Source organism: Hesperophylax consimilis, chromosome 1 (genome assembly GCF_061612785.1).
Source record: "Hesperophylax consimilis isolate HC1 chromosome 1, BYU_Hcon_1.0, whole genome shotgun sequence".
Lineage (NCBI taxonomy): Eukaryota > Metazoa > Arthropoda > Insecta > Trichoptera > Limnephilidae > Hesperophylax > Hesperophylax consimilis.
In genome coordinates this window covers 22,483,096-22,613,435 of record NC_142836.1, presented here as the reverse complement: position 1 = coordinate 22,613,435, position 130,340 = coordinate 22,483,096, and the positions used below count along the sequence as shown (strand labels likewise).

The window sequence follows — 130,340 nt, the reverse complement described above, 5'->3', positions numbered from 1 at the left end:
TTTAAAATTGTGTATAAATTAAAATGTAATGTCATGACATAAAGGAATTGAGGGCAATAAGCGGGCTGATGGACTAACAAGGAAAGGGGCGAAAGCATCACTTGCAGAATCCAAGTCGGCCGTAGGAGTAGCAGCTTGCCACACCTAAATACATATATTGAAAGGTGGATAAAATCAAAGGAAAGGGCATCCGGAATGAGGTAATTCAAAGTACTCATAAACGGACCAGACCGAAGGCAAACCAGACAACTACTCAATATGGACAGAAACTCACCGAGGGAACTTGTAGGACTACTAACGGGACACTGCCATCTCAGAAGACACATGCAGTTGTTGGGAGGGGAAAACACCAACAGATACAGGAAATGTGAAGAGGATGAAGATTTTGCAATTCACCTTTGGTGTCAATGTCCCGTTCTGTTGGGAACAAGGCTCAGATACCTGGGAAGACACATTGTAGAACCAGAAGACATATTCAATGACAACCAAGGTGACTGGATTACTGTTAAATGAATGAGGTAAAATGGTAGATAGCACAATGGACCTATGGCCTAAATGCTCACAAACCTTACGTCAACCGGCTCCTATATATATATTTTTTTAAATGTATACTACTTTATCATAGGTGTATTTGGTATATGCATTAATTTAGTTTTTTTTAATATATTATAAGGCCCGCATCATGTGACCATTTCTGTAAAGAAAAGAAATCGTGCTGCACGAGATTTATTGCGATGGATAAATCTTCATGCGATATTACTAAAACCATTTCTGTAAAGAAAAGAAATCGTGCTGCATGAGATTTTTTGCGATGGATAATTCTTCATGCGATATTTCTAAAGCAGTATCATCAGCGCATACAAAATGTTTATCAAAGGTGAATATTTTATTCACGAGTGAAACAAAAAATATGTATAATGTTTTTGACCCCTGCATATTTCGCTGTTGACATATCCTTGCTATAAATTTGGAAGAGTTTCACTTTTGTCAATTTTATTTTTTATACGAATCTACACACGTATTGCGTCAGCCGCACCGTGGGCTTGACTTTCTAAAAAATATATGTACGCGACAGCAGCAGGTAAAAAGTTAATAGATTGATGTGATTAATTTATTTAGCTTTGCAGATAAAGATTTGAAATATTTGTGAGATTTTGACTTAGAAAATAATGCTCGAAAATTCATGGAACCATTAAAAATATTGGTTTGTACTCGATGTAATCTTTAGATAGTATAAAACAAAGTCGCTATCTGCATCTGTGTGTGCGCTTAGTTCTTCTAAACTATGCAAACTATGGGAATAATAAATAATCACTATCACTTGAGAATTTCTTCCGGAAGGTTTACGCATGCTTATTATATTTATAGAAAGTATAGAAAAGTCGAGCAACGCCAGGTTCACGTCAGCGTGACGAAGAATTAAAAAAAATTGCAGTAATAAATAAATGGCAAATAAATTTTGAGGAATAAAAATTCACCAATATTTTATTTTACAAGCAATAATTATTAGCCTGAAACACTCATCCACATTGAAAAATCTCCTGATAAAAGATACATGACGCCAACGGGACAGGAAAATAACTGTTACCCTTTGTGCTATGCATAAAAAATCTTGTCTTACATTAGTTTACCAAAAAAATAATAATTAATTATTATTATCTGTAACTGAATTCATTGTTACTAAAAAATATCACTAGGAAAATGTTTGCCCGCATCGTCATTTGTGAAACGGTCAATAAGTTATCTTTAATTAGATTGTTGAAAATTGACTATGTATAGGCATTTTTGATAATTTTATCAAATCTTTTCCTATGTTAAACAAGCTGGATTGTGAGGCAATACTAAACCTAGTATCGGTGACCGGATAACTCATAAAAATGACAATTCAACACACATATAAAATGTGTTATAAAGTTGTTAAAAGTGATGAAACAAATACATATGTAACTATTTAACCTAGTTTTTGTTTCATTACTTTATATCACCTTTTAAAGGTTTGTTGAATTGTCATTTTGAGGAGTTATGATGTAACCCCTAGTGTCGTACATTCTTCTAAATGCTGTGTCTTGTTGGCAAGGTAAGGTTTCCATTGTTTAACATTTCAAATGCATGTCCTATCTTCTTCTTCTGTTGTCAAGAAGATAAATATTATGTTTGTATATTTTTTCATAATCACGGCTATTTTAAATGTATACATACCCTTTTTTATTTTGACATTTTATTATGTTGTGTCATTTTAACTAATTTATGATCTTCAATAAATATTTTTGTTATAAAAAGAAAGAACTGACTTAGGGGCTATTTCACCGTCCTTTTGATAAACTGTAAAAATATCTATCTACTGTAAAAAATAAATACTCGTAATAGGTAGAAAACCCGGCCAACTTATCTGATACATAGCCACTATTGGACAGTTATCCTGAGGATGGTGACATACCCCCTTACTGATTATTTTACATTGTTCTGATTACAATTACGCCTTCTTTAGTGATCTTATAAATGTTTTCAAGGTAACAGTTCATTGACTTACTATTACACTTTCACATTCTCAGTTGTCCATTCGGATGCCAAAGTAGCTAGCAAAACACAAAAATATCAATAATACTTAAGCCCAGTTGTTTTGAAGGAATTCACGTGTGACAGCCATCAAATTGTCATTCAGCGTCATTTTATTTTTTTGATATTTGAAAGATTCCCGTTAAACGCCAATTCTAGGTGTGTTTCGGCCATAAATAAACCACTCAGTTTCGGCTTTTTATTAGATTTTACTAGCTGAAAATCAACATGATAGTTTATCCTCTTCTGCTGATCGCAATTTCTTCAAAAGATGAAACATACTTAGGACGGGTTGTTTCGGAACATTTGAACAATTCATTGAATTTCAATGTTAATTTTCGGGTTCTGTGAAAGTCCTATTGAAGTTCTATTATTATATCATTATAGGCTAGTTGCTTGACATAACTGAAATACGTAATAACCATAGACATATGAATATTAGTAGACCTGCCCTAAGTGATTAAAAGCGTATTATTCCCCACTCCCCATACCGGTTCCATTGGAACCGGCTGGGCTCGCGTATGGCCTCCCGTGAATCTTGAAAATGTGACGTCATCATTCTTGTGCGAACTAGAGTCAAGCTATGGTCGAGTTCATTTACGAAATAACACGGCAAAATGGTGGCTTGCGCTATGAAAACTTGTAAAAATAGAAGTGAAAAAGAGAATAAACCCAATTGTCGTATTATATTACATAGGTAAGCATTATTTTACTTTGTTTTAAGCTTATTCACATCATATAATATGGATCAGTTTTAGAAACATATACTATCACGCGATGGATGCGAAACACAAAGCCGTGCACAAGAATCAGGGATGTGCCTTCGCCTTTTGCGCTTTGATAAAATACATAATAGTATCATTTGGAACTCCGTCGTATTAATAAAGGATAATAAACCAATCATTTTTAAATTTATTCCACTTTAATGGCGTTATTTTACACAACTCATAAACAACATGTTATGATGCAGGGCTAGACTCCTTTTGTTTTAATATTTTATTCATTAATTTATTCTGCATCATCACATTTATCCTCGCCGATTCTCTAACCTAGTTAGGAACTGGGCGATTGTCGCGGGTATTGGTTTTGGTAAAATTTCGAATCATAATTTAAAATTTAAAATCTGTACCGGGCGGAAACAGAAAAAAACGAAAAACACTTCCTTGCCTGCAGAGAAACCAGAGAGTGGGCCTGATCTCTCGGCAGACGACAGTCACAGTTTTCCGGAGTGAAATTGTTTGGGAATGGTTTCCCTTTAATCGGAGTGGCGAAGTCTAGTTTTATAGAGTCGTATAAATGGAGTAAAATACGAGGTTCCATAGTGGAATTGGTTCCGTGACTCGTTCGAATATTGTAACCACGCGGCATCATGAATCGCAAACAGAGTCAGACGTGTGATCTGCTTGAATCCGACCCATCCTTTATGGGATGAAGAAGCCAGTGGCTTGAAATGTTGTGCCCGGTTACCGGAAGCCTAAGGATGGTATTCTTTCTCGCGGTTTGGCACTACGCCGACCGCATTTTCACCAGGGCCGTAGGGAGGCCTATTTTTCCTTGCATAAAGGGAATCCTCGCCAGGATACACGGATGCGACCGCGGGCACCAGATTCCTCTTCCTCAGTCGCCAGATTGCCAGTTTCCTGCCACGGACAGTCGCCAGGAGGCGGAACTGACTCTTCCTCTTGCTCCGTCTGGAGCCCCCTGGAGCTCAGCCTGATGAGGTGCTGCTCCAGCTCGAGTGGGATGTTACTTAATTAGCTAGATAGATAAAGCGTGGTCGGAACCTTGGGGGTAAGCTTGTATCTGGCTTTTATTATATTGTTTTCGTTATAACTCACACGGTAGAGTGTATAGACTTGTATTGTATTCGAAATAATATACATTAATGTTACTCTAAACCTTCTTTCCTTGACTCTAAATTACACATTGTAACCTGACACATTTCTGGTTTCGAACCCAACCCCCTGAGAACCCTGGGATCACAAACATTCTTGTGGGTATCTGACCCTCAAGAATTGGCGCTTCCAGTACTGGATAAAGTTTGTGATTCCACATTCATTATTATAACCTGAAATGTCTGGTGAGTATTGTAGGTTGCACGTAGCAGGTAACCTTAGCAACTACTCAACGTAGCAATTGGCGACCCACTTAAAACAAGGCTATAAATGTGTCAGGATTGTGTTTTTTTTTGGATGGTTTAGGGTTATTTTGTTCTCTTGGAGCTCTGATACATAACCTAAAATGTTAACCTTGTTTGTTAAATGTTAACCCGATAACTGTAAAAGTGACAAAAGTGAAATTGTTATCGCATGATTGTATGAATTTCTTATGTGCGTTGTTTTAAGGAATTGTGTGAATGTTAGGGATCATTCCTCCTTTATGGTGCCGTTAAATAATAAATTGAAACATGTTTATTTATTAATGCAGTTGACAACTGAATATTATTATACACAAATAACAACGCATATCGAAGTAACGGGAGTCGGTTCATTGACATTAGTTCATAGCATGGCTTGCGTCTTCGCTAATAATTTCAAATAATAAATGTGTATTCTAATTAGGTAATTGTTTTCATTTTGAAAAGTGATTCTTTTTTTTCTCGTGTGGATTTAATACGTGAATAAATAATATTCTATTATAATACATTGTTCAGTATTACAATAGTACGGAAAAACCAGGGCTGGCAAAGAAATAAATATTTAATTTTATCAAGGTTGCCACAAATTTTTTCAAAGTTGCAACAAATATTTTATCAAGGTTGCCACATATATTTTATCAAGGTTGCCACAAATTTTATCAAGGTTGCCACATATATTTTATCAAGGTTGCCACAAATTTTTTCAAGGTTGCCACAAAATATATATATATTTTTTTTACCTTATTTATCAAGGTTTTTATCTTATAAACAAGAAAAGAACATCTTGTTATTTCTAAATCAAGGGCATCATCATCATCATCATTCATAATAACAATTTGGATAATTGTTTTGAAATTAAGTTCAATAAAGTAAATGTCAACGGAGACACAAGAAATTATTCGATATTTACTATCAATTTTTGAAATAATGGACAATTTACACGCGACGTGTCAGACTTGGAGAATTAAGGAAAAAAAAAATCACAATTTTTTTTTGTGGTATGGACGTTGACGCAACGTTATCATTGGAGGGAGTTGATGGAGGTATATTCGGTCTGATCAACTGGGTCCTGGTATCAACTCGCCATCCATTAGGTCCATGAGTTCCGAATGGTGAGGATGGGTTTGTACCCCAAACGCAACGTATCGATCCGGAGTCGATCACGTTCACCAGACATGACAGACAGAGGGCGAGAGAAGCTTGCTGTCTGATCATTATACTTGGGCTGCTGGTTCAAGTACGGAACACTGTACTGCATCATCAGTTGGAAGGCGGGGGATTCGTTGCCTGTGGACGGTTTTTCCTACAGGAAGCGAAAGGCCTGTTGTCCTCTGATCTATGTACGTACGTTAGTATTTCGTAGTGAGATATATGTTTGAGTGGTTCGGGTTGTTCTTGGAGGTTGATGATCAACCCTAACACGACACTTAACACATAAAATTCATAAACTCTATTTGAAATCGAGTTGTATGTTCTCTTTCACACGATACTATTTGTAGTGATTTATTGGAAATCACGCTATTATTCTCAAATATAACAAGTCTAAATCATAAACATGCACGCATTTATACTGTCGTACGTTATGCTCATGAAAAGAGCCACTCATAAATTAATATTTTTTAATTTATTTATTTACTTAAACTTGTACACAACAGACTCCAAGTGAACAAATGAACACTCATTTAAAAATATTATGAATTTTGTATAATGAAATTGGCTAATATACCTTAACATGTAGTATGTGTTAGGATATAACATCTTGAAATGTAAGGAGTTACATTCCCACTGTCTCTTTCGTTTCATGATGGTGAAAACAAAGAAGCATTGTCTACAAATTACGTGCTTGAACACTGGTTGTTCTCGTTTCATCATTAATATGTAAACGGATATTTTTGTTATTGTTTTACAGTAAATGTCTTGATGGGTCATGAAAATATATTAAAGACTGCACCAAGCGGTGCACTGAACATTTAATCTCCTAGTGATAAAATGGAGCTGTTCGCTTTATTGCTGATGAAACGAGACATAATTTACTTGTTTTCCTTTATAAGTACGGTTCTGACTTATAATGTGGAACGATATCCCACCACCGATCCTTCCACATTTTAAGCCACTTCTTTCATATTATGATTCTTGAACCTGATTTTTCTGTATTTTGTCAAGATCAGAACATACGAAGATGTATTGAAACCTTCCGTAGGTTCTGACCTAGGTTTAATCTATAAATGTTAATTTTATTTGTTGCTGATTCTTTGACTTCTCAACAGTCATTTCTGTGTACACACTTGTTGTACTTGTTACAAATAATTTTTTTTTAATTTTAAAAATTGCATTGCATTAAATCTTGCTACCATGTAAGTAGCCTGGGATGTTCCGTTCCTATTGTTTTAGAATTTTTATTATAAACTCTAAGTTTATTATACATAATTGTTGTTACAGTCCTGCGAGACTTATTATTAACAACTTTTTTTTTTTTTTTTTTTTGAACAACTGTTTACAGAGAAAACCATAAGTTGTTTCATAAAAATATCGATTACGCCTTCATTACTGTTGGACGTATACCTAGATCACTGCACTAATAATAGCTGCATATCACTTAACCAGATTGCACCTTCTATATTGATGGCTGTATACTGTATTAATTTGGCTACATTCTTATGCGATGGTTGTTGACTGCTTAACACTCTTGTTGAATTAAGATTGTGTATTTTCATTAACTGCTCTGTTCTCTTATGGATACCCCCATACGACCTAGTTAGGTAGATTAGGTAGAAACATCGACAAAGTGTTTTCTTATCTCCTATGGAGAAGTAGAGTCAGTGATAAGTGAGGGTTGCTATGCTCCCTAAAAAGTGTTGCCTGACGGGCTTATAACCCTATTTTGGGTCTGTGATGCATTATCGCATTTGGTTGAATAAAATGAATGTGATAGACAGTCAGTTATTTGGTTAGTTATAAATGTGGCGTCTGTATAAATTAAGTCTTAATTTTATTAATTATGTACTAATTATTTTTATAAATGTAACGTCAACGGTTGTCCATGACGCTAAGTCAATTAGTCTTCACCCAGCATATTCAAGCTGTGGGTGTTGGCGGATCCCGTTCACGTAACATTGGTTGTTATGTTTAGATTAAGTTTTTAAGTTTAGTTCCTACAATATTATAGTTATTTAAGTAAGAATGGCTGCACCGCAATCCTGTTCATCCTGCCTTACGTTCGATGAAGTGCGACCGGATTTGCGGCACGCCCATTCGCTATTCTCACTTTGGTTTAATTTTGTTATATGAATACTTCCTATTGATGGTTATTATTATCTACTGGTATTTTATTGATCACTTTGTTTTTTTTTCTGTTGTAGTAGACCCTTGGACCGACCTAGAAAGAATAGGGTTAGGTTATTTCGACAATTTTATATGTTTGAGGGCAAACATTTGGTGGCGAGGGGGGTAATGTTATGATGCAGGGCTAGACTCCTTTTGTTTTAATATTTTATTCATTAATTTATTCTGCATCATCACATTTATCCTCGCCGATTCTCTAACCTAGTTAGGAACTGGGCGATTGTCGCGGGTATTGGTTTTGGTAAAATTTCGAATCATAATTTAAAATTTAAAATCTGTACCGGGCGGAAACAGAAAAAAACGAAAAACACTTCCTTGCCTGCAGAGAAACCAGAGAGTGGGCCTGATCTCTCGGCAGACGACAGTCACAGTTTTCCGGAGTGAAATTGTTTGGGAATGGTTTCCCTTTAATCGGAGTGGCGAAGTCTAGTTTTATAGAGTCGTATAAATGGAGTAAAATACGAGGTTCCATAGTGGAATTGGTTCCGTGACTCGTTCGAATATTGTAACCACGCGGCATCATGAATCGCAAACAGAGTCAGACGTGTGATCTGCTTGAATCTGACCCATCCTTTATGGGATGAAGAAGCCAGTGGCTTGAAATGTTGTGCCCGGTTACCGGAAGCCTAAGGATGGTATTCTTTCTCGCGGTTTGGCACTACGCCGACCGCATTTTCACCAGGGCCGTAGGGAGGCCTATTTTTCCTTGCATAAAGGGAATCCTCGCCAGGATACACGGATGCGACCGCGGGCACCAGATTCCTCTTCCTCAGTCGCCAGATTGCCAGTTTCCTGCCACGGACAGTCGCCAGGAGGCGGAACTGACTCTTCCTCTTGCTCCGTCTGGAGCCCCCTGGAGCTCAGCCTGATGAGGTGCTGCTCCAGCTCGAGTGGGATGTTACTTAATTAGCTAGATAGATAAAGCGTGGTCGGAACCTTGGGGGTAAGCTTGTATCTGGCTTTTATTATATTGTTTTCGTTATAACTCACACGGTAGAGTGTATAGACTTGTATTGTATTCGAAATAATATACATTAATGTTACTCTAAACCTTCTTTCCTTGACTCTAAATTACACATTGTAACCTGACACATTTCTGGTTTCGAACCCAACCCCCTGAGAACCCTGGGATCACAAACATTCTTGTGGGTATCTGACCCTCAAGAATTGGCGCTTCCAGTACTGGATAAAGTTTGTGATTCCACATTCATTATTATAACCTGAAATGTCTGGTGAGTATTGTAGGTTGCACGTAGCAGGTAACCATAGCAACTACTCTACGTAGCAAACACTTAATATAGGATAAATGGCTGGTTATCAATTGTGAAAAATTGTTATGTTTGGAAGTAAAATGTAGATACAGTGAGCATGTTTGGAATGAAAAATGTATGTGTCATTTTGCTGTCCGATGATATTTTTTTATCTATTAAAATTAAAAATATTATATTTTTCTATCGCACGTCGCCACCAATCATATATTATCTTTGGATCATACTATCACACGTCGCAACGGACCACGTGTTAGGTACGCGCTTGTTTCGTATGTACGGTACTGCTGGAACGAGAAGGAGTGCATATCACGTAATGCGCTAGGTTATACCGAGTGGCGATGTGTGATAGAAAATCATGTTTTTTGTTTTTAATTGAAAAAGTGTTATCGGACGGCAAAATGATGTCCAAATTTTTACTCTAAATACTCTTAGGAATCGCTGGTAAAAGCTGTGTGTATATAATTTCATTTGTTTTTTTAGTTGTTTTACATTTCTATTATCTTCTTAAGTGAAATGTTATATATTTTCTTAAAGATTTCATTATTTTATTATTAATAGGAACAGAGCGGTTGTGACAACCCTCCAACATTGGTCGAATGTAGCGATTCTCAAGTGTGCTAATCGTTTTTACTGGGAAGTAAATTATGAAACATTTTTAAGTGTCTTAACTAAATACTCTGAAACTAACTACGACTCTGAAAATAGAAGAAATTTACTTTGGCGAATTTGGACTTCGCAAATTTGTTCATAACGTGGCGAGTAATTTGCGCTCCCATGTAAAAATGTCTATTCATTCAAAAGCAGATTTTACTTTTAAGAACTAAATGGTGATATTATAATGCGAGATGCCTATATACTGTCAGATTGATTTATTGACGAATCACAGTCAGCTTTCCCCTCTGCGTCCCGCAACTGATGGTTTTACCCCTCACCTTTAGGTTCTAGTCTATTAATATTCATATGTCTGTGGTAATAACAGAACCTGAAAAAATCTTTCACAGAACTTTAAAATTAATTTTGAAATTTGAAGAATTGTTCAAATTCTCTGAAACAACCCGTCCTTAGAATCAGCATTAAACGAGGACCTTTCAACTGTCAAAAAACATTATGGCGCTGAATGGCAATTTAATGAGAGTGTTACATTTGAATTTCTGTGAAAACCTTCCTTAGCCACTCGAGCGATTGTATATAACTTAAAAACATGGAATAAACGGTGAAATGTAGGTGGATTCATTGGTTTTAATCCGCAGTAAGCAGTTCACACTTAATAATAAATTATTCATTTTATTAATTTGTTTGTTAGTATTTTACTTTATAGAATCAATCAGGCCCACATTTAGGTCATCAACTCTGACTTAATTAAAGTTTATGATCAGATTAAATAACTTAGCCAAGTAATTGCATAACTTTCCATCAAAAGATTTACCCACTTACATAATCGCGGTGTAAATATTAAAACAAGGTTGGAATAGTGAAAACTTGACTTATTACCACAGCGTAGGTATGGATAAACCTGCTAGCCCTGGCTTATCTATAACAACACTGAACCGGCACATAAGAATTTAATAAGTACGATGGTCAAAGTTTATTTATCAAATTATGCATATTCGCTGTTCAATTTTCGACCAATAAGCATTCTGCGGATCTCAGATGTACCAGCTCCAATTTCATATAACTTGGCATCTCGAAGGAGTCTTCCAGTTGGGTAGTCATTGATGTAACCATTTCCACCTAAAATATAAATTAATTAAAACAAAGAAAATTTTAAAAAGTAAGCATGGAATTTTACAAAACTGGTTGTCGGTAGTATTTTAGTAGTTTAATCGTAACCGTAAATAATTAAAAGCAATAAATTTTAGATTGCACAAATAATCAGAATAAAAATAACATTTACCAAGAATCTGGATGGCATCGAGGGCCATTTGAGTGGCCTTTTCTGCGCAATACAGGATAACCCCGGCACAGTCCTTGCTGTTCACATGTCCGGCGTCACAGGATCTGGCCACACTGTACAGGTAGCTCCTGCAGGCACTCAGGGTTGTGTACATGTCAGCCATTTTACCCTGTACACCATTTATCATTTGTATTATATAATATACATATTTTAAATTGCTAAGGCACCTTCTATGATAATAATAGATCCAACACCATTATATTTCAGGTTAAAATTTGGACACCTGCACATAGTATTTTCACCGTAGGGTTGATATGTTATTGATAGATTTCAAAATATCTGAAAGACTTCTGTCACTCCATTAACATTAGAGCGCGCACATGCACACATTTGGAGAAAATTTAAATTTTAAAATAATAATAACATTGGCAATATTGGCCACTTGCTAGCAGCCTTTGAAGTGGTTATTTTCCATGTATGAATGAGTTAAAAAATAACCTAAAGGAAAGCTAAAATGGTTAGAAGGAAAATTTTGAGTAGGTAAGATATAAATAAGAATAAATTGCCATAATGTATTATTAAATTTCACCTGAATCAGTTGGAATTCGCCAATTCGTTTCCCAAATTGTTTTCTAGTATGGGCATATTCAAAAGCAACATCTACGCACGCTTGCATGATTCCAACGGGGCCTGCAGCTAAAACCAACCTCTCCAAATCCAGCCCAGACATCAGCACATAAACCCCCGTACCCTCAGCTCCGAGAATATTTTCAGCAGGCACCTGAAATAAACGCAACAAATAGATTTTATTCTATGTTTTAAATTGTATTACAAGTATGTAATGAAAAACAAGAATGTATATGTACTTACTTTGCAGTCTTCGAAGACAAGCTCAGCAGTGCTTGATCCTCTCATTCCGAGTTTGTCTAGTTTTTGTGCAACTGAAAATCCGTTAAAACCCTTTTCAATCAAAAAAGCTGTGATGCCGTGTTGTTGCTTTGCTGCCTTGGGATCTGTCCTGGCATAAACCTTGAAAAGAAGGGTCAAATATTATATCCAATTCACCATGCCTCCTCATCATGTATCATCCAAATATATGTAAATGTTAAATGAATTCTCATAAAATTACCACAAGAACATCTGCGTCTGTTGCATTTGTAATCCAAAACTTATTTCCATTAAGTACATAGTGGTCTCCTTTCTTTTCTGCCCGTAGCTTCATGGACACCACATCACTTCCGGAGCCAGGTTCAGACATTGCCAGTGCTCCGACATGTTCCCCACTGCACAACTACAATATACATAGTTATAGTAAAGCATATAAAGTGGCAAAGGCCAATAATAAGGAACTTGACTGAAACATATTACGGCTTAAAAAAAATATATTCATATAGATCAACAAACGCTGATTCTGAACATATAAGATTTATTATATATTATTACATGTAGAATTAAGAAATCCTCATTTAAACACGATTAAAACTGAGACACTCAAATGCCCTGTGATTGGTCAGCATTTAAACCACTACCTCACGGTTTGGCCGGCTGCGTGTATTAATAATGCGTACAATTTTGTGCCAAGTTGCGCTGCGTATACTTGCTCACCACTGAGGTTTACAAATTATTTCTAAAGAATTCATGTTTTTTTTGGAAATTTTGCTAAATATTTAAATTGGATTATTTTTGTTTTCATATCGACCCGAGTGAGATTGACCTTACTGTTAACTGACAAAAACGAGGTATGTATGACGTCACACATACTCGTACACATTGAAAGTAATTATTTGTATTTGGACATACCTTAGGGAGATATTTAGACTTTTGTTCATCATTCCCATTTCGATTAATTTGATTTATGCACAAATTTGAATGAGCTCCGTATGATAGTGCAATACCAGCATGTGCTCTGAAATTAATAAAAAAAAACACTTAATCATTGATCTCTCTAACAATGACATAAATATAAGTACTTTTTATTTGAAATTAGGTATTCATATATTTTTCATTGTCTCCATAAAAAGTTGTATGCCATCAAATTACTTAGATTTCAGATGTAGAACACTTAAAGGTAAGCACAGTAAAATAGAAATGGTTAAAAATGTACATAAACAAGAACATAGTAACAATAACAAATAAAAGTAGAGTACAGTACACCTATATAAATGATATTAAAAAAATACTAAAGATAATAAACTGTATCAAACACTGACATAGTGTTACAATGGTACAACTGGAAAAGTTTGATAGGAAAATAAGCAAAATACGGAAAATATGCATACAATAATTATTAAAAATATATAAACATCAGTAAAAATGAACAGTCACAATATTATCTGCAGATCATTATGGAAGAGAGACAGCAGGTGAAGTTAGATTCCTTAACAAATAATAAAATGATTACCTTGAAATTTCTTCAAGGATGACAACATGGTCCAAATACTGTCCACCGGTGCCACCATAATCGGTATTTGCAGTAATTCCTGAATCAGGCAAAATGTATCATTACATTTTTGTTCACATAAAACATCTCCAAACTATTTATCTTGGGTTACTTGCAGTGGCGGATCCAGGGGGGGGGTCACGGTGGTCATGACCCCCCCCCTGGGCCCCAGCCCAGGGGGGGTCATGACTACCTAGGTCCTGGGCCCATCCAGGACCTAGGTGGACCACTAATTAAAATTGTTAAACATAATGTTTTTATATATTTTTTGTCACAATATAAATTTTATTTAAGTACTTTCAATATTTAATTAATTTAATATAATACTTTGTTTGACGGCAAACGCATTATTCGGGAACGAACGCATCGAAAATTCGAATGTTACCGCGTCACCGCGCACCGCCACCGGCGCGCGCTTCGGCCGCCACCTTTCATATTATTATGACACATTTCGTGTAACCACGTGTGACGCTTGCGCGCGCTTTGTTTCGACTAACGTCTAGCGTCTAGCAAAACCTAACCTCAATCGGAACGACTAAACTTTATTAATAAAGTGTTTACTTTTATTTGTTTACTAAGTTAAAAAAAATAAGTTCCAATATAAGTAATAGTGTTCTTAAAAATTGTTGCCGCAAATTCAATTCATTACAAGAAATGGTAAGTAATCTAATCAGTTTCTTCATTATGCCAGTGTATGTGTGTTTAAACTCAAATGTTATTTGTTAATGTTCTAAGGCTGGGGTTAGACTCGTAAGTTTTTTTCCTGTAAAGCGCTCTTGAAGGCGAGTTTGGCCAAATTCCCAATGTAGACGACACCAAAAGTCACTTAACGTAATTTTAGTAAGTTACAGAACTTATTCTTTCGGAAGTTTTTTGACAGGTCTGGACAGGTCTAACGCGCCCGCGCGAATTACCAGCCTTCCTATACTTCCTAAAGCAATTCTTAAGGCGAGACACAACCTCGTTCATCGAGGTTTTGCCCAAGGCTAACATTTTAATTTATTTCGGCGAAATTATAATTGAATTTAAAAAAAATAAAATTATGCCGCACGAGGGATGCAAGTTATTTATATTTTAGATTAATAAAACAATACCTTACAATTAATATATTTTACGTTCAACGATTTTAAAACTTTGTAACCCGTGTATAACTATAAAGTTAGCGGACTTAGCGGTAAGTACCAGATTTTATTTTTCTAGATGATGAATTAATAACTTCGGAAGTGGACACATTTTTAATATTTGTAACAAATTCTTCAGAATCAATTAAAATGAAGGCTAAAAGTGTGGATAGATTTTTTTACTAAGATTACGAAAACGTTAGTAATTTTTTTTAGAAATGCATAGTATTATTTTTAATGATGGATTTTGAATGATTTACATGAAAATGTTCCGTCTCCGATTATGTTCCCTTAATTTTGTAAAATTCCACACTGATTATTTTTTTTATACGGCAACACTTTGATATCCGGCGAATTTTTGAATTTGACGTTTAACGTTCACTAGATTTATTATTTGTTCTCTGCGAACTTAACCACTTAACCTTTGATTTGACTTTTTGCATGAGTAGGTGGTTTGGTATATTTATGCTTTTTGCTAAAGATGGCGGTGTTTTGACAGATGTTATGAACAGAACTCCGTACAATTTCATGCCATTTTTGTGACATTCGTGTGGAAAACGTTCTTTTTTAAATGACTTTCGGCTAGTTAATTACCGTTTTTTTGCACATATAAAATTATGTCCCATCTTTCCGGTTTATAAAAAATGGTCTGATTTTTCGAGTTGAAATTTTAAAAAAATCACCAGGGTTTCAAAAATACGATTAAAAAAAATACGGAACGTCTTAGAATATTTGCCTAAACCGGATTTTTTTTTAAATGTGATGCATGTGGCCTATTATCGGTCCAATCCTTTCTAATCCTAATGTTTCTGTTTTTAACATTTACGTATTTGAAATTTTGAATACGAAGCCGGTTGCCGTCTGTTGTTGACGTCCTTATGGGAACCTTTAGTATGGTGTATGTAAATTTGATAAAAATACATATACCTAGTTTTTTAAAAGTATGTATTAGTTTATATTTTGTTAATATATATATATATATATTAACAAAATGTATATATATATATTATATTTCACTTAATCAAGTTTCTTTTTATTAATATATGTAGCTGGGAGCAGTTCCTTGATAATGTCTAATACTGATATATGTTTGCCGGGTTTGAACCCGCGATCTCCGGATCGCTAGCTGGCAGCCTTTCCCCTCTACCATGGAGGCCGTCGAAATTTTACTTTTTGTTTTAAAATAATATATATTGTATTCGTTTTAATTATGCTCTTTTTGGAATAAATTCAGCATAGGTAGATGCAAGTTATTTATTTTCACCGTTTTTTTTAAGTCTATGTATCCATAAATTGATGTATCTAATGTAGAATATTTTCATTTGAGAAATTTTATGTTGACGAATATAATGCTTAAATTCAGTATTGGTAGATCAGAGTTAATATTTTATAAGAATAATTTTTAAATATATGTAGCTGTGAGCTGTTCCTTGAAAATGTCTAATACTGAGATTTGTTTGCCGGGGTTCGAACCCGCGATATCTATTGTATTTGTTTTAATTATGCTCTTTTAGGATAAATTCAGAATAGCTAGATGCAAGTTATTTATTTTAACCTTTTTTTAAGTGTATGTATCCATAAATTGATGCATCTATTGTAGAATATATTTAAACCTAGCTGTGAGTTGTTCCATCATCATTTCTAATATTGAGATTGGTTTGTTGATTTGTTTCCAAAAAATTTATTTGTAAATAAATTTTACAAAAATTTTAGATGTGGAAATTTGATAAAGTGTATGTAAATTTGATAAAAGTACAGTTTTGTAAAAGAACGTATTAGTTACATTTTGTTAATATATATACATATTATATTTAACTTAATCAAGTTTCTTTTTATTAATATTTATATGTACCTATTAATAATTCACTTTCAGAATATTTTTGTTTGGATTGTAAATAAATAAAATCAATTCAAATTTTATAAATATTTACTTTTATTAGCGTTCCCCATAGTTTGAGGATTGTCGATAATATTGACTACGCTGCCGGCTCGGCCGCTGCTGGCAAAATAGAATGGACGGTATTCATCCACCAGGTAACAAGGTATTAACATGCGTATGGAAGCATCGGCGAACGGAGATCTCGCTGGGCGCTTCTTACGTATTGCAAGCACCGCGTCATGGCAACAATATTTATTTCAAATTACTTGCCTCGTGCAAATCAGGCCAAAATATGACGGTGCAAGGCGCTCGGTTTTAAAATTTATAAAGCACAAGAATCGAAATATTTCCAGCGTTTATATTCCTCTTAAATATGGAAGTACAGTACTTACATTTATTAATAACATTTGCTGCACACGATTGGTCCTAAAGGAGTTCAAATTTTTAATTCATTCGGCCTCACTATTGAGAAGAGCACGCTGGAAGGCATTATTCTACTCTTCGATAGACTGGATAGACACTTCATACCTACAGTGAATATTACAGTGGAACGATTCAAATTCTTTACCAGGAAGCAAAGAAATAACGGTCAACAAGCTGTTATTATTTGTCTATTTTGTCGTGACAAGCAAAGTGTTACAATAATAATGTCGAGTCAAATTCTGCAAATGCAGAATGCTACGGATATGGTTGGCGAGTGGAAACGTTTTAAGCAATCATTTCTTTTATATATGATGGCGAATAACTACAACGAGGAAAAGGAAATTCAAAAAGTTGCAAGATTCCTACACACAATACTATGTTGAAGACACACCTGACACCATGTTATATTGTGGTGAAATAAGAACACGATTAATAATTGTAATCTGTACTGTATTGGTTGACAATTGACATTACACGAGCCTACGCCGCCCGGGCTTGCGGAGCAAAAGACAATCTTAATGATATACCTAGTGTTACCATATCCAACAATACCTACTTTTTACTTGTATATATTATTATCAAAATTAAATTATAACTTCTTGTAACTGTAACTGACCGGACCTAAGTCCTCCATCACAACACAAGCAAGCATTTTCGGCTTTCTGTGGTGGTGGTAGGAGTTATTGTTGGGTTATTCGTAACCCGGGAATGTTTGTCTTTCTTAAAAAAAAAAAAAAACTTGACCACGACTACGTGACCCCCCCCTGGCGCCAAAGCTGGATCCGCCCTTGGTTACTTGTGGTAAAAACTCAAATATACTATCATACCAAGTGCTCCTAGACTTCCAAGCTGCTTCCAAAAAGTGCGAAAATCTTTGAATTCATTAGTTCGATCTATTTCATGAGCTTTGGGCGCAAGTTCTTTTTGTGCAAAGTCAAAGATCGTTTGACGCAGCTGAAAATCAAAAATACTTTAATTTGCTAAATACATTTTTATCATAAAAGGTGGAGGTACATAAATACTTACTATTAATTTTTACATTAACTCCACACAGGAGGCCCTGAGGAAAATAATTTCCCTTTTCGATGAGAGGAATGAGTGAACATGGATCTTGAAGAGAACAGATCAGAACATGGATCTTGAAGAGATCCATGTTGTAGGAGGGAGGAAACATAGAGGCCGGTAAATTGTTTCACAGCCGAGCTGTTGAACTCAAGAACGAGTCGCAGAAGCAAAACGTTCTCATGGGACAAATGTCAACTGTGAACATATGTTGGGCACTTGTTTGTCTAGTTAAATATTATGGTGTCTAGTTTACGCATCATATTGTTAATAAATTAATTGTTGTTTTGTTAAGATTTACAGGAGGTGTGTCTGCATGTGTATCAAAAGTGTCTATATGTGAATTCATAAAAAATATAAATATATTATTTATGTTATTATGAATTGCATTATTAACCAATATGGAAAAAAAACATAGAATGAACCATTATGACATATAGCCAAAAACATTAAAAATACAAACCTGAACTTGTTCACTGGTCAATCCAAAAATACTTTCATCAATAGGATAGTATTTAGAAAAGGCTCTAGGAAATTGGCTTTTAAAGCCATTTAACTTGAGGAAGTTATTAACACACAATTTCAAAGCCATTTTGTCAACTAATTATGCAGAACACTTTTGACGTAGATATATTTTTGGCGTGTAAACAGGGTTATGTGATAAGCTTATCATTTTGTTATCAGCAAGTGTTAAAATATTACGATGTCAGTGGTGGGAATGGAGAGTATTAAGTTAATTAATTTTAAAGACATTTTTAAATATCATTGAAGAAGATAATACTACTAATAAATGTAAACGAAACATAAGTTTTTCATTTGAAACATATTTTTCGTTTAGATTTATTAGAATTATCGCCTTCTCCAATGATATATTACATTTATGGGTATAACCTTCAAAAGTTATTAAAAAGAAGTTATTCCAATAAAATTGAAGAACTTAATAATAAGCATGGGTGTGAAGTACTTACAATAAATCTTGGAATTTTAAACTGATGCTGAACTTGAAAAGCTTATGTAATTTTGAAAACACATTAGGTTTCAAACCATTAATTTAATTTCTAACTACTAAGTTCATATATCTCAAAAGTACACATAGGTTACGAAAAACTTGCATCCGGTGAGCACCTTCGTATCCAATTGGTAATCTGAAACAAAACTATCTGTTTGTGAGATTTATGTGACGGCACACTACTGAGGTATTAAGTTGCGGGAGCTCGGCATTTCAAAGGTTAATGGTTTAATGTTTGAGAACTTTTGGATGTAAAAATGTTGACTTTATCATTTTCCACTGTACAAAGTAATAATTAAGAACTAGGTACAATCATTTAAAAAGATTAGAATGCACCCGTACAAACTTGCATGGAAGTAGTGGAATTATTGTCAGGTCTGTGATAGTAATAAATAAAAACTATTTTGAGTATTTTTATTGAAAAAGATAATAAACCACTTTGTATCAATATTATCACCACAGCCCTCACTGGTCACTTCAATTTTAATCATGATACTTTGACCTGTCATTGTTCTTCAAAATATACATATTCAGTGTTATAGAGCAGGGGTAGGGAACCTTTGTTTGTAGTATCACCCACGGGCTGCAAATAGATTTTCAGAGAAGGGGGGGGGGGAAGCTGCGTGGCATGCCGGATCGGGAGAGGCTGGTTTGGGGAGACCTTTAACCTCTCTAACTGGTCTCTCGACCCATCCCCTTGCGCTACATTGGGACGGATATATTTATATGTCTGTCACTCAATGATCATTGGGTACGTTCCTTGGGATCACCAGAACCTACCCAACCCAACACTTATACCTTCCCAGAACATCCCTTCCTTAAAAAAGACCCTCTACACAGCATCCCAAAAGATGACATAGGCCCTGAGGGAAATTATTTTTCCCCTGTGTGGGGTTAATATAAAAATAAACTATTTTAACTAACTTAAAAATGTATCTGTCACATCATGAAAGAAAACCGTTCTCGCTCTTCGAATGTATTTTTTAAATTTTGTATGCAGGGTTTGAGAGCACGTACCTGATGGATTTTAACCAACGGTTCCTGAGCATATTTGAAGTAAAAAATATAAACGTCATTTTACTGTTGATATTTTTTTTCAATTAAAAAGATATTTTACTATCACATGTCGCCACTGATCTAGCTGCTACATGTCTCGTCGGATCGTTTGATACGCGCTCTGTCTCGTCTGATACCATGATGCTGCAACAAGACAAAGTGTGTATCACATGACCCCTTAGGCAGCTAGGCTGTACTCAACTACCACATTGTGGGGAGGTGATGAAAATTATTATTTTTTAATGGAACAAAAATATCATCAGACAGTAAAATGATATCTTCCTCTACCTCCAAATATGCTTAGGAATTGCTGATTTAAATCCTCCGGGTACGTGTTGTTACACCCAGTGTATATATATTTATATTTTTTTTGCAGTGCTTTTTCAGCAGGCCGCACCAAATATTTCGCAGTTTCCCAAATTTTGCCAAATGTAGTTTCCCCACCCTTTTCTAGAGAATAAGATTATTTTTTATAATTTGATACATGTACTTATAGGTATGTTTCCAAGTTTAGAACATTGTTAGCTGTGTGACGTTATGGGTCATAAAATTACTGGCGCAGCTATGGTCATAATAGGCGGCAGTGTGCGTTACTGCCATAAAATTACTGGCGCAGCTATGGTCATAATAGGCGGCAGTGTGCGTTACTGCCATAAAATTACTGGCGCAGCTATGGTCATAATAGACGGCAGTGTGAGTTACTGCCACAAAATTACTGGCGCAGCTATGGTCATAATTGGCGGCAGTGTGCGTTACTGCCATAAAATTACTGGCGCAGCTATGGTCATAATAGACGGCAGTGTGCGTTACTGCCATAAAATTACTGGCGCAGCTATGGTCATAATTGGCGGCAGTGCGCGTTACTGCCATAAACTTACTGGCGCAGCTATGGCCATAATAGACGGCAGTGTGCGTTACTGCCATTCAAATTGTGAGTCGTGACTTCACGAGGGTACATTTTTCCCAAGTTCACTTAAAAAGCTCAAAACTTTGTCATTGAAAACTAATTTTACTGTCGTTATTACTTCTTTAAATATTATAATACACTTTTTATTTTAAAAACAAATTAAGAGACCCCATTGTCAGTAAGTATAAAATGCATAATATTATTATTTTAAATAATAAACACATAAATACTTGCCTAACCATTTTAAAATGTTTATTGTCAGTCCAACATTATCTCATTAATCTCACTAATCCAGTGATGAATTAATCAGATTCTATTATTGTAGAAAGCAATCACTTTGTGGTTTGACATATTTAATAAAATAAAACAATTATTTTGTTTAAAACCACATTTTTTTATTCATTTATTGACCGACCGGTTTCGTTTGGCTCAAACATCATCGGGGTGACAATTAAAAAAACTGTTAGTATTAATTATATTGATACTAATAGTATTAATTATATTCATTAATAAATTTCAATGGCGGTCGAAACCTTTTGTTTCATAGAAGTGTACATTTTAAATCTTTTGTGGTTAACTGCTTGGTTTGAATATAAAACATGGTGTTTTCTCTTCTAACACCGTTTAGATAATATTCCTCACCACGACAGCAAAGAAGATACAACAATTTCTATGAGGCCATATAAGCTATTCGCAAAAGCGAACAAATTTACTCTACGGGTAATAGTGGTTTGTTTCCAAAACTGAAAAAATTATATATAAAGATGCAAAAGTCGGTCATTTTGAATACATGTAGGATAACAAAAGATTTTTTAAATATTTATGTTGAGGGATCAGTAGGATTTATAAACCATGTTAGAAGTTCTACCGAGCCGAACCCTCTGATATGAAAATATCTGGAGTCGGTGAATTATTTTCCCATTTGATCTCTGGTGAGTTGACGTGTTGTTCTTGTATTGTTTTGTATTTATTTTGCTTATATAATGCACTTACATAATGTTGATTGACTAGATCAGGTGTGGCGAACCTTTTTGGGCCCGCGTGCCAAAAATCCTCAAATATTATTTCTAGATTGTGTGGCGTGCCCAAGCTGTAAAAAAATTAACCAAATAGATAAAATAAAAAAAGTTTTTTTTTTAAATTTTATTCATAAGCTTAAAAATTACAATAGAGTTTCATAAAAATAAAGCCATAATCAATAAATGTACATATTAGTTATTTATCAATGAGATTTTTGCTGTTGTACATTCGATGACAAATTCGTAATATCTGGATCATATTTCGTCACTTTTAGTAACACACACGACCAACTGGATTCATCATCAGTCATTCTCGTTCTTGAATCACATTTTATGAAATTCATTTCTGAAAATAATGACTCACAAGCATATGTAGACGAGAAAATTGATAATATTGCTCTCGCTAGTTTTTTTAAATCGCTAAAGATTTTTGGAATGGCTTTCCAAGTTCTCATTATTTCTTCTTCTGCATTTTTATTATTTATGTTGCAATGCTTTGATTAAATCAAACATTTGCAATTTAATATTTAATTCATTTAAATGTAAGCACAAATCAGTAAAAAACATTAATTTTGAAAGCCATTAGAGGTCTAGTAACTCATTATATTTTTCAATGAGATTCTCATTTATTAAAAAAGCCTAACTTCTACCAAACACTCAACGAATCTTTGAAGAACTTTTCCACGACTTAACCATCGCACATTGTTGTACATAAGTAAGCCCTTATATACTGAGTTTACCTCATTTAACAATTCTAAAAATTTTCGTTTGTTTAATCCGCGTGCAGATATCAAATTGATCAATTTTGTTACAAGAATCATAACATCTTCCAGTGACTTAAATCCGTGCTTTGCGCATAAAACTTGCTGGTGTATAATGCAATGAAAACCCAGAACGGAATGTCCAACACGTTCAGTAAATAAATTGACAAAACAATTTTCCTCTCCAGTCATACTGCGAGCGCCATCCGTCGTTACTGATACAATTTTGGAAAGATCTATTTCTCTTTCAGTGAGTGCTTTTACAACTGCATTGCAAATATCTATTCCTTTTGTTGTTGTTGCTAATGATATTAAACTGATCAATTCTTCTTTGATATTATTTCCATTGCAGTATCGAGTAAAAATTGCTTAACGAGCTGATCCAGTTATATCAGTACTTTCATCAAGGCAAAGGGAAATTAAATCGGAAGACTTTATATCTATGTTTTGCTGATGAGTTACATTTTTGGCCATTTCAATGATTCTATGTTTCTTTTTTTTTAAATAAATTTAAAATAAATCAAATTTAATAATGTGACAGTTTGATAATGGCCTCAAAAGCCGAAACAGCTGTCACATTAAAAAAACTGTAAAAATAACAGAAATACTTGCAAAACTTAATAATTATTATAACATTATTAAATTTGATTTATTTTAAATTTATTTAAAAAAATTAAATGGAGTTCTATGAATTAAACACTAAAACAATAAATTCTATGTATCACTGTATTTCTAGCCAAAGGCATATCATTAATTCTTTGAATAATTTTTAGTTTGTTTTCAAAATCTTCAAAGAGATTGGGAGCACATTTTAGCCATGCTTCTTTCAGATATTCTCCATCGCTGAATGGTTTTCCGTGTTTAGCGATTACGTTTGAGGCATCAAAACTAGCAGCAGTTATATTTGAACAAACGGCTATAAATTTCAATAGAAAAATTAAAAAAAAAAAATTGAACTTGGAAATCGTTAGTGTGCCATCCAAACGATCAAACGTGCCACCTCGGGCACGCGTGCCCTAGGTTCGCCACACCTGGACTAGATGATCATTTGTGGAAAAGTGAGTGGAAGGGTTAAGTTTTTCCTTTGGGGAAGATTTAACCCGGACAACTAAATCGGAAGTTAAAAAAAAAATTAAATACTAATTAGTATATAAAACAGATTCTACTGAATTTGTTTTTTTTTTTTTTAATATTTGGCAACTTGCCGATTTTTGTTACCAATCTACCGAATTTCATTTTCGCGGCATGGCATCACTGCACTCCAATATAAAGGAGCAAAATTGAAAGTTTCTTAATAATCATGGTATCATAATTTTAATGACATCATAAATTCTAATTTAACACACTTTAATCGGGAAGAGTAGTTCTACCCGTTCGGTCGATTGATGCTTAACGTCGGGAAGGGTAGTTCTACCTTCTGCGCCCGCCTCATTTCAATGGCAGAAAAGAAGAAATTATTTGATGTTTTTATATGAACATTATATACCAATCTCTTTATAAAGGTCCCAACTATATGTACATAATTATCAAATTGCAATGCAAGTCTTTTTTTTGTATTTATCTTGGAGTCTTTTGTGTACATCGATATTTCAACTAAAATGGCCATTATTAATGAACACCTGACACTTGATATGTATTGCGTTTGAAGATCAACGAAATAAGTAATTTAGATAACATATTCTGTTATTCTAATAATTCAATTCCTGGAACCAGGGTTTTTATGACCATGAAACCCGAAACAAATCTTTCTATCTCTGTTCCGCACCCACTCAACTTCTAGGTGCGAGCGAGAGGAGAGTGTCGAGCATTTAAAAACAGCAAGTATCGGCAAACACAGTTAGGCGGACCATAATAAATATTTACAAGTGCGTGCCAGTTTTTAAAAAGCAAATTGTCCTACGGTTGTGTTCCGAGGAGATAATATTTATATTTGCTTTTTCAAACCTTTCAAAATGGATTCTGAAAATTACGAAAGTGATAACGAAATCGTCGCAGATAATTTATCTGCCTGTTCTAGTAATTATTTGCCTGAATTCCATAGTGAAAGAGAAGAATCTAGTGGAAGTGAAGAAATTCCTTGTAGGAAAAGAATGTCAGTGATTCCATTACAGTTCAGTGATTCTGAAGAAAGTGATATGGAGGAAGAACAAGGAAATATTAGATGAACAATTTTTAGACGTAAACTGTAACTGATTATATAAAGGTGATTAAAAACTTAAACCTAATAGTGTATGGTGAAAAAATAAACAATATTATGTGAGCAATACGAGAAGCATTCTACGCTAAGTGATTATTTTAAATTTCATTTGAAAAAATAACCAATATTATTAGCACGTTCCGATGGTTTTGGTCCGCTGTATCGTGCGAGAGGCAATTGCACACGTGGTATTTCAATGAGTAATAATGTGTTACTCTGACGATACTTGAGAAGTGGCAATTGTTTTTGTTTTTATAATGATTTGGGCTTGGTGAAAATATAATAATTTGTAATTTTATAAAATTGAAACATAGTTTATACTTAAAAATTGAACACTAATGACTCAACAATGACTTTGTTTTCGGTTTATTATGTTGCATTAGAAATAATACTTGGTTTTCAGCTACAAATTATATAGCTTGGGTATGCTGAGTTAGTATGTAGAAAATTTTATTGAAATATTTCCATTATTTACGAAGATATAGCGATTTAAAACAAATTAAACAAATTCGCGCGGGACCTTTATTTTCGCCCGTTTTCAGCGGTCAGCCGGCGAAAAAATAACCCGATCAAAGTGTGTTAATTAGTCTTGAAGGTCAATTTTCCCTTTTTGTTTGCCAGCATATTCCTTAACTCCTCAGCCTCTGGCATATTAACCGTTACATTCACCTCCCTTTTTTATTCATTCATATAAAAACGATGAATAAAAACTCACCAAGTTTAATAATTTTTTCTCGAATGGCGGTCGAAACCTTTTGTTTCATAGAAGTGTACATTTTAAATCTTTTGTGGTTAACTGTTTGGTTTGAATATAAAACGTAGTGTTTTCTCTTCTAACACCGTTTAGATAATATTCCTCACCACGACAGCAAAGAAGATACAACAATTTCTATGAGGCCATATAAGCTATTCGCAAAAGTGAACAAATTTACTCTACGGATAATAGTGGTTTGTTTCCAAAACTGAAAAAATTAGCCTGAAGGGTTAAGGATACTTTAAAAAAAATTCATTTCTCTGTGTATGAGACTAGTTATTCCGTGGAAATCATTTATGGTCCATAAAATATTATAAATAAATAAACACACTATCTGGTAAGACAGTACAATGTACAAAAACATCAAGTTATTACAAAAATTGAATCAAATGAAAGATTTTGCGTCAGCGATCAAGAAGATAAAATCTATCCCAAAATAACTTGCAGAAAGCCGGAGCAATCTTCAGAATACACTCGATTGCCGGATGAAATATGCAGAACTGTGCAAAAATATCGAAATAAAAACTATTATTTATTTATTTTTGCACTTGTTTTCTGATTAACAGATAATTTATCTTATATATTTTATGTTATTTTCGTAAGACGTTTCTCCAGAATTACCTAAAAAATATATTCAATTTTTTAGTGCCATTTTATGTTAATGAATTAATTATCTCCTCAGACTAATTCGGTTAGCCTTCGGTTTGGTTTGGGGAACAAACAGCTACATAGTACCCGTAGAGTCAATTTGTTGGCTTTTTTGAACAACTCACAGAAATCATTGTACATTATACATAGTTAGAAATATGAACTAAATGGTGTTAAAAAGAGAAAACATCACGCTTTATATTCAAATCTTAAAGTTAACCACAGAATAGTTTAAATGCACACCTCTATCAAACTAAAGGTTTCGATAGCAATTTGACAAAAATTTATGAAATTTTATAAATTTTTTTTTAAGTGAAATGACAAAAAAGTAAATAATGTTTGAAATACATTTGTATATTAAAATGTGTTGTTTTTGTTATCAGTAATTTTAATACCTATATTATATAATGACATCTGTGACAGGTTAAAACATGCTATTTTTTAAAAACAGCGCCATTTGTTGGACATAAAGGCAGCACGCTCTATTGTTTTTCTATCTGCATAGACAGGCTGAGCGACAGCAACGCGTGGTGGGGTACAGCTAGTAAACAATAAAATATGTTATAGTTAACATCATATATTTTATTTACATATTTTATATAAACTGAAGTCATACTGCTCATTTCAAAGAAAATTTTTTATAATATAATTATAATAAAAATAGAGTCAAGTCCAGTAATAAAATAAACACGGAAGCTTTTTAAAAAAACCCCTTCAATAATTACGTAGATAATACAACACCTACTTATTGTAATATTTAATTAAAAATGGATCTTGTATGTATGTTACTATGTACATACATACAAGTATTGTATACAAACAGCACTTCTGCCATATAACTCACTTTCTGATACAAACTGTGGAAAACCTGAATCTGTATTGTTCTGCTGCATACAAGTACTAATATACTGCTCACTCTTATATTTGATACAATCATGTCTGGAAAAGCTGAACCTAAATCTGTATTTAATTTAAATACAAGAAATAGAGAATTACATAAGTCTAATAAATAAATTGTATACTTAGTAAACAAAAAATGCTCTAATATTTATAAGAAATAATTTTGCATTGTCATATTCTAAAAAATATATCAAATTTTATACACACCTACTGTATTTAACCCTTAGCACTCGAGTTTGCACATGGTTTGCCATATTACTCGAGTGCCTTCGCGATGGCGGCAAGAAAAAAGACTTATTTCTCAATACATATTTTTAATATATTGACTATTTTTACTTTTCAATATAATTTAACCAGAATCATATTGGTACAATTAAGGTGGAAGAAAAGAAACACAATTGTATTGCGAAAGTATACCCGGTCTTCACGTTGGGGATTGTTATGTAAAATATCAAAAAATGAAAAACTTTAAATAATCAATTTTATGTCTTGCATACCTATTTTACTAGAACAAAATAATAAAAAATAAAAATAAAAGCTTTTTTATTTTCATAAACTTAATTATATTTCAATTCAAATGATTTATTTTCTTAAAAAATGCTTCGCATTGGCGGTATGCACATACCAAAAAACTCTCAAGTGCAAAGGGTTAAAGTGAAAAATATAAATAGATCATGAATTTACTTATTCAGAAAATGTACATTTAATTTTGTTATAGAATTTTTATTTACAATGTTATCGTCACATTTCTGCAGAAACTGTCAAATAAATAATTAAAAAATTTCTTACAGATTCCTCAAGTACAGAAGATAAGTCGATTAGCTGCGTATTGACACAATGTGTGTTTTAGCCAAACTTCATAGATTACTTATGCGACATGGGATAGCCACTGAAGGATCGCATGAGACATCCGCATAGATAAGGTTAAAGTTTAGTTATTTTTGAGAACAAGAAATGTAGTGTTTTGATATTGCAATTATAAATTACATGACAGTGATGCAAAGTTACCAATTTACAGATTCGATATTGTCCCTTAAAACCATTGAAATTTCAACAAGATGTCAGGCAATGCAAAAGACTATGATGCCGTTCAGAGCAGACATGTTAATGTCGAGTTAATACATAACAAGTATTAATAAGTATAATGTTGGTTCATTTAAACTGATTTTACATCTATATATTAAATTTATAGGTACGTCATAAATTCAGTCATACAATGGAATAACATGAAATAGTGGCTGATTTAGCTGTTTGTCTCTCTGTACTCTCTCGTCCGATGTTCATGTTCACTCCAGAGTTACGATAACAACGGGTTCAGAACACTTCCCTCGGGAGGCGGGGGGTCAATAGCGGTGTCGGCTGGGGTAGGGGGCGGGACTCTGTTGGACAGGGGGGTTCTGCTGCCTCACTGGATAACCCGAAGTTATGCCCCCGGTTTTAGCAATCTGAAAAGAAAACATCTTTATTTATTTATTCATTTTTGGGAAATCAACAGTTTATATTTTTACAGATTGTACATAAGTAAAATAGCCAAAATAAAACCAATTACGGATTTCCTCCTTGTGACTTTACGTAAGACAGCATTAGAAGAAATAATTAAATTTATGAGAAATGTGAAGTTATAATTATATAAAATAAAAGAATTGTATAAAATAATAGAACAAAATAATACAACAAAAATAACAAAAATAAAGGGGAAAAAAAAAACTAAAATTTATATAAAATAAAAGATTATCGATACATTGGTAACCATAAGAATACAAACAATATTGTGCATATTAGTTGGTATGTAATTTATTTTAATATTGTTCAATATGTTGTAGAAGACGTCAGTTGCGGATTGAGTATTCAGATGGTTCAGATTATGATCCCAATCAATTTCGTTTAGTTTTGTGTTTATCATTGAATAATCTGCTTTTCTAAATTGTAATACTTGCTTTGTGTTAGTTTTCAGGTTTTTATTTTTATTTTTAATAGGAATTGAAATTAGCAGTGTTTTATGATAAATATCTTCTGGTACTAATGAAATGTTATTGTGAGTAATTTTCAGTTGTATGTTACTTAGAGCTAAATCAAGAATGCGATTATTTATATTATTACTCTGAGAGTTATATTGTTGCAGATTATTAAATGATAAAAATTCTATAAAGTTAAAATGGGCGGGATTTAATGAATTGATGGGTTCAGTGTACATATAATCACAGTTGTCATTTATTGGTAACCAAAGTAAGTGAGGTAGGTTGTAGTCTCCCACTATAATGAAACTGTCATTATTGTTATCCGTCATCATCTGTGATACTTTGTTTATGTGAGAAGTAATATTTATAAGATGTTTATTGTCAGGTGGGATGTACGAAGTACATATGTGAATTTTTTTACAGGAAGTGATATAGTTACCCATATGTCTTCCGCTTCAGAATCCCATTCTAGTTTTTGATCAGAAATTAATTTACTTTTGACTGCAATTAAAACTCCACCACCGCGATTTTGATTTAGGTTATGATTGATAGTATAATTCTAAAGATTCCATTGTATTAAGTATATAGTGCAGTTAATATAAAGTTGCTGGAAAGTTAGTTGATGGAAATATTGTATGTTTTTAGTTTTTCTAGATCATTATAATTATTTATGCAATGGTGATTTGTGTTTTCATTAAGTCTTACATAAATTTTACAATTTTTGATCCAACAGAATTTGAATTTATTAATTTTGGTAAACTCTCTGACCTTTTTGTAGAGTACTTTGTTTTTATGAGTTAAATGTTCATTTATATAGATTCGTTGTTTTCCATTAAAGTTAATATCCTCTGCTGTTAGGCCCCTTCTTGTCCGGATTGCTGCTATGATTTCGTCTTTCTGTTTCCTGCCCTTTAGTTTTACTATAATATTCCGCGGTCTTCCTTCAATCTTCTCCTTGGGGGTGACTCGAGTGGCGTATTCAATGTCGTCGCTTACTATATTTACTTCTGAATAGATCCTTTTGATAATCTCCGTCAGGTTCTCTTGTTTTTTTTCTGGTATTCCAATGATCTCTATGTTATTAATGCGTGCGTGTTGTTCGTTAGCATCCAATTGTTTTTGTAATTCTTAAATTCACTTTGTATTACGGCGTTTTGTTCCAGAGTTTTTTCAAGGTTGTTGTTATTTTTCGTATCAATTTTTTTTTCTAGAGTTAATATTTTATTTTTTAATTCCTCGATTTCTTCTTTATACTCGTTTCTGATGATTTCCAGAAATTGTACCTTAAATTCTTCAAACTTTTTGTCAAGAAGTTGGAGGAGTTGGGTGTCCGTAGTATTTAGTGTTTTTGCAGTTGCTCGTGTAGTCATTTTGGCACGAAATATTAATTAGTATAACTTCACTTCACTATTAAAGCTATTAAAATATAGATATTTAGATTTTAGCTAGAATTTATTATTTTATTTTGAGATATTTCAAGAGTGAAATAAAAACACGACAGCTGTCATTGAATGTTATTATTACATCTTACAAAATGGCAGAGAAAAAAGACAGTCACCAAAAAATTTCCGTAAATTTTTCTTCATCCACATGACGTGTATAGAATAGTAACTGTACCTGCGGGGCAGTATGTTGCATGGAGGGATGCACCTGCCCCGAGACCAACTGGCTATGGCGGGGCTGGGCGGGGGCTGCCGTGGCTTGTGGCGGGGCTTGCCGCACATACTCGTTCTAAAGGAAATCCCACATATATAATGAGTTCACATTGGACTGCAAGATGAGTTTTACCAAATTTTAGAGGGTAACCAAGAAACTTCCCAGTTTGGTGTGCTTTTTTGCATTTCAGCTGACAAGACTAGGAGACTTGTGACCATTATACAGGCAATTAAATCTTTGAATAATCTAATTTCTAATGGCCACGAGCGTCATAGTCTCATCACCTTAAATACAAATATGCATATAAGTACATAATCCAATGTATAATTATGAGAAATTCTAATTATATTATGCAAACCACAAACTTGAATAAATAAACTAATTTATCCCAGACGACTTATGAAAATTTTAGACAGACAAATTCTAACAATGATCTGTTTATTGATATGTTTATCACAGGTAAACTACAGTTAGAACTCAATAATTATTTTGTAATTATTGAAGACAATATTAGCGATTCCTAAACGAAAATTTGAAACAGAAAAATCAGTAAAAGATATGGTCACATCTAGTGCGATGAGAAAATGAAGACAATGTTGGTAGTTCTTATTCGAAGTATGATGCAGTTCAATATGACCGAAGGAGATAGGGTCCAATTAGCTCAGTTGGTAGAGCAGTGCCCCGGCAAGGCAAGGGACCTGGGTTCATGTCCTAGATGTTCTGATTTTTCTGTTTCAAATTTTCATTTAGGAATCACTAATACTGTCTTCAATAATTAAATATTACAATTTAAGGTTTTTTCTCATTAACTTATTCCAAAAATAAAAATAAATTATTATGTAGTACATAATATTTCCTCTGACATTTCCATTGAGTGCATCAGGGTTGGTATCAGAACTCCACTGTGGCTAGCGGTAGCCTCGCTTTCTGTGAAAACTTTTTATTAGTGACCACAGTTTTCTTTCATTGAAATACTTGCATTCACCTGCTTCTCAATGTCTTGATCAGTCTTTCGGTCTCTTGTGAACATACTTCACAAATAAAAAACTCATGCACTTTCTCTAATCATTCAAGGTCCAAGAATTATCTGATTTTTACTTTATTGATGAGAAAGCGTCAATACCTGCTTGACATGATGTTGTGTGTGTTGGTAGATAGGTGCGGTGTACGCAGGCTGTGAAGACGGCAACGCGTAAAAGGACGCACTGCTGCTGGAGCTGTATTGCGATGGTTCTAAAACATTAACATCAAACTCAATAAATTCCTTCATTCTACAAAAGGACAAAATTATTTTATTTTATTTTATTTTATAGTACATTGTATATGTTATAGTGAAAACCTGTTTTTAGTTAGAATGCATTCTTACTAGTTAAAACTAGATTATACTGAATACCTTCTAACAATGACAACTAGAATTTACTGCTGGTCAAAAATGAATGTCAGTTAAAATTGGTTTTAACTAGACAAAATGCATTGACTCTTGTTAAAACTATTTCAACCCAGGTCAAGGTTCATTCAGCTTACACATGACGCATTGGAATGTTCTGATTCTCTAGCAAACTGGTTTTATAACTTTTATCTGATGTTCAAAGTTAAAAAGTGGTTTTATCTAAAATTCAAACATGAATAGCAGTAAATTCTAGTTGTAACAAAGGCATTCAGTATAAACTACAGAAAACGCGTTCTAACTAAAAACCTGTTTTGACTGCAACATATATATCGAATAAGACTCTTTTATCTAAATTATTCAACATTAGGCCACTTGCAGCTATAATTAATCAATTTGTGAATTATCCACGCCTGTGGAGATTTTTGTTTAAGCAAGACAAACATTCCCGGGTTACGAATAACCTGACAATATTTGAAAATCTAAGACAATAAAAGGTTGTCAATAAGAATGCTGCATTTGCCCATAGAATAGATTTGAATATAAAATCAGAATGCAATGAAAATATTAAAAATTCCACAAGATTTTTTCAAAATATCTGAAGAACTTCATAAGCAAACAGATGATGATACGTTTCAAATGCCTAAATCTCCTATTCTTGGAATCTCAAGCATTCTTCATGAAAACGATATGAGGGAAATCAATATTTTTCCTTTAGCTTTCTTTGCTTCCTCGTTTCCTCATATAGAAGAATGGGAAAGATCAACACTCAGATAAGTCTCATCATAGATCTAAGGCGAAAGAAGAGCAACTTACTATTCCATAAAACTGCACGAGATATCTCCCGGCTCCTTCCATCTTCCATTTCTAAAAGAATAATAGTGTTTGTCATTTCAAAAATTATACCCAATTCCAAGTCAGCAGTCGGTGAAAAATAAGAGAAAAAACATAATGATCAATACCTACATTTAATTCTGTTTTTACACGGAAGATACATTTCACAGTTCCGTGTAAAAAATACAGTACAGTACGTAATGTTGTGATTGATTTTTGAGTTATTATGTTGTATAGCAGTGTATGCAGCATTACAGTGTCTGAAACGTTGGCTAAAGAAAACGAAAGAGAAAAACGGCATAATAATCCAAAAATCAATCACAGCAATACTTTTGGCCGTGAAAATCTCAAATTATATACATAATGCGTAGATAAATGTGAGATAGGTAGGTAGAATGAAAATCACTCTAGGATGTCAGAAAAATAAAACCCATTATTGTTTATTCCTACCTATTATTATGTAGTGTAGGAACGAGGGTGGGAAAAATCTAGGATTCTTATACAAACAGATATTAAAAAACAGATCCTGCTTAATTTGAACACCGGTTTATCGGGTCAGCCGGTTATTTGGGCCAAAACCTAAGGAACAGTAACCAATACTAATTTACTTTGGTTATCTGGGACACCATTCCGTTTAATTGGGACTAATTCCCATCTCAACTTGAAGCTAAATGTTAAGTAAACAAATTTTAGTTAAGGGCGGGCGTGTGTTATGCGGTGTGGGTGATGGGAGGGGATGCGCCACGCTACAAGTGTTCTCAGACTTTGCCCATGCCGGCTGTTCTCAGTCTGCAGACGTAAAGTTGTTCAGTTCGCAGTAAACTGCCGCGCATGGTAGAACTCATTTTTTGGGTTCCTGTTGTTATAACATGTAATTGCAGTGATTTTAAAAATAAATTATTTATACATATCTTTGATTTAAAATAATAAATCTATATGTGGTAAAATATTTTACCACATAAATCTATATGTGGTAAAATATTTTTATCAAAAATTTTATAAGGTTTAAAGACATGTAATTGCAGTGATTTTAAAAATAAATTATTTATACAGTAAAACTCGCTTAAGAAGTTCCCACTTAAGAAGTTTTCACGCTTAAGAAGTTTTGATTTTTGGTCCCTTGAAAATTCCATACAAAAAACACGATTTTTTCCCACATTAGATGTTTTAGAGCTAAAACTGCTTCCCGCTTAATTAGCTTTAGAAATCCGGCGGTAAAATCAACACAAACGAAATATTGTGTCGCAAAATATCTAAGAACCTTTTTCCAAGTCATAAATTGAAAGACGTTGACTGAAACCCATACCTAGTACCTGAGACCATAAAACCCTTTGTCGGCCGCCGGGCCGTAAGCCGTAACCTGCCGTAACCAATAAATAAACCAAATACCCCGTCTCCTAATCCCCTAACTAGGTAAAATAGCAATGGAACGAATAAACAATGCGGAATTATGTAACAAATATGCAAGCGTCTTTAAGGCCGAAATAACATGAAAGATTATATTAAACTCAACCTTAATGACAACGTGGGCTAGGTCTACATTTGCATACATTTGACGCCTCCTTCAATAATCTTCCCTTTGATAATGAACATAGAGATGTTTCGTAATATTATTGTATAAAAAAAATACGGAATATTTCACCTTTAAATACATAACAACATGATTATATGGCGGGGGAGATGGTAAAATATGCATTATAATTACGTTTTTTTCATTCAAACATCAAAAATTGCCGTGCATCATGTTTCATCTGACATTTGTCGTAAATTAAGTTTGAAGGTTAGGAAATACATATGCATAAATTTAAAATGTAGATTGAAACGCATGATAACTAGAAGATGTATATTTTTTTTTTGACCGCTTGGATCATATGAGCTTGTTTTCACGACAATTTAACGTAGGTAGACATAGGAATGACGTATGCCCCGGACCCGAGTTATTAAATGGCTAAAATTGAATCCCACTTAAGAAGTTTTCCCACTTAAGAAGTTTTTTTTTCCCTGGTCCCTTGGAAAACTTCTTAAGAGAGTTTCACTGTACATATCTTTGATTTAAAATAATAAATCTATATGTGGTAAAATATTTTTATCAAAAATTTTATAAGGTTTTAAGACAAAAATTTAAAAAATTTAAATTTAAATTTAAACAAAAATTTAAAAACAAAAATCCAGAAAACTCTAATAAATGAAACATGTACATACATATAAATATACACATATAAATAAATAATTTATTATTTCGCTTATTTGGGACAGCCAAGACAAGACAAAATGTTTGGTCACGATGTGTCCCAATTTTATTTTTATTTTTTTATAGTGAATACCTCACAAGAGTCCCAACTGCTCCCGTCTGGAGCCAGTGAGACTATGGCATCCCCAATTGGGGGATGTTGTGAGGCTGAAGGTAAGTGGGGAAGGGAAAGAGGAAGGTGGGGAAGTACCTGGCTATTCAGATCTAGTCACTTAACACGGCTAAAGCCATTTGGAGCAACGTTTCAATTCTGAATGGTGGTCTTACACCAGGGCGATACTGGTAGTATCTTCCACTCTGGAACGTGCCGCAAATATACTATATATTATTTTAATTAATTAATTGTGAAATAACACAAATTAATCAAATAAAATTTATTTGCGCAAGCCGGGTTCGAACCCGCGACCTTCGGAATGGCAGTCCAATGCGTTACCACTGGACTATGCCGGCCGTCAATTAAGTGGAATCAACGTCAATTAAGTGGAATCAACGTCAATTAAGTGGAATCAACTGTATACGAAAATCATGTGAAAAAAAGACTGTAAAACATCGACATACAAAACAACAGACCTGCCCATGAGGGAAAGGGAAACAAACCAAGTTACGTAGAGCGACAAGGGTGCGTGACCGTCTCCCGTTTGAGTAATTTGTCAAAAAATGAATCCGACATTATACAGGCAACTCACATTGTCCTATCAGTATTTGGTCTTGGAAAATAAAATCAATATTTTTACAATGGCACGCAAATTGCAAGCTGGGTGAAAACCTTAACTTCAAATTCTAAATCGGGTAAATAAATGTCCAGGCTTGTTTCCAAAACTGAATATTTAGTTTAGACACTTTAACAAATGTGTTATAATTTACTCACCTCACTCAATTTTGCATTGCTAAACAACCCGGTTTATAGATGGTTCGGTTAAAAATGAACATTCAGAAAAGTCTTACAATGGAAAGCACTGCAAACCGTTGCTTTTCTGCGCAGTCGGGTTATTTCAATGTGCGCTTTTCAGCAGTCGACGTATAACTGATGTCGTAGTTTATTCAAAGAATTCATAAACCCTCCTGATGCCAAAAAGACGGTTACATGGTTTGCCTTCAGCTCGTCAAAATAATATCTAGATTTAACATTAGGACAAGTCTACTTGTTTGTAATGTTCATGGTGTAAAAACAGAATTGAATGTATTTGTAATTTATTGAAGTACGTTTTCTGAGTATGACTGTTTCATCAGATCTGTGAATGGTGAGGGTGGTGTTACTTACTGTGGATGGGTCCCTGTGCGTGTGGCGGGTGTTGCTTGTTGTGGTGGGCGTGGTGAAGGTAGGTGGCCCCCGGATTGCCATACGTCGGTGATGGGCTGCGCACCCGCTTGATATTGGCACCACCACCCTAAAAAAAAATCACATGAAATTAAAAATTCTCTTATCAAAGTGTGATAATCTCATGCGAAAAATATCCCTCTGAAAGCAATATTTGAGGACTACTGTGAAAGTATAAGATTACCTCGTTGAGCATATGGACGACTAAGAGAGGGTTAACCATGTTGGGGTTGTCAGCGGAAGGAATAGTTGGAACTGGATAATGTTATCTCCAGATACCATCTTATGTATCATTTGAAGACTACTATGAAAGTATAAGATTACCTTGTTGAAAGTATGGACGGATAAGGAAGGGCTGCCCATGTTAGGGTTGCCCTATGATACATAGATAGCTGAGGGGTAGGAATAGTTGCAACTGGACCATGTTGCCTTCAGGTACCATGTTGTGTATTATTTGAAGACTACTATTAAAGTATAAGATTACCTTGTTGAAAGTATGGACGGATAAGGGAGGGCTGCCCATGTTAGGGTTGCCCTGTGATACATATATAGATGAGGGGTAGGAATAGTTGCAACTGGACCATGTTGCCACCAGGTACCATGTTGTGTATTATTTGAAGACTACTATAAAAGTATAAGGTTACCTTGTTGAGCATATGAACAGATAAGGGAGGGCGGCCCATATTGGGGTTACCCTGTGATACAGTCGGCGGTAGGAATAGTTGCGACTGGACCATGTTGCCTCCGGACACCATGTTGTGTATTATTTCACTGCAAATACAAAATACCACCATTCAGAACAGAAGCGTAACTTGAAATCGCTCCTCTTAATATAACAAGGGTAGGCAGAGGAACATGACTATACATTTACCTCACATACTCTTTACTTTATGGACTGAATTCATACATCATCTAATGCTATAATTATTCATGACATAAACTGACTAAAGTATTTTTTATTTTTTTTATTTTTTTATTTATTCACATTTAAACCCGCTAAACTACTTATGTAGTTTGTCAGCAGGGACATAGAGACAACATTTATACACTCATAAGATACAATTTGAACGGTACATAATTACATAAATTGGTTACATTGCAGAAAAGTTTAAATAGCAACATAAAAGCCTTATATAATAAGCAAGTAAAAATAAATGTATGAACAAATTAGTATTATCAACAAGTACATCAATAGTTTCATAAATAGAGGTAGGTAGTCAGGTATTACAAAATAATTGTTTTTCCATTTTCTAAGAATATGAATTCCATTTCAGGGGCATCAGTATAGATCATTATTATCCAATAACCATTTCCTTAGATTATATTTAACATTAGCAGTATACATGTTATTATTTTTAATTGTCATTGGTAATAGGTTAAAAATTTTGGGTACTATATAGTTTAAAGTTCTTTCACCATATTTATTAGTACATTTTGGAACTACCAGTCCTTCATTTTGAGTGAATCTTGTGTTATGTTTATGGCAAACTCTTTCCCTATACAATGAATCAGACAATATAACATTTTGACTTACAATATTATAAAACAATAATCCTCTGACAGGTAAAACATTCAGGGACTTGTATATTAATTTAATGTTACTTCTGTGTTGATTGTCATATTTATGGATTAACAATTTTATAATGGAGTTTTGTAATGTTTGTATATAGCTTATATTAGTTTTACAAGAATGTCCCCAAGAAGTAATTCAATAACGTATAGTGGATTCAGCCAGAGATAAGTAGATTAACTTTAAAGTACTTATAGGCACGAAATATTTTATTTTATAAATCCTACCCACAATAGCTCGTAGACGTTTACAAACATTAGCAATGTGTACATCCCATTTCATGTAGCAGTCAATTTGATTTATTTAATCGTGCCATGTCTTCCCGAGGTTTCCCTGACTTTTTCTTACATGCACACGGCCATCACGGGACGTCTGGTAGATGTGAAACATCAAAAGAGGAGAGCGAATTAAGTGTCATTCCGTCAGACTACTCAAGAATCGGCCATCCCCAAATAGATTTGGCAGCCGGACGGAAAGAGCCGAATGAAGTTTCTTTTCGTGTTAAAGCGTCGTCCTGTCTTTCCACACTAGAGTCAGTTTTACCTCCCATTTTTCATATAAAAAATATTAATGATAGAAATATTGATGGGTTGAATTAAGAGATTAATAAAATTAATTTTCATCTAAAATACTAACTTAGAGTCCTTGCTGTTTTGTTGCCTTTTTCTGTTGTCATCTTCGTTTAGTACTTTTTTAAGTTGCAGGAACAATTGATGCTTTTCTTCCTTCGATTGAGCTAATTTTTGTTCCAACTGTTGAATCTGTTCCCGTGTCTCACCTATTCAACAATGTCAGTATTTTAGTCATGGAGATTCAATTAAAATAATAGCCAAAGAAATTGTTATTGATTTGGAAAAAAGTTACTATCCTTCCACTAGATTGAAAATATATCTGTGCAGAACAAAGATTATAAAAACACAGGGAGAATGGCTGTCACCGAGCTAAGAACAAACTGCACGGACCATCAAAGCGGAGGACCCAATTAATGAAGGCCGGCATAGTCCAGTGGTAACGCATTGGACTGCCATTCCGAAGGTCGCGGGTTCGAACCCGGCGTGCGCAAATTAATTTTATTTGATTAATTTGATTTATTTCACAATTAATTAATTAAAATAATATATAGTATAATTGCGGCACGTTCCAGAGTGGAAGATACTACCAGTATCGCCCTGGTGTAAGACCACCATTCAGAATTGAAACGTTGCTCCAAATGGCTTTAGCCGTGTTTAGTGACTAGATCTGAATAGCCAGGTACTTCCCCACCTTCCTCTTTCCCTTCCCCACTTACCTTCAGCCTCACAACATCCCCCAATTGGGGATGCCATAGTCTCACTGGCTCCAGACGGGAGCAGTTGGGACTCTTGTGAGGTATTCACTATAAAAAAAAAAAAAAAAAATGTTTGGTGTGTTTTGGTGCATAGATGCGATTTGCATTAGTAACTTCTTGATTTGACTTCCAAATTTATAGACTTGCCCTAACATGAAATGAGTATTATTTACGAGGCAAACCACGTGACCATACTTTTGGCACCAAGAGGGTTCGAGAATGCTTTGTATAAACTATCACATCAGTCGTACACTGACCACCAAAGAGCGCACATTGAAATAGCCAGACACTGCACAGAAAAGTAAAGTTCGTTAAAGTATGGCAAAGGTTTGCAGCGCAGTACATTGAGGGATTTTTCTACACAGGATCTGAATGTTCATTTTAATGAACCACCTGGCATAGCAGCACTAAAAATGAATGTGAAATATAACACATTTGTAAAGTGTCGTAACTAATAGTATCCCAAAATATTCGATTCTGGAAACAAGCCCGAACTTTTGATTACCCGATTTGGGATTTGTAGTTAAGTTTTTTACGCACGCAGCAATTTGTGCGCAATTGTAAAAAGAACTAGTAGTCAGATTATTTTATAGACGTTTGATCCCCTTTCCCTGAGAGACTGGTCTGTTTGAATATCTATTCGACTCACAGGGACTGAAATGTCACCAAAGTTGTGACTCAAAGATCACATTAGGGTACTATTACAATACCATATTTTCATGGAGTTTTTATAAAATATTTAAGTTTCCTGGAAAAATATGTCAAAATGTCGGTCCTTGGCAATTTAACCTGGAATGTGAGATCACAAATGTTTTAAAAACATTTGACTTAACTTACCAAGTGTCATAACATCCTGTCTCTCGCGGGCTTCCCTCTCTTTTCTAAGCCTTTCTTCCTCAACTTCAGCCTCTTGTTCTGCCAACATAAATTTTTTTTTAGTGTTAACCTATTGGAATACTGTTATTGTCTGCATTCGTGAGAAAGGCAAACATTAAATTTAGTTTAAATTCAGAAAAAATTGGGAGAAGAACATCATCATGCTTTATGGTCATCATTATTAAAGGCTACCGCTGCTGATAGCTGTGTTGTAACCTCTCCGTCTTTCTCTTAAAAGTCACATGTAACAGAAAGAGAGGTCACGTCAGAGTTCTTATCGGCAAGATCATAAAACAATTTTAAAACGGAGACAGTTTATAAGTACAAGCCCGTCTTCCCATTTGGTCGGAAAGGGTATGGAATCAACATAAACCAAAGACCATGCGCAGAAAAGTCCTACAACGGCGGCGCTGCAAACCACAGCAAACTTTATTTTTCTTAGAAAAGGGAATTCACTGCTTGGCTAGCGTTATCTCATGCAGCATGTGGTCCTGTTGCTGAAAACTCCATTGTAACTTCTCTTTTGGATACGTGCAACGATTATTAGAAAGAGGGAGTGGTACTTTTATTTCTAAGGAATGAGATGACAAGCAGAAAATAAGTACTAATATCCACATTGATTTATATTCAATATATAGTAAATAGGCTAGGATAGGAGTTTCTGTCATAATAAAAACATATTCCTCAGATATTTCTTGTATATGTTTTGTGATAAAAATTCAACATTTTTGGTGTTTGTGACTTTGGTATGTTTGCCATTAATCTAAAATAGCCGTGAAACATTTTAAAAAAAATTACCTTTGAGGTGTTGAGCTATGTTGAACTTACATATGCTTGAGACAACGTTTCGGACAGCATTGCACTGTCAATTATTAGGACAAATGTAACATCTGTAAACTGCAAGGCTGTCCAAAACGACGAAGGAGGGCAACGGAAGCACGGCCCAATACCCCAAGATTGAAATACCACTATACAAATTGACCGTGAGAATCTTAATCACTTTTTCTTGGACGGATAACTTGGAATAATAGACATTCAAGTTGTACACAAACCTTCTTTTCTTCTTTGCCGTTCTCTTATAATGTGTTTTTTAAGGGCAGCCCGTTGCTGATTTGCCTTTTCAGCTTTAATTTCTTCTTCCGCTGCTGATGTTACGGCCGGCATGTTGCAGTCGACAGTGCAGCCTTTCTTTTTTAGCGTTAAGTTGTTTATTGTTTATTATCAATGTAACAGTAACACACCTTCTGGAAAATTGCAATGTTGAAGACCAAGCACTGGCAAAATATTCACTTGCAAAATATTATTATTGTTGTCGGGTCAAAAATCATAACATGGATCAAAACTCGACGAGATTGCATAGAAGAATAAAATTATGTCTATGGTATGGTAGGTAGTAGTGATGGGCAGGAACGAATCATTAACATGATCGAAATATCTTAATCGAAAAATGAAAGGAATACATTCAATTGCTCGGAGTTCAGCGGGAGCAGTAGCTGCGGACAGACGCAAATTTGTGTGGGGGGAGGGGGGAGAGGCAAATAGACAATGTATGGTACATTGGTATGGCAATTTTGGTAGATAAGTACTGCATTTCTATTATTGTTACATTATTCTTTCAACAATGTCATTGTTAGTAACTTACAAATAGATATATAACTTACTAATGATATATTATATATTCTGTAATTTTTTGATGAAATAAATACATGTTTTTTAAATTGCAAAAAAAATAAACCAGTATTTTCATACTGGCAATGATGTTTATTGTTTACTTGCAGGTATCAACGTAATGATCGTATTATTATCATAATGATGTGAAAGACTACGAATATGACTGCTTACTAGCCAGTGGCGGCCTAAGGTAGGGGCGGAGGGCCTACCGCCCTGGCCCCCCGGCCCTGGGGTGCCCCCAAATGCCTCCATGTTCCCTTGATCAAATCCTAAACAAGGCTTTAAGGCACCAGGACAATGTAAAAAAATTTTGAAACTTTTTTAAATTTGGATTTTTGAAAGATGCACTTGTTAAGAATACTCTCACAAAATTTTATGAAGAAATTCGAAAAATTGACGGAGATAGATAATTTTATGTGAAACCGCTTGAAACAGTTTGTATGTTGAATTATCCTTCAGCAAAACTTTGAATGCATTTTTCTCGAAACTTTTTTTACACATTTTTCAACCTGGTTGACAACATGTTAAACAAACTATACATCCGACCATTTACCTTTAGCTACCATCGATGCGTGGCCCCACAGCAGTGGCTTACACTGCTTAAGGGACAATACGGCCCTGCCAGGGTCGGATTAAACATGTCAGGGCCCCTACCCGATGGGGGCCCCTAGGCAGTTGCCTACACTGCCTTACGCATAATACGGCCCTGGCCATAGTGACTGAATTTTCAAACAGTTCTTAAACCATTCGAAAATCCAGTGTCTATGACACCACGTAGGCGGAATTTGGATATCTAAAAAAAATAAAAAATGGCGGACCAGTGAATTTTATTTTCGTTTTACGGAAAATTTTCATCGTTCATAAAAATTAAAAAAAATAGAATGGGGGCCCTTTATAAAACAATCCTTATGTGGTGTCATAGTCGAGGCCCCTAGGTAATACACGTATCGGGGCTCCTTTACCCTAGGCGCCCCTAGCCGATGCCCATAGGCAGTGGCTTATACTGTCTAATCATTAGGCCCTAATGGACAATACGGCCCTGCCAGGGCCGAATTAAACATTTCGGGGCCCCTAGGCAATGCTCGTCTCGGGGCTCCTTTATCCTAGGGGCCCCTACTCGATTCGGGACCCCTAGGCAGTTGCCTACACTGCCTTACGCACAATACGGCCCTGGCCATAGTGACTAGATTTTCAAAGAGTTTAAGACTTGGTGCAAATCGGATGTTTTTTTGCGGATCGATTCGAATTTTAGTTTCCTCGTACATATTCGTATTTAAATTTCGCTTGCAACATTTTAACTAAATAAAAAAAACACATATTAAAATTACATCGATTTTTTAAACTAGGGGGGGGGGGGGCTCATTCATCTTTGCCGCCCCGGGCCTCTGACGGGCTTAGTCCGCCAGAGTGGTTTATTTATGGGCACAATCGATGAATCATCAATGATTCAACTCGATCTTTTTTACTATCGAAATATTTCGATTCAATATCATGAAAAAATTGATTCTTCAAAAATCGTCACTCAGGACGGGATTTTTCAGAGAATTTATAAAGAATATTAAGGTTGCATTTTTTGAGGTTTTGAGTTCAGCCTCAACCTCCTCAAAAAAATTAATGTTTTCCTGCTCGGAAATATCGTAATATGACAACTCTTGAGGCATGGACAAATCGCAAATTTCTTGAAAATATAATATCTTTTGAAATACAATTATAGTATCTAAAATTATTAATTGTAATAGTGATGAAAATGCGAACTTCACTGTGTTATAACTATACTCAAGGGGAGTTTAATATTAATACTATTCAAGTAAAAGAAAAGGAGGAACGAGTAAAAAAAATATGAGTTACTTAAGTTCGAACACTATTAAAAATTTATTTTTAAAAAAATGTATAAAGTTGGGTTTGTCTTAATCTAGGCTAAAAGTCTTAAATTATAATTCTTATCTGGAACCGCGGATCTCCACGTTTGCACTTATCACCGCTAACACAGCTGCAACTTGGGTTGGATCCGAAGGGCGGAATTAGTTCAGCCTGGGCCAAGGCTCCGAAGGGCGGAGTCGGCAGGCAGCGACTCCTGAGTGGGCAGCTTCCTGGTCGGAGGATCCTCGGCGACCGCTCCAAGGGGGAGGGCAGGAAGTTTCTCAGCGGAGGCGAGACGGTAACTCCTGATAGGGCAGCTTCCTGGTCGGAAGAGCCTCGGCGCCGCTCCAAGGGGGAGAGAAGGAAGTTTCTCGGCGGAGGCGAGACAGTAACTCCTGAGAGGGCAGCTTCCTGATCGGAAGAGCCTCGGCGCCGCTCCAAGGGGAGAGCAGGAAGTTTCTCGGCGGAGGCGAGACGGTAACTCCTGAGAGGGCTGTTGGCTGCGGAATCTGTCTTCAGCTGCGGAATGGGAACTGCCGAGAGGGCAGCTTCCTGGGCGGAAGCACCTCGGCGACCGCCTCACGGGGCGGCGAGATGATCACTCTGTGACTGGGAACTCTTAACTCTTGGTTGCGGAATCTGTTGAGTGCTAAATGGGAACTGCCGAGAGGGCAGCTTCCTGGGCGGAAGCGCCTCGGCGACCGCCTCACGGGGCGGCGAGATGATCACCTTCTGAATCGGAACTGTTGACTGTTGGTAACTGTCGGTTGCGGAATCAGTTGTCAGCTGCGCAATCTCCGGCGACCGTAGCACGCCTGTGCTGGGGTGCTGGAGCTAAAGTGGTTCCGATTTACACCACTTCGGTCCGTTGTATGAGTCCGTGGCGCTGGCATCGACATTCTCACCGCTAGAGTTATTATTATTTTAAGATATGTTAAAATAACATTTGTACAAAAGACCTTCAAACAATTGCAATATAGTCTAGCCTTGGGCGAAGGTTTTTATTGCCGGGTCGCTAGCTTAACGATACACCCATTTCAGATTTACGACTTTATGGGTATATTTCTAAGTTGGCTTTCTAAATCTTTATTGCAGGTTCCGGCCAGGCTATTGAGTATTGACTAAATATTTAAGGTCTAATAATGCGGACTGCCGCTTCAATCTGCGTGTGAAATTACAGATACAAATGCTGGCGCACGTGTTCACTTTGGTCTTTCTGTGAATTCAAGTCACGTAGATACCTAGGGATATATCAATTGGCCTTTTTTTTATGGGCGCAATCAAGCGCAATGAGAAATATAGATGGCGGTGGCCATAAAATAGGAATGTAAACGCCGTAGCACAATCAACCTATGATCGATTATTTTAACAATCGAGGAATCGAAATACTTCGTTCATTGTCACACAAATCGAATCTATCGTATATTGGATCTCGGGTTGGACATGAGCTGCATATCTCATTCCAGCATATCGCTCGCCATACATTCCCATTGGTAGTGTATGGCGAGCGATACGCTGAAATAGGCAAAGCCATGAAGCGTAAAAATCTACCAAAATTTTTGAAAATTTACGGAATTCAGATAAAATCCTCCATGTTGTGCCGAAGTTTTTGAAATCTTTATAGAGAAAAGGGGAAAAATTACAAAAACCCATTCAAATTTACAGGAAAATTTTCCCACAAAATTTTCGTTCTGCTTTTACAATTTTCCATTCGAGAAATTCTTGGTGTAACAAAATTATCATCAAACATTCTCCAATACCATTCAAGACAAAATTGTATCATCTGGTAATATTTCAGTAACTTCACCTTTAAAAATTGTATTATAAATCAAAAACATACTCAAACACAATCACATTACATGCTCGAACATAGCTAAAATGAATAATTGGTGTTATTAGAGTGACATTATTTCATTAAAAATTTAAAAAATATGAGAAAACTGGTTACACTGATGTGTTAACATCGCAAATAATTATCACACAAATTGGTGTGAAATGTATGACTAAATATTTTCATTAATAATACACCCAATGTTGAATGCAATAATAAAATAAAAACACAAGGTAATTAGTTTATTAACATGTTTACAACAGTAATAACAGTAATAGAATAGTGAATTACTTAAATAATTTATATATGTGTATTTATAAATAACTTAGGAGCCAGAGGTTGGCTTCGTTGTTGATGTAACATTTTGAAAATTTGTAATGATGTCTCTAGAGGCAAATTTCTAAAACAGGCCTGTACATTCTAGATATGAACCCGAACGGTCATTGTGAGCCAGAACACCGCGGAAATAAAAACCGTTTTCAAGAAATATTTTTATAAACGGATCTGCGTAATCGTATTAGCCAGGTCTGAAAGGGATATAAATATATTTTTGGACAACTCGAACTCGAGAGATGAATTGTAGTAGAGTCATTCATAATATATATTTATTGCATTAACTCTAGACAGGAAGTGCTGAAAAGCCCCTAAGCCCCCTCGTTGCCATTATGATCTTTGGGGATGCTGCATGGAGGGTCTTTTTAAGGGAAGGAAGGAGAGAAAGTTTTGGGAAGGAAAAAGGTATGAGGGGTGGGTAGGAATCTGGGGTTCAGTGTGTCCAGGAGTAACGTATGAATCCATCCCTCCCACTGCGATGGAAGTTGTTGGAGTCGAGAGAGTCTGGCTGCCCTGCTGAGTCACCATGCCTAGCCAACTACTTGGGGTGACCTATGGCAGAGGTGTTCACCCGCCTCCCAAATCGCCCTTGAATCCGAGTTCTTATATCTGCTATGCACTGTAGACCGTAGGTATAATTCAAATCAACCTACATCTTCTCTCCTGCAGTCCGCCCATTCCAGTCCAGTCTGACATGTTTCAAAAAGGATATGTAAAAGAGTAAGAAAGTTCTGTAGTAACCTACAAAATGAATGAAACAATATCAACATATTATTTATTTATTTTTCTGTAGATTTTAGTTTCTGATATAATAAGGAGTATTCTCTAACATGATATTATATTATGCTAATTTTTATGAGTTTTAAATACTGATAGTTCATCAAAACATCCAACACTTGATTTTTTACATATTCAACACAATCTAAAATATGTGTGTAAGTGAGAACAAAATACAAACATTTAATTTAACTAACAAGTATTGTTAACGACACAATGAACATGGGATGAATCATTTAGTAGAATCGTATTAGTTCAAATAGCACCCAACACCTAAATACATTGAATTAGTTAGTGATAAAATACTTATGTATGTGGATGCCTTTGGGTGATAGATACACTTGTAATACTGTAATACATGTAATGTAATTATACTCTTATAAATGCATGGGAAATAGCGTATTTATCTTTAACAGCAAGTTATTCTCATCAATACTGTTTCTGTGCAAGATTACATCATTTGGAAGTAAACATTAAATTAGATTGGGTTATTATTTTATTTCCAGAGAAACTCACTTGTATTTAACATGTGCCCATTTCTTTTGGATATGTCGTGAAGGAAGAGTGTAGAATTAATAATTAAGTACACTTTTTGAACCAGTTATTTACGCAGAGCACACAACAATGGACACTTGAGTGTCCAACGGGAAGCAAACTGACGAATACACGTTAATAATAATGATATAATAATTTGTTCAGATTTGAAGAAGTTCCCAATAGAAGTGTTTGAAACCCACTGTTGTGGTTAAAAAGATTATTAACCCCGCGGGAAATAGATGTTGTTTATCAATACGTACGCTGCATTTTCTATTTAAAATGTTTGCTTATTTTATTTTTTAATAAAAACTTCGTAAGACTAAAGAATAAAAAAATAACTTTAAATGGTGTAGTTTGTTTCAACCAAACAAAACAGGTAGAAGAATATTATTAAGTGCTGACACTTTATTATCAAATAACAAATGTGCAAAATCTATTTATATCATTATCATCTTTATGACTACCCTCAGAACCATTTCCAAAAACATTCAATGAATGTAAATATCGCCGAACCTTGATTTTCCACTTCTAGAGCAGTGATATGTTATCAAACCATAAGTTTCTTGCTACATTTTATTTCTCGTGGTAAATTTACAATGCAAAATATTATTTTTTAGAGATGTTGCATTATTTGCAGATGTCAGATTTATTTATTTACTTTGTTCTATACACACCAAAAGCAATTTCTTCTACTAGTTATGCACATCTACTTATCTAAAAGGTAGAAACCATCAGATCTAGTTAAAGCTTTCTTGACTGATTAGCTTCACACGAGACCGCCGACACATTCCCCACGCATACATACCCACATAGTGTAGACTGTAGATCAAAGGAGTTGTATTTAGCCAAAATCACTTAAATAAATCTACCACATGAAGTTGTAAGTTTTATACACATTGACCATTGTATCCGAGTTTTCAAAACATTCTACCATTAGTGTATTATTGTACTATTACTGTAACTGTAACTGTTACTGTTACTATGGATGAATTGTAATTTATATGAACTTTGAGTTTTCAGGTTTCGGAACAGATTCAGGCATCCTACATTGACTTTTCTTCATGGAAACAAATAACCAATCGATGTTGAATACGTCATTACAATAAACAAAAGATTTTTCTATACTCTTCTGAAATTTAATATATATATTATGTATTCACACTCTATAAATTTTTATTCAAGTTATAACGTGTTTTTATTACATAATAAAAAATTGACTAGAAATATTGTTTTATTTTAACTAGTTAAATTGTAATAATAATATGTTATTTAATTAAAAAGTAACATAATTTAAATTGACTATATTTTATTATGGAGGATCTTCCCTTCCAGCCGGATTACATTCAAAGTGCAATTCTCTAAACATTAGACAGCATTATTAACATTACAAGCCCATAACATCTAAATCGCCGTCTCTTCTTCCCCAGCGGCCCTCGTTACTAGTTACTCCTTCCAACACTCACACACTTGTATTATTACTTTTTACAACGCCCCCATTCCCATATTGACACATGTGACACTATTGGTGTATCTTTCTAAAGTTGCCACCTCGGTATTATTCATTATACATACATAGAAATTATCGCCAGAACAGTTAAGTTATAATGCCATTTTCTGGCTTGTAGAACCTTGGAATTTTAAAAAAAATGTATATAAAATAAAATAAAGAAAAAACCAATTCTTAGAAGAAATAATTAACATTAGTAACTATAAGATAATTGTCACAAATTTGGCGCTCTAGCTACGAAACTGAACAAGTACGGTTCTTTCAATCAATTCCAAATTGAAAATAACAATATTGGTTCATAATTGATTTTTAAAAGCAGTTAATATCTTTAGCTTAAATAAATCAACCAATTCACTGGCGCGTTTTGTAGTAAATTGAAAAGTTCTTATTAATTACAAATACATGAAATACAATCATAATTCCAGAGTCAAGCAATATTGAGATAAAGATGACGGATGCAAACTGGTTTAATAAAGAAGATATTATTTTCTCCCGTAGTGTTGATCTTGGTAATCTTGTCTGTAACTTTGAGCATGGCAAGAATGATTACTTTGTGATATTCAGGTCCTTGACAATAATTGGATAATAAGTGTATCACCGTTTTAGCGAAACAGTTACTCCATTAGTTGGGACAGCATCAAACTAAACTGGGAATTAATCTTTCTTACTCTAAACAATATTTTATTTTTTTATTATCTGGAATGAAGAATTGTTTTAATTTTTGCCATTATTAAATGAAATTATCTTATTTTAGATTATTCGTTTCACTACAATCTGGAATAATCCAAACCAAAACATTTTTTACACCGTGCGAAGCCTCAATAATAATGATACATAATATATTATACACTCTTAGATATTAATAATGTTTGGTTTATTATTCCTTTCCAATAAGTTATTACATATATATTTTGTTGTAATGACATAAGTAATAACAGTGGTGAGCTAAAACCATTTTTTAACCAACCAGATTATCAGAATTCTTTGTAACGTTTGCAATTAGTACATATATGTATATTGTAGGTAAGCAATCTACTATGTGTTCACATTTGTCCTTTCAGTGTAAGTAGTAGGCCATATATTATATTCATATTGGAACAGAAAATCCAATAATCTAATAGTCAGTTTCTTTTTCAAAAAAATCTGCATCTTTTCTGAATGTTTTGTCTTTCTGATAAAAGTGACACTGAACACAACACAGGGACTTTTGAACTATTAAAATGTATTATTTAATATGTAGTTTTATATACACTCGAATATGATTTATTTGCAGTGTGATTGAGAGTAGTAAATATAATGATTGTTGTTAATTATTACAAACAAATAAAATAAATTGTAACAATCATAATGTGATTGACCGTTTATGTTTGTGAATCCTTGGTTGAGGTAGCACCACATAGTTATTTTAAACAAAATGACAGGCAAACTTTTGGAATAAAAAGCTTAATGAAGATGAATATGTTCTATAGGTCGATTATATGAGAAATAAATTGTGAATTCTTCAAGAATGTAAATGTAAGCTTTATCAGTAGAAAAGATCCTAAATACATTGATTTATACTCAGTTAGATACTACCAACTCTAGAACAACTTTATATTTACAAATGGCAGTGGCAGAAAAATTAAAGACTACGTCTTACACACTATCGTGAGAATTGTTTCTAGTTAATTATTGTATTTTTCCAATAAATGCTCATTACAAAAGTAATGATATCCATTCGTTAAAGTCATCTTATGCAATAATTCTGACTTCCTTACATATACTTTACATAATATTACGTACAATAACTTTGTACCTACCTACATTTATTATGTTTTTCATGTTCATTTTTAAAATGATCAAGAAAAAAATACATATGTATTATGTGCATTTCACAAAACAAGACGATGAACATATAATGTGTGTAGGTAGGTAACATGAGAAACATGAGGGCAAAACCACATGTATGTAAATGCAATACTAATCACGAAGATGTGAACAGCGCACGGTTGTAACAAGCACATTCACCGGGTCTTTTTTAAATACATATTATGTGCATATCACAAAACAGGATGATGAACTTATAATGTGTGTAGGTAGGTACATGAAATACTTGAGGGCAAAACCATATGTACGTAAATGCAATGACTAATTACAAAGATGTGAACAGCATACGCTTGTAACAAGCATATTCACCGGTCCTATGTAAAATGAGCGACTCAATTTATTTTCAGATTACAATTAAAATCATCAGAAATATGGCGGTGCACGTAACACCATTTTGTGCTTTCTTAGACTCTACAATAGGAAGGTTTTCGTAAGATATATATAACATATTAACAATATAATATATAAACAGCAGTATACTTTGCAAAACACACACTTCAATAAACAGTGTAAAAATCTCATACAAATCTTACAATTCACCAAGTATTACAAGATGCAATATTTCCTGCTAGATTAAATAATGTAGAATTGTTCAATGGCATTGGTTCGTGTTATAATAAAACAAGTATAAAATCATAGGGTTTCATTATTCCTAACCTAAGTACATTATCTTTTGTAAAGTCCATTCAAAAGTGAAAAAGTGTGAAAGCGTAACATGTATACAATATTATACACAACGATGATGACACATACCTCCTGGGGCATCTGTCAATGAACGCATTCTTAATATGTATTGCTATGTTATGTAATAATAGTCTGATATAGCTCAGGGAATATTTGTTAACAACTCTCTCCATCATCCAAATAATATGTCCTATTATCTGGCTAACTGGCTAACTGACTAACTGACCACCTCAGCGGAACTGAAAACATCAGCTTCATATTGGTTGTAATTGATTGGAGAGGTAATTGCTACAACTAGGTAACTCTCTTTTCGAGTTACATACACAACTCGTAACTTTATTTCCTCGCCCATGCACATACACGCCCCACAAACACATATTATAGAGTACTGATTCGGCTGATTCAGAGTTACCCAGTTGTAGTGATAACCCCTCGAATTAGTAATCTATGTTTTTGTAAGAATACGAATCGCTCCTAAAAGTTGGCCCAATAATTTTATTTAAATGCTCAGTGCTAAAAAGAATCATTTCAAAGGGATCTCCTTCAGTCCGAGGATCACATTCATTATTGTGTTATTTTATTCTCAGTAAGATTTTGAATGATCCCCCAAAATTGAATAAAACTTACTAATAATAGTGAGTTGGTCTACAAGTTTTCACTTTATTGTATGTTGTAATATTACAGATTACATATAAATATTCTTGTTTTTTATATTTTTAATACATACTATAAACTTTATTGAATGCTATTCGTCAACTGTTATAATAAAATGATTGCAATTTAGTAAATTTTAAGTAAAAATGCGGCTATTGCAAATAGTACAAAAATGACAACAATAACAATAGCTGTATATGTAATCTAAAAACAATAATTAAAATAAATGCAAATGTAAGCAGGAATTCTTAATATTATATAGTTTCCGCTTGGCAATTACAGAAATGAGAAGAAAAATATTTGAGATAATTTCATAAGATATAAGATTGATATCATAAAGTTGTAGATATTTCAAAAGTTTGTGTAAAAAAGGTAATATGTACTTGAAATTACCATTGGACATGTCTACTAGTGGATATACATACATATTATATATGTCCAATAAATTTAACATCACTGAATGTTCCGTGCTGCATGAGGTAGCTCTTTCACGATGAACTGATTTAAATGGGGTTATATTAAATGTATTACAACTGAATCTTATCATAATACCAGTCTGGTACAAAAGGGGTAAGCGCTGTTTATTTTTATAGGACTTCTCGGAGATATAAATGCCTATCATTCCTGACATATCTGTATAAAACTACGACAAACACACCCCATGACTGGTTTATTTATTACATCATAGATATAATATTATCTGTGTGTTGATAGGCATCCCGCTTATTCGTTACGTTCAATCGCGGCTGCAGTTTTAACCACAAAAATATTTATAATTTACCAAAAGCGTTTTGAGAGGAACACCTACATTATTTATAAATCCTACACCCAAGCGAAGTGAGACTTATTGGGTTTTAAAATCCAATTGTTCATATTCCCTTTTCAGATATCTAAAGAATAAACCAAGTATAGTAACACTATGCCAAAGATATGATCCATTCACAAAAGCAGTCGAACATTAATTGATATTTTATACATGGTACCCGTTAGACATCTGAGGAACAGGCTCATTGAGGGTGCAGGAACATTCACTGGAGACTAATCACTTTGTTCTCGAAGGAGAAGTGGTTCTGTCAGGATTAGTCACTTTGCTCTCCATCTCCGTCAATGTCTCGGTCGTGGGTGTCTCGGGGGCGCGAGTCCTCCGTGCCCGCGCTGGAAGTCGGGGTCAACTCCTCCCCTCTCCGGCCGCCCCCCGGTCCCAACAACTCCCCTCCGCCACTCGCTGAAGAGCCAAACAGATTAGACGAAAAGGCTCCTTCACCGTTCACTATATTTTCCTCTTCAATTGTATCGGTTGTATAATTTTGTAGGAATGGATTAGTAGAGCTGTAATTCAAAAGATCATAGCCTGAACTCTGTTTTAACGAACTGTTTTGATTTGATCCAAATATATCTGACATTTGCATGTTGAAATTGTGACTCGATTGTTTTGCAGTGTTGTGAATAGAATCAAAAATGTTTTCTCCTTGGCGGGACCCATATGTCGCATAGCTGGGAACTGCGGAGTTCACCGCAGTCGAGCTCACAGGGGCCATTTTATGTCCATACATTGATCCTTTGGTCTGGAACAGATCGTCAGATTTTGGTCCATTACTGCTGGGGTTTGTGTGGTGGAATATAGAGTCTGCAGTAGTACTAATATTGTTTATGGTACTCTGCAGGTTTGAAATGAGAGTATTCTCCATGCTTGTCAATGATGTGGACGTGAGGTCTGTCAGGAATGGCGAGGCATTCATAGTCACGGCGATTCCCGCATTAGTTCCTGGAATGCCCGGAGAGGCGGTGCGGCTAGCGAGGTGCGCGGGAGAGGACACGCGGTTGAGGCTGGGAGACTCCCGGGGGCTCTTGCCCTGACCGCTGGTGAACATCTGGGCCGAGGGGCTGCTGCAGTAGTAGGAGCTGGAGCTGGGCGGCAGCTGTGAGCCCTGGGAGCTCTGTAGGTAGGAGGAGGGGGTGCTCCGCCCGCCGGCCCCTGCCCCTGGAGATGCTCGCGCTGCGGGCTGTCGGGCAATGGAGGACACTGAGCTCCCGTGTTTGAGAGTCTCATTACCTGACTGACTGTCGGAACTGCTACTTGGTGAGCCGGGCGAAGATACTATCACCTGGAATAAAGTAGTACATTGTCAGAGTCTAACATCAACAAGAGAAGCAGATGTAGATGCAGGTGCAGGTTCAGTGGCAGTACCAGCGTCAGTAGCAGTAAGTTAGTAGCGTAGTAGTGAGTTACCTGTCGGGAGCGAGGAGGAGCGGGAAGAGGCCCAGTTCGCGGCGATTGAGGACGATATGGGCCGGCCTTGGCTGATAATTGAGCCTAAAAGAAATAATACTCATGTAATCAATGTCACAAAAATAACCAATGGTAATCATTATAATTTGATAAAAAAGTGCAAATCTCGTAAAGCAGTTGGCCATTTACATGTAAACTGTGTTGGTGTAAGCAAATTTGCAGGGTGGAGGGGTAACAATCACTATGATATGATATGTATAATATAAACTAGACAATAAACACCATGAACAGTATGTACATGTGTTAGGAAATGTACACATTATTATTTATGATGGTGAAGGGCAATACTGAAGTTTGCAGTTATACTCGTCAAGGATTTAAGTGTTTTAAAATGTAGTTAAGTAAACAATTATTGGCAACCGTATTCTAGGCATGCCTGGGACTAGTTTCATGAGCAACGAAAGAGGTTGGTGGGGGAGATATAGCTAACAGTTTAGTACGTTGGTTGTATAGTATAATTAGTAATGCATTAGTAATATGAGGTGTATACTTACATGCCCTACCTGTGATGGGGCGAGAGAGTGCCGAGCCGATGGAGCTTGCGATACTGCTGATACTGCTGCTGCTTGCCGATATGGACTGGCTGAGTGCGGAAACTGGCCTACGGGACCATACACTATTCTTAGTCTAGTCTCATCTATCTGCTATGTTAGCAGCACAGCACACCTTTATAGCACTCTCTCACTCGCACTTATACTCAATATTATATCACAATCTAAACCAACCAAACGGGTTACATCTTTGCATTTTTAAATATTGCATCAAATCAGCTCTTGGGGTATGTCAAACTCCATCACATTTGATGACATCAAATCGACTTTAAACACTTTTAAACATTTTTTGAAATTTGAATGCCGTTAAAGGCCGGTTCTCTACCTTTGAGCTTTTAATCAAATCATGATCAGCTGACAGCATGCTCGTTTTGCTGGCGGGTCGAGAATTAGGGTTTAACGGGAACTGTCCAAATGACAAAAAGTAAAAATGGTGCTGATCGTCGATTTGATGGAATTTGAAAGACCTCAAGCATAGTCAAATTAAAACATCTGTTGTACTTAAAAGTGCACTGTATCAATAATATCATTAAGCATTTCTATAAATAGCACAAATCCTTTGCAAGTATTGTGTATTACGTACTTATTATCAAAAAGAAATAAACAAATGATTGTTGGGAGCACAACGGACGTTCGCTGAGTTGCTGGAGAGTGTAGAGAAAAGCAGAAGAAAGCAAAAGTTGAGAAGGTGCCGAGTGCTAGCGCTAGTGCTAGTGCTAGTGCTAGTGCTAGTAGAAGTTTGAAGCCTTAACAAAACAATATAGAGAAACAAACATATATTATGAGTGATTAAGTAATGATCAAATTGCAAGCAAACTACAGAATGTTTAGTGCTCTAAGGAACCATGTCAGTTTGTTGTTGCTAGATACTTGAAACAACAACCGAACTTAGATTAAATTGATGTGTGGTGAAATTTGTATGCGAAAGCAATTTCTTTATTAGAAAAGTGAGCGCAGAATTGAGCTGAAAGGTGAAATTAAGTAGGACTACATAAGTAAGGTAAAATTATAAATAAAAACATAATCTTATTCATTTTACTTTCATCCTATTTGTATAGTTATAAAAATATGAATATATCTTCAATAATTTTGTCCATGCAGTTACATTCTGTGCACTATGTACTTAGTTTATTTATTTAATTAGAACCGGCTTAAACTAATCCTTTATATACTATTGGGAACTTTGCAGCACAGAATACTTCTTTATTTTATGTTTCTATGATTAGGGAACTATGAGTTTTAATACTATAAATAAGTAGGTTATAACATGTTTTATAGTGTCTTTGAAATTCATTCACATAAATTTTCTAGGATGTATAAATTATTACGAATGTTAAAATAGATTCAAGCATTGTATATCCAAAACGGTTTTCATTTTTAATGTCTGCATTATTATATCATTCTTTCAATAATGTGTTTCATGCAAGCTAGTGGTTACTGATGCAGTTATTGCATTTGGCCAGTGAGAAAAAATTTATGTATAATCATTCTGCACTTTTCTTAAAAATGTTAATGTGTGACCTGAGAATGGTAGGGGATGGAAAAGGAGGGGCGGACTGGTGGGAGTTGTAAGTGGAGTGGAGGGTAGCCGAGGTGGTTGGATGTTGGTAGTGGGGTGTTGGGAGGTGACCAGGTCTGAGTGAATGTTACCTGGCACCGTGGAGAGTCCCGCTGGAGACGCACTGGCTGTGTTTCCATGCGGCCCGGGCACTGGCTCGCCGCGCCGAACTGTCTACAAACATACACGCATTAACCACATGCCTCCTTCCTCCACACTCTTACTTACTACTTTCTTACACGCGCCTCATGCCTCATGCCTCATTACCCATACTCAAACTTCCCTACCTTCTCACAAGCCCTACATAATGCAACTCTCTACTCTCCAGTAAAGTTGCCACATCATTAATACATAATTGCAGCTAACTAACAGATACAGCAAATACCAGTCAACACGCACCCATTTAACAATCTATTTTTGTATTGTACCATTTCCTCAATGCGTTACGTAAATCATAATTATTTTTCTTGTTCAGTAAACAATATAAGCAGTTTAGCATATGTAATTATTTCGTAACAGACTTTATGAACTTTTAAATTAAATAAACCAACATTTGCGCTTAAGCAGCATTTACAGCAAAATAACACCATTAAATATCATATGTATATATTTTTAATTTTGCAGAAAATACTAAGAGGCATAGCTGGCTTATAAAAATTCAATCTAATCAAAAATCGTCCAAACTACAATATTGATGAAAAATATCTGGTACATTTTGAAAAATACTAATGTTTACCGTTCAGATCAAACATACCATTTACATTCAAAATTGGTGTTCAAGTTGTAACAAAAAACCGATTAATTTTCAAATCATATTAAACAAAAAAATTTTAAAAATCAATAAAGAAGTCACTTCCGTAGTGGAAAGTTGATGAGAAGAAATAATGAAGAATAAAATTAAAATATTATTGTATTGAATTAATGTATAAATAAAGGATCTTTCAACTGATGTGTTCATGTGAAATGTATGCAGACAGATTGGTATAACGATCAGGAGTGAAATTGTTGGATTGCTTACCATGATAAATGGTTGAACTTGAGAAACAAACAAACCGTGGAGAGAGGAAAAAACACTTCTACACCATCGGACACCCTAATCTACGTTCAGTTGTTGTCAACCTTCAGTGTTGTGGGTGAGCAGAGATTGTGACTAATAAATCCATGCTTCACATATCATCGGTGTTTTGCAAAAAGGGACAAAAAGCCAAACTTTTTAAAAACTTTGTGCAAAACTCCATGGTAAGTTTTTTTTTTGCTTTTGCCCTTTTTACCTAACAACAACCATATACACTACAGGAGACATAATCATGCGTGGATCTTTTCAGAGTTTCACAACACATAAAGCAGAATGGACTGTAGTTTAAACAATTTTAAAATTAAATAAAGAAAACATAAACACTATGTTGTGAAAATTCTACAAATCACTACCCCGCAAGAAAAGTGTCACAATTCAAAAGAGTAAGTTTTGAGAAACTAATTATTTTGTAACCTTGTCGTAATTCTGATATTAATTATAGCACGTATAACAAAAGTAAAATTAAACAATATTTTAATAAAATCTTTATTATTTTCTGATTAATTGAGGGTAATCATTTAATAATAAGTTGCTTAGTACATATATTTATTATATTAATATTTTGTTATTAACATATACTTTTCACTCAACTTCAACATGACTTATAATTTAAAAAGCATATTATATTCAAACGAGACAATTTTTTTACTTGATTCCGATTTCAATTAAAGATTTTTTTTTAAATGTCAAAATGTATAATTGAACACTTTTTTTACTTACGTCCGGTAATACATAGTTTGACTTATGAAGATCCGAAAACACTATCACAATACAGAATGTTACACTTCTCTTGAGGGACTTGACGTTCAAAAACAGTAGTGCAAAAGAGTAACTTCCGCCATCTAGCAGTGAGTAGACCAAGGAGCGAAATGACATTTTTTTAAAGATAGATTAAGAAATTTGGAATCGACCTACAAATTGAAGGATTGATTTGTGACACTTTTCTTGCGGGGGTGCGAAATTATGAGAAAACACTTGATGAATAAAAAAATAAAAAGTATTCAAGAAGACCAAATTAACATGATTTAAAAGTACAAAATCGTATTCTGACATTGCACTTTTTTTCAAAAAGGGAATTTGGTAAATAAAATAAACAATAGCTGTTGAAAGGTACAGATTGAAATTCAAAGTAATCTCATTGAGAAGACATTACCTGAGTGCTTTGGAGCTGGCCAAATTTGAAGCAGGTACTTGAGGACTCCAATGGGCTGGGCATAGTCAAGGTCAGTGTTGGCATGGCCCTCGTTGGCAGAGTGCAGCATCAGTGGAGGGGCTAGGGCAGTGGCCAGATTCTCCGGAGACATCTTATTTCTCTCGGAGACCGACACCACCATGGCCAGATGGTCGAGCAGGAAGATGAGCGTGGCGCGGTTGGTGCGGGGCAGGCAATCCAAGATGCTGAACATCAACTTGGCGTTTCCTTCGGGATCATCTGGTAAACAGACACCTAAAACACACAAATTGCTGTTTATTTATATATTTTATTTACACATCATTTAAGGCAATGAGGATGGGAATGATTCCTATTTAAATAGCTCAGACCATGATGAGAGTTGGCTCTAAAATTCCTCCTACTGATTGGTTGTCACGTCGCCAATGGAGTGCTCAATTCTGTTCTCGAATGTGCTTGCCACATGTGTTATATGATATCATATGGGATATGATACGACATGTATAATAATTGAAACATGTCTTTAATAAATATTTGATGAAATTATGTGTTTTTGATTATTTACCAAGAGCATCCACAGTCATCTGATAAAGACATTTAGTGAAAAGTGGTTGAGGCAGCTCCCTGAGGTAGTCCTTGAGAACTCCGGTGATGACGTTGATATCGGGAACATTGTCGGGCGTCAGTTCTACGGTGCGACTGTTGCGTTCAAATGATTCGCGCAAAATCCTCTTCTTTGTTGCTGATCCACACAAACGATAGAGACCTGGAAAATACAAATTTTCATTAGCTAATTTGATCAGTAATTTATTTCTTTATACTTTATTTATGTTTTTGAAAATCGATTATTTAAAAAAACATTGTCTCTTTGACGGTTACATATTTAGTCAAGCGTCTATACTATTTTTATTTATTTGATCAGCCTATAGAAAAATCTCTTATTAAACTCTGCAAATAGTCTTTGATGATATACATCTCCACTAATTCATCGAAAAAGTTTCCCTTTTCTAAAAAATTTGGAGAAATTGTGACATTTTTCTTCATTGCTAGTCTGAAAAATGCATCAAAACAACGTTGTTCCTATTTTGTGCGGTGCAGCCATCTGCGAAGATAGTTAACGGTTTCAGATCATCATAAAATAACTTAGAAATATAATTGACGAACAATGCAGCATATGTCGTTGCTTTTAAATCAGACTCCATTTTGTCGCACCCATAGCACATCACAGAATTATTTCCTAGGTTGAAAACCGTAAAATTGTGAACTACACGTTTTGGCTTAAAATATAATGAGCTAGCATTAAGTTAGGGACAAAGTTTTACAGCTTGTATGTCTGCATTTAAGGCGTGGATTTTTCCTTCTTTGCCAACTTTTAATCTTTAGATTTTTCCTGTTTAGCTGAATCTTTGAGCTTTATATTGTTGTTGTAATGATCTTCAGGTATATTTTTTCACTTTATAAGCACATCATAAGTCACACTCATCTTTCTTCGGTTTGGATAAGGAAATATTTTTTCCATTACAGCTTCCTGGAAGCCACTGGCAATACTTTTTCTTTGGTATCCTGTTCGTTAATACATCTATGTTGAAATATTATCAAAAAAAGGTAAAAGCGGTAATTTATAATAATATTAATAACAGATGTATTAAACCCACGGTAGCTCGCGAAACATACGCAAAAATACCGTAAATACTAATGTTTGATATTACATACGCGGTATTAGTGGCAACTTTCGGTGCGGCGCAGTTCTGCGTTTATGCATCAGACTTAAGGTCTGCGGCACTCAAATTTTCGGCTATATTTTTGTTTCCTAAAATTTCAGATTTTGAAAAATAAAAATATTCCCAAAAATATTTATATAATTCCCTGATATTTTCCTGATAATTCCCCGTCATTACAGTTTTCCAGGTCCGTGGCCACCTTGTACAGCTAACTTATGTAGTTTCGTTAGAATAGCTACTTAAAAATAAGTTATATGAGGAATTCCTGTAAATAAATTCAGTACCAAGACATTTGACAATCGGAATTATGACACTTGAAATGGAATTTAGCGAGTGACAAAATGACAAACTATCTTATTAATGGATATGTATATTATATACGAATGATGATTTTTAAACAATTTGTAATGTAAATGGTGTAATTGACCGATAAAACGTAGGGTAGTTGTTACCGATGATGTCGAGTCCCCTTCGCTCAATCTCCTCCACGCAGCGCCGAATGATGAGGGGGACGGGTGGCTGCTGCGAGTGCTGCGCCCCACGGGCCCCTTCACGCGCTACCACGGCCTCCAGCTCGGCCCCAAACAGAGGGGGTGCCGCGCGTGCCACCGGCCCGCTAACCCCACGCCGCCGGTACAGCATGGCCGAGTCTGTGTAGCGCAGCCGGAGGTACAGGGTACCTAGGCAGAAACATGTTCATATTTGATTAAAGAACTAGTACAGTAAAATAAACATGTTACCAGTCCGGTATAATACTGTCATTTTCAGAAGTCAATCATAACCTCATATTTGAATCTTCTATAATGTGATTTAAAACATTAATGGACACTTGCCGGAAAACAGAGCTTTGTAATATGATACAGTCATGCTATATATTGTTTAAGAGGAATAAAATTTTGGTTTTATGAAGTCGATGAAAATAAGTAATAAAAAATTAAAACGGCCTATTGTCTTTGGTTGTGACATCAAATGGAAGCGTTTGAGTTGTGACACAAATAGACAGGCTACATACTACTACAATATAAAACTTGACTTCCCTGTCCGCTGTGTCTTATCACATCCCTGACTAAAAGACGTATATATCACGTCTCCTCTAAAACGACTTCAATAGATGTTATGTCCGTGAAAGTGTTAAAATCGGTATTTATTTTATTGAATATCTATTTGTCAAACAAAATTGTGAAAAAAGAAAGTTGTGCATAAATTATTGCTGTTTTCCTTTCTCACATAATTTTTATTACTTTATTTATTTTCATTTCTTGTTATTTCATATAAGATTATTTAATTTATATAATTTCAATACATTCCATTTTATTGTATCTTATAAAATGCAGGTCCTTGCCAAATAATGTTTTAAAAAAGTAAATACTGCTAATGTATCAAAAAATAATAATAATATTAAATGAGATTAAAAGAATTTGGCATTCTCAGACTATAAAAATATTACCATTCGTTATTTCGGCTACTGGCATTGTACCTAGCTCTCTCATTCAAAATTTAGGCGTATTAGATCTATTAAAAAATTTATATATAAAGATGCAAAAGTCGGTCATTTTTAATACATGTAGGATAACGAAAGATTTTTTAAATATTTATGTTGAGGGATCAGTAGGATTTATAGGCCCTGTTAGGAGTTCTACCGAGCCGAACCCTCTAATATGAAAATATCTGGAGTCGGTGAATTATTTTCCCATTTGATCTCTGGTGGGTTGACGTGTTGTTCTTGTATTGTTTTGTATTTATTTTGCTTATATAATGCACTTGCATAATGTTGATTGACTAGATGATCATTTGTGGAAAAGTGTGTGGAAGGGTTAAGTTTTTCCTATGGGGAAGATTTAGCCCGGACATAAAATCGGAAAAAGAAATAACATTTATAAACAATGCCAGAGGGGCAATTCCGGTTCATCTAAAGGATAGACATTGACCTTAACCATAAAATTAATGACTTTCGACAGCGAAAAAGAAAAAAATAAAAAAGAATTAACCAAGTTAAGGACAATTCCTTATCCTTAAGTAAAAAAGGAACGCCCCTCAGGGAACATTTCTCTCTCTTCCTATATAAACTATGGATAGAGGTAAATAAATGAGGAGATTTTTTCTACCCCGTGAGCGGGCTGCCGGTTGCTACTGTAGGGACTTAGAATTCCGTTCTTATCAGCAATACAGTACTATGAACCAACCTCTAGGGTCTATCTTGAGGGCAAGCTGGTGCAAGGGGCTCTGCCCCAGCAGCTGCTGGAGGTTGAGCGCCCCGCGGTAGCACAGCTTGTGACGGTGCTGCGGATCCCACGAGTACACCAGGAGGTCGAGCTGGCGGTTGTTCACCAGATCCAACTCGAAGGACTCGTCCCAATCAAATTGCAGCTCCCCTGTACGAACCTGCCATAAAATAAAACACATATTAGAGCCAAGAGAAGTAAAGGGATACAATGTTATTCATTAATCAGAAATGCAAAATCAGAAGGATCTTCATATATTTATTCAGAAAATAACTACATCATTAACCTTTTGAACGTGTTAATTTGCTCCGTTTTATCTATATCCGTACGCGGTACATATTTTCAAATACCTATGCACGCAATTAAATGTCAAATTATAGCATTCTGGCATGATTTATTGGACTATATAGACAGAACAGATTATTCTCAACAATATGAAAACAAATCCTCGTGTGTCAACACTCTTAGATGTTTATAAAAACAAAAACATAAAATTTCATGCAAAGACGTACCGTATCTTTTGAATGTGGTCCCGCCATTCACTCGGCGTGTGTGTACTTAGGCCACTGCGTTGATAGACACAAGTGGGACACCATGATCACTTATCATTTTTAGTTATGAATGACATACTAGTACTAACGCCATCCGTTGACAAAAATGTAAACTAAAGGACTAAAAGGCGCGAAGAGGCGCACTTGATTATCGATCTTTTTTTATGAAATACAATTTTATTTTTGAGAAATTCTTGTAGATGTCAGCATCGTGATAGTTCTACGAATGTCCAAGAGAGCAAGAAATACATTTATGACGAAAGAGCGCTGGAATATCGGCCGTCAAAGTTTCCGTATCAACTGTTAATACAGCCGCGTGTGAGTACAGACTTTTTGCCGTAACAACAGTTGATACGGCCGCGTGCAAAGAGTTAAATTACGGAAATATAAAATTTTAGTTAGCGGGAGAGCAACATGCTACGTGAAGCCCCGAGAATGTCGAAATGCAGAGAGCTGTTTGCTGGTGGCCGTGAGACTAGTCGCTAGTGTTGCCAAAGTAGACAGAATAAAATGGCAAGTGATTGAAACAATTATTTACAATAGGTACTAGCATGTACAAGCTATTGAAATACAAAATATTTATTTAAACTTTCTTAGTTTTAACAGGGCAGTCCACTCCGGGCGCCAAATTGCCAAGGCGCTGATAATTCCTAAAACCTAACAGTTGTAACTTGTAACACATCGCCCTTGAGTTTATTTTTCATAAAAACGGCGCTACACAAAAATACAAATCATCCGAATATTATTGATTACAGCGATCACCTACCTAGAACTCAGCGGCGGTCGGTGACTTTTTGTAGAAGGGATGCTGGACATCAAATGTTTATACTCGGACTTACTACGTACTTGATATCAAATATGCACATCTAGACGCTAGTCCACGAACAAGATACAATTAGGTAGCTTCTAAAATTATCTCCATAAATCCATTAGCTCCATAACTCAATTTTTCCAGTATCCAGAATAATTTTTTTTCCACAAATGGCAGAGACAAAACTTTTTCGCATTAATGATTCAATTATACAACTACACAATTCACTATTATCACTTAGAACACGTTGGCGAAGTATCCATCATATTTTGGGGATTAATTTTTATTTATTTAAATTATGATTAAAAAGTAAATCGCAGGTTAATAATATTCAATAAGAATTTGACTTCAGTATTCAAGTTCAAAGTAGCGCGCGCATACAATCCAATGGATTAGTAATAGAGTACATATATGATTCTGTGCATTATACATATTAGCATTAAAGACGGTTTTTGTACGTTGGATGCTGTCATTAATATTGTATGAAGTTGACGAAGATATTGGCTTGCGGGTCTCAGTGGGCATGCGCGGAAAGAACATATGTTCTAGCATTTTGGATACGGTTTACAGATCGCTTCCACACCACAGTATTATTGCTTGTACATATGTATATGTGAGTTTTACGCGTTTCACAGTATTTGAGAATGTATGTGTATTTAGACTCGCCAGCGCTGCTAGTATCGTGTCGTTCGTTGTGCGTACACAGAAACGGGAAGATAATATGCACGATAATATGATTTTTTACAGCGCCGTTTTTGTAAAAAAAATCACATTAAGGTCGCTGTAGAAATATTAAAATATTTAAATTGCAGTTTTACTGTTTACGGCTAGAACTCCAAATCTTTTTACTCTAAAATGCAAGGGATGCGGAGCATCCACAGCATGTATGGACGGACTGCGCCTGCTAGGCGTCTATTGGTTTTGATAAGGGGTGCTAAAATTTTAGCCGTTTGGCTCATAGCCGGCACTGAATGGGTATTCCAGTTGAACTATAATAACAAATTGTGAAATTATCTGAATATGCTTAAATTGTCAAACAGACGGATTCTCACTGACTCGATACAGGCATAAAATTTTAAAAGATGCAAATCATAAATCGGCATGCAATACTGCATAAGCGACATGAAACAAATTGTTCTGGAGAAAGAATTACAACACACGCAGTATTGCCCTTGGAAATCACATATGCGGTGTTATATTTTGTCCGTAAAACGAATGATTTAACTAATATTTGGTATTTTGAGGATGAAAATTGAATAGAATGCTTTATCTAATATTTAGCATTCTGTGGATGAACATTGAATGGAATGTTTTGACTGATACAAATTTGGTATTCTGTGGATGAACATTCAATGAAATGTTTTAATTAATATTTGGCATGAACATTGAATGGAATGGCATTCAAAAATCACCTTTGACACTAAATTCAGACTGACTATATTTGCTCCTTATAACTGTTAATCGTTATATCCAAAATAGGTTTTTATAAAGTTGTATGTACCTACCTACCTGCTTCTACTATCAATATATTCGCAAAAGTACAATATATTTTCAAAATACGAGTAGGTAAAAAAACCTGTTAAAAAATATATTAGGAAAATACACTTATATTACTCAAATTTATTATCATGATTATTTTAAAGATTTCGCTTTCATGATTCTCTATTTCTTCTACATAACAATCAACGTATTATAACTATCATCACGTGGTTCATGGCTTTCAAGAAAAATTGAAAAAAACCACTAAATTGTCTATCTTTTTATCACTAGCTTGTGCGTACTGTACCTACCGCTTGTAAAATCGCACTTCTCATAAATAACTAGCTTGTGCGTACTGTACCTACCACTTGCAAAATCGCACTTCTCATAAATAACTAGGTTATGCGTACTGTACTTACCACTTGTAAAATCGCACTTCTCATAAATAACTAGCTTATGCGTACTGTACCTACCGCTTGTAAAATAAATAACTAGCTTGTGCGTACTGTACCTACCACTTGCAAAATCGCACTTCTCATAAATAACTAGCTTATGCGTACTGTACCTACCGCTTGTAAAATCGCACTTCTCATAAATAACTAGCTTGTGCGTACTGTACCTACCACTTGCAAAATCGCACTTCTCATAAATAACTAGCTTGTGCGTACTGTACCTACCACTTGTAAAATCGCACTTCTCATAAATAACTAGCTTATGCGTACTGTACCTACCGCTTGTAAAATCGCACTTCTCATAAATAACTAATGCCAGCGAGATTGTTTTGGTTTTCTGCTGTAAAAATTTACTTGTCATAAACCAGTAATGCACAACCCGCGGCAGTAATCTTGCGGCCCACATGTCAATTTCATACGACCCACTTGGCTATAGAGAAAAATCTAAATGTTTGGGATAACTCTTGAAAACCCTGGCTGAGAGCAATTTTTTATGGAGTTTTGGTTAATTTACGCTGCATTTTCTAAATGGAACCAAATTAGAAGAACCGATTTGCATAACAAAAAATTCAAAGTAAACCTTAAATATTGAATTTTGCTGTCAACCTCCTTCCCCTCAACGAAAACAAAAAAGAAATACAATTGTAAAAATAGACAAAGCGGCCCCTCTGCTGAAAAACTTGTGCATCACTATCATAAATTTACCCCGTGCAGGGATGCAGGTAATCATTGCCAGTTACCTTCATAAATATATTTATTGGTTTTTTAAACAAAATTGACAGTGAGTTGTAATACAAAAGAAGACGTAAAAGGGAATAAAATTGCGAAGCTCAAATTTCGCCTGACTTTATCAGGTTTTATGAAAATTTTACATTGTGCCCGATGGATAGCAATGGTTCACATAGCCGACAATCTTTCACAGGTAGTGCCATAAAAATGTGAATCCGTCCCTAACGAGATAAGAAATTCCCACCCCTTTGTTTGTTACTACTTACTTCGAGAATAATTGAATAATACTAAACTAAAATATCGTTTTGTAATTGCTCATTATAGCCGTGAACTCGCTATTGCCGTGATCTCTATGGATATGTTTAAAAAATCATTTATCTGAATATAACTAGCTATTCCGGGGCAACTAGATACTATTTTAGGTTATATTATACAATTTTTATAAATGTATTATATGGCAAGAGGGTACAATTTACAAAAAAACATCATTTTGCAAAAAACAATTAAGTTATGACGAAAATAGTATCAGGTGGCACACGGTGAAAATTTTGCGGCGGAACTTCAAGAGTGAATGGAAATTTACCTATTACATTAATATTATTTTTACTGACCATTCCCATGTAAAAGCTCAAAAAGGGCATTTAATATTTATATCTAATATTTTCCTTTTAAGAACAATTTTACAATAACAAGAACAATATTATTTGAAAGCCCCTGCCCTGTTTTAAAATATAATTTTTGTCTCCATATTGGCCCGTCTGTAGCGCAGTTTACTATGGAACTTTCCTGTGCAGAGTCTTCTTACAGCATTTGGTTTATGTCGTTTGCCTACCGACCCGTGGGACCGTGGGCTTAAACTAAGAGAAGCGTTGAGACTGTTAAATGGAGCTTTAGAAAATATTTACTTATTACGTATATATTAAATATACACGGTACTACTGGTTCCGGCCATTTGGAAGCAGTTGGGACATAAAAAAAGCTACTAAATGTAGGTACAGATAAATCTAGCAAAGCGCACAGTGAGAGGAATAACAGAGATAAATGTATAAAAGGGCACTTACAACAGTTCGCGCCTTGTGCACCCTGTCACACTCCAGCACGCAGTAGAGGTCCCGGGCCCCTGCAGGTACGCTGGGCTGTGAGTGCGGGGTGGTGGGAGTGGCCGAGCCTGAGCCCCCTGCGCCCCCGCGCAGCCCCCGCCCCGCTAGCAGGTGCAGCCACAGCATGCCCGACACACCGCCCGCCATCCCCCCCACGCCCGAACTCATACTCAGCGTCTGCTTGTCCAGCTTGTACTTGGCGAATTCTGGAACATTTTACGTTTATCAATACATCATTTTTTGTTTAACAATGTTAAATATCGGATAGCCAAGCCTTTCCCGTCATTAAAGTAGGACCCGCTTAAAAGGAAGATCTAACCCTCTTTCAAGCAGGCGTCGACCGAACGAGTAGAACTACCTTTCCCACATAAAGTGTGTAAAATTAAAACTAAAATTTCTATGCATTTCTTTCTTTCTTATGTTTTAATTACCAATGAGCCATATATAATATGTATACCCATTTCAGATTAACTGGTACCTATTACCCTCTTCTTGTGTGCCGCAGTATCCAATTGGCATTATCAAAAAAAAAAATTCTCTGAGATATTCTGGGGAAACTACTCATGGTAGATTAAACACTATTTTCATAAATATATAAACCCATTATCTGGTAAGACGGTATAATTTACAAAAACATCATTTTGCAAAAAAGAAATTACGAAAGTAAGTTATTACGAAACTAGATTCAACTGGCAATCGGCAAATATTTTGCATCCGGACATCAAGAGTTAAGAGTGTTTTAAACTCAACAAATAAAAATGATATTTTGCGTTGGCTCACCAAGAGTTAAGAGTATTTTAAACTCAACAAATAAAAATGATATTTTGCATTGGCTCACCAAGAGTTGAGAGTGTTTTAAACTCAACAAATAAAAATGATATTTTGCGTTGGCTCACCGAGAGTTATGAGTGTTTTAAACTCAACAAATAAAAATGATATTTTGCGTTGGCTCACCGAGAGTTATGAGTGTTTTAAACTCAACAAATAAAAATGATATTTTGCACTGGCTCACCAAGAGTTAAGAGTGTTTTAAACTCAACAAATAAAAATGATATTTTGCGTTGGCTCACCAAGAGTTAAGAGTGTTTTAAACTCAACAAATAAAAATGATGAGTCGTGCTGTTGCAAAACCTGCTATGGAATTTTCAGATTTTTCAAGACAATTCTCAAAATTCCATTTTGGAACACCGTTTTCAATGTAAACATTGTTCACTAAATATCAAAAGAATAATGTATGTTTAAGTATTATTTAGCACTTTAGATATGGCTTCATTCGACGATGAGCCTGCGCGAAGGTACAAATGTTATAAAATAAATAAATAATAGTAAAACTAGATAAATAAAAAAGTTTTACCTGTGGGATTGATGTCAATGTGTCGGGTGCGCGGGAGGGTGGAGGAGGGGGTGGGCACAGGGCTCGGCCCCCCCCGGGACCCTAGCTCCAGCAGCTGTCTCATGCGACGGGTGGACGGAGATCCTATCATTCCTGAAATCAAAGGAAATTTCTAAACTAATGATTCAACCAAAACTAAAAACAGTTCCATGACAAAACAGAATATTGAAGAAAAAACAAACCGACAACAAACCACACCTAACCTAACCTGAACCAACCTGACCAATTATTTTATTGTATTTCATTTTGTCATCATTCTTTTCTTTTCTTGTTGTTTGTTTTTGGGGTGTTATGCCGTGTTGCGCTAACTCCTTCTTTAGCCGACGTTTCGGACAGCGTTGCAGTGTCCATCATCAGGGCAGATCCGGTAGATCCGAAGATCAACAAAAATGCTTTTGGCAGTGAGAATCTAAAAACTTACCTGATCATTCTTTTCTGTTGCATCTCTGTTTTGTTTTGTCACTGTTCTGTTGTTTCACCTCTCTTGTTTTATTTTATTATATTAAATTCAGGAACAAATATTAGAATATTTTTCAATTATTTTGTAAAGAAGTTTATTTGCCACATTATGCAATAAAATTACATTCGAAAAGGGATTCGGAAATAGGAGACTTTGAAGTTGAAAGTATTTTTTAAGGTGATGCCATACGTAGTAATGCAAAATCATGTGTTTTTGGTTTGAAAATTTGGTCGCCTAGAAATGTTTCAGATGCTTTAATTAAATACTGCAAGTAGAATACATCTTGGCCTTTTAAATAATCGAGTATTTTTTAGATAAGTCTTTTTATAAGCCCAGAAAAAAATAATGTATAAGGCCTCTGAAAACTGCAGTTCAAAATCTCCTACTTACGAACCCATTTTCGGTTATGATTTTATTGTATAATGTGGCAAATTAAGTTATTTATAAAATGATCGAAAAAAAAAAAAATATTTATGCCTGAACATCCACAAAATAAAATAAAAGGCACTTTTTGGCCATGTTTTTTTCTTGCATGAATCAAAACAGGCGGATGGTGTTAAGCGGGAATTTAAACCTTATCGCCATCTACGTAAGGGTTGTTATTGATAGCGGCTCAATTTAAAATATTACACGACGTAGTGCATCGCCTTAAAAGTTTGATACTTTATTTTATTCTAAGCTTCTAAAAATGCATACTCGATAATTTACAAGGCCAAGAAGTGTTCTACTCGCAGTATTAAAGCATCCATAATGTTTTTAAGCAATCTAATTTTCAATCCAGAACATCTTTTTATCGCCTTAAGTCTTGCATAAACTGCAGATTATGCCGCTAGTTTACCCAAGAAGTAGTAAGTTTTATTCCTCTAGATTGCAAATTGTAGCAGTAATTTAAGACTACTAGCAAATTCTCTAACGCTTTCATTTTTTTTTTACCCAGTTTTTATAGACAAGATTCAATATATTCCAGAGCTCTGGAAGCCCTTCTTAAATTTTTAGTATCATCTTTGCTCCACAGACTCTAATGATCTAGCAAGTCTAGCTAAAATTGTCTTGCTTTTCAAAACTTGATACACCGTAGGAGACACTGAGACTTCACTCCGATACACCTGTTCACACAGCAAACAACACAACACTGACATCGGTGTGTCGACACTCCTGCCTATAATGCTGGAAAGGATACCGGTGTACACACTTGGTGTATACATTCACTGTGGAGTGTCTAGTGTCGAAGTGTATGCGTACCTTAACAATATTACCTACTTTGATTTCCAATATTTTGATATTTGGCATAAAAATGTGTAATAATCAGCACAGAGAAAATAGCAAAAATGAACTTATAAGTTTAAATTGAATAGAGTGCTTCAACATACCCGATGAAGTAATATGTTGGGTAGACAGCGATCTTGCTGGGATGGAAGTGTGGGTGGAAGATCTCCCGGTGAAGTTTCTGTCCAGTGTTCCGGTCAAAGCAGACCTGCCCGCTCCGTATAGCCCGTAGGATGAACTGAATGCTGCAGCATTCTCTGCCTGTGAAATGCGTCAAATAACGAATGAGTTTGACGGGAATATATAACGGAAGCTGGCAGCTAAGCTACATTTTAGCTTTTTGCCTGCTTTTCCACGCAATCTATCCCATCAGTTTTGGCATGTTTTGATAGTGTTCGTTTCAGTGAAACTTCATTACATAAGCGAAGGTGAGTTAGTTGATGGATCGCATATGCGCCAGCTGCGTAGATAAGGTTAATTATATTTTGAATAAGAAATTTGATAATCATTTTAATAGAAGTGACAACATACATTTTTCAGCGCATCGTGAATGTTTTCAGCACTGTAAGTGAACCTCGCTGCTCTATGCTGATTGAGGACATCTCTGCTTGCCCTTATCTGCTCATAGATGGCACTTGTCGATGGTGTTCTTGATAACCAAGAACGATATTCATCTGAAAAATAAGAACAGTTTGTAGAAATCATATTTTTTCATAGACTTAGTACCAGTGGCAGCTCGTGACTTTTGGGTGTACTAGAGTGCTAATATTACAAAAAATAGCATTGTTGATGTTGTAGCTGAAAACGGTTTTTTATTTTTTTTCGAAAATTCGATTTTTTGTACAAATAATTTCAGGAAATCTGTGGGGCGCATGGCCAAAATGAAATTTCCTGAAAATCTTCATACAAAAAATCGAATTTTCGAAAAAAAAAAAATCTTTTTCAGCTACAAACATATCAGTAATGTCGAGTTTTTCAAACTTAGCACTCTATGTCACTGAAAAGTCACAAGTCGCCACTGCTTAGTACGCTGAAATGAATACAAAGTAAGAATATTCTGTGGTAAATATCTTATGTACTAGTACAATGTTCATATATATGTAGTGACAAACCTCTTGGACCTCTGCCAGTTAGGTGAGGCATTTCGGGAGCTGACAGGTTTCCATCTGCATCATCCATCAGCAAGGAAGATATTCCTCCAGGGCGATCTAAGGTTCCAAACCTCTTTCCCATTGCCAGCCTAAAGAAATCATGTCATGTTTATTAATATGTACGTAATGAACACATTATGACCATACATACGCATGTACAGTCCTTCAAGAAAGTGTAGAAAAAAACGAGGGCCCCAGGATCATTATAATAAGGAAGTACAGTGAAATATATTATGGCTTAAAAAAATGTATATTTATACAGATCAAAAAATTATGATTCTGAATATACAGGTTGTCCCAAAAAATAGTGTCAAAAGTGCTACTTAAATCACCCCCATGTGATTTCGTGTGTGAAAACTAGACTTACAAGAGATTATTGATCACAGAGACATGAACTATTGAGATATATGCTTGACTTTTAAAAATGAAATTAGGTCATTTAATATTATAAATATAAATAAAATGGACTCTTCATTGTAATCTCACTTTTGAATCTCCTATAATTTGTTCTAAAATGGATGTTGCCATAGTCATAAAATTTTTTACTTCTTTTTTATTAAATCTCCACATTTTCTGTACATAATAGGTACCTACTATCTAATTTCTTACCTTGTGGAAGCTCTTGTGTCTCTTGGAAGTGAGTTGAATTTGTTGGCTAAATCTGTGCCTGTTATTGTATTTGTGCGTTGTACGGAGTTTAATGCTGACGACGGTTGATTTCTGAAAATAAATGTTGGAGATATTTTGACACATTTAAACAGGAGAAACCTTTAAAAAAAGTCAATTTTAATGATATGTACCTACCTAATCAAAAGGAATTATTAAATAATATAATTTCGGTTGCAATGTTAGTATGTACATAACATTCTAAAATTTAAAAAATAAATAATTCTTATTTATTATTTTAAGTAGGTACATATATATTGAATATATGCTGCCGTTTTTTAAATAGTTGGTGGTGTAATGGTCATAGCTGCCTTCCAAGCAGTAGGTTCGATTCTTGGCCGTGGCAATTATACTATTTTTTTAACATTTATATTCAAAAATATATTTTTAGGTGATTTTTCACAAGTCTCCGGATAGTAAATGTAAATTTGTCAGTTGGTCTATCCACAGAGCATGAACTTTTCAAAATTGGAATCTGAGTTTGTCAGTTGTCCATCCACAGAGCACGAACTTTTCAAAATTGGAATCCTTAATCTTGAGGAAATTATCAAATTAAAAATTATTGTTTTCAAATTCAGTCAATTAATTAAGTAGGTACCTACCAAGGAAGTGACATTTTTAAAAGTGGAATTAATGTTCAGGCAAATCATTTTAAAGTGCACATGTTTGAATATAGAATATGTGCACACTGATAGTTATTCAAATTGGTTCGACAATGTTTAGAACACCCATCTACAGCCTGCTCTTACCCCATAGTAGCCTTATGATACAGTACACCACTACACAAGTAATAATCTCTTTAAAATGATTCTACTGTGCATGGTGTAATATTTTGAACGAAAAGAAATTTTTTCAAATTAAATCTACACATCCTGTGATTTTTCACAGAAAACAACAACTAGTTTTTTTTAGATAATTACCTATTATAATAGTAGTAATTGGATCTAGAATTAGCGGGGCCGCATGTGGCCTCGGTGTCGGAAGAGTAGTCCAGGCTCCGGTTCCTCCGAGTGAGGGTTCCTTGGGCCGTCATGGAGCTGGGGGCTACATACTTATTATTGAGGCCTCTGGAATCCGGGCCAGTTGTGGCGTATCGTTGATTGTATCTGGACAAGGTTGAACCTACAAGAAGACAAAAAAGTTATAAAAGTGGTAGATACTCTCAGTAATGCCCTGGTGAAAGACCATAATTCAGAATCGGCTTAGAATGGCTTTAGCTGTAGCCATGTTTGGTTAATAGGTCTGAATATGCGGATATTTCCCAACCTTTTTCTTACCCACTCCCTTCAACACCACAAAAGGTATTGTAAGTTGCCAAACTATAATGGCCAACTGCTATCAGCTGGCCATCTTCTATCTTGAAATCTTTGAAATGTGCCGTTATTACCAGATTTGCATTCGATACATATAAACTCAAAACATGCAGGAGGTACAATAAATTTTGTGCTTGCTCAAAGAACTAGCACAATACATACTAATAAAACCGTTTAAGTTGATTGTACATCTTACCTGATTTAAGACTAGAGCGTAGCAGTGTATGCCTGCCCGCTGGTGATATTGAAGTATAATCTGAATATTCTACGCGAGGTAAATGTTGATCAGATCCCGATCGAGGCATTATGCGTTGATTGGACGAAAACCTACAAAAATATAATATTATTAATACTTAACACATTCTTATTTAAACACCTCTTTAAAAAATATATATTTATGTATTTAAATGTTTCACAATGACAGCGAAGTCCCATTAAATTGCTAGATATTAGTATTATAGTGAATTATTTTTGGGATATTATTCCATGTTGACAACATTACAGGGCAGATGTGTGTGTAGCCGACATGGTCGGGGTAAGGTTCTTGACTAGCAAGCTGAAAGTCGTAAGTTCAAATCCCGGCATGCGCAAGTAATCTTATTTGATTAATTTGTGTTATTTCACCTTTAACTCTTTTCACGCGGCCGTATCAACTGTTGTTATGGCAAAAAGCCCATACTCACACACGGCTGTATCAACAGTTGATACGGAAACTTTGACGGCCGATATTCCAGCGCTCTTTCGTCATAAATGTATTTCTTGCTCACTTGGACATTCGTAGAACTATCACGATGCTGACATCTACAAGAATTTCTCAAAAATAAAATTGTATTTCATAAAAAAAGATCGATAATCTTTTAGTCCTTTAGTTTACATTTTTGTCAAAGGATGGCGTTAATACTACATAGTATGTCATTCATAACTTTTCATAACTAAAAATGATAAGTGATCATGGTGTCCCACTTGTGTCTATCAACGCAGTGGCCTAAGTACACACACGCCGAGTGAATGGCGGGACCACATTCAAAAGATACGGTACGTCTTTGTATGAAATTTTATGTTTTTGTTTTTATAAACATCTAAGAGTGTTGACACACGAGGATTTGTTTTCATATTGTGGAGAATAATCTGTTCTGTCTATATAGTCCAATAAATCATGCCAGAATGCTATAATTTGACATTTAATTGCGTGCATAGGTATTTGAAAATATGTACCGCGTACGGGTATAGATAAAACGGAGCAAATTAACGCATTCAAAAGGTTAATCATTTAAATAAAATAATATACAGTATATTTGCGGCACATTCCAGAGCAGAAGATACTCTCAGTATTGCCCTGGTGTAAACCCGCCATTCAAAATTGAAATGTTGTTTGAAATGGCTTTGGCCGTGTTTGGTGAACAGATCTGAATAGCCAGGTTCTTCCCCACCTTCCTCCTCCCTGCTATCTTGAGCCTCACAACATACCCTGATTGGGGATGCCATGTCTCACTGTCTCCAGACGTTTGGAACATTATATCCCTATCCGATATCCCTCAAACAAATCACTATAATACTAGATGGCAGTTTGTCAACAGGTTCTTAATAACAATCTACTTTATATTTAAAAAAAACTTGGAATCTATATTATTATTTAACATACATATATTATTATTTAACAAAAGATTAAAAAGTAAATGTAAATCTATTGTACAAGTTCTACGTCTAAATGGTTGCTACGGGAGAGAAAATGTGGCATGTTAGAAAAAAAACGCCAAAAATAAGGAATAAATGGGCGACTTGCTAGGGATAGGGATTTTATTGAGAGGTAAAAACAACTTATAGGTATCTGAAATTATAATTACATCCAATAAGGGCCAGAAATAACTGTCTGAATCAATTTGGATTAAACATTCAAAATAGACGAGAGGATGTTTCTATAATAAGAATTTAGGGGTTCAAAGACTGATTCGTCATAATTTAATTGATCTTTTGTACTGTATTACGTTATTTTGTATCTTACATAAGACCATCGGGATCAAAACTGGCCACCTTATAAATATTTATAGAGAAATATTTTGGCAAAAAGTAAAGAAATGTTTTGGGAAGATGGAATTAAATGTTTAGTTAATATAATTTTTTTGTTAATAATTTTACAATTCAGAACAATAATTACAGAGAAATTTAAGATTAAAGTATGGATTTGACCCTTGTTTAGTTACATAAAATGTGTGTAATTGACTACTTTTGATCTTATAATATGCATAAAGATTTCTGCTATGCACTAAAGTTTGAGCAGTTATTGTGATTTCAGTGGTGTCTGTAAAATAAAATCAAAGTGTTTATATAGGTTTAGATTTTATTTGACTAAATATGAAAGTAACATTTTAAAGTTATTTCAATTCAATGGAAAGTTGTCAGCGTTAGTACGGGTTGTTTCGGAGAATTTGAACAATTCATCAAATTTCAACGTTCATTTTCAAGTTCTGTGAAAGATTTTTTCAAGTTCTGTTTTTATTTCAGTTTTGTCAAGCAACTAGCCTACAATGATATAATAACAGAACTTGAATAAGTCTTTCACAGAACCCGAAAATGAACGTTGAAATTTGATGAATTGTTCAAATTCTCCGAAACAACCCGTCCTTAGTGGAATATCTGATTTTTACCTAGCAGACGTCATTGGTTGTCCCCCGGCAGAAAGCCTACGAGGAAGCACGGGACCGGAGTAGAAAGAGTGCACCTTCTCGGCCAGGCTCTCCAGGGTCTTGGGGTAGCCCCTCTCGTAGCCCTGGAAGTGCTGAACGGATGTGGATTTGGGCTGCTCCGTGATCACGGGGGGTGGAGGCTGGTAGCTGCAAAAAACAGACAATATGTTAAAAAATGTAGCTGCAGTCCGTCAAGAAAATTAATAAAATGTAATTCAAAAATTTCATCGCAGTGGCGATACCAATTTTAGAAAAAATTAATAGTAGATCAAATCTGTGATGTCTGTACGAATGTGGATTTGGCATACATTACAAAATATGAGGTTATTACACATATTCAATGTCGATTTTGAAATAACTGTAAAATTAAAAATATAAGTTACCTCCAATGATTTGAGGGTGTTTCTGAGGGTGGCCTACTGTTGTAGTATAGATCTAAGCTGGAAGACTGATCTGGAGAATAGCCGGCAAGCCCCAATCCCAGACGAGATCTGGATTCCGTCATCTCCCGCCCGTCTCCCGTGTGTCTCAGTCTCAGACTCCCGGCATCCCTGAAATATCAACGTGGGTTACATCACATATAGCCCTAGCTTTCTTGTAACCTTCCCCTCTTTCTTATATATGAATCCTATAATTTCTATACCCGCTATATCCGATTTTTTGACAAAATGATCTGAGTATGACATCTTGTTCACATTTTTGCGAGCAACAAGAGGAGCCTAAAATTGAGTTTCAAAACCCTCCTTATCGCGACCAAAAACCATGTTAAAACTGCGAGTGAGAAACCAAATCCGCTATATCATACAGAAAGTTACTATCAAAACCCGCTTTATCGGATTCAACGAATCACAAGCAGTTATTTTGCCAAAATACAATATGGCCGCCGCTCTGACGCCACGCTCGTGTGTCAAAATGATCTACGCGTGAGTTTCTAAACCCGCCATGTCGGCTCAGTTGACTTTCAAAATCACGAAGTGAGTATCAAAATCCGCTATATCCATTTTATTTATCGAAATTACTTAATTATTGCTAGACATATATAGAAAAATAAATGCTTGTCGAAATTTTATTACTCCAATTCACTGTATAAAAAATTGTAATGCATTTATTTATGTACGCTAGAGATGTGACAGTTTTTTGCGGTTTTCTCCAAATCAATGAAAGTTGATATAGCGGGTATAGAAATTACACAAATAATATGTCACATGTAACAGATAAAAAAGTTACAACAGGGTTCTCAGCTACTTCTTGAGTCATTGACTTATTGCTGAGAATCGTGACCCAATGACGCATCATCATGTCCTGCGCTGCATAAAAAGCCACACACACCAACATTCCAAATGCCAGTAAAACTTGATCAGTTCAACTCATCAGTGATCTTCCTCTGCTACTTCTGTTGCTAATGACCATGAACTTCTCCAGTTCAAGTTCTCAATTTGGCTAAACTACCTTAGGATACGTTAGAGACTTTAAAGGTAACAGCCTCTTGTTGGTGCCTAGCGCTTCCAGAAATGGTAGATTGCTAGCTGTTAATGGTATCCCAAGGCAATGTACCTACCCACAGTTTTGATTCAATGACAATACATGCGAACATTCTCGTAAAATTCTTTGAGCGATATGTGAAACGAACCACTCCTCTACAAAACGCTCTGCTTTTTTTCAGCATGCAACATGCATTGTACGGACACCTATTTGTACCTATGCATTATGTTACAACCGAATTGAGTTTTGTATATTTATTTATAATGAGGCGTGCGAGAAATTTAGTATATTGTTTGGCGCTCAGGAATTTTTAGATTGGCAGAAATTTAGGGAGTGCGTTGCTCCTCTGCTCCTTAGGGCTAGCCGCCACTGGTCATATATATTTTGCATGTCATATGCAAACAGAAGCGAAAAATTGTACTTAAACGGTGTTGACCTGTTTGAATGTCCTCCGTGATCCATTTCGTCCACCATATCCTCGTCCCTTAGTTCCCGTTTTATAACAACAACTGGGGGCGGTTTGTGCTCTGATCTCGGCGGCAAACTTGGTGAACCACTGCCTTTATTTCCTAGCAAATAAAATATGATATTCATTATCAGAGTCAATTTTTCATCAATAATCAAATATTTGTAATAAATTCTAATCCTAGGGAAAATTTATGTTGTATTGGAAATAGTAACCAACCTTTACGTTGTCTAGTGGCTAGAACTAGTCGTCTGGGAATTGACATAATTATCACCACATCATCTAGGGACATATGGGTTACATCCACCAAGTTGACGGCCAAGATCTCATCTCCAACCTAAAAACAATAGGAGATAATCATAGTAACTTCATCATTATATTCATAATTATGTGTTGCATGCCATATTTTAATAGAAATTTATTAAAGAGACCAAATATTCATAGTTCACACCAAAAATGTATGGTTTATGTTTATTTTCTACCAAAGTACGTACTTTTTTTATTTTTGGTTGCTATATTAACACCTAATATAATTTCAAGCGGGCGAAAACAAGGGTCCCATTCGAGAAAATGGATTTTGTTTGACTATATCTTTGAAAACAAGGGTCCCATTCGAGAAAATGGATTTTGTTTGAAACAGCAATATCTTTGAAAACAAGGGTCCCATTTGAAAAAATGGATTTGATTTAAAACAGCAATATCTTTGAAAACAAGGGTCCCATTTGAGAAAATGGATTTGATTTAAAACAGCAATATCTTTGAAAACAAGGGTCCCATTCGAGAAAATGGATTTTGTTTGAAACAGCTATATCTTTGAAAATGAAACATATATTTTAATTAAGTTTTTTACATAGTAATCACCACACCCCAACTATAAAATTATTGTCTGAAATTAAAGCCTACTTTAATAATACGACTTCAAGTCAGTGTTGGGCCATTTAGGGATGTTTTATTTGCAAAAAATGTACGTGTTTTATTTGTAAAAAATGTACACATTTTATGTTAGGAAGTAAGAGCTTCATAGATGCACGCACAGATGGCAGTGCATAGAGAATCTCAGTGTGGCAGATTCCAACTAGCCAGCTTCAAGTTAGGTCGACTATCGAGTCACCATTATATTACGCGGAGTAATAATAAATCCCTGATTATTCTAAAAGAACCAATTATTATAAACTCCTTCCACAACGATTTGGAGAACTGTTTGTGCGAACACAACACACATTACAAAATAACAAAAAAAAAAAAAACATTTTCGCACAAATCATTACAAAAAACTTCCTCATCTCTGGTGCGATAACTGTAAGGATGTATTACCTGTTCTACGGGTTTAAATATAATTTCCTTTTGATAAAATATTCTTCCATACAAAAGACAAGAATTAGAAGATGGGGAAGACTTGGTTCACATTTTTAAATACATATACATATAATTGGGACCAGCACAAAGAGATTGATATAAAATGTTCATAAAAAATTATTGGACAGCAATGCCTTTTCCGCCATTCCAGTAGAACCCGCGTAAAAGGTAGAACTACCCTTCTCGCCGGAAGTGTGTTAATATAAAACCTTAAATATTTTTAAAACACCCAGATGAATTCATTGCATAGTTTTTATGATTAAATTTGTACTACGCTTTGTTGAAATGTAACATTTTTAGCAGGTTTTATAAATTATAAACTATGATTAATTATATCTCATCCACTAATGACAAGACTATGACGCAATCAAGATTTCTTTTGATATATTTTATGTAATGCATGTACGTACTTCTGTAATTTAAAAAAATGGTTATTCACGTTTCTGTGTACTTATCCTTACTTAGTTCAAACGTTTTAATAAATAAAAATTTGTCTCTATATTTTTTGCATACAGTTTGTTTTCTTCTTATAAACGAGCACTCCTTTCTTAAAAACAATCATCAGCTTACAAAAGAGAATAACAATTTAAAGCACAAAATTGTACCCTGAAAATTGTGTTAGTCAGGTAAAATATGTTAAAATAATACCATCTAACAGAGAAAAAAAAAGTGTTCGGAATTGAGTATGCAGGTAAATGATCAAACATGCATAATGTAAAAAAGTATTTTTGAAAAATATCGGCGGCCACCTCAATTGCGTATGGGCTTTTTATTCAGGCGGTTTTGGTTGAAGTTGACAGTTTCCACAATCAGATTAAAGAACGCTTTCGATTTAGATTCGACAATCGACATTTTACGCGCCCTTGAGGTGATTTTCTCACGAAAACGGCGCTATACAAATAATCAAATCATTATTAATCGATATTTTTTGACATGCAAACATTTAATAAAATAATAATATAACTTAACGTCAGACAAGGATGAAGATATGCGAGTGAGGGGTACCTTTAGACAGCCACTGTTGTAGACCGCGGACTCGAGCGCGATCCGGGAGATGAAAACTCCATCTCCGCGATCCATCCCATTTCCCTCTCGGATGTAGAGGCCCAGCGTCTGCCCCGGCCGCTTCACTATCTCTACCAACTGTACCGTGTGCTTGGCATCCTGCGTGCCAGAAAAACATATTTAATAACAAACAACAACAAAGAAAACGAATCATTCATTTGATACTTTGACGGAAAACGAGAAAGAAAAGTACGAAAACTGTCAACACGAACAGCATTTGAATTTGAATGACAGCTGCATAAATATAGACAGCTGACAGCTAGCAGCCATAGATTTATAAACAGCATAAGATCGGGGGAATTTTATTTGATTAGTAGGTAAGTACCCACGAAAATTATTTACGATTTACGTTTTTGCTGAACGTGGCCTGCTTTCCTTTTAAAACCGGGTATAGATACACATAAATAATTTAAATTCAGAGTGGAAGATGATCGATGACCTATAATAAGCCTCCATACTGAAGATATATAGCCTACAGGACGAAGGAGTGTAGGGAGGCTTAAAATTTGGACGGTGCAGAGGCTAACCCCTCATTTTTAGGCGTAATTTGATGGGAGACAGCAGTAGATCGACAGGATTTGAAGCTGATGATGTTGGAAAAAAAGATTAGTTGAGTATGTTTACCTGGAGCATGAAGAATCGCTTGGCGGCTTCATTGGCCGCCCGGCCGACCTGTCGTGGCTCCAGGATGCGCACTATCATCTCACCCCTCCGTTCCACGGCCTACAAATCATTTATAGTATCATTGTTTATCCACGACTAAATTATAAAAGGAGGTATCCAATCAAAATTGTCATGGAATTATTTATAGATGATTCGAACCTATTCAAGTCTTTACAGTATATCTCTCCCAGCTTGGCCAGAAAGTTGTAAATCGGTAACCGGGCAAATAAAAACAGTTCACTTTTCAAAAGTCAAATGGAAAATCAGAACACTTTTCAAAAGTGATGAAATTTAATAACTTTATATCACTTTTCAAGAGTGTGTGACATAGAACCGGCATGATATATTGATGTCTTTTTAAATACATTTAAATCTATTTGAATTTATATTTTGTTTTCATGAATTAATGAATCAATGCAAATGTCGGAAAGTGGAAATGAACCCACTTTCCGACATTTGATCGAGCTGAAACTTGACAGATAAACTCGTTGTCAATGACAATTCATTCAAACAAATTTTGGTTGAAATCACAGCAGTTAACACGAAATAAATTTCGGTCAGTTGTTAGTAGTTATTAGTGCGGTTGACTCCGGTCTCTGGGAGGAAGGTTCAATCCTTAGTCAAACCAGTTGTTTTTTTTAAGTTTTAAATGACATTTTGAAAGTTCACAGCAGTTAAGAGCCAGTCCTCGGGGAGGAAGGTTCAATCTTCAGACAAACCATTTTAAAAAAATGCATGTATTAAAAAAAATAGAAGCGTTATAGCAAAAAAAAACGTATTTTTACGGGTTATTTTGACTTTGTAGGTATATATCTATAAATACTCAAAACTTTTTTTGGTATTAATATCTTATATTTTGAGATACCTAGCGTATAAACACATAAAATATTTAATGTTTGGGCTTACTTTTTTATAGAAACAAAACATTATAACGCATTCAATCCACATTTCGGAAGTATTTGTAAAAAAAATTGTACTGTAATGACAGTGTGTATGTATTTCAGAAAAGCAATACATAAAATTAGTATTTATAATTACTTCACATCATTTACACTACTAAATTTGAATAATGCATAAATGAAATCCTCAGCACGGGGAATTCCAGTTCAGACATCATTATCTCTATTAGATACAAAAAGGGAAGATAGTAAAACACAAAACTAATAATGACATAATCAGTCGATCTTTTTATAAATAATGACATTCTTAGAATAGTCTTCAGGAATATCGAACAGAAGTTACGCGTACAATCATAAATTAATATGTGAGTATGAAATGTAGCTGGAGCATCTCCTATCCCTATCCTATATTCCTCGCCATTTCCCCTTAACGTCTAATTAGTTGTAAGACACAATGCAATTCCTCTTTGAATAACTTAAGACGAAGCTTAATGCCAAATAACTATTTTGATTAATCTTTATAACGAATTGGTGAACATTATGAATACCAAAAAATATGATTTAGATAAATTGGAGGTTTTCCCATCGTTTCACTTGAGTAGAATACAAATAAATAAAAATTACTGAATAAAAAATATAAATGTAAACTACTAAAAAAAAATTTTTTTCAATAGAAATGTATGAACGCATAAAAACACAACTTTTAAAGAATACAGTATTATAGTTAAGATTATCTGTGACAGTTTCACTTGATTAACTTTTTTGCTTTTTTATAAAATTATTTAAAAAATAAATAAAAACTAGTTTTTTGCTTGAAATCGAACGTTTCTAGACTCCGTTTATCAGGCGACTTTAATGCCTATTACTTACAATATTAGGTATACGAAGAATATACACATTTTGGCTTGTAGCTCCTCTTAAGCATAATAAACTTAATACTAATTATCTTCATAATGCGTACCGATGTTAGTATTAACTAAGCTGTTTGTTTCCTACAAACAATGAAAAAATAAAAATAATAACTTACCTCCAGCGCTGCGGCGGTGGTGGCATCGTGGTCATTTTCCACTGTTTCTATTTGACGAAATATTTCTGAACTAATTCCCGACACCTGAGAAATAAATTAAAATCTTAATTAATCTCACACAAAGAAAAATAATAAAACAAGCAAGGAGATGAACTGCTTACTGTTTAAAAAATAATCACCCATTTTTTTATTTTAAAATTATTTTTGATGTTAAATCTGCTGGACTAATGAACATAATTTGAGTAAATAATAACATGAAACTGTTTACCCTTTCTCAACCAGTGTTCATTTGAATCAGACTCAATTTGATACTCATTTTTAAAAATGACTACTGTATCCAATAGGTACTTTTCGAAATGATTTTTTTTTATATTTACATAATTTCTTGGAAAACTGATTAGTTTGTATTGGCAAACGAATACGTAACATAAATGTACATATACGTTTTAAAGTTCAAACAAACAGACGAGTTAACTCCAAATCTGATAATGTTATATGAAACATTAATTATTTTATTGGTATAGGTATAGTATTGCTTTAGTTTTTACCCATACGAGTTGGTTCAAAATAAATCATTCATAACTTGGGAATTGGAATCTCAATTCACCAGAAAAGGCGGTAACATATTCCCAGTATCTTTCTACTATAATAGCGCTGTGTTGTCAATTCCAATCGAAAAAAATTCAACAAAGGAAAGTTTTCCCTATCTGTGGTTGATGTCCCACTTTTAAAAAATAAATCCCTGAAATACACGAATTTTCTGGAATACGGGAGAGTTACAAACTGTTGGTGTACATTTTCCAAGACTTTCTTAAGAAATAATACAACTGGAAAGGTTTACACTTATTTAGAAACTTATAGTTTGGTATGCGCGCTGGTGCAGGCGTCCAAAAAAACTGTTTTGCCCGCAAAAATAGGTATTATACTGTATTTTGGACAAATAAGTTAAGTAAGTATCTGTTGTAGGTGTAATGAAGTTTAATTGAAATCTCAGAGAAACTACTAGGTTGTAAGTACTAACATGTTGTAGGTGTAATGGAGTTTAATCGAAATCTCTGAGAAACTATTAAGTTGTAAGTACCTACATCTGTTGTAGGTGTAATGAAGTTTAATCGAAATCTCAGAGAAACTACTAGGTTGTAAGTACCTACATCTGTTGTAGGTGTTATGAAGTTTAATCGAAATCTCGGAGAAACTATTAAGTTTTAAGTACCTATATCTGTTGTAGGTGTAATGGAGTTTAATCTAAATCTCAGAGAAACTCCTGTATTTATTTAAAAGAGGAGGGGAGATAAAAGAGATGGTGTAAATAATATTGTTGTATTTTCCAGTAATGTATTCAACGAGTAGGATCTATTCTATTTTTTCTTACGCAATACTGTGGCCGATGGGTGAAGGGGGGTAGCGTGGGATTAGTGGGGTGAACCCACTAACCCCCCCCCCCCCCCGTAGGGCCGGTTCTTATTGGAGCAGTTAAAATAATAGCGCTTCACGCTAAATTTAAATCATCTAAATATTATTTATTACAGTGATAATCTACCTCGAGCCTAGGCCCTAGGCGTCTACTGGTTTTGACAGGGGCTAAGGGCCGGCACTGCCCCCCCCCTCTAATATACGTCCTTGAGTCATAGTTACTTGAATCGAGAATAAATTAGTTGCCGTGTACAGAAGATTATTTCTAAACCCCACGCTCTAATGATAAATAATTATTTAAATTTTTGTTAATTATTTAGTAATTTTTTTAATATTATATATTGCCCAGCAATATATAATATTAAAAAAAATAAAAATTAAAAATAAGGTTTAAAAATGAATTCAATTTATCATTGCAAAAAATATCGGAGAAATGAGAATATAGAAAATATGCTCGTTTTCAGGTCAATTGCGATTATTGAATGAATTTGAAGAAACTGTTAGTAATTTTAGTCAAAAAAGAGAAAATATCAAGAAAATGTGTTTGGTGACCCGATTCGAAGAGGTAACCTCAGGCAATATGAGTTCCCAACCTTCCTCTTTCTCATCTCCTTTACCCACCCCAAATTGGGATGTCGCGTTCACACTGGATCTGGGAAGTTGAGCTTTTATTACTTTTTTTTTTTAACTCTATTACTTTTTTGTTTTAAATCTATGCACGGTGTTCGGGAACTAGCGGTAAAAGAGGTTAACTTGGAGTCTACATCATGTAATTTTTTTCATCGTTTTTGAACAGTTATTTTTTATCCATAACTTCCTCTCCTTCCTTTCCTTAAAAAGTCCCTCCATATAGTATTCCCAAAGATGGCATAGGCTCTGAGGGGAATTATTTTCCTCACGACCTCCTACGCGGAGCGAATGTAAAAAAATCGTAGATAATTTAACAATTAATTACAGGAGATGGGGAAGATGAAGGTCGAGAATTACATAAAATAATATATGAAGTAGATACCTTTCTGAAGTCACTCTGTATGACCATGGGCGTCTGGTCCTTGAGACGCGCCGGGGGGGGCGCACGCCCTGGCGACGCGGTGAGGTCCGGAACGTTGCGCCCATTTTCCTGCAAAAACGCATCAACACACAAACATCATCATTTTGAACACAATTTCACAGAGAAAGGGGTATAAAACATCAAACACATTTTTGACTCCCTACCGTCTTAAGAAAAAACATTATTGGTAACTTTATCAATGCGCACTCTTAACTCTCCACTACATAACACAATTACGCTACATAGTTAAACATACACGTTTACATGCTCACACACATAACATCTACATTTTTTTATATTGTTTTACTTTACCTCAAATCGTTCCTTAAGTAACATATGCTTTTAATGGAAGAGTATTACCAATAGAAAACAGAAGTTATGTAAAACCTGAATTGTAATATTATGTTCAAAAGTTTAATAAAAAAATAAAACACATACATAAATAAGATATATATACGCGCTCGGTAAAACTTGTATTATAATCATTCACCAGATATTTCAACGAGACGCGTCTTTGGTACCGGATCCTTGTAATCATTTTTAAAACCTTGTAAAATAAACTGTTTACTCTCATTTTATCTACCAATTTTCGTTTCTAAAATAATAAAATAAATATATTTTTCTTTTTAAAAGAAAGACAAACATTCCCGGGTTACGAATAACCTGACAATATTTGAAAATCTCCTACTACCACCACTGTAAGCGGAAAATGTTGCTTGTGTTGTGATGGATGACTTAGCCAGCCTAGGAACTGAATACACTACGCCTGGGTGGGACCCAAACGCGATGTCAACTCAGCCACCGACATATAATATACACATTCAGCACTTTGAACGCAGGGAAAGAGGGATGAAATATAGGACAGCATTTTATTATCATCGCTCTGAACACTTCATCAGACAGAATGAACGAAATAGGAATAAAACATTAACCCTTTGAATACCAGAGTTCTCCTGAAGAACATGAACAAAAACATTAATATCTTTTCAAACTTCTATGTCTTCAAAAAGGATATTCCTCATGACATTTATTTTTTATGCTAGGTTGCAACTTTTATTCCGGCAACAAATACTGCACACATAGTGACAGATCCCGTTTTGGCGGTTTTGTATGGATTATTATTTGTGGGTGATCTTTATATTTATGCATGTTACACTGTAAAGTCACTTTTTTTAAAATTAAACAATTGTTTGTGAGATAGGTTTTTTTCTTACTAATAAAAAATAACCCTTTGATACCTAAAAATAATAAAAAAAATTAAAATTAGTGATCAAAAAAATAAAATTATAAATATTTTTATGGTGTCATCAAGCTTAAAATATGGTCTATATCAGTGATTCCCAAAGTGGTCTATATCGACCCCCAGGGGTCTATGACAACCTGCAAGGGGTCTACGTCAGCGAAAAAAAAAATTGAGGGGCCATGAAATGAAAATGGGGGTCCACGATAGTGGATCTCAACATACACTAATAGTACCTATTTACTTACATTACTTATAATATTAAGACATATACATTATTTATAAAAGTACCTATGAAGTAAAAAAAATATTATATATGTTTATAAAATTGTGTAAGTTGTAGGATGTAGGCATTCGCTTTGTGGTTGCAATACATTTTGAACTTGTAAAAACCTGCACATAATGATATACCAGTATCATCTTGTTACAAGCATACGCGCAGTAAAAAATCTTGTCAATTTTTGTCTCAGAGCTTCGCAAGAACTTTGACAACAAACACTAAAGGTGAATCAATATTTCATGTTTTGAAGGATTACTTCATTGAAAAAGCAATCCCTTTATCAAATATAATGTCAGTAGCTACAGATGGAGCACCTGCCATGGTTGGACGTTATCGTGGATTTATAAGCTATTTAAAACAAAATGTGCCAGGGGTGTTAGCAATACATTGTGTCATCCATCGACAACATTTCTCCGCCTCACAACGCCGCCCAACCGGGTGGTGACATAGTTCCCCTGTCTGTGCACTGCACAGGCAGGGACACTCTTGTGAGGTGTCACATAAAAAAATAAAATAAAAAATAGTTGCTAAAAATTTGAGTGTTAGATTACATGAATCTCTTCAATTAGTCATTGATGCAGTAAACCGAATCCGAAGCAACGCGTTGAATACGCGGTTATTTGCGCAGTTGTGTGAAGAAAATGACGAACACTTTCATCAATTACTCCTTCACACTGAAGTACGCTGGCTGTCGAAAGGCTTATGTTTGACAAGATTTTTTGCACTTTTTGAGACTATTTTAGAATTTCTGGATACTAAAGATAACATTTTAAAAGACAATTTAATGAATTGGAAAACAGACATCGCCTATTTAACAGATCTGTTTACAAAATTTAATATGGTTAATTTGCAGTTACAAGGCGACAGTCTAAATTTGATTAAAACAAAGTCCATCTTATCAGCGTTTCTTGCCAGAGTTAAACTAATGAAGCAAAATATTGGACGGGGCGAATTTTCCCAGTTCCCCAATTTGTCACAGACAAACTGCCAGGAAGACGACGTTTCAACCTACGTTCAACATTTAAATGCCCTCTATTCAGATTTTGAAACTAGGTTTGAGGATGTTTTGACTATGGTAATACCACCGTGGTTAATTTACCCATATGGTGACATAGAAGAAACGAATGTCATAAAACAAGAGGAACTGACTGAAATAAGTAGAAACAAAGAACTTAAGGTTCAGTTTAAGCACGGATATCAGCACTTCTGGCTGCAAAAAAACATACCCGTTACTTATCCCTTATTATGGAATATAGCGAGGATATTTTTAATTTCCTTTCCATCGTCATACCTAGTGGAAAGGGGGTTCAGCGCTGTTACCAATCTCCTAACGAAAAAAAGAAACAGACTGGACATCATTAGCCGAGGAGACTTAAGATTAAACCTTACAAAATTGACGCCAAATGTTGATAATTTATTATTAAAGCATCAGGTTCATCCTTCCCACTAAAAACATTTACTTATTGCTTAGTTTATTTTATGTTATGTTTATTTTATATAACAGATACATACTTTATTTTGAGTAGTTTTAATTTAAATTCAATTGATAAATGTATAAAACTGAACATGTGTTTTTACTTTAAGTTTTTAACACTAAACTTCACTACAGTTAGAAATTTACAAAAAATCAATATCAGGTAAGTAGGGGGTCTACCAAAAACAGAAAAACATAGCAAGGGGTCTACGACACAAAAAAGTTTGGGAACCTCTGGTCTATATGTTGAAATAGAAGTACGGTGCTAAAATGGTGAAACCAAACAAAAGAAAAAAAAGTAAGCAAAAATTATACTTTGTCACTTTAAACCCTTTTATCGGATGATTTATAAAGTTAATTCACGTTTTATTAATCTTATTCATGTTTAAATGTTAAAATGTTAGTTTATACCAAATATTTTTTTTTGTAATTTTCTTTATCGCTTTTGCAACGTATGCTGTTTTTGCAAAATAAATAAATAATAATTGTTTCAGTAAAATAAACAACGTTTTTTTGTTGTTTGGATGCATTTTAGGGCGACACTTTAGAGGGAGAAGATAACTAATTAACTAACAGCACTTGTATTTTTTTATTATAATTTTTTTAATTTTTTAAAAGAAAGACAAACATTCCCGGGTTACGAATAAACTGACAATTTTTGAAAATCTCCTACTACCACCACAATAAATTGAAAATGTTGCTTGTGTTGTAATGGAGGACTTAGCCAGCCGAGGAATTGAACACACTACGCCTGAGTGGGACCCAAGCGCGATGTCAACTCGGCCACCCGGTCAAATGTATTCATATATATTTTGTGTGTTTCAAAAGGCAATTAATTACAATCATAATTGTTAATAATTAACTTTTTATTATTTTCTTCTTTAAAACAAATCTTGTCTCTTATAATATTCTGTACCGTATGCAGGGTCGGCCCTATGCGGTCGCAATTGAAGTCCAGCCTTGGAAATTCCGGGCGCCGTATTTCCAAGGCGCCAAGGCGCTGATAATACTTAAGGCGATGCACTACGTTGTGTAATATTTTAAATTGAGCCGCTATCAATAACAACCCTTACGTAGATGGCGATAATGTTTAAATTCCCGCTTAACACCATCCGCCTGTTTTGATTTATGCAAGAAAAAAACATGGCCCAAAAGTGCCTTTTATTTTATTTTGTGGCTGTTCAGGCATAAATATTTAAATATTTTTCGATCATTTTATAAATAACTTAATTTTCCACATTACACAATAAAATCATAACCGAAAATGGGTTCGTAAGTACGAGATTTTGAACTTTAAAGTAGTTTTCATAGGCCTAATACATTATTTTTTTCTGGGCTTATAAAAAATATAAAAAGACTTATCTAAAAAATACTCGATTATTTCAAAGGTCAAGATGTATTCTACTCGCAGTATTTAATTAAAGCATTTGAAAAATTTCCAGGCGACCAAATTTTCAAACCAAAAACACATGATTTTGCATTACTACGTATGGCATCGCCTTAACCTATCACATCGCTACACAAAAATACAAATAGTCCAAATATGATTGATTACAGTGATCACCTTATCTAGGGTGTCTATTTGTTTTATATTTGTTTCACTCGATCGTGTTATGTCTTCCTCGACTTTTCCAACCATTCATTTCCAAACCATACATTCTCTTTTTTTATGAGACACCTAACAAGATCGCCCGTGCATGTACAATGTAATGGCAGGGGAGCTATGTCACATCCGGTTGGGTAGCATTGTGAGGCTGGTTAATGTAGGGTCTGATTTATTAATGCGGGTTTTGAAGAGGCCTGAATTACATGCACAAGGAAAAACAGATGCCGGTAACTCGTTCCACATACGAGACGTCTTACACAAAAAACGAATCGAAGAGGCGGCCCGTTCTGCCAACATCAACTGTGAACGGGGTGTTCCGCTCGTGTACGTCGAGTTTCACGTTTCGGGGTGCACCGAGGATCAATTTTGCTAGCTCTTTAGAGCAGGCTCCATTAAAATACCTGTATAACAAACTCAGCATGTCAGTCAGACGGACCGCCCTTCTTTGCACAAAATCAACTAGGTTTATCAAGAATTGTGGGGCTCCAGCCCAGAGGTGACTCCCAAATTCAATTGTTGGGCGTATTTGTGATTTGTATATTGTTAGCAGCTGGTTACTATTGAATAATCTGCTAGCTCTATACAAGACGCCCGATTTCCTGGAAGCCAGATGGAAACTAGGGCTTCTGTAGAGCCCCGATACTTGAGCCGGTCTAATATACTTACTCCTAGCATTTTAATGGAGTCTTTACTAGGGAGGGTGCTTCCATCAAATTGCACCAGAATGAAATTGAAACTGACCAGGTTGGCCTTACCCCAGGCACGAACCTTATCAAGGTGGTGGTCAACATTTTGTCTCAAAACTTTCCAAGCTGTACGAACACATTAAGTCGAAGGGGGCTTGTCAAAAAGATGAAAGGTTCCCTCGCAAACGGTGGTGTAGTCAGCATATCAATGAATCGGTGAACATTCAACGAGATCTTTGATGTGCAACAAAAACAGCGTTGGCGACAGCACAGATCCTTGTGGCACCCCCGAATTTATTTGGTGAGGAGAGGAAGAAGAGCAGTCAATCCGCAATCCAACTATGCAGGGTCAGATAGATTCTATATGATGGTACTTCCCGCAAAGCGCCCATATCAAAGGCTTTGGAGATATCCAACCCGACGGTTTGAGTTTCTCCAAAACGTTCCAAGTACCGCCCCCAATTATGTGTCACATACCCAAGCAGATCGCCACACGATCGGTTTCGACAAAATCCATATTGCCGATCGCTTAGGATGTTGTTATTCTAGAGGTGTGTGAGCAACTTGTTACTAACCACCCTTTCCAATACCTCTGAGAGTACGGAAGTGATGGATATGGGGCAGTAATTGGAAGGATCGGAGCAATCTCTAAGGATTGGGTGGACGATCGCCATTTTACAAAGATCTGGAACCTTTCCACTTTTGAGTAAGAGTTTGAATATTTTTGAGAGCACCGGAGTTAATTCTGCAGAACACCTCTTAAGGACCAAGGCAGGTATTTCATCTGGCCCGCTTGCTTTATCGATAAATCGTCGAAGTCCCGGAGAACCTCCTTGTTTCGGATCTTTGTTTTCTTCACGCGGAACTGCAGTGTAGAATAGAAGAAGGAGTCTCTCCGTTATCTTGAAGAGTCGTTTTTTCCACGAAAATTTTGCCTAATAACTCAGCTTAGAGTTAGCCAGACGGCCATCGGGATTGGTCAGGGTATAAAAGTGGTTACACCTCTTTCTTCGTTCATCACGTAACATTCATTTTACCACAAATAATTATTTGATTCATGTCTTCCTCGGTGTCCCTGACTTTTTTACCACTCACTTCACGTAACAACATTTCATAAGAAAATTCCAATCATAAGAAAATGGTTGCTTTAAATTGCTTTAGCCATTGTCACCAGGTAACAAACCGATTTTCAACCTCAATTCTTTAAATTACCCGATTCAATGTGTGTTAGTTCCGCTGGTTTCGGGTATTCGGACTTTTGTACGGTGATAAAAATGAATTCTGTAGTAACTGTCATTCCCACCCAACACGTTGAGTAACCCAATTTGCGAAAAAAGTATTCGTTACCGAATAAAAATTTCTTTACACGCCGAGAATTGGATAAAGTTTTCTCGGGAAAACCTTCGGGAAAGATAGAAAAACGCGTAGCCCATAATGTTTAGGATAAGTACGAGAAGGGTAGTAGAAGGAGAAGGGCTATGGGGTGGGATGGGGTGAGGGTGGTGGAGAGGGGGAGGTATCGCGTAGCATGACTTACAATATAAACTTGTCGAACCTTCGTAACTTTTAACTAAGTTTTCGTACACTATGAGAATCCTGAAATTTGTTCGGAAACTTGATGTTTTTCTGCTCTGTGCGTGAAGGTATCAAACATGCGTTCACGAACTATCCGGTAAATGGTTGCGTGAACAGATTCAAACGTTAAAACTATAGTTACAAATAACTATAACAAAAAGTTTTTCCTGCATACCTAACTAACTAAATACAGTAAATTCCGTTCAACGCCATATTTTTACTTCGCCTGACTTCATTTTATATGATTTTTCCTTTAAAAGGAAAATGAATACATTATTATCAAACATCCTGGGGTAAAATTGTTTCTGAGAAATGCTTAAAATTATTAAATTTACATGAAATTTCAATTTTCAAGATCTAGAGAATTATAAATCATATTAAACTAGCGATAAAGTAGGCACCAGCTAGTTAATTAACATCTCATTCTTTATTTCAAATGAGTACCTATTACATATAATATGCTTTGTTTAAATTTTTGGCAGATTTTCCTGGCAGAATCAGATAAAAACACTTTAATTGGAAGTTTAAGCTTCGAGAAGATATGACTTTGCACGTAATGGTTACTATATTAAAAACAGTTCATATTGCCGCTGCCACGGTTTTTTTACACCTAGGCCCTGCAGGCGGCATTTGGTGGGCTTGGCCCAATTAATTAAAGTTCTCTAATACTTTCCCCATTTATAAGTAATAGCAATTATTGGAATGTGTTCAGAAAATATACTTATCACGTAGGTATCCATAAAATCCAAAACCATTCGTGAATGCGTATGTAATATATGTATGTCGTATATCTTCGTTTATATAAAATTCACTGGACGAATGAAACTAATGTCTACTTTGTAACAAACTCCCATTAATTAAGAAATTTACTGTAAATCAGAACTCAAGATATTAAAGAATCCAACCTCCCCCTACAGCAATTTTAAACCAAATCGGCTTGAGTGCTCTAAAATCTCAAGATTACCATTTACATATATAACTTTTGACAATTTTTTTTTCATACGCACAGCTCAATTTGAAGTTTGGAAATTTAGAAACACGGAAAAAAATTTACTAAAAAAAATTCTTTTGGGAAAATTGGATAATAAAATTGTCGGAAAAAGGGTTGGGAAATTCTGTAAAAAAATTAAAGTACAATTTTCATTAATTTTCTTTTTGACATTTTTTCATCGGGAATGCTGTTTGAAAACTTCAACGGTTCTTTTTAAAAGTAACAGAGGGCGCCACTTCCGTTTTCAACAATACTAACTCTACAGTCATTAAGATAATTATGATAATATCAGATTTATGTTATATTTATTAGATCTATCTAATTAATCAACAAAAATATTTGCAATGACGTTAAAATATTATAAATAAAATTGACAATATTGGTTTTTGAATTGAATGCAATGAAATTCTATAATTATAATATCCCATGATTTTTCACTGGTGTGTGCTAATATTTCTTAATAATTAATAATAATCAAAATTATTCTTTATTTTACAATCTTAAAATCATAGAAATGTGAAAAAAATACAATACACACGCACAGGAGTCGTGAGATTTTTCCTTCACGGTTTTTTTGTTAATATTTTATATTACCCTGTATTTTATAATTGTTCCTATGTATCACAAAAATTGTCATTAAGATAAAATATATTTTTTCACTTTAATTTTTTTTAATACTTACAGCGTAAAACTGGTTATTTTTATTTATTTATTATTTATTAATTAAACAAGCAGTAGCTTATCTTAATTCAGGAATTATATTCTATAATTAGTTCCATGAATTCCAAAACTTTGATAATAATATATATATATCTTTTACATCTAATATAATTAGTGGATTCAACTTTCATCTCGAAGTAAAATACGCATCATACTCGAATAATCAGAACTCACATTCTACTATACAATATATTAATAAAACACTGATTAACAACACAGTAATTTACACTTTCGCTTTTAACTTTTTGTTTGCAGACTTTTCGCAAAAGAACTACGGGTTCACCACCACACATCATAATTATGTTTCAGTTACCTTCGGATAATTACAATGATTCTGTAATTAGCATTAATATGAATATAATTCGAGATCTGGAGAATTTAAACAACTATAACTGGGACTCATATAGTCTAAAAATCATACACCAGAATATTAGAAGCATATCAAATCTCGATGACTTTACAATTTTTCTTGATCAATTTAATTCATCTTTCGATGTTATAATATTAACCGAATGCTGGTTAAATAAATACTACACCGTAAAATCAATCCACAATTACTCTGAATATCACACCGCAACCAACCTCAACAAATCCAGTGGAATTGTTATCTACATCAAGGACGGAATTAAAGCTCATGTAGAGGAAATTACTTTAGCACAATCAAACTGTATGAAAATAGTATTGAATAATAACATATGCATATTTGCCATTTACAGATCTCCTTCCTTCATCAATATTGACCCCTTCCTTTCTTCATTGCAAGCAATTTTAAACAATGCGAAAAAATTTGAACAGCAAATTATAATGGGAGATTTAAACATTAACACTATCCCTGACTACCACCGTCAATCAATCGATTATCTATGTCTACTCGCGGAAAATGGTTTCACACAGACTATTAACAGCTTTACTCGTGAACAGGGCTCGAGTAAATCCTGTCTTGATCACATCAATGTAAAAAATATTAACTTTATTGACACTTTTGTTATACACTCAACTATTTCAGACCACTATACAACATCTCTTTGTCTTAAAAACAAGCCTCCCACTTCTTAGAAAATTAAATACGTTGCTAAAACTAATTTCAACAAGTTAATTGAGGACTTGAGCGCAGAAAACTGGCTAAATGTTCTAGATAAATCAGATACTGACTTAGCAATGAAAGAATTTATTATCAAACTACACGATTATATATCAAAACACACAAGTAATACAACCGTATCTAATAAACAAATTAAATTCACACCATGGATCACCCTGGGGCTAGTTAAATCGATTCACAGAAGAAATCATCTTCATGAAAAGGCAAAAACATATCCTGAGAATTTGGTATTACAATGTTATTATAAAAAATATAGGAATTTGTGTAAGAAATTAATTACATCGGCGAAAGAAAATTATTATAAAAAACTCATTTACGAAAACAACTGCAATCCAAAACGTTTTTGGGATACCTTTCGCAACATTGTAAAGAACCGTCTCTTCCTTTATCTCGAAAATAACAACATCCTTTCTAGTAGACAATTCGGCTTTCGCAAAGGTTTAAGCACTGAAAACGCCATCGCTAATTTGACAAAAATCATCTCTAATAATCTAGATAAAGGTAGTAAATGCATTGCACTTTTTTTAGATCTAGCTAAAGCGTTCGACACTATCTCGCACAAAATTCTGCTGAATAAACTACAGCGAATTGGGATACAGGGTCAAATTTTCAAGTGGTTTGTTAGTTACCTAGAAAACAGGAGCCAAAGAGTGGATATTAACGGTACTCTAAGTGATCCAGCCAATATTAAATATGGCGTACCGCAAGGAAGTACACTAGGTCCCATATTGTTTAATGTTTATATAAATGACTTATGTAATACTTCATTTGCAGACCACATTATTACATTTGCTGACGATACAGTACTTTTATTCGAAGGCAAAACCTGGAATGAGTCTTGCATTAAAGCTGAATTTGGCATAAACAAAGTTAAACAGTGGCTAGATAGTAATCTCCTCACTCTAAATTCGGATAAAACGAAATTCATCTGCTTCAGTTCAACTCAAGCGGGTCAACCACAAGAAATTATTAACATTAGAATACACCATTGTTACGACACTATTACATGTAAATGCAATACCTTAGAATGTGTGGACAATATAAGATACCTAGGAATTATCATTGATAAATTTCTGAGATGGGACAAACACATAGCCTTTACTTCCACAAAGGTCAGGAAACTTACACATCTGTTTATAGCAATAAGAAATATTCTATGTCTAAATGATTTGAAACGAATTTACTTTGCAATGTGCAATTCCATACTAGACTATGCTTCCTTAGGTTGGGGAGGTTGTGCTAAAACCATACTCGATCCCTTAGCTAAATCCCAGAAATCGCTTATAAGAGTCATACTGAAAAAACCTTTCAGGTACCCCAGCGATTCATTGTTCGCAGAGTTTCGTGTTCTTGATGTAAGACAATTATACATGAGGAAAATCATTTTACATACTCAAAAACAGAGGCACTACTTAGCTTCCGTAAACCACTGTCATAATACAAGACATGCAAAAAAAAACCCAACAGTTCCGCCCACCACTTCCTCATCTTTAGCACAGAGACAATTCTCATACTTAGGCCCTAAACTGCTCAATCTCATACCTGATGCATGGAAGGCAAAGAGTACTAATATTCTGCGTATGCAGGTAAACAATTGGCTTCTGGTCTTGGGGAGAGTTGAATGCGAGAATATGCTAAAAAACAGTAATTAAATTGTAAATTTTGTTTTTCTTTACATTCTTCTTTACATTTTAACTTATATTGGTATTATATTAGCATTACAGGAACTGTATTTTTACATAAAGAAAGTTCGAAAATTGTTCAATGCTTCGTGATATTTCTCCTTAAAGGAAAAGTTCCTTCTTTACTTTCATTTTTTATTTTTTGTTATTTTTCATTTCCTTTTTTTTTATATATTAATATTTCTTTAGTTTAATATATCAGCTAAACAATAGTAAAAAAAAAAAATGAATATACATTTGTATTACTTTACCAACAGAATTTCTTCAATTCAGTTTCATTTTCAAATTCATTTTCTTGTTTTTATCTATTAATTCAGCTTATGTTATGTTAATTCAGTTATTATGTCAGCTAAATAATAGTAAAATATGTCGTGATATAACTGGAAGTATTCTAGAATATGAATATACATATGTATTTTTTTTAACAACAGAATAGTCAACACTATAATGTACCATAATTTACATGTAAAAACATTATCATATTGGAATGTCCTAAAACGGGCAATCGCCTAGTTGGACATTTTAAGTTCATTAATTGTATTATGTAATATTTACAAACAAACAATAAATAAATAAATAAATAAATATTTAGTGCAGGAATTTTCATTTCTCTCGCTTCATATGATAAAAAATAAAACAGTTTGAATTTTTTTCGAAAACCATACAAAATATTTGATAGGTAAATACTTCTTCTGGCCGCCTGCAAATTTTCTAAATTTCATCAACAGTAAAACTAGAACTGTTGGCAATTCAATCATCTGTGTGTGAATCTCTGACATCGGTGGTGCAAGGGGGTCATTGCCACTCCCGCGAGTGTAATCGCATGCTGACGTGTACGGGAGCAGTACCCCCTACCGTAGTAGGGTACCGTAGACCATACAGTAGCGGTACAAACAGCGTGTACTACCAACTACTAACTAGTGTGACGTTTAGCGCGTCACCGCGCACCGGTCACCGGCTACGTCGGGCTCCGCTCTAAGCTGTGCTGTGCTGCGCTAAGCTGTGTAAATACTAGGCCTATGGACTATGCCTTGAAATGTTATACAGTGATAGAGTTATTATTGTGTGCTGTGCCGCTACGCTGGAATGGGTACATCATTAATTTAGCGGCCCACTACATGATTGTTGTGTAACTCGATTTCCCGACATTTACGGCGTCTGCCTGTGCTAGACTCTCTCGCCTATTTTCGAGTGACACACTTAAGCGCCTGTTAAAGGATTGAATGGGAGTTTGAATACGAGAAATTCGGCTAATGGCGTATTCTACATCCCTCTCCCGAACAACACTCGTATCATTTTTTTGCACCCTAGTATAACATATAGTATAACTCTTCGCGGAGCACGTACAACTCGCACACCAATGATGCAGTCAAAGAATCTCGATATCAATAATAATAATTATATTTCCAGCGTCTCTAAATTTGGACAGTTTATTTATGTGATTATTATCATTTCGACTTCAGCTGGCAAAGTCGTTACATTCAATGTCAAGAGTTTTAAAATATCCATTTAGTCGTAACAAAGAACTTACAAGATCTGAAAATCTTTATTCGATTTACTGCACTTGATAAGATAAATAATATTGTGGAAGTGGGACGTCAGGTTGTAAATCATAAATAAAAATAGCAATTCTCTGAAGTGTTTTCTCAAATACAAGTGGTTTTATAGAAATTGGGAAAGCTTTTTTATTATTATTTATTGTATTACTATTTTGAATGAGACGAGGTCAAAGATACCAAAATATAAGATGAAATTTCTGAGAAATTACCAAGTTTTTGAAGTTAAAAGATAGGTAGGGATAGGGGTCAGGACTGTCAGGAGAGGCCAGAGGGCTGTCGGGAGGGTGTTTGCCAAGTAGTTCCGGGTTAGGCCCGTACAGCCTTTAGGGGTGAAGTTCACTTGGCGGACGTCCAGAGACTTCCGGCGGGACTCGACGGCCCTCAAAACGAGTGTAGGCAGGACAGGAGGCTACGTACCCTCCACCCTGTCTAACCTCTACCCTCTACCCTCTACGCTCTGCGCATTCTACTGACAATTTAAATGATATTCTAAAAGCGGGTCGTAACTTGTGACTTGTTACATAATTGAGAGACTTTCTAAACTACCATTACACAATTGTTGGTGAAGTGTTTTATTACTCATCAAAAGGACTGATTTTCAACAAAAATTTCAAAAACTTAGATTCAGTCAAACATTTTTTTCTTTCAAATCAATAACTAGAAATCACTACAGGGGTGCGTCCGAGATTTCAATACTCATTAAAACAATGAGCAACACAAATAAATGTAGATTATTGTTATATCTTCTGCATTCATCCACCTACTGACGGCTTTAAAGTGAATTGTTGAAGAAGTCATGGATCTCCGAGAAAGACACGGCATGTTCAAGTGAATTACTTGTGTCTGGGTATCTAGCATGGTCAATCGATAAAAGTTTTATCGATATGTCGGTAACTTGTCATCGTTCCCAAACACAACTACAGATCGTCAATGCACAAATAATGGTTCACAAGGACAGTGTTCTTGATTTATTCGACGTGAACTGTTGTTTGTACGTTATCAGTTATCAATTTGTAGTCGTGCACGGGAACGATGAAAAGTTATCGACATTATTGATAAATTCTTTATCGATTAACTGTGCTAGATAACCGGGTCATGTTAGGATCTGAATAATGGATTATGTATGGATGTGAATCACTACACAATACACAAGAAATTCCTTCCAAGAAGATTTAAATGGAAACCAATATCGCCATTGACTTGATACCTTTTGGTTCTAGCCCATATAGCACGCGTTCTGTCTCTATTATACTTGAATAACATCGTATATCGCCATACTAAACATTTATATAATTACGAAACAGAGTATTGGAAATTTAAGGCCTGATTGGCCAGACTTTTGGATCACCAAACACACCCACATAGCATTTTTTATGTTCTTATTTATTCTATGTTGTGAATAAAGCAAGGAGTGTGGGCCAAGATAGAGCTTCTTCTCCTGCTCCTGCGGTTAGTTAGTTACTATCATAGTAATCTTGATAATATCTTCTCGTTTTGGAGGAATTCTCCTATCGTGTATAACAGATTTGAAGCAAATTTTAGAAGGGTTTGTGAACTTTAAGTTGTTCAACTCCATGTTTATTTGCATTCACAAATACGAAATTTCAGCTATGAGCAAAGTTTACGTCAAAGGATTTGTGTGTAAATAATAATATCCTTTGAAGTGTGTGCTCCTGAAGGGCATGCAAAATTCATAGCACGGCGGAACACTCTTAATATTTACTTGGAACACACTGACAGAGCGATTATATTTTGCCGATGGTCTTGTCCGGAATCCGGAATATTACACCCGCCTTTTGCGCCCTTTTACCGATGTTTGAGCATATTTTTCGGCATGCTACCAAAAATAAAAATCACCCTTTTTTTAGAGGAAAATCAAATCCAAGAAGAATATTATCAGTACAATGGAGGGAAAATTGTTTAAAGAGTGAGTGAATTTATAGCGTTGAAGAATATTACCAGTAAAATGGAAGGAAATTTGATTAATGAGTGATATAATTGCGTTGTAGAATATGATCAGTACACTGGAGGGAAAATTGCTTAAAAAGTAATATTAACGTTGAAGAATATTATCAGTACAATGGAGGGAAAATTGCTTAAAGAGTGATATTATAACGTTGAAGAATATTATTAGTACAATGGAGGGAGAGTTGCTTAAAGAGTGATATTATAACGTTGAAGAATATTATCAGTACAATGGAGGGAAAATTGCTTAAAGAGTAATATTAACGTTGAAGAATATTATCAGTACAATGGAGGGAAAATTGCTTAAAGAGTGATATTATAACGTTGAAGAATATTATCAGTACAATTGAGGGAAAATTGCTTAAAGAGTGATAACATAACGTAGAAGAATATTATCAGTACAATGGAGGGAAAATTGCTTAAAGAGTGATAACATAACGTTGAAGAATATTATCAGTACAATGGAGGGAAAATTGCTTAAAGAGCGATATTATAACTCTGAAGAATATTATAAATACAATGGAGAGAAAATCGCTTAAATAGTGATATTATAACTTTGAAGAATATTAAGTATAATTGACTGAATAGTTTAAATACGTATGTGTTCGTAAATATATATATTATCTACACATCTGAATAAGTTACATAAGAACGCTAGTAGATGAAGTCGTTATTGTAAACGGGTGATAGAATAATATTTGTACTTCCTATATGGCATTCTATAACGATTTTAATATAGTTGATACCTTCAGAATGCCGAGTCTATTTTGAATCTGATATTATTAATTCGGGCAAATCGATTTCCAGAATTCCAATACCCGGAAATAATTGATTTGTATATAATCCGTTCCCACAACCGGCGCACGGTCCCTTTACAACTGGCAACTGTATCTATCAGACATATCATATTATTCGTTGGAACACACGCGAATAGACAATAATGTATTATTTGTGCCTTCCCCAAGTGTTTAAAATAACATTAACTCTGTTGAGGAGTTTTCTAATATTTTTATTCTCTAAATCTAGCGCTCGATGTCTGAAAACCGGTTTTTGTATACTATTTTTGTACACATACCGAATTAGAGTGAAACTACATGCATTATAAATAATATCCCCGTTTGGATAATGGGGGAGGTTGTGGAGAAGGGGAACGGCGTTTCCACCGCAAAAAGTTAAATTTTCAATGTTCAATGTAGTAGCAGGTATGGATAGATAGCTCCTCTGCCATAGGAGACCCCAAGTGGTTCGTTACGTTTGGTGTCTTAGCAGGGGTACCCGATAGGTTGAGTTTTAGGTCCAGGTCATTGTGACGGATGCATCTGCTCACCAGCTGCGGCGGGCCGGATCGGGAGAGACCGATTGAGGGAACGAACCCTTTGATCTCTCCACCCGCTACGTCTCTTCTAAACATTTTTTTCTTCACAGATCGTAATTTCCTTCCTTTATTTAAAAATACCTTCCTCGCAGCATCCCCAAAGATGACATATACCCGGACAGAAATTATTTTCCTCGGGGCCTCCACTGTGAAGTTAAAATATAAAAAATAATAAAATAAAATAAATTACATCGGTAATTGAGTACACCTACCAAGTATACACGATGTACTGGCATAAATAACACCGTATACCGAAAACTCGTAGTACAAGCGGGAAACTGTTGAATCTATATCATATTTGGAGTTGATTTTGTGGTAGGTATAAGTTTTACGATTTAAAGTTTGAAAAAAATCTGTTGCTAGGTGGTTTATATCAGATGTTTAATGTCTTAAAATGAGTCGAAGTGTAGACCCGGCTTCAAAAGTTTTTTTGAAAAAAATTTTGAAAAAAAATGCTCAGATTGAATTTTTTTGGGTTCTCTGTGATGTAGTTTTTTGCATTTGCTAAGAGTTTCCGGACACCATGTATAAATTCTCCTTAAATGTATTAAATTGTAAAATTAAATTAAAATGTAAAATTTCTACTTTCCTGTTCATATTTCGATTTTTTTTTATGTATACCACATTTGCACATAATAGCATTTTTTCATCTGATTTTATTTTATTTTTATTTATTTATTTAACGCCCAGAGGGCTTTTACATGTGGGTGGTACAAATTTAATGACAGTTTTGAAACATAAGAAAGAAAAGAAAGAAATAATAAAAATAAAATTACATAAGTATATGTGAGAAACAAAATTAAAAATAACAAGAACATAAATTAAAAAATACAGCGATTTGACTGGTTTACAAAAATATAACTTCCATTTAGGAATAGTATTGAAATAGGTCTTTTACATAATCCACAAAATTCGCAAAGTTAATATTGAATATATCGACATCACCTAAGTATTGGTTTCCCATAGGTGAAACCGTTGTATTGGGGAGTTCGCAATGTAATTGCGCTTATGTGTGTTGCAGTGGAATAGTGTATTTTGTCGTGTTGTTATTGTAGGTATTCGTAAGTTTATGAGTTGCAGAAGTTCGCAACAGTCGAATTTAGAGTTTAGAATCTTGAATAAAAAAGTTAAGTCGTTTATTTTACGCCTGTCTTCCAATGTGTGTATTTTTAGAGTGTTTAATAAGAAATGATATTGTAAGTCTTCTAGTGGGATATTTAATTTAAAATTTATAAAACGCAGAAATTTTTTTTGTATTCGCTCAATGTTATTAATGTGAATTTTGTAAGAGGGAGACCAAAATACTGAGTTATATTCAATTATGCTTCTAACTAGAGATATGTATAACAGTTTAATGGCTTGTATGGAGTTAAAGTTTTTAGTTGTTCTTAATACGAAGCCTAGTGTTTTCATGCCTTTGTTTACAATTTGGTGGATATGATTGGCGAAACTTAGTTTTTCATCCAAAATAATTCCGAGATCTCTCATTTCCGTGACTCTTTCTAAAGCTGTATTGTTTATGGAATATTCAAATAAAACAGGATTTTTATTTCTGCAGAAAGTCAGGGTTTTGCATTTGTCTACATTTAAAAACAGATTATTTTGTACGCACCAATCTTTAAACTTATTAATATTTGATTGTAGTATTTGGCAATGATTTACATCAGTTATTTTTTTGTATAGCTTGATGTCATCAGCAAAGAGCAATACCTCGACATCGTCGAAGCAATTTGTTATATCGTTAATGAAAATGAGAAACAAAACCGGACCAAGGTGACTACCTTGCGGTAGGCCACTGGTCGCACAGAAAGCTTTCGATAGCAAAGATTTTATTTTAACAAATAGTTTACGATTAGTTAAATAGCTAGTAAACCATTTTAGCATGTTGTCTCTTACTCCTAGGGCAAATAGTTTTCGGGTTAGTAGTTTATGGGATACTTTGTCGAATGCTTTTGAAAAGTCTGTATATATGCAGTCGACTTGTTTATTTTTTGCAAAAGATTCTAATATAAAGTTTTGAAATATTGTTACGTTAGTTGCGGTTGATCTACCTTTGATAAAACCGTGTTGTTTTTGGTCGATTAGTTTTATTAATTTGGGATAGATTTCATCAAGGACCATTGATTCAAAAAGCTTAGAAAGTACTGACTGTATACAAATGGGGCGATAATTGGTTATGCCAGTGTCGTCTCCTTTTTTGAGGATAGGTGTAATGAAGCTCGATTTCCAGTGGCTTGGAAAATATCCAAGGAACAAGAGGCGGTTGAATAGTACTGTAAGCGGTTTAGATAATGCATTGGAGCATTTTTTAAGGAATATTGGTGGAATGTTGTCTGGGCCAGCAGATTTGTCAGTGTCTAAGGAAAGTAATTTCTGTTCGCAAGATTTTCGTGTGATATGGCAATTTGTTAAGTGTGTAGTATTACTAAATTTGTATTCGGGTATTTTATCATCGGGGGTTTCGTCATCGTATACGTTTTTGAAGAAATCTGAAAAAAGGTTTACAATGTCTTGTGTATTGTTTGCACTGATTCCATTCATTTGCATTATTGGTGGGTAATCCGTGTTTTCATTGTTTATTTTTTTAAGAAATTTCCAGAGATTTTTGGATTTAAAAACATTATTCTCGATGGTAGTTATGTACATTTTGTAGCAATGTTTAGAAAGATCTTTACATTTTTTCCTAGTTTCCCTAAAGTTTATATAATCAGCTATGGATTTGGTTTGTTTGAGTTTTTTGTGTTGACTTTTTTTTTGCTGAAGAGAGGCAGTTAGCTCCGATGAGAACCAAACTGGGTAAGTATACTTTTTCGGCATGTAAAAAGGTACATAGGATTTAATAGTGTTAGAAAATGTAAAATAAAGTATGTCTAAAGATTTATCAATATTTTCATCAGACAAAAAAGACCAGTCTATATTTGAGAGATGGCAGTTAATTGAGTCAAAGTCTGCTCGTTTAAAGTTCAGAGTTTTTTGTTCAGGTTTGGCATCGTTATCACAGGGTATATTTAATTTCGTGTATAGGGGAGGATGGTGATTGTCGGCAGGTAGGAGCGGATCATTAGACAGTTCTACAGATATTTTAGGGATGTTTGATAGTACCAAGTCTAGTAAGCGATCGTTATTATTATAGATGAAATTGTGCTGGTACAGGTTTAAAAAATTTGCTGTGTCCAAGATTTCTCGTGCCCGGTCATTTTCGCTTTCGTTTGTGATGTAGCCGCTGTCGTTGGATTCCCATTTTAGATTTGGAAGGTTGTAGTCTCCAAGAATAACAAGTTTTGAGTTTGGATATTTTGACAGGAGATGTTCAACGTCTTCACAGTGGTTTCTATATGTTTGAATATCGGAGAGTGGTGGTAGGTAGGTGGTTCCAATAATAATTTTTTCCAGTCCAGTAGAGATTTGCACAAATAAATGTTCAATGTTGTTGTTTTTCGTCGGTAACTTCCTAGATGAGTACTTTCGTTTAATTGCTATTAAAACACCTCCACCTCTTGACTTCGAACTTGATCTGGCATTTCTGTCACAACGAAAAATTTTGTAGTTAGTAAGTCCAAGTTCAGATGATTTTATTGCAGAGTCAAGCCAGGTTTCCGTAAGTGCATATACGTCATGATGATGGGACGGAAAAGCTGCGTGTAGATCGTCTAGTTTTGTTCGTAGTCCACGGATGTTTTGGTAGTATATTTTCAGCTTAGTTATACTCGGTTTTTTGGATGGATGTTGACTATTTTAGGTGACGAATTTATATACTTTATAGTTATGTCCGTTTCTCCATTGGCTTTACGTTTTTCAAGTTCCGTCCGTAAGTCCATTAGGTGCTTTTGCTGTGCTGGGGTCGAGTCAGAGTAAATGCGTACATTATTCTTTAAGAGATGTTTTTTTCCTTGTAGTATTCTGGCTGTCTGGGAGTCTTCAAACTGGATTTTAATTGGTCTTGGCTTGTTATTATTATTATTACCAAATCGGTAAACTTTCATAATTTTATTTTTTGCAGGTATATCTATATTGGAAATTATTTCCGTTACTGCAGTTTGGTCATCCAAAATTTTGTCAGTAGCTGTTACCTTTGCACTTTCAGGTACATTGCACAAAATTATATTTTTCGACCTCTCCGTAATTTCGTTCATTTCGTGGATTACCTCACAGATATTAATATTGTTTTGAGATGGAATAATTTTTTGAATATCTGATACACAAGAAGACTTCCAATTGCCTGAGCCGGTGGAACTATAGCATCCCCATTTGGGGAAGGTTACGAGGTTGAAGAAAGATATGAGAAATAACTGACTATTCAAATATATTCACTAAATACAACTAAACTATTAAATTAATGAATGGCAGCTTGATAAAAATCTCTCTGGAGCGAGGCACAAATCTCTTTTTAAAAATTAAAAATAAAACATCTACTAATGTAATGTAATACATCAAAATTTCTTCGTATTTCAACTCTTGGGTCGGAGGTCATCAACGAAGGTTAAAAAAATTCAAATCACTTCTTTTCTTTTCAAACCAAGTAAGCAGTGAAGTAATTTCGACTTCCATAATAAATGTTAGTATTACTCTTTGTCGAATGCTAAGCGCATGTTTTTTATGTTACCAGTTTCGACGTACATACTCTTTTAATATTGGTACGCATTATTGTAGCATTGCGTGACTGAACTTTTTTTCTAAAACGGTAAATTAAAATTCATGTACTCTAAAGAAATTTGCATTTAATTTTGATGTATGTTTTCGTTAATGGATGTAACGTTTCCCTTCAGTTGTGTAATTGGGTAACAGGGTAACAGCGGCGGGGAAAGGAATCGATAGCGGATCAGTGGCGCGCGGTCGGGGGCCGCGAAATCCGGAAATCCTCGCTGGCGATGACAGCGCGATACCCCGTTTCTGGTGGTGCCTACGTATAGCTAGGAGCTACGTAAAGCTAAGAGCTACATATTAACTAGTGGCTACATACAGCTAGCGGTTAGTGGCTAATGACTGGCTAACCGTAGAATCTGTAGCCGTTGTCGGTTTGTGGCTCATGGCTCGTAACGTTACGACGCGCGTAGCGTTACGGTGTAGCATTACGGCATGGCGTAGCGTTACGGCGTAGCGTTACAGTGTAGCATTACGGCGTGGCGTAGCGTTACAGCGTGGCGTAGCGTCACGGCGAAGCGTTATTCTCTCTCTCTCTCTCTGTTACATGCGTCGTTTATGAGCAAAAATGGAGAACTTGTAGCGGATCTATCAGCGGTACGCCTGTAAATTATTAAATGCTATTTTCTTGTAAGCTTAAAGCAGATAATCTGATGGTCTGACTAAACCATGGTCCGTGAACTTCATACAGCTTTTTCTGTTTGAAATTTCAAGACAATGCAAATATTTTTCCTTATTCTCATTTCCATCATGAGCTATGGATCTTTAAAATAAAAAAATAACTGTGAAAACGCAAGACATGATTTGTTTGTTCTGTGTTATCTATCACACATAACATGTTATTATCTGCCTTGATAATGGACATTGAAAGGTTTTACCGCAACATAAGCTTAAGATAGTGCAACAAAGAGCAGTATACCAACCAATAACAATATTGCACTACAATAACTTCTTTCAATTCTATTATGGAGAGAATACATAGCTTATAGATGTCGCTGATATTTTCGAATTAAAACTTGACACATTCAATGCCGAATTAGTTCGGCATTGAATGTTCTTTTTAGTTACTGTAAATGACGAGTTATCATAATTTAAACATAAGCTCTAGTTTTCACAATATTTTTTAATTTTTTTGTTTTCAATTTAATTTATAATTATTAAGTAAATGCCTAGTAGGGAATCAATAAATAAATAAATAATTACTGTTGCAATCTGTAGCAACGAGCATTCTTAACTTGCAAATTAATTTTTATATCTTGAAAACTACTCACTGTTTTTTCTAGTGCAGAATAAAATATTGCTACGAAATTTTTATTGTGTTTCGTTCTATTCGTTTTATATAATATCCTTCGTATTGAGGCAATAAATGAATGTAGGCCATATGAATAGTGGTCGGTGGAGGAAGCTACTCGCAAGAAAGGGAATGATGGGGAAGGGACGGGGAAGTATGGGGGTGGGAGGGGGGGATGCAACGCCCTACAAAAATGGCGGGACCTTACATCCAATCTAGACTTTCTCCAAGCGTCCCTGTAGCGAAAATAGGTATTCCTAGTATACATGCGAAATTTTGCAGATTTACAATAAATTTTATGTTCTTGTTATCAGAGTAGGATTCTGGTTCTACTTAAGATAATGGTTCTACGTAAGGCACTGGAATTCCTTGTTTAACAGCCTAAAGCAGTTGGCATTCCTCTTGGCTGGTGACCGATGACTCAAAATCTCATAATTATTATAATACTGAAGACTTTATCCTGGGAGATAGGAAATCTGAAGACATCTGCTCATCCTGTGTCCGGACTAGCATTTGACATGAAATGAGCTCTATCAAGGAATTTTTATGACAGCCTGACTTACGCTGCCGAATTCTGTATGCCACGGAGTTTGATTTCAACATCGTCACGAAACTGCGCGGTATCGCACCACAATTGTTACAAGCAAGTTTCTTTTGCCAGAAAGAATAACTTAGGATGCTATTGATACTTAATTTATATATTTTAAATTATAACACTTTCTTTCTGTTGTAAAAAAAACCATCCCTTTCAGGTCAGTAGTGAAGTATTATATAAATCAATTTATTTAATATGTTGCCAACCAATCTATTTAATTTATTTAACCGCGGTAACACCCTTTTACAATTTATTCAATATGTTGCACACCCAATCCCGCGGTAACACCCTTTTACAATTTATTTAATATGTTGCTATCTAATCCCGTGGTAACACCCTTTTACAATTTATTTAATATGCACATCTAATCCCGCGGTGACACCCTTTTACAATTTATTTTATATGTTGCCATCCAATCCCGCGGTAACACCCTTTTACAATTTATTTTATATGTTGCCATCCATTCCCGCGGTAACACCCTTTTACAATTTATTTTATATGTTGCCATCCAATCCCGCGGTAACACCCTTTTACAATTTATTTTATATGTTGCCATCTAATTCCGCGGTAACACCCTTTTACAATTTATTTAATATATTGCCATCTAATCCCGCGGTAGCACCCTTTTACAATTTATTTAATACGCACATCTAATCCCGCGGTAACACCCTATTACAATTTATTTTATATGTTGCCATCCAATCCCGCGGTAACACCCTTTTACAATTTATTTAATATGTTGCCATCTAATCCCGCGGTAACACCCCCTTACTCCTTTCCGTTTTCCTATTACGTAGTTTTAAAAGAAAATTTGATATTTTAATTAAATAATGTTTCATTAGTCTATTTTAGTTTGGCCGATGATCTATCATCGTTTTAGCGTGTTTGGAGATCAGATCAGAAAAGCCAGATATTTCCCAACCTTTCTCTAGCCCATATATTTCCCTTTATCATTCATCCCTGCAGGGATGAATATTAATAAAAATCAACATCTCACGTTATATCTCGATGAATATTAATAAAAATCAACATCTCACGTTATATCTCGATTAATTAACTACTCGGTTTCTACCATTGGCAATCTGGCTGTAATTTTAACTTTTCAAGTACCCGTTTTACGTGGGCAGAGTAGACACCCCAACCCATTTGATTTTTTTTTTGGTTTGTCAAGATAAATGGGGTTTCCTGCAGCTAAGTACGTACTGGCGATCGTTTTTAGCAACGACCAATCTTCTCGGCTAAGATATTACTCTAACGGCGTACCTGCCTCAGTGCTTGGAGCCTGCCTAGTGCCGGTAGTACCTGCCTATTGCCTAACTAGCACCTGTAGTACCTGCCTAGTGGCACCTCATGCCCGCTAGCGCCAAAGTACTCGCTCTTAATTGCTTAAATCCAACTAACAGATTCCCCCTCCTGATGTATTTTCCTGATAAAGGACAGGGAGAATTAAATTGTTCCTCTAACGTCTCTAGCGAACCAGCGAAAGTGCTATTAACAAAAATGAAGTAAGGTTTTAGTTTATTGATTGACGTTACGGACTAAACGAATAGTGAATATTAAGTCAATTTAATTCGAGGTTGCCAGAGGTCGAAAAATGAACGACCGTGAACGGCAAAAGTAGGCACATTAGTATTACCGTGTAACGTGCTAGGGTGTACGTAAAAAAAACTCTCCATTTTCTACGATAGCTAATAGATGTATCAATTATTGGAAGTCAAAAAAATATACTTTCAAAATGTTTTGCAATTATTAATAGAGGTGGAATATTTCTTTGTTTAATAACTTTTATTATGTAACACGAGTGTGACAGGAACTTGCGAGGCTGTTAAGCGGTGAAAAAAAAATATTGACAAATTAAGTTTAAATTAAAGGTTGGGAGGTATCTATCTAATGCATACCGAAATATTACAGGCCATGGGAGCCTAAAAAAACGAATGTATAGTGTTATAAAAATGTACGTCTTATATAAGTTTATGATTACATCGCACACACGTGGAAACAATAAAGCATGAGAGAATATCCATCATAATAACACGCAAATGTAGAGCGCGAAATAAACATAACAACTTTAAGTTAGCACGTGGAAAAGCAATTGTGAAAAAGGGTCATGGCTGTAATAAATAAAAAGCAGTATCTAAACATAGTGCGAATACAAAAACGGATTCTTCGCGTGGGGTAGTCGGCACTTGCGTGTTTACACGGGGATTAGGGAGGGGGTGGCAAAAAATCAGCAGCACGTTCGGTCATTATGTCTACTTGCCTGTGTTTACTACTAACTAGCTACTCGGGAACGTTATATAACTGGAATACTAACTTACGCCAGACATACGCATTATTCTTTTCTTAGGACACATTGTGTGTATGGGCTGAAATAACGATAGTTTCGAACCTTCTGAAAACTGAAGCTTTAATTGCTACGAAGGTCATTCTATTCCTATACAATAAAAAATATATACGTATACTTAAGTCCGTACCAAGATTAACCTGTGTTAAAAGAAAAAAATAATTTGGTATATTTTTTTATTTCTTTTAATATTTTTATTTATTTTTTCTTTGTTTTACCGTAACTTCTTCTTTTCCTTATGTTTTATTTGTTCTACAAAATATTATTTTGTTATTCTTACAAAAATCATGTACGACTAGTGTGGTAGTTGGGAAAATCACCAAAATGGAAAGCTTTTAAAAATTATAAAGTAAAATTCAAAAAGAACTTAAAATAAAAAGTGTTCATTTATAATGTTAATAAGATATATAATATTAATATAACAACGTTTAATTGCCATCATCCAAATTCAGCTATAGAACGAATAAATTTACCTAGAAATTTAGGAGGTAGAGGCAGGTATAGTCAAAATATCTTTTTTGAAACATAATCAGGTGTTAAGAACTTTTTTTCCATAGGAAAGCTTATAGCTCAGAAATGCACAAAATAATTTACAAGGCAGATAGAAACATTACACCTTTAAATTTATACGACGAGAATGGCAACATTTTTATAAATCCCAACCAGAAATTATTAGATTCCTGGTCAAATAAAATTATTCACGCAAAACACTTCAATTATCTCAACCAAACGTATGTTGACAAATTTTCGTCAAACAAATGGTTGAGTATTGGAGAGTTGAGCGCAGAAATAGAAGGATTTATGCTTGCCATTCAGGATAGAGTCATTTACTAAAAATTATAGGAAGCATATAATAATCAAAGATTCAAATCAAATTAATGATTGATGTAGAAAATGTTTGGCTTTTCCGGAAACTATAGAACATATTATATCGGAATATTCTGTATTAGCACCGTCCGAGTATACATTTAGGCACAATCAAGTTTTAAAAATAATTCACCAAAGCTTGGTAATTAAACATAACTTGATTGACTGCCGTAATAAAGTATTATAAATATCAACCAAATTCATTTTTAGAAAATGAATTTTATAAAATATATTATGATAAAACTATACGAACAGATTGAACGATTAGTCATAATGGACCATATATAGTTTTACATGACAAATAAAAAAAAACTTATATTATTGATGCCGCTATTCCAAATTCCTGTAATATTCAAATATCTGTTAGTGAAAAAAAAATACACAGATTTAGGAAATGAGATTAAAAGAATTTGGCATTCTCAGACTATAAAAATATTACCATTTGTTATTTCGACTACTGGCATTATACCTAGCTCTCTCATTCAAAATTTAGGCGTATTAGATCTATCAAAGAATTTATATATAAAAATGCTAAAATCATAAATATATAATGCACTTGCATAGTGTGAATTGACTAGATGATTATTTGTGGAAAAGTGTGTGGAAGGGTTTAGTTTTTCCTGTGGGGAAGATTTAACCCGGACATCAAGTCGGAAGAAATAATAATAATAATAACACCTTTTTATCAAATGTGATTTGAGTTTAAAATACCTTAACCTTAGGTTTCGGAATTCTAGGGTATAAAAACTAGGGAAATTTAATTAAATTAAATTAAGGGAAGTATACAACGTGTGTAAAGCAGGAAAAAAATCACATTTGTGTATCATTTTCTGTCCATAATTCGATTAATGTAACTAATTTTAGCTATTTGTAAATGTAACTGTCAAACAATGTGATAAATACCCCTTTTTGTTTTCCGTATTTTTCAGAATTTATTTTTTTTATTTTTACATGATATTATGTATACATTATATTATTTCATAGATTGATGTAAAGAAACATATTTCTTTTTATGTACCTTTAATTTTTTATATGAATACCGCACAAGAGATCCAATTGCTCCAAACCGTATGGAGCCAGTGGCACTGTGGCATCCCTAATTGGAATACATTGTGAGTCTGGAGTTAGTGGGTAGGGGAAGGGGAATGTCAGGAAGTGTATGGCTAGTCAGATTTGATCACCAAACATGGCTAAAGCCATTTCAAGGTACGTTTCAAATCTGAGTGATGTTCTTACATTAGGGCGATACTGAAAATATCTTCCACTCTCAATGCTAATAGTAATGATTGGAAAATATATCACTGTTTTTGTAAAAGAATCACCTCAAGGGCGCTTTAATAAAAATATGCATATATTATATCAAATAATATTTAATAATTATTTATTATTATTATTTTCAATATTTTATCTTACTTAAATCCTACAAAACTGATCAATCACTTTGATTGTAAGAAATGTATGTAAGCGCTAGATAACTTTTTGCTTTTCTTTGCAAAAAATCCACTCCGCTTCATTGTTTGCTATGGGCATTGTAGTCAAATTGGGAAACTCACAAAGAAACAGGAAAAAACTTCTGCGCATTGCATTTTTGGCCTATTTTCTTCCGTGATCCGGTTTCCAAAAGAACAACTTTTCTTTGATCTAGTTTACTTATTTATGAATTATCTATGATATTGTGTACTGTCCCAAAAAATAACAATATTTTTTACGATTCTAAGAAGAACTTGAACTTGTCCGAAGAAGAATTGAAAAATTTATCAGATATTCTTGTGGAACAAGGTCGCTTCTAAGATGAGTTCTGTAGAATTGCAACAGATAATTTAGTGTACATATTAATTGGTTTCTGGTTATCTTATTTCAGTAGCTATTCCAAAACTGTACAATAGAATCTAATCAGATATCCATGTTCTAAGCGTCTCTAAAGTAGGCACACGTCTCCAGAAATCCAGCAAATTTAATCAAATTTTCCAAATAAACAACGTAAGGTAAGAATAATAAATCCGATTGAAAACGTTTATTTAAATTTAAGTTAAAATTTGACTTTTAATTTATTTTTTTAATGATAAAGAAATGTTTATAAGACAAGGTTTTTTATGCATAGCACTAAGGATAACAAATTATTACAAGTAATAATTTACATGTGAAAAGAAATTTAGTTTACAGGTGAAAAAATACAATAGGCAGTAATTGTTGATTGAAGTTACTAGTACAAATTGAATCATTTGGCGTGTTGGAAATAAGCCGACATAGCTCAGTGGTCCAGAGCACCTGACCGGACATCAGAAGGTGCGGGATAAATTCCCTTCAGCGGCATTTATTTTTACTCGGGAGATATTTACAATTTGTATGGATATTTCAGGCGACTAATTATTGCTTATAATAATTTGATAAAATATGACTAATATTCTATTTTATGATGTAAAACTAAAAATTACGTAGCTCTCCGCATTTAAATTTCTTTTTATTTTTTGGTCTATATGTATATATATTTTTAAATTCTGTTGACCTTTAGATAAGATTGGTTCGTCTTTACAAAATTAACATTATAAGATTAGGTGCCCTCCATTCCTTTCAGTTTTGTTCTAGAAATGATAACAGGTAGCTTTCTAAGGAAACTGTGGGCGTCTATTAGAATAGGAATGCTGGAAATGATTTTATTATATTTTAAGATCATTCCACATTCAACAGGCATTTGGGTATCTATGAATAAATTAAGATGAACCCACTGGTTCATGAAATATGAGGGATAGATCAGAAGGATCAGGGAAAGGTCTCGAGGGTTGTAATTTTAACTCAGCGGTAATACTCAAGTATTATCCTGTAGTGTATTGGGGTATAATATTTTGGGATATAATCTTGGGTCAATTTCTAAATTAACGAAAAGAGAACCCGACCATTGAAATGGGAAGCACTTCGCAAATTTGGATTTCTGGGCAACCAACAACAAATTTCCACAACACTTCTAAACACGTGTAGATAAATGAGGTCTGATTGCGAATTGCATAAACGTGGATCTCCCTATGAATTTCGCTACAACAATTCTCATAAGAAGAGCTAAGCTAACTGTCAGGAAAACTGACGAGTGGATATAAACTCTAAGCATTACCAATGGATATATGGAACTTTAGATTCATCTTAAATAAAGAAAACTGACGAGTGGATTAAAGCTCTAGGCATTACCAATATGGTACTTTGGATTAATCTTAAATAAACAAAACTGACGAGTGGATTAAAGCTCTAGGCATTACCAATATGGTACTTTGGATTAATCTTAAATAAAGAAAACTGACGAGTGGATTAAAGCTCTAGGCATTACCAATATGGTACTTTGGATTAATCTTAAATAAAGAAAACTGATGAGTGGATTAAAGTTCTAGGCATTACCAATATGGTACTTTGGATTAATCTTAAATAAAGAAAACTGACGAGTGGATTAAACCTCTAGGCATTACCGATATGGTACTTTGGATTAATCTTAAATAAAGAAAACTGACGAGTGGATTAAATCTCTAGGCATTACCAATATGGTACTTTGGATTAATCTTAAATAAAGAAAACTGACGAGTGGATTAAACCTCTAGGCATTACCGATATGGTACTTTGGATTAATCTTAAATAAAGAAAACTGACGAGTGGATCAAAGCTCTAGGCATTACCAATGGATATTTGTAACTTTAGATTCATCTTAAAAAAGAAAACTGTCGAGTGGATTAAAGCTCTAGGCATTACCAATGGATATATGGAACTTTAGATTCATCTTAAATAAATAAAACTGACGAGTGAATCAAAGCTCTAGGCATTATTAATGGATATTTGTAACTTTAGATTCATTTTAAATAAAGAAAACTGACGAATGGATTAAAGCTCTAGGCATTACCAATATGGTACTTTGAATTAATCTTAAATAAAGAAAACTGACGAGTGGATTAAAGTTCTAGGCATTACCAATGGATATATGGAACTTTAGATTCATCTTAAATAAATAAAACTGACGAGTGGATCAAAGCTCTAGGCATTACCAATGGATATTTGTAACTTTAGATTCATCCTCAATAAAGAAAACTGTCGAGTGGATTAAAGCTCTAGCCATTACCAATATGGTACTTTGGATTAATCTTAAATAAAGAAAACTGACGAGTGGATCAAAGCTCTAGGCATTACCAATGGATATTTGTAACTTTAGATTCATCTTAAATAAAGAAAACTGTCGAGTGGATTAAAGCTCTAGGCATTACCAATGGATATATGGAACTTTAGATTCATCTTAAATAAATAAAACTGACATGTGGATCAAAGCTCTAGGCATTACTAATGGATATTTGTAACTTTAGATTCATTTTAAATAAAGAAAACTGTCGAGTGGATTAAAGCTCTAGGCATTACCAATATGGTACTTTGGATTAATCTTAAATAAAGAAAACTGACGAGTGTATTAAAGTTCTAGGCATTACCTATGGATATTTGGAACTTTATATTCATCTTAAATAAATAAAACTGACGAGTGGATCAAAGCTCTAGGCATCACCAATGGATATTTGTAACTTTAGATTCATCTTAAATAAAGAAAACTGTCGAGTGGATTAAAGCTCTAGGCATTACCAATATGGTACTTTGGATTAATCTTAAATAAAGAAAACTGACGAGTGTATTAAAGTTCTAGGCATTACCAAGATGTATGGAACTTTAGATTCATCTTAAATTAATACAACTTAGCTTTAATATTCACTTCACAGTAAAGTATTTTAATTCAAAATTAAGATGTCATGTCTTTTACTATTTAATAATAATATGTTTATTCCCCTTTCTTTTCATAGATAAGCAGATTTCCTTTTGTATATTTCTATACAGAAAACAATGCTGTCTGTGCTCTTCTAAAACGTTGCTCTGTTACTTATTTTATAGCATTTGTTAAACAAACTATTTTAAGTAAAGTTGTAGTAAGGTGTATCTAATACCTACTATGTTTATAGTAAGATTATCATTTCTTTTCATTTTCATTAATGACTTTCTCTCTAAAATTATAACTCTTTTAAAATTTTGCTTTGTTTCGGATTTAAAGTATTTTAAGACAAGCTGTACATTTATGTCTAATACTTTTTAATAATAATATTTATCATCATCATATATTTCTTAACGCAGATAAAGTCTTTTTGGATTACTATTTTTACTGTTCTTGTGAATACGTTGCTTTTTTATTTATTTTTTGCTTGTAATGTACTATTTATGAACTGCTTAAATAATGGGAATTTAATTGGCTTATCTTCCGTTATTTCAAATATAATAATTTTATTATATAAGGTGTCCGTGGGTAAAGTTTTCAAACTACGTGATAGTAAAAGTAAAACATATAAATAACTGTTTTTGAAATTCCAGTGTTTTAAGGTAGTTTTCAGTTTAAAAAAGTTGAACTGTTTTTAGTAATATGTTTTTTTTTTTAAATTCTTCTATGGAAAACAACGGAATTTTGAAAAAAATTATTACTTTTTTAACTTCTACAATCATATAGAATCACCTCCCGAAGATTGTACACTTTACCCCAGAACACCCTGTATAATTATTCGTTTCCTTAGAATGATTAAATTAAAACAAAAATCTGAGTGCTGGAAGAGAAGCAGAGGCCGCTCTGTTTGAAAGCTTTGAGAGTCGCCCAAAATGAAATAAATTGGAAATATTTGAGAGGACTATCTTCAAAGCCAAATCAGAAGGGTAATAAAATATTAGAAGAGAGGATCGCTGTAAAATAAAAAGGAGGCTTTCTTAGTATCCGTAATTCTGTTGTTGGAAATGATATGTTGTTCTAATTGTAACGAATAGAGAGCTTTCAGACGTTTAAAACTAGAAAAAACTATAAGTATCAAAATTATTTAATGTTACTCGCACTTTCCTCTTTGGCCTACGTTGTGACTCAACATCCCAGAATATTTTTTTCAACCTGTTTAAATTGAGTAGAGGGTTGAAAATGAAGGGAGCTGCAAACGATTTATTAGCTATTACTAACGTCAATCATTCTGTTTCAATTGGTGATGTTTATTTTCAATTTTGACTAGATTTGATTTCATTTCGACAACCTTACAGAGTGTGAGATACTCTCAGTATAACCCTGAAGAAAGATCACCATTCAGAATAGAATAATAGGTGTTAAGAAATCAGATAGCCAGGTATTTCTAAACCTTCTTCAACCCATATTCCTTCCCTACTTCAGAATTCAGAATCACAGCTTCACGAGGATGCCAAAGTTCCAGTAGCTCCAAGCAGTTGGAAAGTTGTGCGTATCTAATTAAAATTTTAAAAAATGATACCAATTAACGAGTGGGTTCGGTGTTTTAAGACGCAAAGAAAATTTAAGTAAGTCGTCTGTATTGTTATTTTAAACGGCCTGCAAGAGCCCACGCTGTGAAAATTTAAAATCCCTTCAATTCATCAGAGCAATTATTCGTGCTTCATTGGAAACCTGTAATGACTACATAATCTGAGGCTGTGATTCTTGCTTTACTCTTAACTAGTCAGTAGGCAGTATACAATAGGCAGTAGGCGCTGTAGGCAGTAGTAGGCGCGGGTGAATGAATGTGTTGGTTCGGTAGTACGCCGGGCGGCCGTAGGCTCAACACTTCTATTCTACGCTTGCGCCATACGATCCAAAGGAAACTGAACCTGAACAAAAAGACTCATTTCTCGTGCAAGTAATCAAATCAAAACTTCAACAGTTTTTAATGCTTTTTGCACGGGGGTGAGTTTTCCACGAGTTACTGTTTTCCTACAAAACCAGAGGCCGTGCCACGGAGTAGCGCTAGTATTCCAACACACACACGTTTCAAATTAATATCATGGCGGACAATTCGATTAAATCTTACTACGAATTGTAAGATCTGTTTGTAAGATTAAAGACATTTATAAACTTTTGAAACATGATTTCAATTGAGGTGATGTTTTGTTAATTATGATTTTTTTTTTTTTTTTTTTTTTTTTATTTGGTACATTATTTTGTTACAATTTATGTTTTCCAGTAATGTAGGCCTCACTGGGTGGCTTGCCCGTGCTGAGGCCTTTATTGGATACTGATTTAAAAGATATATATTATATTCTATTTTGTAACGCACACCTTTAATGTCATGTTTCAAAGTTTTACACACACAATTATATACATTGGGTACACAGGTGAGCAATTGAAAGCTTATAAAATACGAATTTGCATTAAAATATGAAATGTTTGTGAGGGTTAGTAATTTTTGTGTATTTGTTAGTATAAAAAGTTTTGTATTACAAAATGTTTAAAAAGTTAACAATGCATTTTTAATAGTTCATAGTTAATGCCAGATGAGAATTTTAAGAGACCTTAGATTTAAATAAATAAACTAGGTCAAATGTGCAGTAAATTAAATGAAATCAACCCCAAAATACTTTATGAACCCTGCGAACCGTCAAATGTAGAATCAGAACTGCGGACAAAATTCCCAGAATGAATCACAGTTTAATTGGCCACTTGCGCGCTATAACAATACTTGTATGCACTTATCACACGAAATTAAATGAAAAAATGGATGCTGGCTGTAATCTGCCATGGACCACCTGAGTAGGCAATAAATCACTCGCTCTCATCTGCACATTTGTGTTATTCGTGAAGATGTAAGAAGGGTATTTAAGGTGATACGTTAAGGGTAGGTTGGTTGTTTGCAGTCGTAAAGACTGGGTGTGGACTAACCTTCCTTGAAAAGAAGCATCCACTTCCCTCACTGTCACACATTAACGTGGACTGCTCACAGATCGAGGATACTTATCGCACTTTTAACAGTTTCTGTAAAATAATGTTCGGAGCAAAGATGGCGCGGCGGACTGTACCCTGTTCCCCCCTATCGTCTATCGATTGGCGGAGGCGCCGCGTGACGTCACGGTCCCGAGCGCCGTCCGGAAGCGTTCGGGCTTTTCCGGACGCAGGCGTCCTCAACAGCCTCGACTCGGCTAGAGCGTGTGGCGCTCACTGTGTGGCGTGCGGCATGTGTGTTTGATGGGAAATTGGGAATGTGCATTCGGGGAAATGCACTCGCACGGCCCCGCTACACACTGCACTGCACTGCACGGGGAGGACTTATCTGTCTACTATCCTCTGCCAACTGGGATGTATTGTGTTTTAGCTCGACCATTAGAAACCAATTACTGTGTCAACATCAGAGATTCTATTTCAGCGTGGATCTCGTATTGGTTTGAATATTCTCAATCAATTCAAGTTATTAGAGGATATGTTAAATTGAAAAGGGTTCTCTTTGAACAGAAAAAAACAATCATACCATGTACGCTTACAGCGTGCAAACTACCTATTAAATAGTACCTATAATGTTATATTTTTCATAGATTTTTTTTCTTTAAAAAATAAACACAAACATTCCCGGGTAACGAATAATCTGACAATATTTGAAAATCTCCTACTACCATCAAAGTAAGCGGAAAATTTTGCTTGTGTTGTGATGGAGGACTTAGCCAGCTGAGGAATTGAACACTCTACACCTGGGTGGGACCCAAACGCGATGTCAACTCACCCACCGACTGGTCTAATAATCTTTAACGTTTTCAAAATTGGAACTGATCTGGAAAAAATAAGACTATCCCATCTAAATGAGAAAGGAAGTGAAACAATTGGTCCACTTTTTTACCTCCAATTAGTCCATATTGATCTTCGACGCTCTTAAAGTTTTACCGACGAACGACTGGATACTACCGATTCCGTTCGCAGCGCATTGCCATTCGCGTGACAATAGTGGAACACGTTTCGAGGCGATATTAGTGCGCCTTTATTACTATCCCGCGATATTTCACGTGTGTGCGCTGGTAGAATAGGTAATTTCGCTAGCTGTGGCTTCTACGATAATATGGGAAACAATGTTTGATAATGTCATGTGAGCATGCAAAATTAAAATTCGATATAAATACAGTAAAACGTATTTCTATATCTTTAGAGAAGAGGTGATTGAGAGTAAAGGAGTTGAGTATAGTATAAACCCACGTAGACTGGAATATACATCAACCCCTTATGTTAAAACTCAACGAAAGAGGTTATTCAACCGCGAAACTTAATATGGTTTCAAAGCCGGGCGGCTTTTTCTTGGGTATATCCTTACTTCAAATCTTTTATATAATATATCTTTTATATGGGAATATCTTTGTGTAACTTCGTGGGTTTTTAACATAATACTATTTTGTACAATATAGAATCAAAGATTTAGTTTATTTATGGCGTTTTAAAACGATAAGAATATCGCGCATAATTCGCGTTTGTTTGTAAGCAGTGTAGAAAACATGAAAGACATAATCGGCATAATAGACAATTATTCGAGATCGCTGGCTACGCACCTGTAAAAATGGTGCATCGATTGGAAAATTTTCTCATAAATAATTATTTACGTGAATAATATTAATATTTTACAAAATCGTAAATGCAAATTTTTTTGTTTATTGCCATTAAGTTGAATCAAATCATTGTTGTTAGGCTTTTTCCCTTCCGGACCGCGACGATCATGTATTTTAAAAAACCCCTAATGAAAGTAATTGGTGACCCCTGGCGTAGTGTGTTCAATTCCTCGGCTGGTTAAGTCTTCCATCACAACACAAGCAAAATTTTCCGCTTACTGTGGTGGTAGTAGGAGATTTTCAAATATTGTCAGGCTATTGGTAACCCGGAAATGTTATTCTTTCTTCTTTTTTTAAATTACAGTTGACCAAATATAGGGTTTTCCAATAAGAGGTGTTATTTTAAATAGCCCGCGATTTCGGTAGATGTTACTTTTGAAGCTGTCATTTTTTGACATTTGACAAGTAGAAACTACGCCATTAATAAAAATATAGCGGCCGTTCATATAGCTATTTCATTCGTTCACACATATACTTTGAATTGCTAACCTTTTCATAAGCGGTGCTACATTTTAAGTTCGATTAATTTGAATATAACGTGTTTTGTATTTTTATAGTGTCATTGGATGGGTGTAGTAATTTCACATTCGATAGGTTAATTGGTTCTTTTGAGGCAAATATATTTTTTTAATAAATACACAAGCAAATGCTTTCAATGGAAGAGTAGTAAAAAGACCCAAGATGTAAAATGAATTATGTACCATATAAACATATTATTAAAAATAAAAAATAATTACAAAAAAAAAAAAAATAATTACAAAAAAAAAAAAAATAATTTTAAAAATCTTGCACAGGTCGTCACAATTTCCATAATAGTATAGCCCCCGACTGTATATCTACACAAATCTGTGTGTATATCTGTAATCAGGATATTTGCTTGATCATTATACAGGGTTTTCCAATAAGAGGTGTTATTTTGAATAGCCCGCTATTTCGGTAGATGTTACTTTTGAAGCTGTCATTTTTTGGCATTTGACAAGCAAAAATTACGTCATTAATAAAAATGGGACGATACACGCTTCGATAACGCATTGAAATTATTAAAATTCACTTGAGTGAATCAAATGCAAATCATCTTGAGTGATGAGGCCCATTTCCACCTCGGTGGCTTCGTCAACAAGCAAAATCTGGGGCTCGGTAAACCCAGGAGTTATTGTTGAAAACCCTCTCTATCCTCAACGTGTGACTGTTTGGTGCGGTTTATGGTCCGGTGGAGTCATTGGACCTTACTTTTTCGAAAATGAGGCTGGAGAAACAGTTACGGTGAATGGATTGCGTTATCGAGATGATTAATGATTTTTTATGGCCGGAATTAAATGGTATGACAACGTTTACTTTCAACAAGACGGCGCTACGTGCCACACAAGCAACGAAACCATCTTTTACGATTGAATATCAAAATAACACCTCTTATTGGAAAACCCTGTAGTATTCTAATTAAAAATACTAATTTCGGTTATTTTAACTGCCTGCCTGTAATTCCGGTTCAAAGAACTCTAGAACTTTTGCGTTGAATTAAAGTGTCACCATTTACAAAATTGAAATTGTTTGTTTGAAGAATTCAAGTACCTACGTCTACTATACAATGTTTTTAACAGAAAGTTTATCTAATTGCCGTTTATAAAATAAGAACTGATTTGTAGAGATCGCGATTTTTCACGGGTCAGCTCTAGTAAGTGGCTGAGCACAGCGAAGTCGTATTTTAACTCGACCGTTTGGCATTTCATCAGTCTGTTATTGATTGTACGAATCGTTTCCGATTTCGGAAATCTGCTGCATTTACTTTATTATTCAAGCAAGTCTTTTCTAGATGGTTAACTTTGACTATAATAGGTGGCAATAGGTTTTCAATATTATTGTACTTCCCTACCTGAATATTTTTTTAAAAATAATTGTCATTGAGATAGCGACCTTTCTTTGTACAAAAAGTATAATTCCTTATTTTTATTAAAAAAAAGTTTCATAAAATAATATTATATGGTTAGTAAAAACTTTATAAGTAGGTACGTATTTAGGTACCTACTTACAAATCTTATAATTTCAGAGAAAATTTAGGTTATGATTTATTAAAAATATATTTATAACCATAGATTATCTTTTATTTGTCTCGTTTAATTTATGACCTTATAATATAACTTTTTTTCATTAATCTTTATTAATTAGATTTACATTGGTGATGTGCTGTGCCTTTCTCATTAGGGAACTCTTGTTTTGAGAGCAAGCTTATATTCCCATTTTTCATCGGGGGTTTGCTCAGTGTATAAAAATAAGTACGTCGACAATGACTTGAATATTTCAGATCAAGCCACTAGGGTTTTATCGTGAAAAGAGATTTAAATTTTAGTTCCTATTTAATAAAGCATTACACACATTTCTACATCATTTTAAGTCCTCCGTGGTTGAATGGTTACGATGATTAATGATTAATTTACGATCCTAGGAGTAACGGGACAACTCGACACAATGACAATTCGTCACTCCTTTAAAATGTTATATAAAGTCACGAAAAGTGATGAAACTAAAACTCATTAAAGGTAAAAATAGGTTAAGTAGGTTAGGTTTATAGTTTAGTTTTTTCCATCGCTTTTTCATCACTTTATATTACTTTTTGTTTGTTGATTTGTCGTTTTGTTGAGTTATCATGGAACCGATTCTTGGCTACGTATTCGTATTTCGCGAGTTTAAATCCCGACGTGCTCAAGTAATTTTTATTTGATTAATTTGTGTTATTTCACAAAATATTCATTTAAAAAAATAAATGTACTATATTTGTGGCACGTTACAGAGTGGTGAGATACTTTCAATATCGCCCTTGCGAAAACCACCATTCTGGATCGAAACATTGCTTTAAATAACTTTTTACTCGGCAGATATTTTCAATTTGTTTTGATATTTCAGGCGACTAATTATAATTTCGTTAATTGTGTTTGCTGACCAGATCTGAATAGTCAGGTACTTCTTCACCTTCCTTTTCCGCATCCCTTTCACTTTCCCTCAGGGCTGTTTCTTTAAAGTGCGTTTGTGTAGTGGACTCAAATAAAAAAAATAAGTAAATATGACAAACTATTTTTTTTTTTTTTTTTTAAGAAAGACAAACATTCCCAGGTTACGAATAACCCAACAATGTTTGAAAATCTCCTACTACCACCACAGAAAGCCGAAAATGTTGCTTGTGTTGTGATGGAGGACTTAGCCAGCCGAGGAATCGAACACGCGACGCTCGGGTGAGACCCAAGCGCTATGCCCACTCAACCACTGACCGGTCGATTATTGGTGTATTTTTTGTTGTTGAATTTTACCAACCTTTTGACAGCGCGCCGTTCAGCCACCCTTCCCAAAGATGCTCTTACTGCCCAAGAGCTAGTGCAAAATGATTCCCAAATCCCATAGGTGCGTTATGAATATCAGCACCTATGGGACATTCCGTGCTACTTTTAAACATAAAAAGTTTCTGAACAGTTTCTGAAGTAAATTGTGATTTTAATTTATAAACAATTTTTAGAACCTTTATAAAATATATTCTTTAGCCACAGACGTTTTAATTGTTAATACGTTGTTAGATTGCTAATCTATGATGCAGTGACGTGATAACATTAATTTAGATATAGGGATATAAATATAATACTTTCGTGTTATACACTGTGTCCGGACACTCGTAATACAAGTCGTAAACTGATGACTTTACTTCACATTAATTTAATTCATTAACGGATTGTTAAAAAAACTTATTCGAATGCGTTTTCGAGTAAATCGTGTCTGAATTTTTTATGTCAAATTTGAAAATATTTAGTCGCTAGGGGATTAATATACTTGTATTTGTATTTTAAAATATATCCGTGTAATCTCCGATTGAGCTCAACTATTTATAGAGAGAATGTGCTATTTAATAAACTCTTTCCTACGATTCAAACCGCTACATAACATTTGCCATGTATTTTATATAGTTTAAATTATTTTAAGTAAGTTTATAGTAATCGTTGTAGCATTGTAAATTCTTTACAAATAGAAATAGCTGTAGGAGATTAGGTAATTTAAGGAAAAAAAAATTTCAGAGTAATCCAACTCTTCTGAAAATGTTAAAGTCACGGGACCCGCCTGCATTAAATTAGCCATAAATAAACTACCTTCCCCATAGTTGCCCGTGTCGCATGTGGAACGACCGTGGAAACTCGTAAACTGTCTAGCTGAGCGAAACCTCGTGAGATTTAACTATGATGATAATAGCAGGAAGTAGGTAACCGAAATGATAGGTAATAATGAATTAAGCATTTAACTCCCCATTTCTTCCTTACTTATGTAAATATATAACAAATATTGGGTATTAATTCAACAGTCTATAAAAAAATACGCCAGCCTCCGTAGTTTAGTGGTTACGATCTTCAGCACAACCAGAAGTCACGTGTTCAAATCCAGTCAGATGAAAGTAAATTTTATTTGATTTATCTTTGTCATTTCACAATTCATTAATCAAAAATAATGTATAGAACCTATATTTGCGGCACGTTCCAGAATGATATACAATTTTAGGATCGCCCTGGTGAGAGACAACCATTAACCGGAATTAAAATTGGTTGAAATGACTTTGGCACTGTTTGTTGGCCATATCTGACCTCACCTTCTTCTTCCTCATCTTTTTCCCCTCCACACTACCTTCAGTCTCGAAACGTACCCTAATTGGAGATGCCATAGTCTCACTGGCTCCTGACGGTTGGGAACAGTTGAGACTCCTGTGCGGTTCTCACACAAAAAAGACATCTTATGGATTATTCGTGAATAATGGAACTAGGAATGTAAACAAAATTATATTATTTTCATATCAAGCATATGTTAAAATATTATTTTTCAAAGTGTTCGTATAAGTTTCTTTCGAGAAACGAAAAATTTCAAGCGAAAGAATTTTGCTGAAACAATATTCATTTTTCTGCAAAAGTGACCAGTAAGTGAGGTCAAATAACATTTTTTTAACATTCGTTTGATCACCATCATTGATTTGGAGTTTTTGGTTTTATTAGAAGCGTATTAGTGCAAGTTAACATTAATTTAATTACCTAACTCTGATTTAAAATGCGTGTCCTTTGCCTGATCTATACATATAGTGCTTTTTGGTTATTCTTTGCTGTTTTTACATTATTCCGAACATGTATCGTATATGTGATGTGACCTTAATGTGTCAAAATCTTGGCACATTAAGGTCAAACCACATCACAGGACAGCCACATATTTGCTCTGATTTAAAACGCGTGCTTTTTGGCTGATCTACATAGCACTTTTAGGTAAAAAAAATTGTATATTATTCCGACCTTAATGTGTCCGGGGGTAAAATATACTAACTTCTGAAGTTGATTCTACATAATAGTAGATACAAGTAAAAACAAAACCTTTTTTTCAAAATTCCATCTTTATAGGTAATTTTCAGGTTTATTGAATAATTGTTTGCTTGGATAACAAAAATTGTGGGAAAAAATATTAATTTTCTTTTTTACTTCTCCTTTCAAGTAGATTCACCTCCAAAAGTTAGTGAAAACTATATAATGTTATAACTATGGCTTGCATCTAAAAAGAAGAATATTTTTTTGCGATTTCGCCTCAAAAGTGGTTTATCTTCCGAATTCTAAAAGGACCTTTCGATTTCGCGAAAGGGTTTTTCAATTTTCGGGGCCAAGTTACAATATAAAATCGCTCTTCTTAAAATAAAAACATATTAAAAAGATATGAAGAATATTTCCTCAATTGGCGACTAAAGCCAAATGGGTCGAAAACAGTTGCGACAGTCGAAATTAAATACACGAATTTCGGGTGTCTGTGCTTGATCGTATGTCTCGTGATTTTTTCCCCCGTGAAATCAGGTTCAGTGAACTCAAATTTGCTTTGAATTTAAGTGTCATTATCAAAATTGGAATCAGTTGTGCGAAGAATTCATACAAGCGATAAAGTACCTACCTATAATATAATATTTTATCAATTAAAATTTAGAACTTAAGAATTATGATTTTCCAAAAAATGCTAGGCGATGGGTCGAGAGACCAGTTGGAGAGGTCAAAGGGGGATTACCAATAATTTCAAGAGATTCTATTCAGTTCCAATTTTGAATGTGACATTTAAATTCATAGTAGATTTGAGTTCATTGAATCAGGTTTCGTGGGGACGAACAAACAACCGAAATTAGTACGTTTGACTATCGCTCATCCGTGAAAAACCACGGATTTGTCTGAATTCTCGATTCCTGATTTCAACTGATGAGCATGTCGAAGACATATTATTTAGGTAACATGAAAGCAAAGCGCGACATGAAAGCTTATACCTAAAATACTACAAGGAAGTTCTTCGCAGCTTATTGCTCAATGGTCCTTTGACCTGCAACTTGAAATGCACACAGTTGTGCGACAATTCGCTATTATTCATTATGATTAGATAGTTTCCGCCCAAGAAGCCGATGATATAAATATCTTCCATCTACGGAAATGCTTAGTTCGAGGCGCTGCAGTATCGGATCCGGTTTCAGGATTCCTTGCAATGCCCCCACTCTTTCCCCCCCATACATAAAAGACTTTAGGGGATGTGATGAGATGAGTGAAATGAGAGAATGTTTTTTTCATAATAAGGTTTCTTACGTCAAAACTTCTACTGGCATACGAAAGTCTTCACGTTAATTTAGAAATACCAAGTAGTTTCTATCAAGATTCCATCCCTTATGAGTGCCAAGTGAACATTAAGTATCATATATTATAAGGTATTAATTTCTATTCTGATCTTTTGGATTACATAGGAACCAAGTCGGACAATGTTTTAAATAGCATGCACTTTTGCCTGAAAGGAAATGAATGCTAGTGTAATTTCGTAGTGATGTGTAGGCATGCTGGTGCGATGTGTAGTAGGGTAGGGTAGTAGAGTAGAGTAGAGTAGAGAGGAAGTAGTAGTGGAAGTGCCTACCTTCCTACGGCCGCAGCAGAGCATGTTGCGCGCGCGCGAGCTACCGCCACCGGAGCTTGCCTTGAGCCTGGCCAGCTTCCGCCACTGCATCGGGCCCGGCCTGCGGGGCGCTGCTCAGGCGGGGCCCGCTCCCCCGCATCACTGCCCCTGTCCCTGCCCCATGGGCCCCTTACCGCCCGGCATTCATACTCCGCCCTTGCTTTACGCTCGCTGGCCACACTACCGTGCAGTGTGCACTCTACACTCTACACTGTACACTGAACACCGTACAGTGTGCCCGCGCCTAGCCAAATCGATAAACTAGTCTCGGAGCGAACCTAGTCTACACTCGGCGCTGACTTTACAACTCCTGATTCATTCGATCGCATGGTTTCCACTTATGATTACTCGATTTTCACTTTAAACGGTCCCGAGTCACTCAGATGCGATAATCCCGGATGAGCGGGAAAGGAAACCAAAATGAATCCGCCACGAACATAGCGGAACAACGCGGAGGACGTTACGAGCTTTACGCTTTATGTACGGGTGACACTATTGACAAACACTCGGCTTCACTCGGATACCACGTACGGCAGTAGGGGTCGCGTATCCCGATCAATTAGCAGAAACATGATTGATAAACTGTCTTACTTCAATTTTATCCTAATGTTTGATGGCCTATTGGTTTTCCGAGCGTTTCCCCTCCCAGGCTCGAGTGAAGCGGAGATAGCCGACGCGGGCCGAACTTTTCCGAGCGTGCCCCACCCTTGGAGTTTCCCCTCCCCGCCTTCAATCCGCGACGCATCGACTGAAAGAAAAGCTCTCCCAAAGTACACGCGCCGATAACATACATAATATACATTGCCTTATCTACTTCCTGGAGCCGTACAATAATGTCAATTATTGGTACCATATAACACATTCATGATAAAACGTCCCCAGAGTCCAGTTGAATACGTTTTTACTAAAATAATTTCCGTTTTAATTCATGACAACAATCGATAAAAAATTGGTATTTAATAAAGGAGGGAAACGAATATTTAAAAGAAGCAGATGTCAAATCATATTTCTGAAAAATATACGACAGATTCTCGTATTATCCAGAGTAGTTTGGCCGTATCACAATAAATAGTAAGCGTTCAAAAAGATGGTTTTAAAGGGAAATATGTACATTTTAATTTTAGAGGGAGCGCGCTAATATTAAAAAGAAAACTATTATAATTCATAGGCGTAAGCGAAAATATTTAATACAGCCTGACTTATTTAAAATATACCAATATAATAATCTTAAGCAGCATTTAAAGAAACACTGTGTGAACTTTTTGATAGCTATAACATGTTAAATAACTGAACAAAATTTGTTTTTTATGTATTTCGGAGCACACTTTACGATTTTTCTATGGAGAGAATTTTATATAATTATTTTATACACTCGGCAAATATGTAAAGATTATCTTCTAAAATAACATACATTATTTAAAACTTTAAAACATAAAGGGTTCAAGGAATATATTCAAGTGTTCAGGGTCTTAATATGTCCGTAATAATAAAACTACTTTTCACATTTCTGCTTTAGATAAATAATATTTACATAAGGTCTGTGAGAATTTAGATTTTTTCAACCTCTTATCGAAGCTTAAGCCCCCGCATTCTTAATTTCTAGCGATTTATAACGCATTTCTCTACAATCCTTTAACCTTT

The 130,340-nt window shown here is 34.7% G+C and overlaps 3 protein-coding genes across 5 annotated transcripts; all 3 read right to left on the bottom strand.

The window, feature by feature from the left end:
- Positions 1 to 10,527: 10,527 nt before the first annotated feature.
- On the bottom strand, positions 10,528 to 18,762 carry LOC149426457 (isovaleryl-CoA dehydrogenase, mitochondrial). The gene is made up of 9 exons (XM_089637029.1): positions 18,589 to 18,762; positions 17,891 to 18,017; positions 13,602 to 13,680; positions 13,001 to 13,106; positions 12,330 to 12,491; positions 12,071 to 12,229; positions 11,790 to 11,981; positions 11,201 to 11,369; positions 10,528 to 11,037 (listed from the first exon to the last, which is right to left on the bottom strand). Exons 1-9 carry the CDS (start codon positions 18,715 to 18,717, stop codon positions 10,904 to 10,906), a joined length of 1,257 nt encoding a protein of 418 aa, XP_089493155.1. The 5' UTR covers positions 18,718 to 18,762; the 3' UTR covers positions 10,528 to 10,903.
- Positions 18,763 to 25,659: 6,897 nt separating this feature from the next.
- On the bottom strand, positions 25,660 to 41,980 carry LOC149426456 (uncharacterized). The gene is made up of 9 exons (XM_089637017.1): positions 41,606 to 41,980; positions 40,515 to 40,592; positions 38,987 to 39,128; positions 37,425 to 37,551; positions 36,724 to 36,850; positions 33,194 to 33,244; positions 32,114 to 32,223; positions 30,952 to 31,065; positions 25,660 to 28,821 (listed from the first exon to the last, which is right to left on the bottom strand). The coding sequence occupies exons 1-9, from the start codon at positions 41,715 to 41,717 to the stop codon at positions 28,720 to 28,722; spliced, it is 963 nt and encodes a 320-aa protein (XP_089493143.1). The 5' UTR covers positions 41,718 to 41,980; the 3' UTR covers positions 25,660 to 28,719.
- A 5,055-nt stretch (positions 41,981 to 47,035) lies between these two features.
- Positions 47,036 to 129,295, bottom strand: RhoGAP100F (Rho GTPase activating protein at 100F). Of its 3 annotated transcripts, none has more exons than XM_089630984.1 (25): positions 128,661 to 129,295; positions 86,300 to 86,407; positions 83,875 to 83,958; positions 81,910 to 82,008; positions 81,226 to 81,384; positions 79,084 to 79,201; positions 78,835 to 78,967; positions 77,300 to 77,467; positions 76,878 to 77,063; positions 74,429 to 74,559; positions 73,840 to 74,041; positions 72,863 to 72,973; positions 72,215 to 72,342; positions 71,634 to 71,776; positions 71,207 to 71,363; positions 69,338 to 69,469; positions 67,945 to 68,189; positions 62,823 to 63,021; positions 61,092 to 61,319; positions 59,484 to 59,684; positions 58,901 to 59,194; positions 56,765 to 56,842; positions 55,058 to 55,164; positions 54,504 to 54,587; positions 47,036 to 54,378 (listed from the first exon to the last, which is right to left on the bottom strand). In XM_089630984.1, the coding sequence occupies exons 1-25, from the start codon at positions 128,748 to 128,750 to the stop codon at positions 53,353 to 53,355; spliced, it is 4,611 nt and encodes a 1,536-aa protein (XP_089487110.1). In that variant the 5' UTR covers positions 128,751 to 129,295; the 3' UTR covers positions 47,036 to 53,352. The 3 variants fall into 3 exon arrangements, with proteins under 3 accessions (XP_089487110.1, XP_089487118.1, XP_089487127.1); XM_089630992.1 differs by lacking the exon at positions 128,661 to 129,295 and adding an exon at positions 120,031 to 120,167; XM_089631001.1 differs by lacking the exon at positions 56,765 to 56,842.
- Between the last annotated feature and the right edge of the window lie 1,045 nt (positions 129,296 to 130,340).

What these genes read in the sequence shown, in the direction of transcription:
- RhoGAP100F (XM_089630984.1), bottom strand. Translation starts at nt 128,750, where the DNA reads ATGCAGTGGCGGAAGCTGGCCAGGCTCAAGGCAAGCTCCGGTGGCGGT. An exon ending in CAACCAATGACGTCTGCTAG is followed by an intron (nt 74,560 to 76,877) that starts GTAAAAATCAGA and finishes ATATTTTTGTAG; the next exon opens with GTTTTCGTCCAATCAACGCA. An exon ending in GCCAGCTCCAAAGCACTCAG is followed by an intron (nt 56,843 to 58,900) that starts GTAATGTCTTCT and finishes GTTTGTAGACAG; the next exon opens with TTCGGCGCGGCGAGCCAGTG.
- LOC149426457 (XM_089637029.1), bottom strand. Translation starts at nt 18,717, where the DNA reads ATGGCTTTGAAATTGTGTGTTAATAACTTCCTCAAGTTAAATGGCTTT. An exon ending in ATCCTTGAAGAAATTTCAAG is followed by an intron (nt 13,107 to 13,601) that starts GTAATCATTTTA and finishes TATTAATTTCAG; the next exon opens with AGCACATGCTGGTATTGCAC. An exon ending in GCGAATTCCAACTGATTCAG is followed by an intron (nt 11,370 to 11,789) that starts GTGAAATTTAAT and finishes AATGGTGTACAG; the next exon opens with GGTAAAATGGCTGACATGTA.
- LOC149426456 (XM_089637017.1), bottom strand. Translation starts at nt 41,717, where the DNA reads ATGCCGGCCGTAACATCAGCAGCGGAAGAAGAAATTAAAGCTGAAAAG. An exon ending in ACGGCAAAGAAGAAAAGAAG is followed by an intron (nt 40,593 to 41,605) that starts GTTTGTGTACAA and finishes TTATGTTGGCAG; the next exon opens with AACAAGAGGCTGAAGTTGAG. An exon ending in TCGTGCAGTTTTATGGAATA is followed by an intron (nt 32,224 to 33,193) that starts GTAAGTTGCTCT and finishes TTAATGTTTTAG; the next exon opens with AACCATCGCAATACAGCTCC.